Raw genomic sequence first — 117,781 nt, 5'->3', positions numbered from 1 at the left:
CCTGAGAGCCTGGCCTGGGCTTCTGCCCCGCTAACAAAAAGCCACTGCCTCTAGCTAGCATCACAGCTGCACTGTGGGCTGTGCCTGTGGTGGTGAACACAGCACCACCATGAGGCAGAAGCAGAGCACACACAGGGCCAACGTGCAAAGCCATCAATTACTGCAGCCTACATCGTGGAAAGGGGACAGCCCAGCCTGCTTCCCCACCACGTGCTCTGCAATCACTGGCCTTCGTTGGAGAAAGGAATGTTCTAAACAGTGGCTCTGGCAGCGTGCAATGAAGAACAACCAGCAGAGCTAAAAGGTTTCTGTCCTCCAAATAAGGCACAGCAGGATGGGCCAGTGCCCTTGCCGTCACTAAGGGGGGGAGCCCTGGAAGGAAATCCTGCTCTACCACTCATTTTACAAGCTGGGCTTCAGGTCCCCCAGAGAAGGGCCCACCAACCCCCATTCAAAACATATGCAGGGTTTGGCTTCATTTGTCCCCCTCCATGTGTTACAGGGGAGTGTACAGCTACTGCTGAATAGCCTAGAGAGCATCTCCCTCCAAGGACATAGTACCTGTAGCCAGCATGTCACCCTCATTCCTGTGTGTTGCTGTGCCTCTGAGTACCATGAATGTGCACATAATCCCTCTCTTACCCTTCTGCTGACATTTTTTTAGACTTGAAGCTCTTTGGGCCAGAAACCATGTCCTCATGTTTATACAGCACCCACTCCCCCAATGCTACAACTAACAATTACAGCCAGAGCACAGGTGGCTGCTGGGCCTGGCCTGGGGAGAGTAACACTTCATACGCAGGAAGTAAGCCTCCCCCCCAGGCTGTGACTTGCTTTAGCACCATCACAGGCACCTAAACAAGAAGCAGCTGCAAAACCCTCTTTCCTGTGTCAGCATTTCCAGTAGTGACCCTGCTCCCTGCCGTTTCAGCAGCACTGAGAAAATGTAGATACAGCAAAGAGGAGCTGCTGAAGCGAAGCTGGGGTGAGGGAATTTCTAGGGGAGAGGTGGGTAGCACAGCATGCTGATGGTCTGATCTCTGGTATCAGGTATTTATATCTGCAGGGCCCAATTGGCAACAAAGAGTTCTGATGCAAAGAGTGTGACATTTGGTCACTTTGTCAGACCCTTCTATCCCTGTCCATCTCCCAAGTTCCATCCAAACGGATCTAATTAATAATACTGCACACATCCCAGGGGGCGGGTAGGAGCTGACTAACACCTGCACAAGATAAGACGTTTTCTACTCGGGTAGTTCTCCATCACTGACCCATCCCTTCAAGTGAGCAACTCCACAGAGCTGGGCTTTTGTCTCCAAATAAGCACCTTTACTTGTTAGACTGACAGAATTCACCCACGCTACCCAGGGGCAAGGCACTACCCCCTCTAATCGAAGATCTGTCTGTTACCACAACCCCTGTACTGTCTATTAGCAGGACCCACAGCACAGCAGACGCTGGGAAAGGAGCTAGAAGAGACAAGCTCTGCGCTTCCATTGTTTACTATAGAGTTCATTTCCTCTGAGGAGAGTCCTGAATATTGGAACAAAGGGCCCAGCAGGGGTGACTAGAAGTTTCTGGGGACATTCCTAAGGCTGGGAAGTCAGGGGCCCTGCAGAAAGACTAACACTGGAGAAGGGGGATGAGATTTCATAGGAAGAGCTAGTGCAGGGGTAGGCAACCTATAGCACATGTGCCGAAGGCAGCACACGAGCTGATTCTCAGTGGCACTCACACTGCCCGGGTCCTGGCCACTGGTCCGGGGGGGCTCTGCATTTTAATTTAATTTTAAATGAAGCTTCTTAAGCATTTTAAAAACCTTATTTACTTTACATACAACAATAGTTTAGTTCTATATTGTAGACTTATAGAAAGAGACATTCCAAAAATGTTACAATGCATGACTGGCACGCAAAACCTTAAATGAGAGTGAATAAATGAAGATTCGGCACAGCACTTCTGAAAGGTGCCGACCCCTGAGCTAGTGCTTCCCCTCAGGGTTGCCTTGGCTGATGCAATTATATGAACTCTGAGATTCCAACCCGGGTCTGGTAGCTACTGGGACTCCAGTTGGGAGGGCAGGATTTGATCATCATCCCAGGGGAATCCTGGCTGGTGAGCAGGAGGTTAAACTGTTGCAAAGTTGAATGTAGTGTTTGCACACTGTATCTGTTCCTCTGCAGAGTGCTGTCTAGCAGCTCAAAGGTAATGTGTTCCAGGAAAAAGATGTGCTAAGTGGGGTAAATTGGGTGAGTGATCTGATGGGGAGGGACGTTCTTGGTGGAATATTATGACGGGCAGACTCTGGGGGGGAGGATTTTGTGTCCCTAAGATACATTACACAGAAAAGTGCTGGGCCAGGCAGATTCTTGGAGGGGGGATGTGAGCTGCTGCCTAGAGGGGGGTTGGGCAGTGTGACTGGGTGCAGTGCAGCGATTAGTCCAAGGCACCTAGCAACACGATGAGGACCTGCTAATCACCTGAGAAGGTGCCCAGGTGACAGCTGTAAGCCGCAGAGCTGAATAGAGGCAGTGAAAAACGTGGCCTCTGTTTTATTTGCACATATACAGACAAGACCTATTGGGACCTTAATTTCCAAGTGAAATCTCCCTGAATAATTGTTCCCCACTGCTGGCTGCGATCCACATAGTGACTTTGCAGCTTTCCTGCTGTGGTCATTCTGTGGTGTACCTACTTAGAGGAGAAGCAGTTTGAAGATAGGACTTTCCACAGCAGGATGGTTGCTCCCAGCTGTGTTGGTTGGATTATCCTGGGGAAGGGGGAATTCCACCATTCTGTCATTACCCATCAAATCTGCATTCATTTAAAAGTCTTTGTGAGCGAGTGGGCTGAAGGTGCAGCTTTTACAACGTGCTTAGCTGCTGCACTGTCAACATGCCATGCAGAAAACTCTCTCACCTGCAACAGTGTCTTGCCTCTCCCCTCCCACTAACATGACAGTAACACCTCCCACTCCTTGATAGGTTAATATCACTAGACAATGCAGCATCAGAAACAAACTCAGATCACCCACTTTTTACCTCAGGGGCACAAGGGGACCTTTGCACATCTCCCCAGCAGAAGCTTTCTGACACTCAGCTGCCTTGGGATGGAGACTGGGGTTCTCTCTGCCCCTAGGAGGCTGAAGGCTCAATTTGTACAACTAGCCACACTCTGGATCTAGTGTTGGAGCAAGGGACCTGTCCTGATGGTGTACCCTCCGGTGGAGACTAGGGTATTACCAGCAGATCACGCTCAGTGCACTTTATGACTATCTTTTGTCGCAGACCATTGATGGAGCCCCATCCCCAGACCCATCTTCAGGGGACATTCCGGCTTACCGATGACGCAAGACAGGTGGAGGTGGGACGACTGTTACAGTGCTTGTAGCAGAAGTCTTGTCTCAGACATTTATTGAATTCTTATGCTGTGGCTGCATGGGAGAAAAGCAAAAAGTGGGGTTCCTAGGGGCAAATCTAAGCTCTATTAGTTGCCTTTGATACTGTACTTAAGGGGCGGGCAACTTTAAGGAATTAGAGGGCCACAAAATCCACTAAACCCCACTGGCAGGCCAGGGGTGTGTGATGAGGCAGTTAAGTCCTGGCCTCAGGGGTCTGACATGGGGGTCAGAGGATTGGGTCCTGCCCCTTGTAGGGTATGATATGAAGGGCCAGTCAGTGCCAGGACCTCAGAAGTCCCAGGGTGTGTGAGTGGAGAGTGAGCCTGCCCTGCACCCATCCTGGACCAGTTCTTGTCCCACAGGACTGGGCCCTACTCCCTGCTCTGGCCCATTACTTCTTGCCCCAGCATCCCATGATATGTGTCTGTGAACAGGTGGGGCCCTCCCCTCACAACACTGCCTCCTTCCTGGCCCTGGTGGCCAGATTGCCTTCCCCAAGCTGGGCTACGGTGGGCCAAGTGAAAGGATCAGCTGGCCCTTGACCAGCCCTGCCGGTGGTGATGTAATTGGGATCCCTGGAGGGTGGGGTGGGGCTGCTCTTTGGCAGCCCCAGAGCAGGGCTGGATGATCCCCAGCCTGCCCGGGGCACTCATGGGGCAGGGCAAGACCTGCGCTGTGACTGCCTGCATGCGAGTGAGGACAATGGGCAGCTGGGCCCATGAGCTGCCCAGGCCAGAGAGCGCAGCCCAAGGTGCTGTGATGCCTATGCTGGGCTGGGGCCCACTTGACGGGCACATACTCAGCTCCTCCCGCATCCCTGGCAGGCAAAGCCCCGGTAATTGGCTGCTTGCCCACTTCCCTACCTTCTGGGGGGTAAGTAGCCAATCAGAGCTTCCGTGGGAAGCAAGTGAAACTCTCATCCCCTCCCTCAGGCAGTGAAAGCTGTTCTCAAAGGGATGGGGCCTGGGGGGAACTAAAGAGACCAGCAGTTCGGGGCAGCTTTGCAACCTCCCCTCCTTACCAATGGGAGGGCTCCTCTGCCCCACCCTGTCCCTCCATGGCCTGGGAAAGGGCGGGGGTCAAGGCCCAGAGGACCTGAAGCAGGGGGAGAGGACAGAACCAATGGGGCTGGAGGGACCGACAGGTGAGGGGTTAGACTCCGTCCACTTTTTTAGCTCTTTAAGACCTGGATTCAGCCATCACTTAATCAAAGTTTGCAGCATGAGGATCTGAGCAGATTTTCTGATGCCTTTAGATAAATTACTCCTGGGGGAATTCTGCAACAAAAAAATTAAAAATTCTGTGCAGAATATTTAAAAATTCTGCATATTTTGTCAAAATAACACAGTATAATTACACCAGTTTCAATTATTTTTGGTAATTTATTTAAAAATACCTGTCAGCAAGTATGTCTGTAACAATACAGACAACAAAAAAGATTCAGGAAATGTTTTTTTGGCAAATAAATTCCTTACTAGGCATATTAATACAGAACTCTCAGTAATAATTAATTTAAACTACAATACAGAACTGTATTTCCTGCACCCCTCAGAAGCAGTGCAAAGGTTTGGGGGAGTCGGGGTAACAGAGGAGCTGAAGGAGAGGAAAGTAAATGGCTGGGAAGGAGCCTGGGTGTGAACTTGGAGGGTTGTTAGGTATGGGTGGGAAAAGTATGGGACAGTTTTGTTTTTTCCGAGGGTGAAGAGGAATTATTAGGAAGCTTCCCCATGCAGACCCTGGTTGACCCTTAGCCTCTCCCATTCAGTCAGGCACATCTGCTCCTGTCCCCATGTGTTCCTGCAGCCCCAGGTGTCCTTGCACTCCTTGTCCACATGTGTCCCTCCACCCCCATTCAGATACCCACTCCCCCCATCCCCATGTGGCCCTGCACCCCTCCCCCTGTTCTCATGTGGCTCTATACCCCCTCTCCATCTCTCTGTACCCCCACCCAGCCACTCCCCTCCCCCTGTCCCCATGTATTTCTGTGCCCCCACCCAGTCACTCCCCTGTCCCTATGTAGCTCTGCACCCCCTCCCGCATCACCATATGTCCCTGCACTTCCCTCCCCCGTGGCCCTGTGCCTCCACTTCCATTCAGCCCCTACCCCAGCCTGTCCTCCACCACTATCCCTTATGAGCCCCTGTATGACCCCCCCCCAGCACCCCACACTGACTGTCTCCCCGTAGCCCCTGTCTCCTGACCTGGCCTGACAGGAGCTGTGAAGAAGGCCGACTCTTTCTCCTCCCTAGCTGACTGGGAGCGGCTGCTGTATTCTATCGCCACACACCCTCTGGTGGGCAAAAGGTGGAACTGCAGAAGTTATTTTCTGCTGGGAGCCGCTGCTGTTCTTGGGCCACAGCGCCTTCTGTTGGGCCAAAGGAGGAACTGCAGCAACATTTCAGCAGAAGCTTTTTACTGCGCAAATATTTAAAAATATGTGTGGCTTATTACCTCAGACCAAGGTACCTCAAAACACTCACATTCAGGAGTGCAAGTAGGCTGGTACTTGCCGGTATGACCAGCAAGAGATTTTTAGCGGGTCCGGGGTACTGGAAAGACTTGGGGCTAGCGCCCCCTCCCCCCCCTCCTTAAAGGAGCAGAACACAGCTAGGGAGGACATTAATTCTTTAAATGGCTTTAACAGAGGAATACATATGCTAACAAACAAAGGCTTTGTTTGAATTTGTTATCATGTTTTGTGCTGTTACATTGGTCAGGAGTCCTCAAGAGGGGATGGGTGCAGGGTACGGAAGGTGTTTAAACACTGTTTTTCATTCTGTTTCTCCCCGTTGGTCTGAATTATCCATGACATCCATACTGTATCACATCAAGTCCAAATCATTAGAGGAATGCACTGACCAGAGGATGTTTGGATTCTGATGTCAACCCAGTTCTGCAGCCTGACAGGAATCAGGTGTTGTCCCCATTGTATCTAGAATTCTTCTTTGCAGCCAAACTAGTATAACATGCATTTTATTAACTGGAACAGGAGCAGCAAAACAAAGAAAACAAATGCCTAATTTTCCAGCTTTGTGGGTGAGAGAACTATGAGTGAAAATTATAATGCAGGACACTGATGGTCTTTAACCAGCTGCCTCAGGAATCTGCCAAGAACTTTGCTGAAAATATGTTCCTCATCTTAGCAAGGGAGCCAAGACTTATCCCACATCTGCCCACCTTTACTTGAATGAAGCTCCTTCTGATCTGACAGCTCAGGCATTGTCAGTTTCATCTAGAACAATTTACAAACTTGAAACCTAATCCTGTAAACCCTTAATCGTTTTATCAATCCCATTGAAGACAATGGGACTATTTGCATGACTATGGACCACTTTTGTGGTAAGAGTTTCAGGAGTCTGTTCTGTTGAATCCCCCATTTAAATTCAATGTTTGGGCACAACACCATAAAGCAGTTTAGGATACAGTTCTACTTAAAATCATCTTTTAATAAGTCCTACATATGCTGAAATGGCTCCTCACCCAACTCCCATATAAACAGACTGAATACTATATACGTGGGGGGGAAAGTGAGTAGTTAAGCATGTTGATGATGTTTGTATATACAAAGGGGGCTGTCGGAGGGGATGGGAAGAGCGTGGGGCCCCTGGGATGGGAGGAGTCACATGGGGAGATCACATGCCCCCCCCCCTTGTGTTCCTCCCAGGAGTGCAGTACCATCAATAAATTATTTTTACTTGCACCACTGCTCACATTCCCTGTATTGTTACCACTGGAGCTCTTGATCTTCGATACAGCATCTCTCTCATCTCCATTTCTTGATGTCCCCCCATCTCAATATTCCAAACACCAGCTCCATGGAACCAAGTCACACCCTGTCTCAAGAACCAGAAATAACTTAGAGAATTTTTCACTTGACGCTACACAGCAATTATACCCTCCATTTAGCATTAATTCAGACTTGTGTCTCATTGGAACTATTGCATCCAGAGGATTGCTTCCCTTCCAGAAGCCATGGGGCACCTCTCGATCTCACCCGTGTCTCCCCAGCTCTCAGGAGGCCTTTGCTGGGTGGCTTAGTGGGGGACTGCCCGGGATTAGGGGGATCATTGGCCCGGCCCGCACCACACGGGTAATCACTGGCAGCACTGCACTGAATCGGACTGCAGGTGCCACGCAGGGCGGGTAACGCAGCAGCCCCGGCTCCGGCCTCGTCTGGCCTGGCCTGTGGGATGGGGCGAATTCTGCAGCACCCGGCTCCTAGCCCAGCTGCTCCCCCCTGCCCGGGCGCCATGGGGCAAGGGAGCCCTGGGTGCCCAGGCCAGGCCGTCCCGTGGGGCAGAGGCCCCAGCTCTGGGCCCTGTCCCTGGGCAAGGGCTGTAGCGCGGCCAGCCTGCACCCCGGGGCGCTCCCCACCCCGCACGTGTGCGCGCTCGCCCGCCTTCCCTTTAAGGTCCAGGCCCACCTACGCGACGTCTTTTTTTGCCCCGACACTAATGACCGCAGCCACCTCCCCTTTAAGGCTCGGGGCGGTTGCGCCGGGCCCCCGCTTCATGAATGGAGCCACGTGACCCAAACATCACGTGACGCGTCCGTGAGCAGCGGCGGCGGATCACGGAATCTCGGTCCCTCCCAGCGCCACCCCGGCCCCGGCCCCCCCGGCGGCACCGTGAGGAGGGTGAGGGACCGAGCGAGGGTGGGGTCCCCCCTTTCCTAGGGGGGAGCTCCCCCGCCTTCCCCGGGGCATGGGGGGGAGAGAGAGCGGGGAGCCCCCCCCGCCTTCCCCGGGGTACTGGGCGGAGAGAGAGCGGGGAGCCCCCCCGGGGTACTGGGGGGAGAGAGAGCGGGGAGCCCCCCCGCCTTCCCCGGGGTACAGGGGAGAGAGAGAGCGGGGAACCCCCCCCGGGGTACAGGGGAGAGAGAGAGCGGGGAACCCCCCCCCGCCTTCCCCGGGGTACTCGGGGGAGAGAGAGCAGGGAGCCCCCCCGCCTTCCCCGGGGTACTCGGGGGAGAGAGAGCGGGGAGGCCCCCCCGCCTTCCCCGGGGTACTCGGGGGAGAGAGAGCAGGGAGCCCCCCCGCCTTCCCCGGGGTACTCGGGGGAGAGAGAGCGGGGAGCCCCCCCCACCGGGTACAGGGGGGAGAGAGAGCGGGGAGCCCCCCTGCCTTCCCCAGGGTACTGGGGGGAGAGAGAGTGGGGAGCCCCCCCACCGGGTACAGGGGGGAGAGAGAGCGGGGAGCCCCCCTGCCTTCCCCAGGGTACTGGGGGGAGAGAGAGAGTGGGGAGCCCCCCCACCGGGTACAGGGGGGAGAGAGAGCGGGGAGCCCCCCTGCCTTCCCCGGGGTACAGGGGGGAGAGAGAGCGGGGAGCCCCCCTGCCTTCCCCGGGGTACAGGGGGGAGAGAGAGCGGGGAGGTCCCCCGCCCCACCCCAGGGTACAGGGGGGAGAGAGAGCGGGGAGGCCCCCCGCCTTCCCCCGGGGTACAGGGGGAGAGAGAGCGGGGAAGCCCCCCTGCCTTCCCCGGGGTACAGGGGGGAGACAGAGCGGGGAGGCCCCACTCGCCTTCCTGGGGGAGGATGTGTGTTGCTCTCACCCTGCTATTTGCCCGTTGGAATGTGCAGACCTGCTTGAGGGTGTTAAACGCGAGAGCTGCTGATTCATCAGGTGTCTGGGGCTGTGGTGGGAAGCGTCTCAGAGCTGCTGTGGGTCACACTAGAGACAGTGTTTCCGAGGAGCTGGTGCCTGCACCCCCACCCCCATTCTACATGCACCTTGTGAATGTTGAACAGACACTGCTGACTCATCAGCATGCGCTCACTGGGTAGACAGTGCCAAGGGGGATCGGGGCACTGAGATGGGACTGAGGTGGGGGCTCATGAACAGGGGGACAATGTGCTGGTCAGTCTGTCTGCAAACCGATTTTTAGGGGTCAGAGCTTGACATGCTGACTCACCTGCTGAGAAAGTGACATGGTAGCGCTGTCATGGAGACAGCACTGTCATGAGGGGCAGCAGGTCTCCCCCTCGTGTGCCTGGCTGCTGTAGGATGGAGCTGCAGGTGCAGGCAGTGGGATGAAAGGTGGAGTTAAAATCCTGACCAGAATGTGTGAGCACACAGCGTTGGGTGGCATCCATATGCTGGGTCTCTGCGTTGACCACTCTGGCAGCTGAGGGACATGATGTAGGGAGGAAACAGAAAAGGCTTGTTGTGGGAGGTGGATGTATGTGGTGGGCTGGGAACAAGGATTCTGAAAACACTTCCTGTTCGGAACTAGCTGCCTGGGCTCAGTGTGAGACCATCAGACTGTCTGCTCTGTGTACTTCTCACACATGTGTTCGGGCTCTGTGCGATCTGCCTGTTTGCATGCTTGTATTGTACTTGTCACACCCTGTGCACCTCTCCTGCCTCAGCTAGTGTTACAGATGATTGATCTGCTAGGGTGATAGTCTTACAGTACAGTCCCTCGCAGGTCCCCAGACACATGGTCTTTGTAACAATAAACACAACCGTTTCAAGGGCTCAGCTGAGGAGGCTGGCATACCCTAAACATAAGCAGAAAGAGGAGAGCAGCGCTACAGATCTATTCAAAGTGCCCAAAGATCAACTAAACCCAACTGTTGTGAGACACCAAGGAACCCTGGGTAATAGTGAACACCTGTGTGTAACCTTGCAACAGTGCACCATCTTCCCTCCCATAGCAGGATTTCTGCTAAACCCAAATGCATTGTCACAAGGCAGAGTGAACCAAAATAAGTGGGGTCAGGCCTAACCCCACTGGTAGATCTGCTGAAGGCCTCTGCTTCTGAGGGCATCCCAGCTCTGTCAAGGGGGCATATGCGTTTAACAATAACAGCAGTATTTATGAATTAATTGCTGCTGAATGGGTAATGTTAAGAATGTTTTGTGTTTCTCGAGGATGTCTCGCCAAAGGATTTAAAGCTCTTTGCAGATACTTGCCTACTTCTAGGTTTATATGCTGTGCCTATAGGAACACAGGGATTGCCAGACTGGCTCAGACTAGTGGTCTATCTAGTCCAATCTTTGACAGCATCCAGAACCAGCTGCTTTAGAGGAAGGTGCAAGAAACTCTGTAACTAACAATTATGGAATAACCAGCCCATGGGGGTAGTTTCTCCTGTCCCTGACTGCCAGTTATTGTTTGGCTTAGGCCCTGAAGCAGGAGGGTTTATATGCCTTATACATTTCTAGCCTGGCTAGTGTAAGGTCTGCTCTACACTAGGAAATTAGGTTGGTATAACTACATCGCTCAGGGATGTGACAAATCCACCACCCAAATGACCCGGTTAAACTGACCTAACTCCCGGTGTAGGCAGTGCTAGGTCGACAAGAGAATTCTCCCATCAACCTAGCTGTTGCCTCTTGGGGAGGTGGATTAACTTCGCTGACTGGTGAATATCTCCTGTCCGTTTAGATAGCGTCTTCACTCCAACACTACAGCTGCAGAGGTGCAGCTGTAAAGTGTAGACAAGCCCTAACTCTAGTTGGTTGATCTTTAAAAACACATTGTGTCAACTGCGTTTCTATGGCAATGTCAGCCATTGTGTTAAGTTTCCCCAGCCCACGCACAACTTTTTCTAAAGAGCCTACCTATCAAATCAAAATGTTTAGTAGTGGCAAGGCATTTATTCATAACGTCATTTAGTACAAAATGTTAATGAATTAAGCTCCCAGCTGCGAGGCAAGCAGGTCAATATTATCCCCACACTGCAGAAGTGGAAACTTAGGCAGGGAGAGAGTGACTTCCCCAAAGCCACACAGTAAGTGCAGAGCCAAGAGTAGGATTTGGGTGTCCTGCATCCCAGTCCTGTGTTAAAAACACCAGGTCATGCTCTCCAGTCTCCATGTGAATCCTCCTGTTTGTTCGGTTTTGAGGGCAGTAGCCCCTAAAATGTACCAGGCACTTGCCAAGCACAACAGAAGAGCTGTTTCCTGATCTGAAGGAGGGATAGCTCAGTGGTTTGAGCATTGGCCTGCTAAACCCAGGGTTGTGAGTTCAGTCCTTGAGGGGCCACTTAGGGATCTGGGGCAAAATTGGTACTTGGTCCTACTAGTGAAGGCAGGGGGCTGGACTCAATGACCTTTTCAGGGTCACTTCCAGTTCTATGAGATAGGTATATCTCCATATATTTAAGTGCGCCCATTCTGAGAGAGATCTACAGATGGGTGTAGGGGGAAGGAAGGGTCCAGACAAGCATGTTCTATGTTTATTTTGGTTGGTTTGCTTTATTACATGGATGGCCTCTGCATCAAGTTGTCCTACATATTGGGGGTTACTGTAATGTCAGTCATTGCAGCACGTGTGCTCCCTCTTACCTGGGTGATCAGCAGAGGTACAGGTTTCTATTTGCTCTGCCAGCTCCTCTGGATGGAGTAGAGGTATATGAAGAGCAGCAGGTGCAAGTCCCTTTGGATGTGAAGATGTACACTGCAGGAGAAGACTCTGCTAGAGCCAATGCACCTGCTGTGTTCCACAGTCTGCTGTTCAGTAACCTCATTGGCCGTGATCCAGGGCTCTCTGAGCTGAGGGGTGGTGGTTGCTCTTCTGTATGAGGTGTCAGGTGAGGGCTGACAGAAGACTTTCTTCAGCCATTTGTGTTGTCAGTCACCCCAGAGGCTGGGCTATTTCTTTCATCTTTGGTCTCCCCATGAAGGAAAAAGCTGGAGAAAAGGACAAGCCAAGAAGCTGCCATCCCTCCTCCCTTTAGACCTGAGCGTTTGCTTGTCTCTGTACCCCAGAGACCTGACTCGGGGGTGCGCAGGGCTCCTCTGTTCTGTTTTTTTCTATACAGTGTCACTTGGAATGAAAGCTTCTGAGTTGGGGCAGCTGTTGGACATTGTACCATTGGGGGGAGGGAGGTTTTGTTCTGTTACTGTTAAAATATTTTCTTAGGGGAAAGGGGTTTAGAGGTGCAGAGGCTCATTGCATGCTTTTAAAAAGGACTGAGAATTGCACTCTATGGGCTCTCCTGAGCCCAACCAGTATCCAGGTTTGAGGGAGAAGTGTGAGGTGAGTTGCTGCTCATTGAAAGACATGCTGCTGCTTGACGCTTAATTGTAGTCTCCTGCCCCCTGCCCAAGGTTTGGAAGGGTTCAGAAAGTTTAAGCTGCATGCAGTGGGGAGCAGCAGGCGCCACTGGAACCTTTCCCTCCCAGGTTTCAGGGTGGGTTGCAGGTCCTGCTCAACAGTAGAATTATTCTCCTTTCTTGTGTCCTGGCATTTCCTGCTCCTGGGAGACAGGATTCTCAGATGACAGCTTGTTGCATGAAGGTTTGCTGCTCAGAGCTGGCAAAGGAAGGCCTCTGCTTTACACCATCTTAGGCCACTTCCCATCTCCTGTGTAAGTTATACACCTTGCCCAGCAGAGCTGTGCATTTAGAAAGGGGTTAACGTGCGGAGGGAAGGAGTATCTGAGAATCAGCTAGTCCCATTCTCTGTCTGAATTCAGCTAAACTGTGCACTTGGAGACAGGTATTTTAGCTGCACTGCAAAGATGCTCTGGGCACTAGTTTGACTTGGGGCCCATCTGCTGCAGCGTGAATCTGGGTGATCTGAAGAGATGAGTTTCAGAGGAAGTACTGTCTCCACTTCCACACAGTCAGGGAGTATATTCAAGCAGTGTCCTTACTGCCTGTGTAAGCACCACTGTTTGGCCTGCCAGCCCCCCCCTGCATAACCCCTTACTGTGCAGTTCCTTCCTCCGGCTTCTACATTCCTTGAGGATGGGCCTCCCGTAGTGGAGCCGTCTCCAGGCTGGCTGTGCTGCTGGAAGGAGTGACGTCAGTGTGTTTACACTAGTTTGATGGCACAGTTCTGTGAATCGGGAATGTTGAGAATGGGGCCTGTGTTGAATCATGCGTTTTGCTGTCAGCTCTGTTGTGCCTTTTTTTAGCTGAGGAGAGAATTGGCTGTGCTTGTGCTGAGTTCAGGCCTTTTGAGTTCTGGGGAAATGTGTTGAGGCTGCATTTTTCCCCTTGGAGCCATTGTACTTGGCACTTTTCAGTGTGATCTTTCTTCATGAAGCCAGTGAAAAGCTGAGAAATCAGCAGTCTGGGGAGTTAGACCAAGTGTGTCTCTGCCTTGATGACAGTTCTGAGTGTCCTCTGTGTAGGCTTCTGAATAGCCCTGCCTTTGGCCTTCCTGTCAGGGCTGGAAAATGACCAGCAAGCCTTTCCCTTGTTCTCCCCTCAGTGATGGAGACTCAGGCACTGATACCTTCTGAGTGATGCTTCTCCACCTTTGATCTCTTCTTGGGGGGGTGCTGAACCATCAGATGCTTTCAACTGGAATCTTATTACAGCTGCAGAGGTGCTGGGAGGCTAGGCTTGGATAGAGAACAAGGCCTGACAAATTGGATTCCTTCTGTTCAACCCTTTTAACCCTTAAGACACAAGGAAGAGTTTAGTTGTCGTCAGCTTCTCCCACTCCTTGGCTCCTTTCCAAGCTGTTGATCTTTCTCCTACCCCCATCCCTTCCCAGCTGTCTGACCACCTGCAGTGGTTTGGAAGCACCCAGCCATTGCATCTCCACCACTGGTTCCTTTCAGCTCCCACCTGTCCCTGACTCTTCTCAGATCTCTCCTTGTTCCCAGAGTGACTCTCAGATCTGGAAGCAGTTTGCATGGGCTGTATGATTTTGGGAGCTTGAGGAGTGGGGGGGATGATAGCACCTATTCCTGACAGCCCAGTGCATTCAAACACCCAGTTTGCAGGAATTCAGTGTTTTAGCAGTAAAGGGGCATATGTAAAGACTGCACAGTGCAGGGGTGAAGGGTAGGGTGAGGCCGTGTTCTCTGGGCAGCTCCTGTGACGTGCTTAATGGAGATCTGGAATTTTCATGCTGAGGAACTTTGCTGAGCAGTTTAGGCCCTACATTTGAGTGAATCTGCCTCTGTCCCCCTCCCCCATATTAATACTTTGCTTGGGACTATATTCTGGATATTAAATGTTTATATAGTCTAAAATATCTGTGTCAGGGCTAAATTTGTAGGGTCTACAAATGTGAGAGTTGCCCCCCTCCCCCCGGTTCTGCAGCTCCTGCCAGTAAGAGCCTTTTTTCCATGAATGAGGAAGTAAACTGACTATTTCAACTCCATTGTAGTGGGGTGTGGGGAAGATTCAGTGTTTCTCCCGAAAGTGAGAGGGAACGAAATGACCCAATGAAGAGGGAAGAACACATTTTACGAAGCAGTTGCTGGTGTCCCGTCAAACCGTCCTGCTCGTGGCCTGTGCTAGCCTGCTCTTTGTGCAGCAGCTTCCTGGGAGGCTGGCTGGCAGAGATGACCTTTTACAGCAGCATAGTGAGCATCTTGTGAGTGGCTAAGGCTGTCCCCTCTGGGCATAAATTACTTACCTCCCAGTAGCCTCTGGCGCCTTAGAAGCATTTGAATCCTGCCGGTTTGTTGGGAATCTTGGAATGTGCTGAAGCCTTTCTTCTCTGGTGGGTGGTAGATGCATTGCATGATGCCTGAGCCGCAGTTGCTGGAGCACCGTAACTTGGCATTTACTGACTTTTGTGTTGGATTCTCAGCATTGTGTCAATGTTTCTTGCATGTGATTATTTTTTTTTATTATGAAAGTGTTAACTGTGCTTGCAACTGGATAGGACACAAATATAAAGGTGTTCTCAGTCTGGATTTGGATGGGAGTGCTCATCCCAGTCTTGGCAGTGACAAATCTCTAGGGGGGCTCATGGTCCCTTCTTGTTTGGGGCACAGCTGTGGTTATGTCACGTGGGATTTCAGGAGGCTTCACAGTAGCAAACCCTAGACAGGGCGGTGGTTTATTACTGACTTTCTAGAAGGGCAGACCTAGAGGACTAAGGACCTAGGAGCACGGGTCTCCATTACAGCTGTCAGTGTACCTGTGTCTGAATCCCAGGTGGCTGCTGTGTGACGGGAAGAGCTCAGATCTTCCCACTGGTGTTAGCAAAGGGATCCACTCTCTTCTTTCTGTGGCCTCTTCATCTTTAATTTATCACCCCTGGTCTCTGAACTCGCTACCCTGAATGAGGAGGGGAAAGCGGTGGCAGGGATAATCAATTCTATTTTGTCAAGGTCCAAATTTCTTGGTCAAGGTCCAGACTCCAGAGAAAATAATAATAATAATAATAATAATAAAAAAAACAGCCCCAACAATGATGATGATGATAAGATTTCAGAGTCTATTCAAAAGCATCTAGCAGTCCGGCTTTGGCCCACAGTCTACCTATTGACTACCCCTGGCGGTGGGCCTTTGGCCTGGCATTTTAACAGGAGGAGGAGCTTGTCAGGTGGAAAGTGCCCAGCCCCTGCAGAGTGGCTGGGTGGCCAGAAGCCAGCTAGGCTAGGGGTTGAGGAAATACTTAGGCATGAAGTGGGGCTTGTGTGGGACCAGTCCAAACACAATGGGATTCTTTTATGGTGGCTGGCAGGGCGAATACTTTTCCAGTGCTGCAGAGTCCCTCTACCTTCTCACACTTCTGAGTGGGCCGCGGAGCTTTGCTAAGCAGACATGCACCCCTGGACTGTGGGGTGAGAGGGACGGTGCAGGTCAGATGGCGGGAGCGGAGAGTGGTGACTATCTGCTTCCTGGGGCTGCCAAGCAGGGGATCCTAGCAGAGCCAGTGGCTTCCCCCCTGCACCGCTACTTCTGGACTCACCAGTCCTTGGTCTTCACCAGTTTGGGTCCTCTGGACTCTCTGGCCCCCGGTGTGAATTTTAACCCCAGCCTGAAAGGGTCACAGGTAACGGTGTCTGTTTTCAGGCCCCCTATGGAGGGAGGACACTTAAATGACTCCACCTGGTTGGTTATGCTTGGGGGTTCTGAGGAGGGGGGTGGCTGAGAGAGGCTCAGAGGTTGCCAATGTGCTGAGTCAGCATGACCGGCTTGGCGCAGCCATGCTCTGGACCCAGCCTGCCAGGCTATTTTTAAATATGTGGCTTCCTTGTACTCTGACTCCTCCCAGTGTTTCTAATCTTCCTTCTGCCCCCGCCCCCCCATTCCCTCCCCAGCCACTGCCAGCACTTGGCTTAAGTCTTCACAGGCGCTCGGGTGAGGAAGGAGAGAGATGAGCAGCAGCAGCTTCTGCTGAGGGGCAGGATCAGTTGCTTGTGAGTCTGTCTGGTTCAGACTGGGAGACAGGTGTTTGCTAAGCATAGCATGTGGGAGAGACTGGCACTGGCAGCAGGCTTTGCCCCAGCCTCCCCTGTTGGAGCCCTTGGGTGCTGTGCAGGGTTAGGTTGCCCCTGGGGAGTTGATCCCACAGGCCAACCTCTGACCTTCCCCTCCTTTCTTTCAGATCCTGACTGACAAGGCTCTCGTGTTATGACGACCCCCAACAAAGGAAACAAAGCCTTAAAGGTAAAGGGGAGGGGGGGCCTGGGAGCATGGGTGACAAGCAGCTGGCACTATGCGGGCAATCGCAATAATGCGTGTGTTCCTCTTCCCACAGGTGAAGCGGGAGCCGGGCGAGAATGGGACCAGCTTGACAGATGAGGAGCTGGTGACCATGTCTGTGCGTGAGCTGAACCAGCATCTGCGGGGCCTGTCCAAGGAGGAGATCATCCAGCTGAAGCAGCGTCGGCGCACGCTGAAGAACCGAGGCTACGCGGCTAGCTGTCGTGTCAAGCGTGTCACCCAGAAGGAGGAACTGGAGAAGCAGAAGGCAGAGTTGCAGCAAGAGGTGGAGAAGCTGGCCTCTGAGAACGCCAGCATGAAAATGGAACTTGATGCTCTCCGCTCCAAGTATGAGGCGCTCCAGAACTTCGCCAGAACCGTGGCCCGGAGTCCTGTGGCCCCAGCTCGGGGCCCTATTACCTCCAGCATGGGGCCCCTCGTCCCTGGCAAAGTCGCCACCACCAGCGTCATCACGATAGTGAAATCCAAAACGGACGCCCGGTCTTAGTAAAGCAACGCTGCCTGGGCTTGTCTGTGCAGGGCAGTTAGGCGCAAAGCTAACCTGGAATCCCCAAAGCACAAACCCTTTTCCTAGTGGGTCAGGACTCCCTCCTCTCTGCTCGGGACTGGCCTGCTGATCACTCCAGTTTTGTGTTTTGTCTTGTTCAGATTGATATGATCAGTGGTGACACCCCCCCCATCCTGTGCAAACAGAGCCTCCCACCTATGGGTCTACAGCCCTCTGGGGCATCCTTGGGATAGAGACTGTGAAAGACCTTGGTGTTCTAGCCAAAGAAATTCTGCACAGCATGGAGGAAGGTGTGTGCTTGAGGCCCATGACGCTTCTCAGTGGGTTGGGGATGGGAGAGCAGAGGAGGCTCTGTGGCAGGGAGTCGGGATCCCTGGTTTCAGTCACTTCCGAAGGATTTATTCCATTATACTTCCAAGTGGCATATCTCGGTGCCTGTTTGCCAGGTGCCCAAATCTGCTGCTTCTGTCTCGCTTGGTATCAGTGATTGCCGTGGGGGTAGTTTGTGTAACTGAGTTTATGTTAACTTCTAGACGCACTGCCTGTGTCCCAAAGGCAGGTTTCCTTGTGACTTTCACTGCACCAGCCACACACATGCAGTAATGGAAGGGAGGAAACTGCAGTTCCCTGGTATCTCTGCTCTGGAGGGGTGTGTGTGTGTGTGTGTGTGTTTGTAGGGGGGGGAGATGATGGGGACACTGTGGGGGCCAGCAATGGGAGGAGGAGGAGGTACCATAGTGACTGAAGGCCAGTTTTGTGCCTAACATGTTGCACTGAACAAGACCAAAATCACTAGTTTTTTCCCATCTATTGAGGGTATCAAGTGTCTCTAGTGTGATGGTTTACACAACCAGTTTGTGGTTAAATAGTCCTTTTATTTAAAGAGAGAAACATTCATGTTAAGAGTTATTAAATTATCTAAGTTTAAAATCAGACAGAAGAGAGCGCATATTTATAGTCGGCTTTTTTTACCTGAGCAGGCGGGAATATTTGACCATATAAATGGAGAAATATTCTCAGTCTCTGCTAGCTGAAAAGTAAATAAAGAAAAATAATTTTAAAGTTTCTCATGAACCTCCTGCAAACTCTCTGTGGCTCCGAGGTTAGTTTTTATAAAGAGTTATCAGACTTTATTTATAAAATTTAGAAAAAGACAAAAAGAGGCAAGTCCTGTTTGATATCTTTTTTGCAATTGTACCAAAAGTGACTTATTCTTGAACTCGCTGGCTTCCTTCGTGTTCCCACTGTGTTGCGCTGTCCATGCTCTCTGAGCTCTTGTGTGGCGCTGTGATGTGATGGTGCCAGTAGCTGCCTTTGCTGTCTGGATGTCCTGTCTTCACGCTGCCTTTGCTTTCCCAGGGATTGACAGGGGCACTGTCCTAGGCCTGCAGTGGGTCCTTGGCACGTAGGCGAGGTTGCTTCCCAACCAGTGAGGGCCAAAATCCACCCTGACCTTTCTAAACTGAAGTCAGAACAACTTGATGGGTGTGAACAGATGGTGCCACATCTCCAGGAGCCTCTCCTTCTGCACTGTCCTTTTGTATTGTCCAACAGCCTGTTTCCCTAGCTGGCAGCCACCTGTCTCAGAGGTACAGCTGCTGCTGGAGGCTTGGTAGCTCTGTTACCTGAACATGGCAGACTGTTGTAAGACTGCTCCCCCTACTCTTCAAGCAGGAAAGAGGGCAGGGGAAGTGAAGCAATGGAGATTGTTCCAAGAGGTCATGTTTAGGAGGAGACTAATGGGAAATAGCTCTGGGCTTTGGTTTCCTTTTAGATCCTGCGGTAAGAACTTTAAGTGCTCATTAGATGCTGGCCATGAGCCTCATTGTGCATTTGAGCAGGGCAGGAAGTTGCATCAGTCCTGGTGATGGACTCCCTTGCTGTTGAGTGTCTGCATAGTACCAAAAGGGAAGCCAGGGCATAGTTGCTTTCTTTCCTCTCCACCCAACCTCCCCGACTTCCTGGTGCAGCTTCTTCTAGGTGTGATGTGTATGTTAGGCTGGCGTGTAGTTTGCAAGGCTGTGCGACGGAGCTAAGGTGCTATCTGAGGTCTTGATCCCTTTCCACAAACTGTTCCCCTGGAAGCTAAAGCTCACTGCTGTTACCCCCAGGTGGCAGGACAGTGGGAAGAGACCAGCCTGGCAGGGAACACTGAGCTCCATATGGTGATCTCTGGGCTGCTGGATGCAGGCTGAGTGTAGGGGACAGAGTACATGGTGCTGCAGCCTAGCCCAGCACCAAGCTTAGCAGCCTGTTTGTATTGCTGACCTTATCTGGTGGGGCACAGATTTCATGCCCACCCCGCTCATGGGCAGAGATTTTTGCTTTCTACGGAGAAGCAGGTATGCCTGCCAAAGCCCAGTGTTCAGTGAGAAGAGGGAGGGCCAAGGACAGGTTGGAATGTGCGGGCTCAGAGCAGAGCAATAGTCCATTGTGGAGGATTTTCCATTCGGTCCCACCCTTACTCCGGAGATTGAGGGTTTTTTCTGCTTTGTTTTGAACTGGGATCCAGGAGGAAGCTGTTGGGGTCGAACTTCCCAGTGAGTTGCATTGGACAGAGGAGAGGATTGGGGAGGTCTTCCCACCTTCCCCATGTTCCCCCTGCCAAACCATGGGTCTTTCTCTAGTCTCCATTATGAAAAGTAGGTGTCTTCAATCTCTGGTCTCAGCCTCCAGGAACCTGCTGAGACTGTAACTCTCCGGAAGGGCTAGTGACTGCGCAGTGTGCAGTGCAGCTCCTTGGGATTTAACTCCCCAGTCTTCTGGGTCTTTTGTCTTCCCATTGCTCAGAAGGTGCCAACCACTGGGTGTTATTCAACTGCAGACCCCTGAAATGAGCCCAGAATACCAAGTCCAGACTCCCCTTAGAACCAGCTTGAAATTGGGTTCCCCACATGAAGTTGAGTGCAGAAGGCAGTTCTGAGCCAGCCTAGCATGTCTACCCTGCCTGGGATGCAGGGGACGCTGTTGCCAGGGGTGTGTTTATATAGCGAGCTGGGTGCTGTGCTCTTGCTCCAAGAGGGTTTGGTTTGAGGAGGCCCCATCAACTTTTGTGCAACAGAAGGAGCAGGTGGTGACCATCTTCCTGAGAAGATGCACGTGGCCAGAGAGACCCCTGTTAGTGGCTGCCAATCCCTTTCCGTCCTACTAACAGCCTGGAACTTCCCTCCCTGACTGACATCTCACCCATCATCCATCTTCAGAGGAGTCCTGGTCCATGTCTTACCAGGAGAGGATGCTTTAGGGCTGGGTTCCATGAGTGCTGGAGGACGGAGAGAGCAGACACTGACTCAGACAGAATATAATTTTTTATAATTAATGGAGATATCCCATCTCCTAGAACTGGAAGGGACCTTGAAAGGTCATCAAGTCCAGCCCCCTGCCTTCACTAGCAGGACCAAGTACTGATTTTGCCCCAGATCCCCAAGTGGCTCCTTCAAGGATTGAACTCTCAACCCTGGGTTTAACAGGCCAATGCTCAAACCACTGAGCTATCCCTCCCCCGTCTTTTCCACTTCTTGACGTTTTCGTTTATTGTGCTTGTTAGTCTGTTATCCCAAACAGCTCTCTGATTGGCTGAGCATATTCAGTAACATCACATCTCAACATAGAGGATTTAGGTGCAAAGTCAGCAAAACTGTGGTTGTGTGATGTGGAGTCATGAACTCAGCGCTGGGGGCCAGGACTCCTGGGTTCCACTCTTGGCTCAGCCACTGGCTCCGGGTGTGACCTTGGGCAAATTGCTTCCCTTCTCTGTGCTTGGTGCCTCTGCCCCATGTCAGTGACCGGTGTGTTGGAGGGGCTCTGGGCAGCTCCCTGCAGGTCGTGCTCTGCCCCACGTCAGTGTCCGGTGTGTTGAAGGGGTTCTGGGCAGCTCTCTGTGGTCTGTGCTCTGCCCCACGTCAGTGTCCGGTGTGTTGAAGGGGTTCTGGGCAGCTCCCTGTGGTCTGTGCCCCACGTCAGTGGTTTTGGTTCTTTGATTTTAGTGAAGTATAAACTCTGAATACCTTCTTGCCCCTGTGTTCAGGGAATCCCCCGTTTATGCTAAAGGGGGCACTCCCCCACTCACCCCAGCACCAGTCAGCTTCTTGTGTTTATGGATTGTCCCAGTGAGTCAGGCCCCCCAACCCCTCACTTGATTTTTCTCTCTCTCTCTCTCTCTCATATATAGCGTTTCAGAGTGTGACAGTTCTTGTTTTCGAGGTGCTTGTTCATTTGGTTTCCTGCTGTGAAGGGTGTTGTGTTTTCTTTCTCTGGTACCTTTTTGACGCAGCGGGTGGGGTTTTTGCTCCTGGCCTGGCTGCAAAGCGAACCCGTGAAGTGTATCCACCCTCGCATGGCTGGGTGTAGGCGTGGCTGTCCCACCCAGGGCGTGCACAGGGACTTGTGTATGTTGTGGTGAATTGTGTAAAGTGATCTCTTGGCTTAGGCAACATGATGGATATTTCCCTTTAGGGAGAGGAAGAGGCAGACTGCAGTGTGTAGGCAGGACTAGGACTGCTCTGTGAGGGTTCATGCAGGTGGGGAAGGGCACGCAGAGCACTCTCCCCTTGGGTTGGCTGGTGTGTGTGTGAGATCCTGGATGGTCACCACCATCCCTGGGTCTCTGGTATGAAATGCATTGGGCGTGGGGGGGGAGGGGGATTTGTGAAGAGCTGGGGGTGGCATATCTCTTCCAACCTTTTATGAGCAGAGGCCACACCCCTAGTGGCCAGAGGGTAATGGCTAGATGGGGGCTGTGTCCTGTCCTTTCACCAGCCCACAGGGACGACATCGCTGGGAGGGGACTGCTCCTTTTGCTTGCAGGCGCCTTCCTGAATGAAGCTCCGTGCTTCAAGCTGTGGTTTTTCTGGCAGGAACAAACACTAACGCTCTCACCTCAGAGGAAGGTTCCCTTCCTGCCAGGGTACGCTGCTGCCTCCCACCATAGTAAAGGGAAGGGTGGGGACCTGTGAGTACACTGACTCCCCTCCCCACTCAGATATGAGGAGGTAGTGCTGGGCCCCTTTCAGCTGCGGGGCTGGCAGGTGCTAAGGGGCAGCCTGGATGGGGCAATACTCTCTCTGCTCAGTAGCTGGCTTTGCTCCCTTTGGGAGTAGGAGCAGCCAGGTTGGGTGCATGAGTGAGCTTTGGATGCTTGTGTATGATACCTCTGGGTACAGCCTGTGTGAATGATTCTGCAGCCCCGGTTCCTCTCTGGGGCAGCCATATGAACCGCTCCCTAGTGGAGGGCAGTACTGTGCTGCCATGAATTCCCAGAGTGCAATGGTGGAGCAGTGGGAGTGGAGTCCCTGCCCTATTCCAAGGGGAGAAGGAGCTACCAAACTGCTGAGCCCTGCCTGAAGTGTGACCTCACTGCAGTCTGCCCGGAGTTTATTACACCCTTGGCCAAACTGGAATGTTATTGGAGAAATAACATCCTGGGCACGAAGTGACAGGACGAGGGTGCCTTGGCTGCAGCCCAGGCTATGCTGCCCTGCAGTGTCAATATTGGCTTGTGTCAAACATGAGGACCGGGCCTGCAAGGCTCAGTTCTGAATTATGTATTTGCTTCTTTTCCGTTTTAAACGGACTCTAAAATGGAAAAAAAAATATTTTATTAAACAGAATCTAATTTGTAAATATAAAAAATGACTAGAAATGGGGGCAAGATCTCTGACAGGGGTGTAATAAAATGTTCAGTCCAAGGCTTTTCTATAACAAAGCCAAGTCCAGCTAATAATCAGTATTTATTACTAAATTATTGTCCTTTTTCAATCTGTAGATAGGTATCTGTTGATAACTGTCGGGGATTTGCTGTTGCGGCCCCGTTGGCGGTGTTGTTAATTTATTTCTGTATATAGTGTATGTTTGTTGATATGAGGCTTTCTTTATTTTGTATATGACCAATAAACTTCTTTTAAAGAGACCCATTCCAGAGCATCTTCCCTGGGGATTTGGCGGGCAGCCTTGTGGTAAGGTTTGTTTCAGGCTCTTCTGTTGCTCCATTGGGGGGGCTCTTCTGAACTGAGCGACTCTTCCATTTTGCAGACACTGATTTTCATCCCAGGCCTGGTTTATGCAGCTTTTTTACCAGTTTCACTGTTTGGTTAAGTGGTGACTTCTTTACAGGAAATTAAATTGTACAGTCCCCTCCTGGGGATGCCGTTCTTGATATAAAAGTCCCTTATCAGTGCCTGGGAACTTAAATTCATAGCTCTGCTGGACACTAACATGGCCTTAACAGAGACACTGGTTTGATGACTCACTACAACAATTTGTAATACACCCTACTGCCTGATAACCCTTAGTTGTCCACTTAAAATTAAGTGGTCTCCTACAGCATGTGTGAAGTACTTATGCTTAACAATTTCTCCCATGTTGTATTTAGCTTGGATGATCTGTTTACCTTCTCCAGACCTGAAGAAGAGCTCTGTGAACTTAACAGCTTGTCCTTTCCACCAAGGTCACGCACAATCATCAACCAATAAGATATTACCTTACATACCTCATCTCTCCTTTATAGTGATATTGTTTGTTTCTGTCCACTTATGGGAATAAGCTATGCTGGTATAACTGTGTCCACATTAGAGGGTTGTACAGCTTTAACTGAGTTTCAAACCAATATAGTTAAAGCAATACAAAAACTGCATGTAGACAAGACTCCAATGTGTTGAACAGAAGACACAAGAAAGGTGCAATACTTTGGACTAGAGTGCAAGGGGCACTTACATCTCACTTCATGGACACTGTTGGGTGATGGAATGGCTGCTTTATGGAGGAGATGCGGCCCCAGACTAGAACTGAAGTTTGGGGTAGGAGGGAGAACCCAGCCATATCTTTCCCCAGGTGGAGACGTTCTTTAAAGTGTTTCACAAGCACTGAGTAGAGACGGATCCATTGACCTGATGCTGAGACGTGGCTCCATGGAAAAACACATAAACCAGCCTTGGCTGAAATCCCCTCCCTCAGCAGGAGGAAGAGGAGAGAATAAAGTTAGAGGTTGGCAGTGGGGCAGTAAAGGGAGAGAAAACCCTACAGCACAGGCTCCAAGGTGCAAAGAATCAGAGCCCAGAGGTTCACAGTATCCCCTTGCACACTTCTCATTTTGAACACTGGAGAGCCCCAGGGATGTGATACCTCTGGGGGTTGGGGGGGGTAGTGGACACACATCAGTGTGGCAAGGGCAAGCTGGCCAAAGACACCAGGGCAAACTCTACCCAACTTAGAGCCCATAGAGTCATGAGCCTCTCCACAGAGAAGGCAGGCTTTGGCTCTAAGGCCTCTTCCAAGCTGCAACTACACCATGATGTGCCTGCAACTCGTTGTGTTGCCTTTGGCAGGATAAGAACATAGGGAGGGCATAAGAATGGCCACACTGGATCAAACCAATGATCCCTAGCCAAGTATCTTGTCTTCTGACAGTGGTTTGTACCAAATGCTTCAAAGGGAATAAACAGAAGAGGGCAATTTATCAAGTGATCCATCTACTATAGTACAGTCCCAGCTTCTGACAGTCAGAACATGGGGCTGGATCCCTGCCATGAACAGGGGGAGGGATAGCTCAGTGGTTTGAGCAGTGGCCTGCTAAACCCAGGGTTGTGAGTTTAATCCTTGAGGGGGCCACTTAGGGATCTGGGGCAAAATCAGTACTTGGTCCTGCTAGCGAAGGCAGGGGGCTGGACTCAATGACCTTTCAAGGTCCCTTCCAGTTCTATGAGATATGTGTGTGTGTGTGTGTATGTGTATATATATATATAAACATTTTATTTTTTATTTAACTTATCTAATTATTTTTTGAACCCTGTTATCCTTTTGGCCTTCACAACATCCCATGGTAATGAGTTCCACAGGTTGACGGTATGTTGTGTGAAGAAATACTTCCTTTTGTTTGTTTTAAATCTACTGCCTATTTAATGTCATTGGGTGACCCTGGTTCTTGTTTTATATGAAGGGATAAATAGCACTTACTTTCTCCACACTATTCATGAACCTTATATACGTACAGAGAGAGAGAGAGAGCCCTCTATCATATTCCCACCATAGTCATCTCTTTTCCAAGCTGAACAGTACCAGTTTTTTAATCTCTCCTCTCATGGAAACCGTTCCATACCCCTAATCACCTTTTTTGCCTTTCTCTATACTTTTTCCAATTCTAATGTATTTTTTTTTTTTTTTTTGAGATGTGGTGACCAGAACTGTATGCAGTATTCAAGGTGTGGGTGTACCATGTATTTATATAGTGGCATTATGGTATTTTCTGTCTTATCTATCCTCTTCCTTATGGTTCCTAACATTCTGTTGGCTTTTTTTGACTACCACTGCATATTGAGCAGATGTTTTCAGACTATGACGCCAAGATCTTTCTAATTTAGACTCCATTTTGAATGTATAATTGGGATCGTTTTCCAATATGGTTACTTTGCATTTATCAACAATTAATTTAATCTGCATTTTGTTGCCCAATTACCCAGTGTAGTGAGACCCCTTTATAACTTCACAGATAGCTTTGGACTTGTCTGTCTTGTGGAATTTTGTATCTGCAAACTTTGCCACCTCAGTGTTTACACCTTTCCATATTTATGATTACGGTGAACAGAACTGGTTCCAGTACAGATTTTGGGGGGGACATCATTGTTTACCTCTCTCCCCTATGAAAACTGACTATTTATTCTACCCTGTTTCTTATCTTTTAACCAGGTAGTGATCCCTGAGAGGGATCCCTCTTATCCCACGACTGCCTACTTTGCTTAAGAGCCTTTGGTGAGGGACCTTGTCAAGGGTTTCTGAAAGTCCAAATGCACTATATCCACTGGATCACCCTTGTTCATAGGTTGGTTGACCCCCTCAAAGAATTCTGATAGATTAGTGAGGCATGATTTCCCTTTACAAAAGCTATATTGACTCTTCCCAATTGTATCGTGTTCCTCTGTCCGATCATTCTGCTCTTTGAGATTAGGTTTTCCGTCCTGTAATTGCCAGGATTGCCTCTGGAGGCTTTTTAAAGAATTGGCATTACTTTAGTTATCCTCCAGTCATCTGGTACAGAGGCTGATTTAAGCGATAGGTTATATACCACAGTAGTTCTGCAATTTCGTATTTGGGTGATACCATCTGGTCCTGGTGATTTATTACTGTTCAGTGTGTTCCAAACTTCTGTTATTGACGCCTCAATCTGGGACAGTTCCTCAGATTTGTCACCTATAAAGAATGACTACGGTGTGGGACTCTCCCTCACATCCTCTGCAGTGGAGACTGATGCAAAGAATTCATTTTGTTTCTCTGCAATGGCCTTGTCTTCCTTGGGTGCTTCTTTAGCACCTCAGTCATCTGGTGGCCCCAGTGACTGTTTGGCAGGCTTCCTGCTTCCCATATACGTAAAAAAATGTTGCTGGTTAGTTTTTGTGTCTTTTGCTAGTTGCTCTTCAAATTCTTTTTTGGCCTGCCTTATTATATTTTTACACTTGACTTGCCAGAGGTTATGCTCCTTTCTATTTTCTTCAGCAGGATTTGACTTCCAATGCTTAAAATGTCTCTTTGAACTCTACCTGCCTGTTTTACGCTGTTTAGCCATGGTGACTTTTTTTTTGGTTGTTTTTGTTAATTTCGGGTATATATTTTGTTTGAGCCTCTATTATGGTGTTTTTAAAAATTCCATGCAATTTGCAGGCATTTCACTCTCATGACCATTCGTAACTAGCTGCCTTGTTTTTGTATAGTTCCTCTTTTTGAACTTAAATGGTACTGTGATGGGTTTCTTTGGTATTTTCCTTCCTACGAAGATGTTATATTTAATTATGTTATGGTTGCTGTTACCAAGTGGTTCAGCTACATTCACATCTTGGAGTAGATCCTTAGGACTAAATCAAGAATTACCTCTTCCCCTTGTGCGTTCCAGGACAAACTGCTCCAAGAAGCAGTCAATGGTGTCTAGACATTTTTATTGTCTTTGCATCCCATCCTGAGGGGGACGGGTACCAATTCATATGGGGATAGTTGCAATCTCCCACTATTGTTGGGTTTTCTGTTTTTGTAGCCTCTAATCTCTCTGAGCATTTCACAACCCCCATCACCCTCCTGGTCAGGTGGTAATATATGCCTACTGCTATGCCTTTCTTTTTCAAGCACAGAACTTCCATTGGTAGAGATTTTACAGTACTATTTAATTAATTTAAGATTTTTACCATATTTGACTCTTCAGTGTTCCATTGATTATCATTCCACTAAGTTTCTATGGTGCCTATTATATCCATATCCTCATTTAATACTAGGCACTTGAGTTCATCCATCTTATTTTTATTTAAGAAGCCTAAATACTAAGATATCTCCATTAATTTATTTATCTCCTAGAACTGGAAGGGACCTTGAAAGGTCAGTGAGTCCAGCCCTCTGCCTTCACTAGCAGGACCAAGTCCTGATTTTGCCTCAGATCCCTAAGTGGCCCCCTCAAGGATTGAACTCACAACCCTGGGTTTAGCAGGGCGATGCTCAAACCACTGAACTATCCCTCCCCCCTTCTTGCATTTCTATACAAGCGCTTCTAAAATTTGTCACTATTTAGTTGTCTGCCTTCATGTGATGCAAGTGAATGGGACTCTTTTGTTGGTTTCTCTTCAGTTCTTACCTGTACTTTATCAACTTCTGTCCTCTCCTCTTTACCGCTGAGCCTTAGCTCTTGCCATCTTCACCTTCTGGTGCTAGCAAATGGTGACCTCTTACAGGGGAAACTTAAGCTCTCACTTAGTGTGACCAGATGAGGGAAAGCAAATATTGGGACACTTGGGGGAGAGGGGGTGCCTGCCCGTGGAGTAAAAGGGGTGGGGGGAAGCGGCGAGTCAGTCCCTGCCAGTGGAGCAAAAAACCGCGGCCGGCGGATATCGGGACAATTTGCAGCCTGACCAAAGATCGGGTGCGACGCAGGGCACACCGCGAAATATGGGGATGTCTGGTCACCCTACTCTCACTAGGCCACTGTTGGAGGGGTGAGATACTGCGGCTGGAGTGGGCCAGCGTGTCCCGTTACGACCTAGCCTCCCCCAACCTCCACCCACACGTCTATCTCCTACAGGCGCCCCGGGGGGGGGGTAGGTGTTTGGAGTAGCCGCTGAACGGACCCCCCGACCCCCACAGCTGTATCCAGGCCTCTCCTCGAGCCGGGCAGGGCTCTAGGCTGAGGCACTGGCTCCTGGCCACAGGCGTGAGGGGCCCAGCCCGGCTGAGTGAGGGTCTAGGTCCTGGCCGGGCTCCCGCCTCCAGCGCGGGACCACCCAGCGCCACAGTTCTGAGGGGAGAGGGGGAGGCGCGCTGGGCCGAGGGGGGGGGGGGGCAGGCGTGGGGGGGGGGGCGCGCGCTGGGCTGAGGGAGGGTCGGGCGGGGGCGCGCGCCGGCTGTCCCGTGTTGTTTGGAGGCCCGGCGAGGCGAAGGGCCCCGCTTGCTCCGCGGCCGGCGCTGAGCCCAAGCGCGTCACTGCGCAGGCGCCATTGGCGCACCGCTCCGCCCCCTGGGCTTTGCTGCTGGCGGGGCAAAGGCACGTGAGAGGCGGGGGCTCTGTCCTGTAACCCAAACTACTCTCTTTACCCGGAAATAGCCGCTCTGTCCCGGAAGTGAATATCATCCTTTCCCCCCCCCCGCGACTCTGTTGCCGGAAGCGGAAGTACAAGGTCTGTCTACTCTTGGTTCAGTACCCGGAAGCGGCCGGCATCCTGCGGCTGTCATGGCGGCTGGCGGGAGCCTGAGCCGGACGGAGCGGAAAGCGGTAGCACGAGCCGAGATTCTGCAGCAGGAGGAGCAGCAGGACCGGCGCAGACAGGTACCGCCCCCTCCCTTTTGCCCCGGGTCCCTCGTCGGACTCCGCCGCCGCAGTACGGTCCCACCCCGCCTCGGTCCCCCTCGGGCGGGCGCGGCGGGTGACCGTGTCTTTGCTCTCCGGCTGGCAGGTGTCCCGGATCCTGAAGAAGCCGGTGGGGGAGCGGAACCCTGAGGAGAGCCTGCTCCTGGGCGAGTGTGAGGATATCGTGCGGGAGCTGGAGCGGCGGCGCAAGAAGCGCGAAGGGCTGCGCAGGAGGCAGGAGGAGGTGGGTGCTCACCCGTGCTGGGACGTTGAATGCCCCTCGTGCGGACCCCGCTATAATCATTGTTATCCAATGAACCGCTAAGCCACGTGAGCACATCAGACTTCCGCCCTCCCTTGGATCCCTGTCCACTTGCCCTGCCACTTCAAAGGCATAGTCCTAATCTTCAGAGCTGCTAAGGATCAGGACCCTGCACGTCTCTGGGACCATGAGGATCACACGACCTAGAGCAAAGCATGTGAGAGCTGGAAAATTCTCAGTTGAGAGGAGGCAGGTATGGAATGAAATTCCAGACTAGACTAGTGAGTCTCAGGTCTAACCTTTGGTAAAGGTTTCCACCATAACTAGAATGACACTTGCAACAAATATTTTTTCCACTAAAAGAATAAAGTCAACAGCAAACAGAGCTTCCTCTAACTAGAAAAGGGAGAAGAGACAGACTCTGGTAAGGACTTCCATGTTGCTTACCTAACTCTTGTTGCATGAGCTCCAATAGCATAATGATGAGTGGCAGTAAAAAAAAAATGGAGGATAGTTTCTGTAATCTACAGAATTAGCCTGACAGGGAAACTGTCAGAAAATGGATCAAATTCAGTGGAGAATTGTCCTTTTGGGAAAGGACATGTAAGGGTGTCACTGTCTAGGAGGTTTCAGAGTAGCAGCCGTGTTAGTCTGTATCTGCAAAAAGAACAGGAGTACTTGTGGCACCTTAGAGACTAAGGAATTTATTAGAGCATAAGCTTTCGTGGGCTACAGCCCACTTCTTCGGATCATATGCATCCGAAGAAGTGGGCTGTAGCCCACGAAAGCTTATGCTCTAATAAATTCCTTAGTCTCTAAGGTGCCACAAGTACTCCTGTTCTTTTTACCATCTAGGAGATTTCTAACCCACCATCAAGGTTTAATAGTCCATGTCAATTATTTTCTATTCAGAGAAGAAATTGTTCCTGACTGGCATTGTATGTCAGCTCTTTCCCCCCCCCCCCCCCCTCCCTAGGATGAGACATTGCAGCTTCCAGGGATGCAGAGTGAGAACCAGGGAGTCAAACTGATATTTATTTTGCTTTGGTTCAGGTTTGGGTTCAGTTGTATTCTATGTGTTTTGGTTCTTTTCTGGTTCAAGCCATCAAAAAATCCCAAGAAACTTCATTTACTGATTCAAACTAGGTCAAATCAAATTTCAATCTGATTTAAATTTAAAAAAAGACCTGAAACTGTTTAACTTTTACATGAATTTTCCTAGTGTTCTTGTGCTGTCAAACAGAATTTATTTTTTTTATGAACAACATGTTTGAACAAACTAAAATAACATCTTGTAAGATTTTCTGTGTTGTATTGGACCTGTGCGGTGAAAGGATACTTCTGAGGCCTGAGAATGTTCTTTCACCACTCACTTGTATTGCTGGAACTGTAAATTGATTCATCTTGGGCATGACATTTTCATGATGTTTCCAGTAGTTTAATATGATTTCTTTCTTAATGAGATGTGGCTCATTTGCAAATGAATCAAGAATTGTCCCAATCCTTTTTTGAGCTTTTCTTCATCCAGATATCTCTTTATTTTTGGAGATTTCATGAGCTTTAAGAAGAAGTTGCAGTTCATCATCCAGTCTTTCAATTTCAGATGTGTCTGACATTGATACTATTACATAATTATTTTCTACTTCTGACTGAAACATTTCCGTTTTCATCCACGTTTTGCTTAAATTAAATTTTACCTTGACTTTGTCGTCTTGTGTCAGTAGGAATTGATATCTAGGATCAAGGTATGCACATGAGAAAAAGATTTTCAAACAATTTTTTTTTTCTAATTTTTTAATTGAAGCCATTAAGGATTCAGTAAAAAGAGAAGAGACTAGAAGGGAGTTAACCAGCAATTTGTGTAGAGTGACGCACTGCATCTTAGAGCGATTGCTCTAACTTCCTTGTCTTCTCTTTAGGTTTGTGATGAACCAGAGGAATTAAAGAGAAAGGTCATTGAACTGGCTGCAGCTGTCCGAAGTGCGAAACACCTGGTCATCTATACAGGAGCTGGGATCAGCACGGTAGGGTTGAATGGGATGAGTGTTTAAGGCTGCTGGAGTTCCTTCAGCAGTGTTTCTATGCCATAAATTCTACAGAGATCTTTCTTGGCTAGTGAGTGGATTGCATGAGGACAGGAAGGTGTGTAAGCAAAGTATTAGGAGTCCTAGGATCCTGGATTCAGACTGAGATTGGCCCACGGTTAGGGACTGGACGATGGGCAGGACACCTTCATGTTTTGTGTCTCAGGAAGACACTTGTTAGTCAGAGAGGCTGAGGCTCTGACTGCATACAAAGATATTTGTCAGAGCCAAGATCACTGTACAAAGAATGTCCTTTTTGATCTGATCAGTAAGGCCACTCCTTCAGATTTCTCTTCAAGACTCACTTCTGTCCTATAGCCAATACGAAATTGGCCAGTTAATGATGGCTAGGTTGAAGGGCAGATAGGTCTAGCAGGCACTTCATAATTTTTAAGTTATAAAGATCTATAAAAATGGTCTCCCTTTGTGGTCCCTTCTGGGAGAAGTGGGTGTTGAAGTCAGGCACATCCCTCCCGTGTATGTCACTTATCACTTTTGATTGTGAATTTTTTGAAGCAGGAACCATATTTTCTTCTCTTTTTCTACAGCCCCTATGGGGGCATGATTCTGACTGAGTTGTCTGGGTGCTACTGTGCTATAGACATTTGTGCTGGAGAATGGCCAGCATAGGCCAACAAAGATGCCACCATATCTGGAGGAACTATGGAAAGATTCAGGAATTGAGTTCTTTGTGGGGAAACAGGAAATACTGAGTGGGAAAAAGTGGCAGAAATTATATCAATTATGTGAGGGAGGAGAATATTAGGGATCTAATATAAAAATGCAGAAACTGAACGAAGGGGGCAGATGGACAGAATGTTGCTCTGTGAAGGATGATGATTCTGGATGAATTGTCGGAGTGAGTTAAGCATGGAGTTCAAACAAGTGAGACAGACCTGTATGTGCTTCTGTATGAGAGAGGGATGATGAATTTGTGGGGAATGTAGAAAGTGAGAGTCAGATAAACTAACAAGGCTGGACTGGTGGTGTGGGGAGCATTCTCAGCAGGTCTAATTTTCCTTTTGTTTCTCCTGTAATGCAGGCAGCTTCAATCCCTGACTACAGGGGTCCTAATGGAGTTTGGACGTTACTGCAGAAAGGGAGGAGTATCAGGTAAGCAGATGACATTCCTAAGTTTTTTCCTTCTGCTCTAATGGGGTGACAGTCTTTGCAAACCTCACAAGAGTATCTTTCTGGGCTGCACAGCAGAAGGCGAAGACTGAATGTGGGATTAACAGCTCCTCTTCTGTTCCTTTTCCTTTCCATTTGCCAGGGCTACAGATCTGAGTGAAGCGGAGCCCACACTCACCCATATGAGCATTGCCTGCTTACACAAGCACAACCTGGTAAGGTCCTAAGCTCACTAGTGCTCTGGTACCTGGATCTGAAGGGAGAGACTGGAAAATCAACAGAGACCAGTTGCTGGGAGTGTTCCTTGGGTTACTGAACATAGTTACTGTTACTTACGGAAGGTGGCCAGATGTCCACATGAAAACAGCAGGGTTTGTGCTCCTGTAAAAACCTAGTGTCTTATTAGTGTAACCAGGGTGAAAGTAATATAAAATTCTTACAGGTACGGGGGCCTGGCGTGGGCCCCCAGAAGGGGTGGGGCCTCGGGTGGAAGGTGCGGGGCTGGAGGGGGTCAGCCTCCCCCAGCCAGCCCATTTGCACTGCATGGCCCACGCTGCCTGGGGCTCTGGTGGTGATTTAAAAGGGCCCAGGACTTCGGCCGCTGCCCTGGTAGCGGCAGTGGCCTGGAGCCCCGATAATGGTGGCGGCCTGGAGCCCTGGGCTTTTTTAAATTGCTGGCTCTGGGGCAGTTAGCCCTTTTGCCCCCCACTCCGTCAGCCCGGAGTGGGACAATTATGCGCTTTAATGTTGTTGCCCCTCTCTCCCCCCCACCCCCCTCCACATCACCGCTGCTGACTGGGGGGGGCCAGCAACATTAAAGCGCTGACGTGGCAAAGGACCCTCCGGCAGTGCTTTAGTGTCGCTGCATACAGGCTGGTACCAGCTTCTTACTGGTACACTGTACCAGCCCACTTTCACCCCTGGATGTAACTCCCACCCTTTGCAGCAGCACCTTTTCCATAGCGTGCGCACATGCGCTCGCGCTCTCTCTCTCTCTCACACCCACCCACCCACCTCTGTTACTGAGGATGGGTGAGGGTCCCTGTTATAAAACTCCTAGCAGAGCGATAGTGAGAACTCCTAGCAGAGCTTTATTTAGCAGTGGGAGCCCTTTAACTTCTGTCATAAGTGTGTGCTGGTTTCTGTGTCTTCTCAGTCATTTCTTTCCCACCCTGCTTGGACTCTGCCAACTGTGCTCAGATTCTGGGGTTGTACTGAGATCAGTCTGTTTGCCTCATTGGTGAACGCTTTCAGAGTTCCCTGCCATGTCAGCTCTGCTTCCTTCCTTCCAAGGTACAGCATGTGGTGTCTCAGAACTGTGATGGGCTCCACCTACGGAGTGGGTTACCCCAAGCAGCAATATCTGAGCTTCATGGAAACATGTACATAGAGGTGAGTAGCCAGGGCACAGGCTTGCTATTCTGTGGGCTCAGGTGGGTTGTAGGTTGTAGGCTGCTGGCCTGTCTCCCCAGTCCATGAAGGATTAAACTCTACACCTGGAGTCTGTTCAGGCCCTTTCTTCAGGGCACAATGTATTGGTTGCACTGACAGTCTTTAGAAAAACCCCAAATGAAACAGTTTAGCATAAATCCAGCAGCTCTTCCTCAGTCCTCCTATAGACAATATGCCTAGGCATACCCCTGCCACAGGAACTACCCTACTTCCTGTAGCTCCCGCCTAGAAAGCGAGCTCTTTCAGCCTTATAGGAATCAAGTGCTCATCAGGCAGTCACCTGACACCTCCCCCCTTACCAGCTGGGTCTGAATTCCCTACCAGGGCGAAACACCTATTGTTAAAGGAGCACTGCCTCAAACCAAGGCTAACTGATGCAAGGCCCCTGGCAAATGTCCCTGTTACATAACTGCATTTCCTTGCTTCCTTCCTGCACAAGGTCTGTACTTCCTGCACACCCAATAGAGAATATGTGCGAGTGTTTGATGTGACGGAGCGCACAGCCCTGCACAGACATCATACAGGCAGGATGTGCCATAAGTGTGGGACACAGCTGAGAGACACAATCGTCCATTTTGGGGAGAAAGGGACCTTGAGGGAACCACTGAACTGGGAAGCAGCAACAGAGGCTGCAAGCAAAGCAGATGTGATTCTGTGTCTGGGTTCCAGCTTAAAGGTAACTAGACGCTCAGTGAAGATTGTTAGCAGCATTCTCCTTTGGTGATGCACCCTGGCGCGGAGCAGTCTCCTCCCAAAGACCCTGGTGTCAGGCCTCGCCCACCACATGTGATAAATCCAGGTGCCGGGTAGTCTCTCTTCTGACTCCTCCCTCATCCCCTTCCTGGTAATAAATTCCACCTGCTCTCACAGATATATTCTAGTATTCACATCTGCCTTTGGCTATACTGACCGTCTCTATTTTATGCCAGGTTTTGAAAAAGTATCCACATCTTTGGTGCATGAGCAAACCCCCCAGTCGCCGTCCAAAACTCTACATTGTGAACCTGCAGGTGAGATGTTAAAAAATGGGAAAAGCCTCATATGAAATGATTCTGCGCCTACATCCTGCTGTACAGGGGAAGCTGGAATTCATACCCACAAAGAGTCTGGGAGCTAGACAGTGAATTTGAGCAGGGGACAGACTGGGACATGGGTCCCCTGCCACAATACAAGGCTGTTAGGTCTGGATAGGGTGCTGTGCAGGGATCATATAAAGGTTGCTCATTCAACCTGTCTGGATTTTTATCTTCACTTCCTTGGCCCCCCACAGTGGACTCCAAAGGATGATCTTGCTGCCTTGAAACTACATGGGAAATGTGATGATGTTATGAGATTACTGATGGAAGAACTTGGTCTGGAGATCCCATGCTATGACAGGTATAGATCCTCAGGTCTGGTGGCTGCCTCATATTTACTGACAATAATATTCATCTATTTTATAGAGAACTCACCCCCCCTTCACTTCCCTCCTACAAAGCAAGTCACTTCTGCCATCCTCGTTTTATAAATGGGGAAACTAAGGCACAGGGAAGGGAAGTGATTTGCTGTCACGGGGATTATAATATGGAAGTTCCAAATTCCCAGGCCTTTGCTGAGACTGCACCCTCCTGTGCCTGTTTACTACAGAACATTCCTCTGCCTGTTCGGCAATATATTTTAATATTTGTAGTTTAATGGTGATTTTCATCTGGGTAGATATGGACCCAGAAGGCACTGTCAACAACTCCTGGCAGAGGTGGGGCAGTGAGATGTTTGCAATGGCAGAGCAGTCCAAAAGCGTGCCTTCCAGGGGAGAGCACAAGAGGTGATTTTAGTCACATAGCTGCTTCTCTGGACTGAGTGAATAGTAGCTGCTCACTGGCTACATCCAGGATGGAGGAGTGTAATTTTCAGCAGTGGGTTCAGTTCCTCTCTGTGGTAGTGCTGAATTCCCCAGCAGCAGGCCGAGGAGCCTTTCTGACACATCTGTCTTGTTTTGGTAGAACAAAGGATCCTATCTTCTCTCTGGCTATTCCCCTTAGCCCCGATGAAGAAGGCAGTCACAGTCGGAGACCCGTGGCACCACCATGGAGCCTGGAGGACGCGCAGATGCAAGAGCAGCAGCAAGAGCCAGCTTCTCCGCTCAGCCTCTCTCTCTCGGGTGGCTGGTTTGGCAGGGGTTGTGCAAAAGGCTCCAAGAGGAAAAAAGTAAATTGACTTTGTAAATTGCCATTTGAACACTCTTTTTATGGAAATACATCAGCTGGTGCCCTTCAGGATGGCTTTTCCCTACTGCCCTGGACTCTGCTGGGTTTGCCATGGACTCCACACAGACTCTGCTGGTCTGAGGTGGGGGCAACTGGAAAAAACTGCAGGAGTCGTACCGTATTTTCATGCAACTATTTACGATGCGAAGACAAAGCTGAGAGGACAGCTGGGTATTAGGCAATGGGGCTTGCAGTCTGAACCCTTCCCCTTAACCTCAGCACTTGCACTCTGCTCTCTAGCCGCACTGGCAGGCTGGTGCACCTGCCGGGTCCCCGCCTGGCGGGGTTCTTTTCGCTAAGTAAAGAAAGCCTGGACTCTCCTGCGGTTCTGAGACTGGCTGGTGGGGTGACCCTGGGCTGGGTGCAGGAGCCCGATTGTGTCCTGCCGGGGGGAGGGATTCCGGCTGGGGGCTGGGGGGGCATGTGGCCGCGGCCTTGGCATTACAGCCCGTCGGGCAGGGCCGGCTCCCTCCGCCCCGCCCCGGGGAGGGAGGGGCGAGACCGGCTGGGGTGGTTGTCACGTGATCTCTCCATGATGGCGGCGCCCTGGGCCGGCCTATCCCCGCCCCCGGTCAGGTGACTGAGGCGGCTCCGGCCGGTGACGGCTCCGGGGCGGGGGTCCAGGACTCGTCCGAGATGCTGCGGAACGGAGCGGCCGAGGCTTCCCCCAGCCCCGCGGGGGGCAGCGCCGCCGCCCCCCGGCCCGTCCGCGTGTGGTGCGATGGATGGTGAGCGAGGCCCCGTTACCTGGGAGACGGCGCCGCGGCCCGGGCTCCCTCTGCCTCCCCGGGGCTGCCCAGCGGCCTGGCGCTCCTGAGGCCCGGGTCCGGGCCCGGCTTCTCAGCCCCCTTCAGAAGCTGGCGCTCGGGGCACTCCCCGCGAGCGGGGGGGCGGGGGTGTCCGAGACAGGCTGGGGGGAAGCGACCCGCACTGTGGCAAGGGTTGACACCCTGCTCTGGGGAGAAGCGAGTCAGCCCTGTCTCAAGGCGGCAGGTTGGCCGGGGCTTGCCTCAGGGAGCTGCCAGTGGTGTCCGTGGGAATCCAATTTCTGGTGTGACCGGGGACCCAGGGATGTGCTGTGACTTGAATGTCCTGGACAGAAGATGCAACTGGTTGGGGGGTGGCTATTGTCTCTGTAATACATGGTCTCAGAGGAGATGGCATCAGGTGCGTAGGTGCAGTCTTGCAGTCATCTGAACTCCTGGTTGGACTGTTTTTGCTGGCTTGTCAAGCAGAGGTGCCCCTTTGGGGTGATATCAGGTGAGACCTGGACCAGTCTTTTTCAGAAACTTGTCTCTGACAGTAGCCTTACCAGGTGCTCCAGAGGGAGGTGCAGGAATCCATCTAGCAGACAATTATGGAATAATCTGCCCATAAGTTAGGAAGAAACTTCCACATCCAATGATTTATACCCCAAAGCAGGAGAGTTTGTCCTTTCTATATATAAATAAAGAAAGAACATAAAACAAGTTATCCCGAGTAATATAACTGGGTGTTTTTGTTAGTCTGTTGCACTCCCTGTCCTGCGTCATTCAGAAGGACTTTGGAACTTAAACTCTATAAACATCCATCTTCTTTTCAAGGCCATCGTGCAAAGGTTTTGCGTGCTCACCTGAGTTACTCCTTGAATTTCAGGGGTGTGTGTGTTTAATGGCCCTTGTTTTCAAATGGGCAGGTGGAGCATTGGCAGTTGTTGGATGCAGCACAAACGCATTCCTGTAAGCAGTGACATGAATGTGTGAGCTGGCTAGAATGACCTGGTTTCTGCATGCCATTCTTATCTTTTCTCTGACCTTCCTTAGTTGTGGAGTTTGATCAGTCTCTGTGCAGCATTCCTGGGTTTGTGGGTTACTGTGTTCTGGAGCCTTCACTTTGAGAATTGCCTCTCTGTATCCCCATTTCTCCTGTGCTGGAGAGTTTCAGGAGTCATCTACCAAGATGTGCTCATAAGCACATGTGTCTTCCCATGCATCCAAACAGTTGGGTTTGACCATAGAAATGGAATACTGTCCCAAAATTCTTTCTCTTCTGCAGGGAGCTGTTGATGAAGCTTTGTGCTGGTCTGGAGAACTTTGTTTAGCTTTTTGGCCAGACTTTTAGTAGCTGATTTTACTAGTTGTTTCGATAAGCGGTAGCAACCAACGGCCCTACTCAGGAATGTAAGACATGGTCTCTACTTTAAAGAGGTCATTATCTAAAATGGCAATTCACCTTCACAGGAGAGGGGAGAGGGATATATCTTTTAAACATGATTATAATAATGAATTAATAAATAAATTCTCATTAACTAAACGTGCCTTCCTTTCAACTTGTCTTTGATTTGGCTAATTACTTGTAGAGACCGTAGAAGCAGTGGACCTGGAGGAGGGATTTGAAAGAGAAGAGAGTAGGGGTCTTGCAGATGAATTTGGGAAGGGTGTCTCCTGGGTGAACGGGGCAGCATGGACTTCAAGTGTCGGAGAAGCAGACACTGGCAGGTTGAAGGATGAGTGTGGGGGTGATGTGGGGTGACGTGAGAAGAGAGTCATGAAAGGCCTGGATTGATTTAATTTAAATCATGATTTAAACAAGCAGGAAACCTTGATTTAAATCACCAATTGTAATTGTTTGCATTTGTACTACTTAGTTATTTTCCTAAACAAGGTTAATTATCATTGGTTGATAACCATTAAAACATGTTGATTTGTGCTAACCCTGAAGATAATTGTGTCTATATACATTATTTATATCAGCAGTTTTCAACCTTTTTTCATTTGTGGAGCCTCCAAAAATTTCAAATGGAGGAGTGGACCTCTTTGGAAATCTTAACATAATCTGCGGACCCCAGGTTGAAAACCATTGACTTAGATCAATTATATAGCTTAACTTCTTTGCTTGCAATTTGTGTGAAGCTGTATTTGGATAGAAACTCAAACTGAATTAAAAATGCACAAAAACATCAGTTTAAAAAAAAAAAACCACCTTAAATGTGCTGGATGCATAAACTTTCTTCTTATCTAAACAACTTTTACATGTAAAACTAGCTAGTTCAGTAATTTAAAAAAGTAGTATTTATTGTTCGTGAATTGAACTGAATGTTTCCAATCGGCTTTGTCCTTCAAGATTTTAGAACTACTAGACCTTGTCCTCTTTCACCTAATTTTTATTCATAGCTTTCCTGCTTTTTCAACTCCAGTTAGTTTTTTAACTTTGAACTAGTAATTGAATTAATATAGTTAGAAATTTTAATGACACAGATGCCTCTTCTGCTGGTGCAGAGGGAATTACTGCTGTCAAAAGTTTGGTTTAGCACTTGAGTAAAGTGAGGTTCCAGATATTTAGCCAGTGACTTCCAGCAGTTAATTTTTTTGACATTCTTTAAAACTTGGTCACAAACATGTACTGCCTAATATTTTTTGTATTTAATTGAAATTATTTTAATATATTATTATAAGTTTAGAAATACAAGGTGGGTTAGGTAATATCTTTTATGGGACCAACTTCTGTTGGTGAGAGAGACAAACTTTTGAGGTGACACAGAGCTTTTCTTCAGGTGTGGGAAACTTACTGAGGGTATGTCTTCACTACCGGCCGGATTGGCGGGCAGTGATCAATCCATTGGACATTGATTTATCGCGTCTAGTCTAGACACAATAAATCGACCCCCGAGCGCTCTCCCGTCGACTCCTGTACTCCAGCTCTGCGAGAGGCGCAGGCAGAGTTGATGGGGGAGCGGCAGTAGTTGACTCACCACGGTAAGTCGATCTAAATACATCTAAATATTCACGTAGCTGAAGTTGCGTAATTTAGATAGATTCTCCCCCCCCCCAACTCCCCAGTGTAGACCAGGGCTCAGTGTCACAGCTAAATACAAGTGGCACAGATTGTTTAGCATAAACAGTTAAGATGTATTTCAAGGGACCATTCATGGTGAAGAGGCCTATTAACACCCCTCTGGATTTATGACTTATTACAACAATCTTTAACCCATTTAGGGCTCGTCTACATTGACAACGCTAAAGCGCTGCTGCGGCAGTGCTTTAACGTGGCTTGTGTTGTCGCAGCACCAGCGCTGGGAGAGCGCTCGCCCAGCCCTGTTAAAAAAACAAACCAACAACACCACCACCTCCATGAGGGGTGCAGCTCCCAGCTCTGGTGCACTGTCTACACTGGCGCTTTACAGCGCTGAAACTTGCTGCGCTCAGGGGGGTGTTTTTTCACACCCCTGAGCGAGAAAGTTGCAGAGCTATAAATCGCCAGTGTAAACAAGCCCTAAGAAACCCCTGCCCACACTGCCTCCCCCCCCCCCTTTCTTTCCTCCTACAACTAGACCTAGAACTAGAAGAAGAGCTCTATGTAAGCTCGAGAGCTTCTCTCACAAACAGAGGTTGGTGCAATAAAAGATATGACCTCATCCACCGTGTCTCTCTAATATCCTGGGACCAACCCGACTACAATAATACTGCATGTAATAAGTTTAAACATTAGTCAATTTCAATTTTATTTTTAAAGGTTTCTTTTGAAAAACAGAACATAAGAACAGCCATACTGGGTCAGACCAAAGGTCCATCTAGCCCAGTGTCCTGTCTTCCGACAGTGGCCAATACCAGGTGCCCTAGAGGGAATGAACAGAACACGTAATCATCAAGTGATCCATCCCCTGTCACCCATTCCCAACTTCTGGCAAACTGAGGCTAGGGACACCATCCCTGCCCATTCTGGCTAATAGCCATTGATGGACCTATCCTCCATGAACTTACCTAGTTCTTTTTCCAACTCTGTGATAGTCTTGGCCTTCACAGCATCCTCTGGCACAGAATTCCACAAGCTGACTGTACGTTGTGTGTAGAAATACTTCCTTTTTTTGTTTTAAACCTGCTGCCTATTAATTTCATTCTAGTTCTTGTGTTATGAGAAGGAATAAATAACCCTTCTTTATTTACTTTCTCCACACCAATCATGATTTTATAGACCTCTGTCATACCTCCGCGCCCCCTCCCTCCCCCCTGTCATCTCTTTCCAAGCTGAAAAGACCCAGTCTTATTAATCTCTCCATACCCTTAATCATTTTATTGCCCTTTTCTGTACCTTTTCCAATTCCAATATATCTTTCTGGAGATGGGGCGACCACATCTGAACGCAGTATTCAAGATGTGGGGGTACTGTGCATTTGTATAGAGGCAATATGATATTTTCTATTTTCTTATCTATCGCTTTCCTAATGATTCCCAACATTCTGTTCTCTTTTTTGACTGCTGCTGCACATTGAGTGGATGTTTTCAGAAAACTATCCACAATGACTCCAAGATCTCTTTCTTGAGTGGTAACAGCTAATTTAGACCCCAACATTTTATATGTATAGTTAGGATTGTTTTCCAATGTGCTTTACTTTGCATTTATCAACATTGAATTTCATCTGCCATTTTGTTACCCAGTCACTCAGTCTTGTGAGATCCCTTTGTAACTTTTTGCAGTCTGCTTTGGCCTTAACTATCTTGAGTTTTTGCATCATCTGCAAATTTTGCCACCTCACTGTTTACCCCTTTTCCCAGATTGTTTATGAATATATTGATTAGTACTGGTCCCCGTACAGATCCCTGGGGACACCACTATTTACCTCTTTCCATTCTGAAAAATAACCATTTATTCCTACCCTTTGTTTCCTATCTTTTAACCAGTTGCTGATTCATGAGAGGACCCCTCGCTCTTATCCCATGACATCTTACTTTGCTTAAGTAAAATAATAAAATAAACATGTATTTAATTTTTAAAGTCATTTTTATCCACTCTGGTGCGCGCACACATGAACACCTGAGCTGTGGAGCCAGTCCTGCAGGGTGAATTCCACTGAAGAACAGTGAGTTCTTGGAGAAGATGCTCCAGGACTGTCCCTGCTATTTCTGTCTCTTAGGTGTTTATAAGGCATTGGTCTTTGTCTTTGTCCAGTACTGGGAACTGAATGGGGCTTCCTTGAGGCTTCAGTGTACCACCAGCTCCTATGAAATTCCTTTCAGTTGTGGGACATGATAAAATCGGGGAAGGGTCTAAGTCCTCCCTGTCTTGCTTGGATCTTTGGGCACCCAAGCTCTTTATAGAAATACCTTCTTTTACCCCAGTGAGTGGGAGAGAGGAAATTACTTCTGGATCTCCTCCGAGGAGTCACCAGGGTAACAGGATTCTTCAGTCATGTGAGGAGCAGAGCTGGCTGATGGAACGTAGCCTCTGGTAACATTGGCACTGGTTTGCCCTTTGTGTGGACAACACACTGTGGGCTCCCTTAATAGCCCTATTCCTCCAACCAAGTTATTGCAGAGTGATAATACAGCTTTCTGGTCTAGGTTAGCTGCATAAAAGTGACTACCAGAGATTCAGCTGCTTGGAGACTTTAACCTTTTGAATCTTTTTTTTGTGGGGAAGGAGTGAGTGGAAGAGGGTCTTTGCACTGCAGGAAGATGATCAAATCACATCGTTATGCAGCTGAGCCCTCTTAATTGTACACTAGGCCTGACACTGACCCTTTGTCTTTCTAGCTATGATATGGTGCATTATGGCCACTCGAATCAGCTGCGCCAGGCTCGGGCCATGGGAGACTATCTCATTGTGGGAGTCCACACGGATGGTAAGAGGCTTTCTCAGTCCTTCATCTCCTGCTGCTGCTAGCGTCAGCCAACAAAATCAGCACTGAGGATGGTGAGCCTGATGCACAACAAATTCCCAGTTACAGCTCCTCTAGCAGCAACAGAGCCATCAAAGGAGGGGTATCTCTGCTAGTATCCGAGTGGGATTGCTCTCTTCTTAGTTACCCTTTTGCTTACTGGTAGATAATGTATATAAAACATGGGAGATAATTGTCACGCTCTACTCAGCGCAGGTGAGGCCTCAGCTGGAGTACTGTGTCCAGTTCTGAATGCCACGCTCTAGGAAAGATGTGAACAAATTGGAGAGAGTCCAGAGGAGGGCAACAGCAGTTGTCTCCTAACCTATGAGGAAAGTTTAAAAAAAAAAAATCAGTATGTTTAGTCTTGAGAAAAGATGATTGAAGGGGGGCCTGATAAGTCTTCAAATATGTTAACGCCTGTTATAAAGAGGACTGTAATCAACTGTGTTCTCCGTGTCCGGTGAAGGTAGAACAAGAAGTAATGGACTTAATCTGCAGCAAGGGAGATTTAGGCTAATATTAGGAGAAACTTTCTAACTATAAAGATAGTTAAGCTCTGGAATAGGCTCCCAAGGGAGATGGTGGAATCGCGATCATTGTAGGTTTTTAAGAACAGGTTGGACAAACATCTGTCAGGGATGGCCTAGGTTTACTTGGTCCTACTATGTGCGGGGGGGTCTGCACTCGTTGACTTCTTGAAGTCCCTTCCAGCCTTATATTTTTATGATTCTGTGAAAGACTTCAGAGTCCAGAGCACATGGGACTGTTTCTAGGGTCTGGCCTGTATTAGAAAACTTGCACCAGTGTAGCTTATAATAATACCTATATCTTATGTAGTGCTTTTCTTTAGATCTCGAAGCACTTTACAAAGGAGGGCAGTATCCTTACCCCCACTTTACAGATAGGAAAACTCAGACACAGGAAGGGGAAAGGACTTGCCCAAGGTCACCATGAGGCCAGTGACAGAGCAGGAATAGAGCCTAAGTCTCCTGAGTCCCAATGCTGGGTCTAACCATTGGTCATACTGCCCCCTTAAACAATTAAAAGTCTACTAGTCACACAGGTGCAAACCCCCAGCAGAGATACCCTTAAACCAATTTACTGTATTCAGACTGTGCTTAAAATAACTTATCTAACTGGTGTACATGTGTCTGTTTGGGATTTGCACCCGTGTGTTCAGATAGATTTTTAAATTGATTTCATTACAGTGGCACACGTTTTCCACCATAGACCAGGCCTTGTCTGGGAGTGAGGATCATTCCTAACCCCTGTTACTGGCATTTGGATTCCCTCAACACCTTGGTAACTGTCTGCAGGGTGTCTGCCGTCCCTAGACTCTAGAGAAATCCATGTGCACTGACTTGGTGCCCAGGCCACATCTCTGAGGGAATCTAATGGGTAAAAGGGGAATTCCCTTCCATGGGCTGCCAGGGAGCCAGACCCACTCACTTTCTAGCTGCTGAGAACTGCAGGGTAAGAGCAGGTAACATTTTGAGGCATGGACCACCCTTCCCTCAGATTGGATTTTGGGATGGGCTCTTGTTACACCCCTACAAAATGGGTCTAAGGTAAAATATGTTCAAGCCTGTTATGGAGTCAGTTAGACCTCACTCCTGCCCTCTATTCCCTTCTGGGCTGAGCTCTCATACACCAAGCTGTGGTTTTGTGGGCTATCCCCATAATTGGGGCCCCCTGGGAACTGGGGCTCCTGAGGAGACTCTTGGGGAATTGGTGGACTTGCCTCTATAGTGGCTGTGTGTGTGTGTCTGTAACTGGCTTTGTTTTCTTTGTTATCCAGAGGAGATTGCCAAGCACAAAGGGCCACCTGTCTTTACCCAGGAGGAGAGGTACAAAATGGTGCAAGCTATCAAGTGGGTAGATGAGATTGCCGCACAAGCTCCCTACGTCACCACACTGGAAACCCTCGACAAGTATAACTGTGACTTTTGTGTGCACGGCAGTAAGTGTTCTGGTTGCTCTGTATAGCTAAGGGGCCAAGTGCAGGGAAGGCCAGGTGGGTTCAGCTCTCGTTCTGCTGCACTCGTCCCCTCTGTCAGATCATTCACTGCCTCTGTGTGAACAGACAAGTTCCTTCCCCATCCTCGATGCTATAGCTTCTCCAAGGCACGGTGATGTCAAAAGGGAGTATGAAATAAATGAGTTTAACTGGAAATGTGCCAGAACAGCAGCAACTCCAGTGTCTTTGCCAGAGATTCAGGGCTTTTCCCTGGCACCAGGGGTCTTTGTTACTTGCAGTACAGCCTTGTATTCCACCATGTAATACGGGGAGGGTATGGAACTGCTTCATACTAGGGCAGGGGGAGATTTTGAGACATTCAGCTACACAAGCTCACAGGTCTGTCTGGGACATAGGCAGGAGCACTATTGCAGCAGGGGGTTGTATTTCACTGCTCCCAGAGCCATGATCAGAAACTACAGAACCCCAGGGTTGGAACCCATTCGTTTCCCTGTGTTGTGGGACCTGCACTTTCTGGGTGGGGTGGCCTTTTTTGCTGGAGGGCTCAGAAAGAAGCAGGATGGGAATCCTGAGATGATTGAGAGGAACTTCCCCAGGAATTTTACCTCTGTATATGGTATTGGGGAGACTGCTACTGGAATACAGCATAGAGGTTTGCTGTGCACATTTTTAAAAAGATATTGAAAAAATGGAGAGGGTGCAGCAAAAAGCCACAGAGAGGATTTGAAGACTGTAACAATGCCTTAGGGAATATTTTTGCTGCAAAGGGTAACTTAGGTGACTGGCACCTGGGTTAGGCTAGCCTATGTGTGACTTGTCTGTGCTTCTAGGCGCGTGGGAGAGTTTAGGGAGCAATGCCTGAGTTAACTCTGCAGTGAAGACTCCTTACAGGCAGAGACTTATGGAGCTCAATCTGTTCAGCTTATCAAAAAGAAGATCAAGAGGTGACTTGATCTCAGTGTATCAGTAACTTAATGGGAAGAAAATACTAGGTACCAAAGAGCTTTTTAATCTAACAGAGACAGGCAGAACAAGAACCAGTGGCTGGCAGCTGAACCCAGACAAATTAAAATGAGAAAGAAGGAACACATTTTTGACAGTGAGGGTGATTCAACCATTGGAACAAACTACCCAGGGATGTGGATTTGCGATCTGTTGATGACTTCAGATCAAGACTGGATGCCTTTCTGGAAGAGATGCTTTAGTTGGACATAAGTTATTGGGCTCAGTATGGGGTAACTGGATGAAATTCTATGGACTGTGTTATACAGAAGGTCAGACTAAATGATTTTTAGAATCTATTAATTTGCTTTCCTCCCAGGTCAGGAAAGAGTGGCAAATTCCCAACTGTTCCATGGCATGGAAGAGGTTGGCTGTGTGTACACCATGATTTAGAGCAGAATTATGAAGCTTTTGCTCCTGTTCTGACTTGTGTGCTGGTCACACTCAGCCATTGCGCTCCCCACTTCCCCACCAGCTCATTCGATTTGCACAGGGCGTAGAAGGGGCTGGTGCTCTAATGTTTCTGTCTCTCTGTAGATGACATCACACTAACTGTAGATGGCAAGGACACCTATGAAGAGGTCAAGGCAGCTGGGAGATACAGGTAACCCATTGCCACTCCTGTTCTAATCAGACCTGCTGGGAATTCCTGTTTAAGTCAGAGGGTGTGGAGCTCAGCTGAAATGCTGGTGTCTTCGAATTGCATCTTCACCTTGTCTTTATTAGCTGTGGTGTGTCCCTGCTACTTTAGTTGCCCTTACTCATGTGGCCTCCAGGAGGCCCTGCAGGCAACAGCTGGCTGGCCGGCCTCCCATCCTATAGATAGCATGCGGCTGTTCCTGTCCCCAGTGAGCTGTAAGGCATGTGGCACTGAAGTCATGTACTGCAAACAGCAGTGCTGGGGAGTTGCACAAGGTGAGTCTTCACAGGAGCTGCACGCACTGAGTGGTGACCAAAGGGAGCAGGAAAGGTGCAGAGACTCAGATAGGCAAATGTTCTTTTCCATGTGACATGGTACGTGGGGGAAAGGGCCTCTCCCAGCCTGAGCCCCTGGTTTGGCGAGTTTCCTGAATGTTCCTGCAGATTGAGGAGACCACTGCTTCTACATCCTCTACTTATCCTTTGCTTGTTTTCTTGCAGGGAATGTAATCGCACCCAGGGAGTGTCCACTACTGATCTGGTTGGTCGCATGTTGCTCATGACCAAGGCTCACCACAGCAACATAGTGAGTCAGACAGCTGTGGGTGGTAACGCTGGGGCATTTCCCAGCGCCTTTGCTTAGCCATTTCCTCATGAGTCACCTTCATCCTGAATGGCAGAGCTGAGCTCCACACTGGAGCTCCTGGGTCTATTGCACAGAATGTTGATGGCTTTTGCAAGCTACCATGTGGGCAGGGCTGGCTGAATCCTCTGCTTATCTTTGCTCAGACCCCCATGAAGTAGGGCCCCCTGAGAGGATAGTGGCTGACGCTCTGCGTTGCTCTGCAGGGGACTCAAGGCTTGGTCCCCCTGGCACCAAGAGGCAGCATGGAGGGGAACACATGCCTCTTTCCAGTGATCTCTCTGAGTGAATGACAATCTCTACAGAGACGCCATCCTATTTTTGGCTGTAAAACAGGATTCCCTGGAGATTCCAGGGAGGAAGCTGCCCCTTTGGAGCCTATGGTTATTGCTGGGTGTTGCCACGTATGGGCAAGATCAGGGTCAGATGCTGAGCCATGCTCTCTCTGGCTTTTGGGCCAGGTCACAAGGTTTGGGTATTAAATGCTGATAAATCAGTTGATGCAGGATTGGTATCTGGTGCTTAGGCTCCCCTATGCTTTTGCTAGCAGGAGCTTGTTTTGGGCTGAGAGATCCACCTCAGAATCAGCATTCTGATTCTCCACTTCCTCTGTGCAGGATGAAGACCTGGATTACCGGAAGCACAAGGATAACTTTGGGAAGGTGAGTGTGTGGGTTCCAAGCAGTGGGGAGTCAGTGGTGGCACACGTGGACTAGTTGAGAAGGATTCCACATGTGCTTTACAGTCTGCAGTATAAGGTGGTCTTCCTGCCCAGAGACAACCAAAGCAAACCCCCTGCCAGGCCTATAAAATGAACAGGTGAGTCTGGAGTGGGCCTGGGAAGCTGGGCAGACTGAGCTGTGTTGTAAACACAGCAGAGGTCTGCAGTACTCATTGAGCACCTTGCTGTGTCTTCCTTGCTCATAAGTTCCAGTTTTCGCCACCTTTCCATGGTTCCCAGGACCTTTCTCTTGAGCCGTGTTCCCACCAAGGGGACACTCTGCTCAATGATGCTCCTTTTAAACTAAGTGTGCTCAAAAGAGATTGGGCATGAGGCATGCTGTACTTCACAAGTTCAAATTCATCCCTTATTGGTGCCCCCAGATTACATGTACAATCATAGTGACTTTGTGCTCAGTTCAGAAAAATTGGGACCCGCCGCAGGTCCAACCTTTAACCAGCAAAATGCTCCTGATGCTACAGCTACATTCAGCCTGTCACACTGACATTTCTGTGGCTATTTCTGACGAACAAACTGGTCCGGCCCCCTGGGTTTGTGAAAATGTGGGGTATGTTATCAGACCCCCACACTCCTAGCTCTGCAGCTGGAATGTTGCCCAGAAGAACTTGCTCCCATGCTCTGGATTTTACCTTGTCCATCTTCTGGATAGACTGGGTCATTCTTGGTTTGTTGTTGTTTTCAACTTTGTGCTCTTCCAGATGGTCTCTAAGGTATCCCCTTCTACAGCCAGTGACCAGCTGTGATGGATTTGGGGGGCTCCACACTCCCTGAAAGCATCTTGAGACATGCAGGCATCCTATTGATTCATTACATAGCGTCCCTTCTGGGGGCAAGGTTGTCCCGGGGGAACGTCCCTGTTCTTAGCTGAGTTCTTGTCATACTTTTTTAAGCCTTTAGAACTGTTGGCATCGGGTTTCCAAAGTAAATGAAAATGAGCTGGTGATTAAATCTACTGCTGTTTCACAATCCTGCCACACAGTGGGGCTAAAACTCTGTCCTCCTGAATTGTGGTCACATTGGACTTGGACATTTTGCTGTTTGGTTTATTGGTTTTGGATGCTCTCATTTTAATAATTGATTTAAAATCCTGTCTTGCCTGATGAAAGGGTGGGTGAGTGGGGGGCTTTGTGGTAGGCGGGGCTAGGGCAAGCCCCGTTCCGTTTCATAGAATTATAGGACCTTGGAAGGGACCTTGAGAGGTCATCTAGTCCAGTCCCCTGCCTCATGGCAGGACTAAATATTATCTAGACCATCCCTGACAGGTATTTGTCTAACCTGCTCTTAAACATCTCCAATGATGGAGATTCCAGAACCTCCCTAGGCAATTTATTCCAGTGCTTAACCATCCCGACAGGAAGTTTTCCCTAATGTCCGACCTAAACCTCCCTTGCTGCAGTTTAAGCCCATTGCTTCTTGTCCTATCCTCATAGGTTAAGAAAAACAATTTTTCTTCCTCCTCCTTCTAACAACCTTTACTTATTTGAAAACTATTATCATGTCCCCCCTCAGTCTTCTCTTTTCCAGACTTAACAAATCCAGTTTTTTCAATCTTCCCTTAAAGGTCATGTTTTCTAGACCTTTAATAATTTTTGTCGCTCTATTCTGGACTTTCTCCTATTTGTCCATGTCCTTCCTGAAATGTGGTGCCCAGAACTGGACACAATACTCCAGCTGAGGCCAAATCAGTGAGGAGCAGAACGGAAGAATTACTTCTCGTGTCTTGCTTACAACACTCCTGCTAATACATCCCAGAATGATTGCTGCCTTTTTTTTTTTTTTTTTTTTTTTTTTTTTTTGCAACAGTGTTACACTGCTGACTCATATTTAACATGTGATCCACTATGACCCCCAGATCCCTTTCTGTGGTACTCCTTCCTAGGCAGTCATTTCCCATTTTGTATGTGTGTAACTGATTGTTCCTTCCTAAGTGGAGTACTTTGCATTTTTTCTTATTGAATTTAATCCTGTTTCTTCAGATTATTTCTCCAGTTTGTCCAGATCATTTTGAATTTTAATTCTGTCCTCCAAAGCACTTGCAACCCCTCCCAGTTTGGTAAATCTAATCCCATCTTGGTTTATCTTTGCCTGCTAAATTAATATACCAGGCCTAGGCTGCCCTGTTACTCCCCCTCGTCCCCCTGTTTTCTTTCCAGCATCTCCTTTCTCTGAGGTGGAGCTCAGAGACTAGCTAGCAGAGATGGGTCAGAAGGAGCTATTGTGTGAGTAAGGGGAGGTGGTCATGCCTGAATACTGAATCCCAGGAACTAAGGAATGCAAGCTGCTGCTAGCCAGGTTTCCTGCTTGCCTTTTTGCTGGCATCCTCCTCCTACAGCCCTCCCCTTCAGCTGTCTCTCGGGCTAATTATGTGATATCTATATCCCATTCAAACCTGCTTTGTGCTATTGGGACTGAAACATTGTTCTCCTTTGCTTAGGGCCCTAAAGGTCACAGCCCCTGGACTGGAGTCTCTCAGTTCCTGCAGACATCCCAAAAGATCATCCAATTTGCATCTGGGAAGGAGCCGCAGCCAGGAGACACCATCATCTATGTGGCTGGAGCCTTTGACCTGTTCCGTATCCTTAGACTCTGTGCTGCCTAGACAGGGATGGGTAGGGAAGGCTGTGGTCTTTGTCTCTCTTACACTTGTCCACTGGAGCAGAGGATTAGGACTGTGCACTGCCTCTTCCTTTTCTCTCTGGAGAGGAGGAGGGGAAGGAACAGGGCTCTTCAACTGGTGGCTTTTTGGCCTGTCACAGGGAAATGGACTTGAGAAAACAGCTGCAGCTCCATTTTAGTGATGGATTTACAGCTAACAAGGTTTGGGGAGTGAAGATGGTTGGCCCCTCCAAGCTCTCCTTTATTCCCTTCTTAAAAGCCACTTGTCACAGTGACCAAGTGACAGCTGTTCAGGGAGTGCTGAACGCAGCATGTGGCAGGGTCAGCCAATCTGTGGATCAGCCTGTGAGAATATTTTTCTTTCCCTGTTTGTCCCAGTCTACAGGGCTGGGCCAGTTTCCACAGAGTTTCTAAAGCTGTTAGAAATTTTTGGAAGAGGCTGAATAAAATCAGATTAACACAATGGCTGGGAAGGTGTGTGGGTAGGTGCCCAGAGCTCATGGGAAGAGGGCAGTTGCCCAGGGCACAAGGGCAGCAAGTAACAAAAGTTCCTCAGGTTTCCCATCTCATACTGCAGCTTCTTAGTATCGCTCTCCTCCTCCCACCCCCAGCTGTGATGCTGGTCCCACATCCTTAACAGAAGCCGTAGACATTGGGCACGTAGATTTCCTGGAGAAGGTGCACCTGCTGGCCGAGAGACCCTACATCATTGCTGGGCTGCACTTTGATCAGGTCAGTATGGAGTGCTGCTTAAAGTCCTGGCAGAAAGCTGTCCTGGCAGCCAGGTTCTCTGTGTGGACTCAGAGCAGTAGGGATGCCTGTTTCGTCCCCTTTGTGGGGCCATGTTCTCTGAGCCAGACAAATTGTTCTCTGGAATCCCTCAGGAGAGAGTCACAGTCCTGCATAGTGGCAGAATGAATTTCATGTAGGGAGGGACAGAGGGGAGGGTAGAGGGCTTATCTCTTGCCCTAATGGTGACTGCTGTGTTTTGCCCATAGGAAGTGAATCGCTACAAAGGGAAGAACTATCCCATCATGAACATCCACGAGAGAACTCTTAGCGTCCTGGCATGCAGGGTGAGTGTCTGGCTAGAATGCTGCTTCTTGAATTAGACACAGCTGTCCTGTTCTGCAGCCAAAGTGTCTTGGGCTAGGGTTGGTAAATTGAGTAGTCAAATATTGGTCAATGTCAAACATGGTCAGATGTTTTAAAGCACTGATTTATTAGAACAGTAACAAAAGAGTAAGACTTTATGGCCTCCAATAGGCTTGGCTTTAGACAGATGCATATGCCTAATTACAAAAATCAAGTTACCTACGTTATTTTAACTCAGAGAAACATGAAACACAATGATATGAAGCTGTAAAAAATGAAAGCATGGTACCGTGATGCAATCAAAACAGTAGGGCTCTGCCCCCATCAGGGTATTCCTGCTGGAATATTTGATTCTATTGAAATATGGTCAAATAATAGGCAGTAATTGACCAGTCAGGTGACTTTAACTGACCGGCTTGCCAAGCTACGATGGGCTATGTTCTCATAAGATGCCTGAGCTAAGTAAGGGCAGGCTTGGTCAGTGCCAGACCACTTGAACATCCAAGTGTTGTGGAAGCCGGTGTTGGCATTCAGGTAGTTGGCACGACTTCTGTCAAGGCACTATTGAATCCATGCCTCAGTTTAACGCTGTAAAGGTAAAACCAAGGCTATGAACACTTGTCATTAAAGATCCCAAGGCGTTCTTATGAAGAGTTGCGATGTTAACCACAGCGTCCTGGACAAGCGTCGTTGTGCACTGTAGAAGGGTTGCTGTATTCTTCCGAAGAAGTGTCTGCACTTTGCACTGGTTGAAAGGATTCCTGTAGCACTTTAGGAATCTCTGGTTAAAGGAGCTCCAGAAATATTTTCCCTGGGTCATTCATCTGTGGGTCTGCTGTGTGCATTCAACCAGAATTAATGTCAGAAACATGTTTGTTTGCTCTTACTTTAGATCCTTTTACACTTAGTTCACATAGCACAAGCATGGCTGCAGTTCTCCAGCAGTGAGAAGCTGAAGTACTATCCCCCTCTCAGGTTCCTGGTGTCTGCCTCTGTGGTGCGAACTCATTGCATATTGCCTCCACCACTAGCCTGTTGCTACCTGGAGAACCATAATGAGGCCCAGGCTCTTTAGAGAAGAGAAAGATCTTGTATTCTGTTCACTGGCTGTAGAGCCCCCTTTCCAAATACTGCAGTTCCCCTATTCAAATCCCCAAACACACACAACTGAGCAGCTGGACTGCTATTGGGGGATGGGCCAGACTCTGCTTTCATGGGTCTAGAATCATGCTTGGCTTCTCCTTCTTCAGTATGTGTCCGAGGTGGTGATTGGCGCTCCGTACGCAGTTACTGCCGATCTGCTGGATCATTTCAAGGTGAGTGCCAGCTCCTCTTTTATTCTTGGCTGCATGTGTGTGTGCACGTGAGGTGCTACTTGCTGGACTGTATGTCTGTGCATGCTGAGAGTGGGCAGAGTTAAGGACTCTGTTGGCTAAGGTACGCTGTGGCATTGGGAAGCACTTAAGTGTGGGGGAGTTGGCACAACACCAGCCAATTTGTAAATGTCTCATCTCATGACTCTGTGGTGCTTTTGTCAACCTGGGTGAGCTGTTGGCTTTGGTGTTTCACCAGGCTGCCCCTGCAGTGAGCATAGAGTTTGGGGCAGGTCCCCATCTGGTTCCAGTAGTACTGACATGGAGAAGTGGCACTTTCCGAAAGGAATTTATAATAGTGACCATGTGCTCATCTCTCCAGGTGGAACTTGTGTGTCATGGGCTGAGTGAGGTGGTGCCAGATAAGGATGGCTCCGATCCATACCAGGTGAGTCTCCAGCAGCTGCCACTGACCCCATTTATGCTGAATGTGGCCTGGCTCCGGTGATACTCCACAGCTGAGTGTGTATGTCAAGTTGTGCATCACTCAAACAAGTTCCTGGCAGGCGGCTCTGGCTTCCATTCTCCCCTGACGTAGCTGCAGCATCAGAACCGACAGAACACCCAGAATGGTTCCTTTCCATTAGTCATTGTTTTGTTCTGACTTATTTTGTTGCCTTTATGGTAGAGTGGAAAATCCTCTAATCTCAGCTCTGCTACGCCAGCCTTGGGCAGCCAATCTGTGGAGCGCCCAGCTCACTTTCTGCCTTTGCACCCATGCAGCTTGTGGGCTTTCAGCAGAGATTTTCTTTGCTTCCTAAGAGATGATTCTACATCTTGTGCCAGGCTGAGGGCCCTCAGGACCTGCCTTGGATTCTGTTCATTGTTCACTCACTGGGCTTTAAATCCAAAGACCTTGATGTTCTTCCTCTCTTAGCCTGCTGTGTTTGTTTTCAGGAGCCCAAGAGACGTGGCATTTTCCGGCTGGTGGACAGTGGCAGCAACCTTACTACAGACCTGATTGTGCAAAGAATCATTAAGAACAGGTTGGCTTTCCTGACCTCCAGGTTCTTCTACTCACATTTAGCCCCAGATTGATCCCATAACCAGCATCAGGACAAACCATACTGAACAGACAGGAGGAGGAAGGTTTTGTGGTTAAAGCACAGAATTGGGAGTTAGGAGACCCGGCTTCTGTTCCCAACTCTGCCACAGATTTATTTTGGAACTTGGAGAAAGTCACTTAGGGCCCAGTTTCTAAAACTGTACATGAAAATGAGTAGCTAGACTCCATTTACATGCATGCCCACTTATGTAACTCTGCAGCTGAGCACACACATGTACATACCTTACCTCCTCTCTAAAATTAATGTACACCTCTAGCCCGATATAATGCTGTCCTTGAGAGCCAAAACATCTTACCGTGTTATAGGTGAAACCGCGTTATATTGAACGTGTTTTGATCTGCTGGAGTGCACAGCCCCGCTCCCCTGGAGCGCTGCTTTACCACGTTATATCCGAATTCGTGTTATATCGGGGTAGAGGTGTAGTTCCTACCTCCCAGTGAGGCTTTCACTCATTCAGTCTTAAAGCACGTTAGTGCCCTCTATTTGAGTTTCTCACAGAAGCTTGTGTTTTATTTATTTACTATTCTTATTAAATGTGGAGGGGTAGGAATTCCCCTGCTGCGGAGAACCCATTATGCTGTCACCTCTGGCCAGCTGTTGGCATTTTGCCCTTTCAAGCCTAAGCCTTTCATTTTCAAGGACCTTGGCTAGGGCCATTATTAATCCTAGTTTGGTAGTTTTGGCAGAGTGAGCCACCTGTTTCAGGAGGGGCTAAAACTGGAATAGGGCTGGGCAGGACTCAGGCATTGGCAGAGCTGTGTATGGATTTCAGGATCATCTTTGTGAGCAGTAGCATAGGTTATTTTACCATTTCATTAGGTGTGTCCTGGATCTGCCCCTTTCCTTTGTACTGCACATGAGCAGTTTCTTGCATTTGGTGTATGCTGCACATCCTAGAATCTCTCAGCTTGCACGACTTGGCAGGTGACAGAGGCTGGGGGGAAGGGCAAACAATCTAAGTTGTGGGGCCTTTGCCTGCACTGCATAATGCGAACTACTTGCTAGGCTGAGTTAGGGCTGTGGCTCTACAGAGGGCTTACAGTAAAGCTTCTGAAGTGCCAGCTGGTCAAGAGAAGGGCTATGGGCCCCCTTATTCCAGGCTAGGCAAAGGCTGATGAAGGGGAGAGTGGGGATTTCATGGAATCTCCTGCTTGTTGCAGGTTGGAGTTTGAAGCCAGGAACCAGAAGAAAGAAGCAAAAGAGCTGGCTGTGCTGGAGGCCATGAAGAAAATGGAGGAAAAGGAGCATGAGACAGGCCTGCAGAGCTAGGATGATTGAGAACAAGTGTGTGGAGGGGAGAGCACCGCAGTGTTCTCTCTTCTGGAGAAGCAAGCCTGCCTAGGGCATACCCTAGGCAAGGACAGTGCTGCTGGCCCCAACAAGGCATCTTCTCACACATTCTTCCCTCTTCATATCCTACTGCAGATTGTGCAGAGATGACAAGCTGGGATGCTGCTTCCTAGTTTTCTCTTAATCAGCCCCCAGCCACCTCCTTTCCTGGGGGAGATTTGTTTTACCCCTTTAAAGGAAGTTTTAATTCTAATGAATGTTTTAACATGTTGTGGTTTTACTTTCTGCCAGTTTTGGCTTCTGACACGTGGGAAGTGCTGTCCCCTCCGCAGGACTCTGCTCCCCTTGGTGTGGGATTTTGGTTGGTTATGCTGTTAGGAGTCTGTCTGCTTCAGACCATCCTTCCTGGGTTTTTTGCTATCACCAAGAATTTTACAAACTGAAGAGTCTGCTCCAGCCCAAGCCCTTGATTTTGACTTCTGAGCACCTAGAATTTGTAGTGAGAGGTTGTGGGTACTTAGCACCTGTGAGAATCATTCAGGCCCTTAACCTGTAGCCGTGTCCCTCACAGTTGATACAGAGCATCAGCTGCTGTCTTTGGGAGACAAACTCCAGCTACCATCTGTGCTGAGCTACTTGCTCTGTGCATGGGCAGGTGCTGGGAACAGGCCACTCTCTTCTGGAGTGCTCAGAGCTGCTTCTGCTCTGTTGGTACTGGTTCAAACAGCTGGGGGAAAGGCTCTGTGGCGGCTGTGGCTGGTGCTAATGTATTGCCAGCTTCCATACGGAGAAACGGGATCGGTGGGGTGGGCAGTGCAGCGGGGGAGGTCTCAGTGCCAGTAGTTCCCCAAGGGGAAGCAGGGAGGCCACTAGCTGCACTAAGCATGTGCTTTCCCTTGGCCCCTCGTCCTACAGCAGCAAGGGTGTGGACTTTGGCCCTCAGTACAAACCACAGCGGGCTTTCTCCTTGCCTTTGCTGCCCGTTCCTGCTCGTGGGCTACTGCCTAGCCTGTATTCTAACCAGGGAGCGGGCAGTCTGCCTGCCTGTTCCCGCTCGTGGGCTGCTGTCTCGCTGTACTCTAAGCAGGGCATGGGCAGTCTGCCTGCCGGTTACCGCTCATGGGCTACTGCCTCGCCTGTACTCTAACCAGGGCGTGGGCAGTCTGCCTGCCGGTTACATCTCGTGGGCTACTGCCTCGCCTGTACTCTAACCAGGGAGCAGGTAGTCCGCCTGCCTGTTCCCGCTTGTGGGCTGCTATCCCGCCTGTACTCTAACCAGGGTGCGGGCAGTCCGCCTGCCTGTTCCCGCTTGTGGGCTGCTATCCCGCCTGTACTCTAACCAGGGTGCGGGCAGTCCGCCGGCCGGTTACATCTCGTGGGCTACTGCCTCGCCTGTACTCTAACCAGGGAGCAGGCAGTCCGCCGGCCGGTTACCACTCGTGGGCTAGTGCCTCGCCTGTACTCTAAGCAGGGCGTGGGCAGTCCGCCTGCCCATCCCGCTCGTGGGCTGCTGTCTCGCCTGTACTCGAACCAGGGAGCGGGCAGTCCGCCTGCCCGTCCCGCGCGTGGGAGGGCAGCACCGCGGCTGGGGAGTAGCGGGTGCTGGGTCCCACCTGGGGGGATGTTGGGCGGGCTGCACCCCCTTCCAGCCTGGCCGTTTTCTGTCTGTCGCTCTTGTACGTGTGGTGGAAAATAATAAACTTGTTGAGCCGTTTGGGTGTGGTGAGTGGCCCCGCGCGGGGCGGGCTGTGGCGGAGCCCCGGGCCCGCGGGCGGCGCTGCACGTGTCCCGTGCGGGGCGGGGGCGGCTGCAGCAGCGACCAGTGTCGGACCGGCGCTGCCCCGGCCCCGGGGGTCCGGAGAGCCCGGTGCCGGTCTCGGGCTACGCGGCGCTTCGAGCGGAGCGGCAGCTGTCGCCTTCCTCGCTCCGCAGCCGGCTGGGCGGGGCCTGCAGCCTCCGGTCCGCGGCGGCGACGTTTGAAAAGTCCCCGGGCCCATGGGGCTCTGCCTCGGCTCCCGGGGCGCCGCGCAGCAGCGCGCAGCCCGCGGCCGCAGCCGCCGCATCGAGCGGGAGCTGTACGAGCAGGCGAAGCGGGAGCTGGGCGCGGTGCGGATCCTGCTGCTGGGTGAGGGCGTGGGGGGGCCCGGGCCGCTCCCGTCCCCCCTACCCGGGACCCCGCTCCGGGGGCCGCTCCCGCCTCCCCTCGGGGCCCCGCTCCTGCCCCCCGTTCCCGGCCCCGCTCCCCAGCTCCGGGGGCCGCTCCTGCCCCCCCGCTCCCCAGCTCCGGGGCCATTCCTGCTCCCCTCTTCCCGGCCCAGCTCCCCAGCTCTGGGGGCGCTCCCTCCCCCGGGACCCCGCTCCTGCCCCCCCCCGGGGCCCCACACCCAAGCTCCGGGGGCCGCTCCTGCCCCCCCCCTTCCCGGGGCCCCGCTCCCCAACTCTCGGGGCCAGTCTCCCCAGGGCCCGGCTACATTCCAGTCTCTCTCTCCCGACTCTCCTGGCTCTCTGTGGCTGCTCTCTTCCCCTTCTTCTCTCCCCCCAGCGCCTGCTCAGGTATGTTCCCGGTCTCCTCTCCTGTCCCCTATACATCCCTGACTTCCCACTGACTCGGTCCCCTCCCCAGGCTGATTCAGTGACACTGGGTTCCTGCCCTGCAGGCAGTGCAGAAAGTGGCAAGAGTACACTGGTGAAGCAGATGAAAATCATCCACAGCCAGGGGTTCAGCCCGGAGGAGCTAGCCGACTTTAAGGTGATTCTAGACTGCGAGTCCCCTCTGCCCCCTGTGTCCAGGTCTGGCTTTCCCAGCCTCTCTCCTGGGGAGTGGGATCCCGGCCAGGAGCTGGGTCTTTTCTTGCCCTTGGCAGAGTGGAACAGGCGGCCAGAGACGCTTCTGGTGAGTGAGTGGGAATGGTGCTGGCCTGGGCTTGTCTCTGCCTGGGATGTGCTCAGACACCAGCCTGGCTGCTGTCAGGGTTGGGGCTTGAATTGGGCAGGCCCTGGGGGACCCCTCTCAAAAGCCCAGGCTTCCTGTGGATGCTAGTGCAGCTATCTGGAAATCTCACTGGGGGCTGATGGCCTGGAGGGAGCTTTCACCTCAGTGCTGGATGGGGGCAGGAATTTCCCCCTTTGCGCAGGGAAGTGGGACTTTCCTTGCTGGCTGTGCACTCTCCTCCCTCCAGAACAGCCCTCTTCTGGTGTTGGCATCTCGGCCTCTTGGCATTCAGGGACCACCTGAGCCTCTCTGGATGTCAGATGGCAGCAACCAATTGTGGGCAGTATAAGCATCATGCCCCAGAGCAGGGGACACATTCCAGTTCAACCCCAAGTCAGTGGGTGCGCTAGTGTTATGTACATAGTGGGGAAGAATAGTTCCCTCCATGCAGGAGTCACTGACTGGTTCTCTGCCCTGTGCTGTGTGGGAGGTCAGACGATGGTCACAATGGTCCCTTCTGCCTTCAACATCTATGGCCTGTGTCTTCAAATTTCCTAGTGATTTGTGGGCCAGCTTGAGTCACCTTAAAGATGTTCAGGAAGCTCTGAGCACCCCTCTCGGAAAGCCAGGCCCCTCCAAGGGCCTCCCTCTTGCATCCAAAGGATGAGTCACTCTGGAAAATGCAGGCATATGTGCAGCTCTGCGGGGGAGACCTGGATCTTGCACTCAGCTCTGGGTCTCTGGATGCCAGAGGCCTCATGTCCCAAAGCCTGGAGGGAACAGTTCCTCACTCTGGCGAGACGTCCACACCCCAGGAATGCTGGGTTCAATTCCAAGAACTAAAGTACTAGAACAGGGGTTCTCAAATGGGACCCCTTGGGGGTCACGAGGTTATTCCATGGGGGGTAGTGAGCTGTCAGCCTCCACCCCAAACCCCACTTTGCCTCCAGCATTTATAATGGTGTTAAATATATAAAAACGTGTTTTTAATTTATAAGGGCGGGGTCACACTCAGAGGAAGGGGGTCACCAGTACAAAAGTTTGAGAACCACTGTACTAGAAAGACATTGACAAACTTGAAGGTATTCAGAGAAAGCAACATGAAGACGATAAGAGCTGAGTCTGTATATGGTCAAGTGACCACTGAGAGGGGAGAACAGACTGCAGCTGTTGGGATGGGGAGAGGGGTTCTGGGGCAGGGATAGAGCTGAGTGCCCTGGAACAGAGCTGCTGTGTGAGGGGAGTGGTGCTATGGGCCGTGCGTTTATCCTGATAAGGAACCTCATGTGTATCTGCCAGGCAGAGGCACTGCTGGAAATCCAGGCAGCACCTCTCCCAGCACCTCTGGAAACAGCTTTTGGTTCCTAGTGGAATGAAAAAGTTTGACTTTATCTGTCCCCTGGACTCCTGCTCAGATTCCTCTAATTCGCCAGAGAGCCTCTCGGACTGACTCCGTGTTACTGAATGGCGTTAACTGGAATCAGATCTCATATGATTGTGGTGATGATCTGGACTTTGGGAACTGGAGGGCACTTGCTGCTCCCACTGCATTGGCTCCCGTTTGGCACTCGCGAGTTTTCCCTTTCCTCTCCTGCCCTCAGAATGAGTCCCTTCTGCGTCTCCCTCTCTCTCTGCAGCCTGCCGTGCTGGACAATCTGCTCAGCTCCATGAAGTTTGTTCTGCGCGGCATGGGGACTCTGCACATCGACCTGACAAACAGCAAGAACCAGGTAGCTGGGCTGCTGCAGGAGGGGACACGGACCCAGTGTTAGAGGGCTGAACTGGAGTCAGGGGAGGGGACACAACTCCACTCAGGGGACTGATTCCAGGGGTTACTCATGTCCAACCCCTCTGTGCACTCACATTTGACCCCCTTCCATGTGGTTCCTGCCTGCCCTACTTTGTGGGGCTAACCCAGTTATAACCTGTGCAATCATCTCCTTTCTGAGCCACATCTCCCAGGAAGGTTGCAGGGGAACAATGTGTACAGTGGGGGACTGAGAGCCATTGAACCGAACTGTAAACCCTGTATAGGATGGAACCACTTCAAGCTGGGGGTGTGGCAGCTCCCCTAGCTCCAGCACCTATAAGAGGTTGTCTGTGTCAGGGAACTAGTACTGATCAGCACCCGGGGGGGCGGGGGGGGTGGATTTGGGGTTATGGGGCGGAGGTGGCTCTTCAGTGTTAGTCCCGATCAGGGATCTGTTGGTCTCTTACTGCAAATTTTACAACAGGTCCCCAGCCCAGCTCCTGGGTGCTTCCCATGCCCGTTGTCCCCCTTAGTCTCCGGGGTCTGTGATCCCCACCTCCAGTTCCCGCAGCCAGGCCTGCAGGGCAACCAGGAAGATATGCACATGTTCAGATGAGTGGAGGGAGGAAAGCCTTACTGAATTCACCAGAAAACGAAATGATGCAGCGAGTAAAATAGTTCGTGGTGTTCAGCATGATATTAAATTGCATTTGTTTTATGCTGCCTGGATTGTCAGATTGCAGCAGGGCTCTGCATTGAAAGTGCAGTGTGTCACTGCAGCAGTTTGGGAGTGGGGAAGGTGGAGATTTGGGTAGATGGGGGGCAAGTGGGGCTCGCTAGAACAGCTCACTGCTGAGACTCCGCATCATCGTTATAAAGCAGGAAAGTGCAAGCGATCTTGTAGGCTCTACCTGAGTGGGGTGGGGCCACCCAGTATTGCCGTTGTGTGTGCAGATCCCCTGCCCCATCCCACGTTGTGGGGGAGCGGTGTGTGTGTATCTGTTCCCTGTTGCGGTGGGGGGGGGGTACATGTCTGTGGACTATTAATCTCCAAGGCACTGTATTGGCATTTCAGGAATGACTCTGTCATCCATGACACAGTTGCTCTTGGAGCCAGGAGACCTGTCACTGTGGGAAAGATTTTAGCTTTAGAAGGGGATTGTGATGGGGAAGGAACCCCCTCCCCACCATACACGTGAGCGCAGGCTCGGAGCCTTCTGAGGTACATGTCTGTCCCAGGAGTGGCTTGGGGGATGGAACTATAGGAGGCTCCAGTCCTCTCTAGAGCTGAGCAGAGGGTGACCTGGAGGCTTTGGGCCCATTCTGAAGCCCTCCCCTCCCATGCTTGCCCCAAGCCAAGATGCTCCAGCAATTCCCAACTGATCTGGGCCTTTCTCTCCCTGTCCTAGGTGCATGCCCGCTCCGTGCTGTCCTGCAGCCACTGTTTGGATGAGACCCAGATGGTGCTTCCCTGGGTGTCAGATGCTCTGTGCTGCCTCTGGGCTGATGATGGAGTGCAAGCAGCAACCAGGAGAGGCTACGAATATGGCCTCAATGACTCTGCACTCTAGTGAGTACTGCAGCCCCATCAGTGCACTGCTCTGTGGCTGTCCTGCTGTGTGGCTGATCTTGTGGGGGAGGGTTTGAGCCCATAACACTCAGGCCTGTTGAATTCCTTTGCTGCTGGGAGTTGGCAGTGACAGTCCCATGTGCAGTGGCCTCAGCTCCGGGAGCCTGTGTGTGCCCCATGTGCAGCCAGCTGTGTGTGCATGGGCACTGTGTGGGTGCTGCACCTGGAGCTCAGGCCCCGCTGTGGTGGACGACCCATGTGGCTGGCTCTGAATGCTTTCAGAGCTGCTGGCCCCTCCTGCCCATTAATCATCCTCTGCAGTAGGAGTGTTACCCTGGTGGCCTGGCTCCATTCCCCTGCCACCTCAGCTCTGTGTGTGTTCACAGCAAAACATCCTCTTTCCCTTCCTGTGCTACGCAGATTACCCCGGGCAGCTGCATTTTGGCAGGGAAAGTGTTCCTGTCGGTGGAGGGTTGGGAGTGGTTTGGGACCCGCTGTAACAGCTGTAAAGTGACAAGAGCTGGATCAACGGCCGGAGAGAACAAAGACAAGAGCCTGCTGCAGACTCTGTGGTCTCTGCCAAGCCTGCCAGGCAGAAGTGGGGTGGGTGGGATCCCTCCTGGTCCATGATGTTCTCGGCAGCCTCCCAGCCTGGAGTGGGGCTTTCTCTCCTGATTTCTGCTGCCTCTATCTCTCCGTGAGTTCAGCTTGTGCTTCCCTCACCCAGTTAGTCAACGCTGGGCAGAGCAGAGCCCTGGGCCTGGGAGAAAGGGGCCCCTCATTGCACTGTGCTTGGCCCACTGCCCAGCCTCCCCTGGGGGGGTGAGGTCGTGGAGGGGCCCCACCCCGCTGGTAACTGAGCTAATGAGGCCCTTGGGGCTGTGATCGGGTGTTGGGGGCTAGGCAGGAGCATTCTGCTGGTTCCATCCATCGAGGAGGACTTTGGGCTTGTTTGTGCTGGGGGCGTATGTGCCTGCTGGAGAGGGGTTAAGGGCACAGAGCAGTGGTTCTGGGGCTGCTCCTTTGCCCACCTGTGGTGTGGTGGGGTGGCACTGGGAGAGAGAAGCAGACTGGAGAGCCTCAAGCAGAGCGGCAGCTGCAGATGGCTCTGGTCGGGGGGCAGTTACTGGGGGGTTGGCTGGACGTGGCCAATGCTTTATTCTGGACTTTTATTTTCTCGTTGTTGGTGTCTGACACCACCACACCTGCCGCTCGTCTCCTAGCCACGTCTTGGTGCCTCTGCAGATCCATCAGCTGCTGCCTTGTGCCTGCTCTTGCCTCAAGCTGCCAAAAGGGCAAGTTGTGTCTCCTGTGCCACTTTGGGCCGTCCTAGAGCTCAGCGTTCGTCTTGGGGTGGGAGTGTTCCCATTTCCATATTCGTTCCCTGGCACGGTGAGACCTGTCAGTTCTCGGCTCCCTCTGCAAAGTCAGACTCAAGACGAGTTTGTCATTAAATACAAACAACCCAACAAAAGTGGCAATTCTACCCCCGGCTGAACATTTCCATAGAAAGATGCTGCTTCTGGGCCCAAACAGTTGCAATGGTTATTAAATGTCAATGTTATTTAATTTTTGCTCTCCCCCAGTGCTTTGGTGCCTGACTGCTTGTATCACTCGTTCGCTCAGGAACTTCAGCTTCTCTTGATGAGATGGAATAAACAGTGCCTGGCAGAGCTGCAGTTCCTCGCGGCCTCTTATTGTAATTCCTGAGCAGAAATCTTTTTGCATTTTATATTCTTCAGTCTCCTAGTGCCTCCGGGCCCCTCTTTTTCTGTGCTTGTGTTTGCTTGTGGCCTGCAAGTCCTGGGGGGAGGAAGAAAACTTGGAGTTAGATTGGGGGAAAGGCTCATGAATTTCAAGTTTGGGCTTTGATTGTTTTCTGTTTCAGAGATGTTCTTGGAAGTTGTAGTTACCATATGGCTCCCGTGGGGCCCTGGCTTCCAGAACACACACAGGTCAGTGCACCTGCTCTCAGAATAACCGGGCGCCCCTGGAAGGGGACCCCTGGCTGTGACCAGAATAGCTGTGTTCTCCCCAACTCCCACTAATGCTCCAGTGCCTCCTACTGTGGGGGCAGGGACAGGCCATGATATAAACTGCCCCCAATTCTGCAGTCAGGGTTCTGTGCCATTCCTACAGTGCCACCTGCTTGAGAGCGCCTGGGACTGGGGTAGCTTTGGGTGGGGAAAGCTGGGGCTGCGTAACAGCTATGGAGAGATCTGAGTGTTTGTCGACAGGCTCTTCTCTCCTGGGGCTTGGGACTGGTTTTGCCCTCCAGCCAAAGCTGCCAGACCAGGGAAGTAGAATTAAAGGGCAGATTTTGCTGCATCCTTCTGCTGGTGCTGCTGGGGAAGAGGAGAGTCTCAGCCTGAGACGGCAGCTCCTGGGTCTCTGCCTTGGCATCGCGGAAGCAATTACAGCTCCTGATCTAAAGGGTAATTTTTACTGGCTAGCCAGGCCATTGCGGGAGAGCGTCCTGAGCTGAGTAAAGCTGGGAGAAGGAAGCATGAACTGTTCACCAGTCAGTGCTCTGGGGGTGCTGTCTACAGCCAGTGCCAAGGACACAGGGTTGGGAAGCTGCCACGTCTGTGCTGAAGCCTGGGACACACGGAGGGCAGCAGCACTACTACCATGTCTCCCCCAAGACGTCGGAGGAACGTGGGGGGGCGGGGGATGGACAGCCACTTGTCAGCCCCCCCAGGGCGGAGGATCGGGATGGGGCTCTTGTTCAGAGCAGTGTTTGGAAAGCCTGTCTGTGGTGTGGGATGGCTCCTCCTGGCTGGGGAGATTAGTATGGAAATTGTGAGCACATTATTGCTGCTGGAGGGAAGCGCTTTGTGCACTTGTCAGCCCCAGGAGAGCAGAGATTGGGAGAGTCAATAAAGTGTCACCACTGCCCGACGGGAGCTGCTGAGTCGTTTGTGGCGCGTGTGAAATTATGGAAATGCGCCGGCAGCACCGTGTTTAGTGCTGCTTCCGAGACGGGCTGGGGGAGGAGGGGGTGGGGGAGCCCTGGGTTGCACCAGCAGCTTCAGTGACTCTCCCGTGGAGGAGCTGCCACTGACACTGCCAGGCGTTGAGCTGCTCTTCCAGCCTTATCCTGGGGCTTTGCTCATCCACGGCCTCAGGCGTCGCGTGAGCCCCAGTCCGGGGGTGACCCCTGCTGGGCTGGGGTGGGTGGACGTGTTGGCTTCTGAAGCTGCCACAGCTTGGCCCTGTGATGTTCCATTTCCCTGGTCCCAGGCCCCTCTTCTGGCCAGTGAGCTCCAGGCTTGTGGGGGCCCCTAAGTTCTCAGCTGGACAGTCCTGCAATGCCTCCCTGCTTCAGGATCCCTAAGGGCAACCGGCATCTTCCAGTTTGGGGGTGTATGCAGGGATGGGCAGCAGAAGGGGCTCTGCTGAGGGACCCCAGCATCTGCTGGGTGTTTGCTTTTGGTTAAAGCTGCGGAGGCCTGGAGTCGGTGCAGGGCCTAGGGTGGTCCGGGGCACGGGGCCAAGCGTGCTCTTTGGGGGGTGTGTGTGTGCTGTTTTGCTTTGGAAGGAGCTGCCTGTTACCGCCGAGAGACCTGGACCATTGGCTGGGGGTTAGAAAAGGATTTGACTTGGTTTCTTTCCTGGGGGGTTCAGGGGCCCAGCCCTGGGTCAGTGAAACTGCCTCAAACACCTGTACTGGGGTAGGGCACAGCTTGGGCACTGGAGCTCTCCTGAGCTTGTGATGTCATTTCAAGGCCTTGAGAGATGCCTGGGGAGGGGGAGAATGTGGGGCTGAAAGGAGGGCTGGGCAGTCTGGTTGGGTGAAGGAGAGGCACTGGTCAGGCTCCGTGGCGGGGGAGCTGGCTAGGGAGGAGTGGACGGACTCTGGCAAGATGCGGTGTAGATGAGAGAGGCTATAAGGATCTCTCCCCTGCTCTCCCCAGTTTCTTTGAGAACATGGAGCGGCTCGTCCACCCCGAGTTCCAGCCCACGCCAAACGACGTGCTGCGTGTCCGACTGCGCACAAGTGGCATCGTTGAGACCCACTTCAGGATCAAGGACCTGGTGTTCCGGTGAGATGTGTGGCCAGCGGATGAGACGCGCTGGGTAGGGAGTGGCCGGATGAGTTGTGAGGAGACTAGGGGCCAGGCCTGGCCTGACAGCACCCAGAGCCTTGGGGAGGTGGGGCCGGAGGAAATCAGCCTGCTAAGCAGACACTTTCCCCATAGTGACTTGACTGCGCTAATTGGGAAGCTGGCCCTGACCAGCAAAGCCCCATCGATTTCCCATTAATCCCCCCGTGTGGGCTTATCTGGCATGTGGCTCTCCCTTGCCCTCCCTGAGCAGCGCTGTCCTCCCACACAGAAGGCTTCTGAGTCCTGCTTGATTTGATAAAGACCTAAAATGTCTCTAGTAGCTGAGGTTGCGGGGGGAGGGGAATACCTGACGAAGTCGAGGTGTTTGGCACTGGGGTCTGGGGGCTGGCAGTGGTATCCAGGCCCAATTCCATATGGGCAGGTTTCTGCCTGTCTCTCCACCCCACACAGCACTAACTGCCCCCTCACTGGCTGCCTCAGCAGAAGCAGCAAGAGGGGCGGGGGCGGGGGGCAGGCCAGTGTTCTCAAATGCAGCCCGAGGCATCTGCTCTCCAGGGGCAGGCTGCAGAGCGCTGGGGCTGGTGGGTTGCTGTGGGGGACCCCTCAGGCTGGGGGCCATTCCCTCTGTTCTCAGGTGGCATAGCTGAGTGCCAGATGCGTTCGACTCCTCTGACTGTTGGGGCTCCTGCAGACGGACGGGCTCTGGGAGGCACAGGGATGGTTGTGGTTGTTGTAATGAGCTGTTTGGATTCGCTGGTTTGAGTCTGACCATCCAGAGACCCTGCCTGAGGGCACAGTCCCTATTTCTGCGCTGCTGCCTGGGGTGAGGCGCGGTGGCTTAGGCACCAACCCAACAACTGGAGGGGGAAGATGCAGCTGCATCTGACACGGCCTGGGCCACACGTGGGAGGGTCTGAGCCACGGTGCCTCCCCTATCGGGCTGGGAGTTTCTTCTTGTTTTGAGTAGCTGCTATAACTTGGCGTGAGCCCGACTCTCAGCTCCCCACCCCTTTCCCACAGCCCTGGGCATGGCTGCTGCCAGGCCCTTGGGAAATGCGGCAGATGCCAGTTTTAAGCTCTCCCTGCTCTCTCATCCCGGCTGTCCCCAGCTGGCAGGTGCCAGGCCGAGGTGCTGGCATCCCTGTTGGTGCTGGTCTCTGGAACAGAGGAGAGCTGGGCAGAGCCTGTCCCTGTGCCGCCAGTGACTCTGAGCACAATTGCTCGCCGGGGAATGGCGCCAGGTTTATGAGCTGCAGACCGGGCTGTAATTTGCCAGTTGCATTCTGGTAGTAATTTTCCACTGGCTCATTTGAGCATCAACTGCCACCTGGAGGGAACTGATCACTCGTGTTTGTCACTCATCCACTGGGGCACCAGGGCTGCAGAGCCGGTTCCATGTAAATGGGGGCGGGGAGGTGCAGGGGGCCTGCCGTCTGGCAGCCTCTGCTTTCCACATAAAGTCTCCTGAGCAGCGAGCAGGTGGGGTGGGACTGGGGGCTGAGGGCTGCTGTTGAGGGCCCGGGCTGGGGCTCCAGTGGGGAATGATGGTTCGTTTGGGGCTGTTACTGGGCGTAGGCAGTAGGTCTGATGGGTTTGAGAACGTCCCCAATGGCACATCGCTCACTAGGTGCTTGCAGTGGATCCAGTAAAGCAGGGTTCTCAACCTCTTCCTTTCTGAGGCCCACCCAACGTGCTATAAAATCTCCACAGCCCACTTGTGCCACAATCACTGGTTTTCTGCATATAAAAGCCAGGGCTGGCATTTGGGGATAGCAAGCAGGGCATTTGCCAGGGGGCCCTGCAAAGCTACATTGCTCAGGCTTTGGGTTCAGCCCTGGGTGGTGGGGTTCAGGGTCCCGGGCTTCAGCCCCATGTGGTGGGGCTTTGGCTTTCTGCCCTGGGCCCCAGTGAGTCTGATGCTGGCCCTGCTTGGCGGACCCCCTGAAACCTGCTCGCGGCCCCCTAGGGGACCCCAGACTCCTGGTTGAGGACCATTGCACTCAAGATCATTGAGGAAGCATTTGTGGTGAGCAGAGGGGCCCAGGAGCCAGGACTCCTGGGTTCCACTCCTGGCAGTGTGACCTGGCAGCAGCCCCTTCCCACATGCCTCCTTTCTGTAGGGATAGTGATGCTGAGCAGCCTGGTGGCGCTGGGAGGGTTAACCGTTCACTGTCTGACCTATTGCTCAGTCCCCTTCCTGGGGAAGCCGTTTGCCCCTTGCTGGGCAGACCCTCTACGGTACTCTGCCCTGTCTTGCAGGCTCTACGATGTGGGTGGGCAGCGCTCTGAGCGCCGGAAGTGGCTTGGCTGCTTCGAGGATATGCGAGCCGTGCTGTTTGTGGCGTCTCTCAGTGCATACGATGAGGCTCTCCCAGAGGAGCCAGCGCTGGTAAGGCCAGGCTCAGTGTGGGGGGGGGCGGGGCTCTCTCGTGTTCAAGGCGCCAGTGTTCTGCCTGCTGCGCGATCGGGGGCTCACTCTGTGCCTGAGCTGATCCTCTCCCAGGGCGTGAACACTCATTCCTGCTGCATGACAGCAGCCTGCCAATCCCACCTGTGTTCTCCCCGCGGCCTCCCCTGGGTCTGCCCATGCCCAGAACCCCCCTTTCTCCGCTGCACCCTCTCATAAAGCCAGTGATCCAGCTGCAGCCCCGGGCTGCTGGCTTCTCGTGCCCTGGCCCACAGCCCTTTGTTACCCATCTGTAGATCTCTTCTCTCCCCTGGCCTGCGCAGTTTGCCCCCTTCCATCTTCCTCGGGCATAGTTCTGGGCCCTTCCTAACGAGAGAATGCAGCCAGCATGCCCCCTTGCTCCTGGGTGCTGAGCAGAGCACAAAAGGGGGCGCTGAGGTCAGGACCTGGGCTGGGGGAAGAAAGCAGAGGGGTGCTCCCCGCCCCAGGGAGCTGGCTGGCGTTGGCCACGGCCACTGCTGCTGATCCACTGCAGTTCCATGGTGTTCAAGATAGTTTTCCTTCTTCCTCAGAATCGGCTTCTGGAAAGCATGAAGCTTTTCTCCTCTGTCTGCAACAACGTGTTCTTCCAAAGCACTTCCCTGGTGAGTCCCAGCAAGAGGCACCATAAGGGAGCAGCGCAGAAGCACTGGCTGCATAGATTCCGGTCCCAGCCTCTCCCAGCAGGAGGAGCTGTAAGGAACCGGGCAGTGAGCTCAGCGCTCTCCCCACCCTGCACTGTCCCGGCATCAGGTGGCGAACGGGCAAGCTGCAGCATGCGGGAGGGGTGGGATGGTCCCGCTAGCCCATTGCTCCCCTCACCTGAGCACAGCAGGCTCTCGTTCTGGGGATCCTGCCACTGTGATGAGACACTGGGGCCATTTCTGGCAGCCTGGACTCCAGCTCCTTCTCTGAGTGGGGCTGCCACTTGTAATTAAGAAGCAGCTGCTGCTGTCTCTGTGGAGGGGGGGCTGGTTCTGCTTGACAGTGTTAGTTAGTGCCGGGCCCTGTAACTTATCTCACTCGCTAATTGGTTCATTTATTTCTGCTAATGAAATGATTAAACAGTGGCATCTGCCTTATGAGCACTGAGTTCCTGCAGCTCAAGCCAGGGGTGGTCAATCAATCCAGTTCCTGACAGGATAACTGGGACCTCCGGCCACCTCTATTCCCCACAAGGGCCCTCTGGCTGCCTCAGGTGGATTTGGCCTAGGCAGGAGCCTAGTCTAGTGATTAAAGCAGGAGACTGGAAATCTCTGCCACTGACCATATGACCTTGATGAGTCGCTTCCCTCTCCCTGTGCCCCATTTATACAATGGGGTGAACTCTCCCCTACCTCCCAGTGGACTGTGAGGATTAAGGGCCCATTGTCAGGGCCCTCAGGAGTCCTGGGTTCTGCTCCTGGTTCTGCCACTAGCTTGCTGGGTGACCCTGTGCACAGAGATGGGAGGGGACCCTGTGCCTGTCTTGTCTCTTCAGCCTGGGAGCCCTTTGGGGCAGGGACCCTCTCTCACTGTCTGTCCAGCACTCTCAGCATGAGGGGCTTTGATCTTGGCTTCTAGGTGCTACTGTCAGACCAACTTTACTAAGACACCTTGCGCCCAGCCCGAGTTTGGTGCTGGACCCCAGGCGATGGGAGATGTGGTTTCATGGTGCCTGTGGGGCTGCACTGTATTGGCACCAGCCTCAGCATTTGCCCTACCTTGCACCCAGCTGCCTTCTGGCAGTAGCTGGAGCACAGCTGTCATGGAGTCCCCGGGCGATGCTCTGGAACTGCTCCCCACAAAGCCAGTCAGGACTTTGGGGAGCTTCCTCTCCCTTGGAGCAGACTGTCTTCAGGGCAAGAAGCTCACATGGCTTCACCTCCTGGGTCTCTCCTGGGAGCATTCAGCATATGCCCCTCCTTGCGCTTCCCACAGCGAGTCCGCCCAGGCGGGGTCCTGGGGAAGCCAAAGGGTTCTGCACCCCCACTTCGCAGTCAGACGTGACTCTCAGCCAGCCAGTAACACAGAGGTTTATTAGATGACAGGAACACGGTCTAAAACAGAGCTTGTAGGTACAGCGGCGAACGAGACCCCTCAGCCGGGTCCATTGTGGGGTTCAGAGAGCCAGACACCCACGTCTGCCCTCACTCCTAGTTCCCAGGTAGCTCCAACTCTGAAACCCCCTCCAGCCCCTCCTTCTCTCGGCTTTGTCTCTTTCCTGGGCCAGGAGGTCACCTCATCTCTTTGTTCACCTTTAGCTATCTCCTTGCAGTGGGGGAAGGGGCCCTGGCCATTTGTTGCCAGGGAGACAGAGTGTCAGTGATTTATGCACACTGGCCTTTCCTCACCACCTAAAGACTTAAGAAATGCATAGGGGAAACTGAGGCACCCACACAGTATTCAGAGGAAACATTAAGAACAGTCCCACTTCGTCACAACAGCAACATATGAGGGAGCAGCACTTAGCCAGCCAAGGAATCCCCCTGCACTGGCAAACTCCTGGAGTCTGGCTCTGGCAGAGTAAAGGAGCCATGCGACTACCATGAACCAAGCCCTAAATCGCTGCTGTTTGCCACTGGCCTGCAGTGCTGGGCGGGAAGATGGTGTGGGAGGGAGAGATGTTAAATCTCCTCCCCCCCAACCTGAGGATTCTCAGCGGAGACTAGGCAAAGCTGCCCCTGTAACCATCCCAACATCGTCTTGCAGATTAGGCATTGGGGGTGGGTGGGGTCTATGCTGCCGTGCCATGGTCGGGAGGGGAGGAGGTGACTTGGGGAACAGGAGTGTAGGGCCAGGGCAGGTTCTGATCATCCTGCTTTTTTCACAGATCTTGTTTCTGAATAAAATCGACCTTCTCCAAGAGAAAATCCTGCACCTGGGCAGGCACCTGCGTCTCTTCTTTCCTCAGTACACAGGTAGGCTCCCTCCACCCCGCTCTGTCGCTGGGCGCTCCCCAAGGATGCTTTGCAGCTGAGGTGGCAGGGCGTGGTGCTGCTCCTTCTCCTGGGTTTGCACAAGGGGCAGGCGCAGCACAGACTGCCAGATGAGCAGGGGTCCCTTCTGTGACCGGTGGGTGCTGTGAGCAGTAGGGAGCCAGGTGCAGGATGGGAAATGGTTGAGACGACTTCCCTGCCTCTCTAGATTTGTCTTTATAAAAGAAATGTCTGCAAGTGGATTTTGTCTCTAAGTTCCTGCTCCTCTGCCTGAGCCGAGATTAGCAAGCCAGAGCCTCAGCGTAGGGAAGCTCCTCTCCAGTGCTGAATTTTGCAGACCTTGGCATGGCAGGAGTGGTCAGTGTTAGGAAGTTTGGTTTGTTGCAGCCTCCCTGTTCTGGGGTCTGACAGGGCAGCATGCACACTCATGACACGCTAACTGGGGGGCTGGGGTCCCATGTGTTCATGTAGCAAAGCAGTTACAGGGCAGGGGACAGTTTACCTGGCGCTGCTGAGCTCTGGGGCCTATGAATCCTTAGCTTTACTATAACACCCTCCTCCCCTCTGCTGGAGCAAACCCCTGGGGAATGGTTTCCTTAGGGCCAAGTCCTACAGTGCACTGCGCAGCCGTAGCCCCCGGGAACCTCACCTTGCAGGGCGTGGCCTTGCTCAGCTCAGGGAGGGGAAACCACAAGATGGCGAGGAGCTGAGGGTTTTGTGTCCTGTGGAGCATCACAGCCCACACCTGGGCCTTGAGAACATCTGCACTGAGGGCCCCTTTGGCTTTTCTCGGAGTCTGTAGTTGGTGCCATGTGGTCCCAAGGGACAGAACCATTACTAGGGGTGCTTCTTGCTGGGACTGAAATCCAGGTGTTGCAACCCAGCTTAGTCCTCTCTTCTGGACAGTCACTAATCTGTTGTACTTGGACCCAATCCACCTGGCTTTAAGCCCGAAGCTCTGGGTCTCTAGAGCACACTCCTGGTGAGCTTTTCTTTAAGTCATGGGGCTCTGCAACCCCAGTGCCCCAGTCCCCAAAACTACAGCCTCATCCCTCTGGAGCCCCTAGTCACTCTCACATTCTGCCCAGGTTCCACCTAGCTGTGGATGCTGAAGTTTAACCCCTTCAGGGGCAGCATGGTGGGAAGGCAAGGAACACAGCTTAGCAAGGGGATTTCTTATCCACAGTCACTTTACTCTTATAAGTGCTCGAGAGTTATGAATCTTTGCAAACTGACAAACAGTCCTCAGATGCCCCCTCCCCTACTCTGAGCTCATCCCTTCTGGGAGGCCGAAGTCTGCATGTCAGGCCAGGCTGAATCCCTCTTGCCTTCTGTCTCTCCCTCCAGCCCAGACTTCTGGCGTGTGATAACCCCACTTCTCTGAGAGCACCCTCTCTAAAATACAGTCTTACTCCCTTTAACCCTGTGCCCAGACTGAGAAACGCCAGTCCTGCCCCTCCAGTCAGGCATCTGTAGAGAGTTACTTGCGAGACGGCTAGGACCAGCAGTGAGAGGCAATCCATGCTGATGGTCCTAGATTGCTCGGAGGGCTCCTCAGTCAGTCATTCAGCTACGAGTCCAGCACCTTGCTTGAGCCAGGCTCCTGGCTGGACTGCAGCATAATAGACCGGACCTTGTCAAGGCCAGCTGGTTCTTCAACACGGAATACAAAATGGCAGTCAGCCCACACAAGGGAAGCTGGGGTCGTTACAGCCCTTGGTGGAGAGGCTGAATGAGCAGGAGACAAGGAGAGGGTGTGTAAGGTGCTGGTTGAGCCCAGCTGAAATAAATAGCTAGGAGCGGAGAGCAGCGTTTGCTGGGGAGTTGAGGGGTGGTCTCAAAACACTGCCAGACTCCGTTCTCCTCCTTGGGAGAGCTGGGTGGGTGGCAAGTGCAGCTCCCACTGATTGGAGCCAATTCTCCCCTGAAGAAAGAACCTTGTCCCCCTCCTGGAGCTGCAGAGCAGGCAGTGGGCGACCTGGCCCCGAAGTCAGCCAGGATTAAGCCTTGCGCTGACACCTGACCTTTTGCCAGTTTCCTGCTATCTGAAGTTCCTTTCCCAGCATTGCCTGTGATTAGACATCTCCATTCTAATCAGTGATGTCACAGACTGACATGACACCAGGAGTGTCCATGGCAGTAAATTGCCACACCTCAGTACTGGGTGGCTGGTTTATAAAGGCAGACCTGCCCCTCCCTCCAACTCTGACTAAAGCCCTGCCTGCATCCCAGCCGTCCTGCACCCGCTCAGGGACTACCCTGCCTGAGCCTCTCCCCTGTCTCATGCCTGCTGTGCCCCAAGACCTGGAACAGCCTCACTTTCCCCTTTCCAGCCTCCCCTTAAACTGCACTTTCCCCATTGCTGAGAGCTCCCCCGCCGCAGCCTCCTCGTGCCCCTCTGGATGGTGAGCTCCTGGGCCCGTGTCCTGTGCTGGCCCATTTGGGCTCGGTGAGCCACATGGGCTCGTCCGTTAGGGTTAGGCCAGGACCGTCAGTGGATTCCCTCTGTGCCAGATAGGGCAGGAGGGCTGCCATTTGGTTAAAAGCAGCAGCACATTCGCTGTCCACCCCACGCCTGCTTGGGGATGGCCCTCTCCTGGTACCCTGCCCTGGGAGAGCGCTCTCTCCTGCCTGCTATGGGGATGGGAGGTTGTGTGGTGGGTGTGCTGCACATGGGCAAGCGGTGGAGATTTTCCATCTCACTTGCCCTCATCTGCTCTCCTGCAGGTGCAGACTGTGATGTGGGTGCTGCAGCCCGATTTATCGCCAGCCTCTTCCTGTCGTGCAATGAGACCCCCCAGAAACTGATCTACCACCACTTCACCACCGCCACAGACACACACAGTGTGCAGGGCGTATTCCACATGGTGGTGGACACTATCATCCAGGAAAACCTGGAGGCAGCAGCTCTGCTGTGAAGTGCAGGCAGGTGCGGCTGGGGGGAGGCTTGCTGCTAGAGTTCAAGTGAGATGCCGTATGCTACAGATGGACATATGATGGCGTCAAAGGACCTGCCTGGCTCCTGGCACCATCATCCCTAAGCCTTCTGTTCTTCTGGGACTAACTCCTTCCACTTGGCTCCATGTGGGATAAGGACCTCTCCCCCCTTCCCCCACAGGTTGAGGTGGCACTACCCCCATGCATGGTGACTCTAATCCCTAAGGGGCAGGGCTGAGGTGGGGCATGTGGGGTTGTACATGTGCTTTGAATCTCCCATTTAACTCTGCACTGGGCCCTGCCCCATGACAGCAGCTCCTGCCCCCAGCCTGTGCTGTGTCCTGACAGTGCTCAGGTTAAAGACAGAGGGGAGGTGGGTGCTACCTCTGAGTGGCCTGGCGCCTTTCAATAGCCCCACACTGAACCGGTTGGGGCTAAGCAGTGCTGGGGGCAGGCTCTCTGTAGGAGCAGTTGGAGCCTCCAACTTCAAACCACGGGCTAGCCTCTCCCTGAGCCCCTGGGGCAGCCCTAGCTAGGGATGGTCAGGGGGCCCAGCAGAGGCTCTGTCCCACACTCTTCACCCCGTCTCAGTTAATTGGGCTGGGGTGGAAGCCCCCCCTGCCCACAGGAGCCTGCTGCCTTCTCCCAGCCTTCAGGGGGGAGGAGACCTGGATCCAGACCCCTTGTGAGTGACTCTGAGCTCCCTGTCACTGCTGTGAGATGTAAATAAAGGCTGTTTCCACCCCCCATCTGCACATTAAAGGCGGGGAGGGGGGCAGAGCTGGCTGAATGGATGGCATTTGGGACAGGGCAGGGAGGTAAGATCACTGCCTGATGCTGTGACTAGGAGGCTGCTGGGGTCTGGGTCCTGCATCTCTCGGGCTGGCCAGTGAGTGGTCCCATACTGAGAGGTGGTCTTGGGGGATGGAGCGATGCTCAGCCTGCCCTGGCTGGTGGGGTGGGGAGCAAATTCCCAGCTGTGGCCCCTCCCTCCTAGCCCAGCCCCTCAGGGATCCCCAAGGGGTGAGCAGGGTGGAAGGCAGGTCCCTCCAGGGGGAAGTGGGTGTGAGCAGAAATGTGGGGGCAGAGCGCTCCTGGGGCTGGCATCTCCCCCCCACCCCCATGACAAGCAGGAGAGAGATGAGATGGTTTAAAGGTGCCTTTATTGTCAGCTGCAGACGATAGGGTGCTGCTCCCCCCATAGCGGGGGGATTAGGTGCTGGTACAGTCTGAGGGGTCGAGGGAGATGGTGACATCAGCCTTGCACAGGATCGTGCTGGGGGCTCCGGACAGCAGCTGGCAGTTCGGCAGCTCCAGGGCAAGGTCCTTCACGCACAGAGCCTGGGGGTGGAGAAGTGGGTGGTTACAGCCCGCAAAGAACTGTCGGGGACACGGACCCCTTCCCCCCACCGCCCCAGCACCTGCTGCATCTTCAGCGGTGAAAGGGAGCCGGTTCTCCCTACTCCTGCCTGCTGGGGCCAGGGGCTGCTGCTGGCCCCGCCGGGGTGTGGGTCCTGCGGGTGCAGGCTGGAGGGGCGCCTAGCCCTGCGGGGGGGGGGGGGGAGGTCCTAGAGGGGCGGCTGGCCCGGCCCCAGAGGAGCGGGGGGCGCGGAACTGCCGGAGGCGGCAGAGACGGGGCCCCGGGGCAGCCCCCACTCACCGTGCTCCGGAGCGCGGGGCCCGGCGGCTCGGGGGGCAGCAGCTCGGCGCGGCGCTCGGCGCTGTCTGTCCCGCTCTCGGCGCGGCGGACGTGGGGCGCCCGGCGGATCCCGGACAGGAGTCCCGAGGCTCTGCCCACCGAGTAGGAGCTGGGTCCGGCCGCCTGCTTGTACCACGCCTGGGCGGGCGGTCCGAGCAGCGCGGCCAGGGCGAGGCAGAGCAGGGCGCGGGCTCGGGCTCGCTGCATGGTGCCGGCGGGGTCCGGCGGCGGCTCCGACTGAGGCGCTGCCATCGGCCGCCCCTTATAGCGGCAGGCGGGCGGGGGAGGCGCCTGGCGCTGCGCGGGGCTCCGCGGAGGCGGGGCCGGGCGCACGTGGGGGGCTCCGCGGGGCCGCCAGCCAGCTAGTCCGTGGGTGGGCGCGGGGCAGGGTCACCGGGGCCCGGGGGTGTGTGGGGCGCAGGGGTGGGCGGAGCTCGCCCTGCACCCCCGGACACGGCACCTCCGGGCGGAGGGAACCGAAGCTCCGTCGAGCCGGACGCGCCCGGGACCCCGCTCCGCTCTCGTTGCTCCCAGGGCTGCGGGGCGTGAACGTGGTTGTGAGAAAAGCTGCGAACTCGCCGGGCTGGGTCCTGCTCCGGCGGGAAACACGGACAGTCCCTGCCCCACAAGCTGCAGCTCAGAGTCCCCCAGACCCCTTTGCTGCAATGCCCGGCCCTGGCCGGGTGCCCGGGGCTCGCTCCCCCCATCCCCGCAGGGCTGGCCGGGCCCCCCGCCAGTAACGTGCCCCCCGGGCTGGAGGGCGGCGGGTTGGGGGTCGGTAAAGTCAGGTTACCTCCTGGGGCGATGGCCTGCCCTCTTGGGAGCTCCCCCCCTTTCTTTCATGTATCTGCGCTGCCTCCAACGGGGGGCTGGAGCAATGTGTAGTGGGGCGCTGAGAGCCATTGAACCAAACTGTGAACCCTGCATCTAATGGAAAGAGGGGGGGAGCCCCACCCTAGCCCCATCCACTCCCTGCCCCCTGACTGCCCCCCTCAGAATTCCAACCCTCCCCCCGCTCCTTGTCCCCAGACTGCCCCCTCCTGGGACCCCTGCCCCTAACTGCCCCCCAGGACCCCACCCCCTACCTAAGCCTCCCTGCTCCTTGTCCCCTGACTGCCCCCTCCTGAGACCCCCCCACCCTAACTGCCCCCCAGGACCCCACCCCCTACCTAAGCCTCCCTGCTCCTTGTCCCCTGACTGCCCCCTCCTGAGACCCCCCCACCCTAACTGCCCCCCTAGGACCCTACCCCCTACCTGTCCCCTGACTGCCCCGACCCTTATCCACGCCCCCGCCCTCAGACAGACCCCCGGGACTCCCATGCCCCATCCAACCACTCCCTGTCCCCTGACTGCCCCCCCCCAGAACCCCCAACCCATCAACCTCCCTGGCTCCCTGTCTCCTGACTGCTCTGACCACTCTCCACACCCCTGCCCCCTGACAGGCCCCCCCAGAACCTCCAACCCCCCCACTCCTCTCCCTTGACTGCCCCCTCCAGAACCCCCCTGCCCCTTCTCCAACCCCCTGGCTCCCTTACCGTGTGGCTCCGCAGCACACTCCAGGGGGCATCTGGACACAGCCACAACTGGCTCAGAGGGCCTGGGGGTGGGGAGACTTTAGAAGACATTAATGGGGGGAACCCCCCCAAGGCCTCTAACCATCATCTTTCTGGGGCTTTGTTTTTTTTAAATCTTCTCCAAAATTTATCCCCCAGCACCAGGCTGGGCACGGCTACTGCTGCCAGGCGTCCTTTCCATCGGTCAAGTACCCGCAGTCACCGTCCCCTTGCCCCCGCTCCGTTCCAGCGAGGGCACGACCAGCGCCCCGCGAGGAAAGGGACACCTGGGCTCCAGACAGGAGCTAAACTCTCTGTTTTCCCTGCTGCGGGGCGGTTCTCTCCCCCCTGCAAAAGCAGGTTAGAACAGCCGTGCCCCTGCTCTCCCCACGGAGCGGCACGCTGGGCAGCAGGGGATGGGGAGGAGGAGGGAAGAGCTCTGGAGCTGCCGGAGGCCGCCTGGCCAGTGATTTGAAGCTGCAGGGGGAAGGGGAGGAGAGGCTCCGGCTGCTGGAGCACCATGCCAGTGGTTCAATCCAGCCAGCCGCCCTATCACCCGCACCGTGCTCTGCAGGGCGGGGAGAATGCTGGAGTTGTAAAGATATTTACAAATTTCACCCCCCTGGATGCTATTTTTAACCTAAAAAGCTGGACATGTCCGGGAGAATCTGGACGAATGGTAACCCTACCCATGCCTCCAACCTCCCCGATCTTTCCCCAGCTGCCCCCTACACAAGGAAGTAGCCCCCTTGCAGACGGGTCACTGCACTGGTGCTGCTTGTGGTGATGGCGCACATGGTTTCTGGAGCGTACTGAGCACCCATGTGCTGCTGTGCCCCCTTGTGTCCCCGTTTGCACTAAGTGAATGGCAGGGCGAGGCGAACAGTTAGTCACCAACATCACTGTTGGCTGGTTTCTGGTGCCCTCTAGTGGATCAGACAGAACCTGTGTGTGCGCATACAAATGGCCACCTGAGAGAGGGCACAGCATTGAACTAGGACAGGGGTGGGCAAACGTTTTGGCCCAAAGGCCACATCTGGGTGGGGAAATTGCATGCAGGGCCATGAATGTAGGGCTGGGGCAAGGGTGTGGGAGGGGTGCAGAGTGCTGGAAGGGGCTCAGGGCAAGGGGTTGGGGCACAGGAGGGGTGCAGGGTGTATAGGGGGCTCAGGGTAGGGGTGCAGGAGAGGGTGCGGAGTGCAGCGGGGGCTCAGGGCAGGAGGTTGGGGGTGCAGGTGGGAGTTGGGGTGCAGGCTCCAGCCAGGTACCGCTTATCTGGAGTGGCTCCGGGGTGGCAATGGCGCACAGTGGAAGCGATCAGCATCACATCCCTGAGGGTACCTCCCCCGAAGCTCCCATTGGCTGCAATTCCCCGTTCCCGGGGCCACAGGGACATGGTGCTGGCCACTTCTGGGAGCGGCGCGGGGTCTGCAGCGCCACGGGGGTGGCAATCCTGTGGGCTGCAGTTTGCCCACCTCTGAACTAGAGGCTTGGGATTGAATAGGTGAGGAGTTTTACAAGCTGCACTCCAGCTGGCTCAGGTACCAGGCCGAAATGAGAAGCCACCCTATAGACTCTTGGTCCCACTAATTGATTCCCATTGTGTATCATTCTCCCCTCCATAGGGGGGATCCTTGTGTCTTTGGTTCAACCATCCTTAAGGGGACCCATTGTACTCTCTGCCCCCACCCACTGCCCATTTAATAAATGATCTCCTCATGTCACATTTCCAGGAGAAGTCCTTGTTCTAGACTGATAAGCATCCATCACATGCCAGGTTCCACACTAAGAGGCTCCCATTATACATTCCACCTGGGGGTGGCCTACATGGCAGAGAAGACTGACAAACCAGAGAGGGATTTTGCCAAGGATGAAGCATCAAGCACAGTTGGTCTGTAGGACGTGAGCAATGTGCCAAGCTAGTGCAGGGCCCCCTCCATAGAGCAGGGACAGCTAGAATGGCTAAGTTAAAGCCACAGGTCACATTCTGCCACCTTGCTGCACATCTAGGGAAAGTCTTTGTTGATGGCATGGCAACAACCTTTCTCTGCTGTTTGTGGGTATCTGACCAGCGCTGGAGACTCCCCGCTTAGCTCAAAAGCAAAAAGCATGAAGAGAAATTAATCACAGCTATGAGTTTATTGAAACCAGTCCAGGGATTGCCACATTACAGCTGGAAACTGACTTATATGGTTGGCAAGGGGTCTAGTCCCAAAGCAACTTGGGTTCAAAGAATTTACATGATTCTGGTGCTGAACAGCACACCTGACCTGTGGGTATACCTCTGGTTGTGGTGGGAGGCAGGCCCCTTATCCTATTGGCCACACAACAGCCTTCATTTCTCTACTGCTGTATTTGAAGGTATCAGTTCAGGGCCCAGCCTGCCTGTGATGCATGGGGGAAATGGTTGCCAAAGGCATTACGAGCAGTGAGCCTGGATGGAGAGCTGCATATGGCCCTAAGAATCCCATTTCAACTAAAGAAAGATTTGAGATGACGTGACCATCTCTCACCAGTAAGGTACAGAATACCCACATAACTGGATAGTGGTGACTTCTCAGAGAATGGAGGGAGGCAGGGTCAGGACAGGCCTGAGAGGTCTCTTCAGAGAAGAAGGATGGGAAGGTTCCCATGATGCAAGAGCTGGGAGAGGTTTTATTTAAACAGGAAGGTCCCTCCAGCTTTTCAAAGGTTCTGAGCTCCTGCTGACTTTGGGTGGAGTTGCGAAGGATAAGCACCTCTTAAAAAAATCAGGTCCAGGGTGTTTTAAAGAAGACCCATGTCTGCATGGCAAAAGAAGCCATTATCATAAAAGGGCCAACATGAGATGTACCCAGGCCAACCCGTGGCCTTTTACTGAGGCCCACATGTACTGTGTAGACCATAAGGGCACAGAGAAAGTTGAAATACTGACTGTGCCCAGGATGAAGCAATTAATAATGCTGAAAACTTTGACAGCATGTGGAACCAGCATCATGGTGGGAAAGGTTAACATGCAGATGCTTCCAGTCATGTCTCCACTGCTCCATCTGCCCCAGGCTTCCTTTTTGCCTATAATGAGTCAATTATTTGGGGGCAAGAATTATCTGCTAAAGTTCTCTATAAGGGCTGGGGATACATATGATGCTGTATAAATAATTCGCTGTTCCAGGGTGTGGAGAGAGAGGGGCTGAATCCCAACAAAACACTGTAACAACATCCCATTAAATCCAAGTAGATCTGCTGGTTGCGGGGGGCTCTGTCACTCCTTGAATTTCCACTCTTGCCGGCACATAGGACAGTGCTGCTGGACTTGCTGTGAATTCAGCCACTTGAGAATGCAGTGCATGTGGAAGCAGTGGGAGCACTGCCCCCACACCAGGGGGCAGTCATCTCCAGGCACCTTACCTACAAAGAGACAAAATTTATGAGGAGAGAAGGGAGCACCTGGGCTGAAATACCGCACAGGGCAAGGGGCCTGGGTTACTCACAGTCTGGGCAACAGCCATTAAAGGCCATCCGGCAGATGCCACAGTTCTCATCATTGGCCACCCAGAGCCAAGAGGCTACCCCATTCCAGCTCTTTATCTTCACCTTCATCCTGGCCAGCTGTGTGTGTCAGAGTCAAGTCAGCACCTGGCAGGAGAAGCAGTTGCTCAGATTGAGTTTAATTTCTAATCCTTTGGTTTCCCAGCTGAAACAGCTCATCTCCCCAGGGGCAATGCAGCCTCCTTTGGCTACCAGCATTGCTTCCTCCCCATGGCAGTTCAGAATGGGATGTGGATGGGCTGTTCCCTCCCCCACAGCTCAGGGGTTACTAGTGAACCTCTATCCTCAGGAGCCTCTCATCCCAGATCCTCTATCCTGGTTCACAAACACCCATTTAGCGACCTTGCCCCATCACTGGGCATACCAGGATCAGCACCCCCCACTTTACAGATCAGGAAACTGAGTAACAGTGAGAGGAAGGAATTTGGTCAAGGTCACACAACTGGTCTGACTGCCAGTTCCATGGCAGGAGAAGTAGGAGCCTAGGCCTGAGCCCCCTGCCCTTCTACTCCAGGCTTCCTCACAGCACTGCTGGGAGGACCTGGGCACCTTAGTCTTTCCATGGGACAGAATGAAAATGGATCCCAGCAGCTCCTATTAGCATGTCACGTGATTGCTTCCTGCCAGGATCAGGGCTGAGAGGCCTCCCCGCACCCCCAGGGAAAGGGGCTGACACGCACCTAACGGGGTCCCCCAGAGCTAGGGTGACCAGACGTCCTGATTTTATTGGGACTGTCCCGATATTTGCTTATTTGTCCTGCGTCCCGACCTACCGCCAGCTTTTTTTTTTGTTGCCCCCACGTCCCGATATTTCACCTGTGTGATCTAGTCACGAAGTCACCCTACCCAGAGCTCAGCACAACCCAGAACCACTGCAAGCCGAGGGAGCCCCCTCCCCCTCGGGACATCTCCGGCCCCGCCCCCGGGAGCCCCTCCCCCTCGGGATCTCTCCGGCCCCGCCCCCGGGAGCCCCTCCCCCTCGGGATCTCTCCGGCCCCGCCCCCGGGAGCCCCTCCCCCTCGGGATCTCTCCGCCCCCCGCCCCCGGGAGCCCCTCCCCCTCTGGATCTCTCTGGCCCCGCCCCCGGGAGCCCCTCCCGCTCGGGATCTCTCCGGCCCCGCCCCCGCGGGACCCCTTGCCCCAGGATCCCGGCAGCCCCACCCCAGAGACGACACAACGGTCCCCAGCTCACACGCTCGGGCCGGCGGGAATCTCAATGGCCGCGTACCGGAAGTCCCGCCCCCGGCAAGACGTGCACCCCCCCCCCCCCGCCTCGGCCCTATAGAACAGGGCGTACAGCACCTGCGCTCTCATTTGACGCCCTGGCCCGCCCCTTCCGGTTCCGGCGTCGGCGCAGCGCGGCCGGAAGTGCAGGCCCCGGAGCGGAGCCGCCATCATGGCCGACAAGATGGACATGTCCCTGGACGATATCATCAAGCTGAACCGCAGCCAGCGGGGGGCCGGTCGCGCCGGGGGCGGCCGCGGAGGCCGGGGCCGAGGAGGCGCCGCCCGCGGAGGGGGGCCCGGCCGGGGCAGTGTTGGCGTCGGGCGAGCAGGAGGCGGCGGCCCCCTGCGGAACAGGCCGATCATGGCCCGAGGCGGCGGCAGGAACCGGCCCGCGCCCTACAGCCGGGTACGGAGCGAGGCGGGCGGGGGCGGCCGGCCGAGGCCCCGTAGCCGGGGGCGGGGCCGCAGGAGCCGCAGACTGACTGGTGGGAGCAGCAGGCGCGAGGGGGCTGGGGCTTGATCCTGGGGACCGAGCGGGGCAACTGGCTCTAGAGCCGGCTGCGCCAGGAAGGAGGCGGGCCCGGCCGGAGGCCCTTTGTCTCTCCCCGCAGCTGGCAGCGTCTCGTGGCTGAGCAGTGAGGTGGGGCGAGCGGGCTCAGGGTCTCGGGAGGACTAGTCAGACCCCTGTGGGGTGGCGGGATCCCGGGCTGGGGGCTTGGACACAGATGCTCAGTGAGAATATTTGTTCTGTTTCAGCCAAAGCAACTCCCCGAAAAGTGGCAGCATGACCTGTTTGACAGCGGCTTTGGGGCTGGGGCAGGCGTGGAAACCGGGGGGAAGCTCCTGGTTTCTAATCTAGACTTTGGTGTGTCGGATGCAGATATCCAGGTAAGAAAGCCCTCCCCCACCCCCTCCAAGTGTTGGAAAAGCCACAAAGGAGACACTTTGAGGTAATTGGCTTGGGCATTTTGGATTAATGTTACATTTTCTGAGGTCTGTGGACCCTTCCTCATGGAATGACACAGGGATCTCTAAGGCAGTTAACTTTGGACTCTTTTTATTGTTGCAGTCACCACTTCTGACTGACTGTTTTAGTACTGTCTGATGTGACTGGAATGCAAAAAAAAGTATTTTGTTCCTCTGTAGTTCGTTTAATATATAATAAATGACTGAGCAAAGGTGTCTGTGTGGGAAGGCTATGATGTTTGGGTCTGAAAATTTAATGTAACTTGCCCAAAATCTGACATGCAGATCCTAGTAAATGCATTAGTAGAATGCTTTACAAGGTTGCATTTTTTTTATTCTCTCCTAACTGCGATAGAGAGAGAGATCTTTCTGTCTCCCCACCCCTGCTTTTCTCCCAGTTCTGAACTCCTATGCTGCTAGACAAAACGTACTGGCTTGTGGGGGTCCCTAATCGCGGTGGGAACATGCTTTTGGGGAGAAGGGATATAGCAAAAAGCATACGAGTTATGCACTGTTCTACTCTTTGTAACTCCCATGATATTGTAAAGGAGCCAAGATCTCACAGCTGAAATATGTGAGCCCTTGTGTTTGTCATTTGCCCTACCCAACTTCCTCGAGGCATATGGAAAGACTCTTAAGGCTAGTCTTCACTGACCATTGAAAAATACATCCTAAGTATTTTGTTAGCCTAATACAACTAAAATGCAGGCTCACGGGTTTGAAGGCTAGCTTCCCCCTAGTTATCTACGCCCAGATTCTCGAACGTAGTTAGGCCACTAAATTACATTGACTTCAGTGGAATTTAGGCGCAGAAATAGCTTTGAGGATCTGGGCCCTAGTTGTTTATTAAAATGACATCAGATATGCTAATCCACATCTTAGGAGCGTTAGAGGTTTTTTCAAACATGATAAACAAGTTACCTGCCTTCAGGTTGGCAGGCCCTGATGAAATATATCCTCCAATACTTGAGGAACTGGCTGAAGCGATCTCTGAGCCATTAGCGATTATCTTTGAGAACTCTGGGAGGATGGGAGACATCCCAGAGGACTGGAAAAAGGCAAATTATAGTACCTAGCTATAAAAAGAGGTATAAGGACAGTCCAGAGAATTATGGACCAGTCAGCTTAATTTGGGAACCCAGAAAGACAATGGAGCAACAACGGAGTAACAGGCAACATGGGTTTGTCAACAAATCATGTCAAACCAACTTAATTTCCTTTGACAGAGTAACAAGCCTTGTGGATAGGGCTGAAGCAGTAGGTGTGATATATCTCAACTTTAGTAAGACTTTTGATACCGTCTCACATGACCTTGTCAAAAGCAAACAAGGGAAATAAGGCCTAGATGAACCTACTATAAGGTGGGTGCACAAATGGTTGGTAAACCATACTCAGAGAGTAGTTGGCAATGGTTCACAGTCAATCTGGAAAAGCATTGAGTGGAGTCCTACAAGGACCATCCTGGGTCTGGTTCTATTCAATATCTTCATCAATGATTTGGATAATGGCATAGAGAATACTCTTATAAAGTTTGAAAAGACGTATTGGAGCATGAGATTTCGTGGGTGAATACCCACTTCTTCGGATGCATGACATGCATCAGAAGAAGTGGGTATTCACCCACGAAAGCTCATGCTCCAATACGTCTGTTAGTCTATAAGGTGCCACAAGACTCTTTGCTGCTTTTACAGATCCAGACTAACACGGCAATCCCTTTGATACTTATAAAATTTGTGGATGATACCAGGCTGGGAAGGGTTGCAATTGCTTTGGAGAACAGGATTAGAATACAAAATGATCTTGACCAACTGGAGAAATGGTCTGAAATAAATAGGATGAAATTCAACAAGGACAAATGCAAAGTACGCCACTTAGGAATGAATAATCAGTTGCACACATACAAAATGGGAAATGGCTGCCTAGGAGGAAGTACTACAGAAAAAGATCTGGGGGTTATAATGGATCACAAACTAAATATGAGTCAACAGTGTAATACTGTTGCAAAAAAAGCAAACATCACTTGAGTATGTGGTAGGAGTGTTGTAAGCAAGACATGAGCCAGTTCTTCCACTCAGCACTGATAAGGCCTCAACTGGAGTACTGTGTCCACTTCTGGGCACCACACTTCGGAAAAGATGTGAACAAATTGGAGAAAGTCCAGAGAAGAACAACAAAAATGATTAAAGGTCTAGAAAACATGACCTAGGAGGAAAGATTGAAAAAACTGGATTTGTTTAATTTGGATAAGAGAAGACACGGGAGCAGGGCATGATAACAGTGTTCAAGTATGTTAAAAGGTTGTTATAAAGAGGAGGAGGATGAATTGTTCTGCTTATCCCCAGAGGACAGGACAAGAAATAATGGGCTTAAAGTGCAGCAAAGGAGATTTAGGTTAGACATTGGGAAAAATTTCATAACTGTAAGGGAAGTTAAGCACTGGAACAAGCAACAGAGCAAGCAATTTTCAAGTGATCCAACCTCTGTCACTTGCTCCAAGCTTCTGGCAGTCAGAGGCTAGGGACACCCGGAGTATGGGCTAGTATCCCTGAGCATCTTGGCTAATAGCCATTGATGGACCTCTGCTCCATGAACTCACCAGTTCTTTTTTTTGAAGCTTGTTATAGTTTTGGCCTTCGCAGCATCCCCAACAATGAGTTCCACAGGTTGACTGCGCTTTGCATGAATAAGAACTTTGTTTTAAATCTGTTGTCTATTAATTTCAGTGGGTGGCTCCTGGCTCTTATGTTATGTGAAGGAGTAAATAACACTTCCTTATTCGCTTTCTCCACACCAGTCATGATTGTATAGAACTCAATCGTATCCCTCCTCCGTCTTCTCTTTTCCAAGCTGAAAAGTCCCAGTCTTATTAATCTCTCCTCATATGGAAGCTGATCCATACCCCTAATCATTTTTGTTGCCCTTCTCTGTACCTTTTTAAATTCCAATAGATCTATTTTGAGATGGGGTGACCAGAGCTGCTTGCAGTATTCAAGGAGTGGGTGTACCATGACTTTATATAGAGGCAATATGATATTTTCTGTCTTATTATCTATCCCTTTCCTAAAACTTCCTAACATTCTCATAGCTTTTTTTTGACTCCACTGCACATTCAGTGGATGTTTTCAGAGAATTATCCACAATGACTCCAAGATCTTTCTTAAGTGGTAACAGCTAATTTAGACCCCATCATTTTGAATGTGTAGTTGGGATTGTTTTCCAATGTGCACTACTTTGCATTTATCAACATTGAATTTCATCTGCCAGTTTGTTGTCCAGTCACCCAGTTTTGTGAGATCCCGTTGTAGCTCTTCGCAGTCAGCTTTGGACTTCACTATCTGGAGTAATTTTGTATCATCTGCAAACTGCCACCTCCCTGTTTACCCTTTTTTCCAGATAATTTCTGAATACGTTGAACAGCACTGGTCCCAGTACAGTGACACTGCTATTTCTCGCTCTCCATTCTGAAAACTGACCATTTATTTCTACCTTTTGTTTCTATCTTGTAACCAGTCACTGATCCAGGACAGGACTTTCCCTCTTATCCCACAACTGCTTACTTTCCTTAAGAGCCTTTGCTGAAGGACTTTGACAAAGACTTTCTGAAAGTCTAAGTACACTGTTTCCACTGGATCACCTTTGTCCACATGTATGTTGGCCACCTCAAAGAATTTACCTTTTGTCCAGGGCCATTAAGTTTTCTTCTGGAGCAACTTCTTGTATGACTTTGAGTTTCCTCCTTTCATAGATGTTTTTTTTTTCTGGGCTACCAATGTTTACAATTTTGACAGCTATAAACCTCAGAGTTGGAGAAGCTGCCAGCCCTTGTTCTTTCCTGCCTGGTGCTGCTGTGAGATAGATGTTTTGGCAGCAGTTTGGTTAGTGGTAACAGCTCCCCTCTCTCTGTTGCACAGGAGCTCTTTGCAGAGTTTGGGACTTTGAAGAAGGCAGCTGTGCATTATGATCGGTCTGGACGCAGTTTAGGGACAGCAGATGTGCATTTTGAAAGAAAGGCAGATGCTCTGAAAGCTATGAAGCAGTACAATGGAGTCCCCCTGGATGGTGAGTCTGTTTGGCTGTTTTCACAGGACATTTCACTTGCTGGGTGGAGGACTCTAGATACAAGTGTATACAGATTAATTATTACTTTCTCTCTTTTAGGGCGCCCTATGAACATTCAGCTGGTTACATCACAGATAGACACACAGCGGAGACCAGCACAGAGGTGAGACGCTTTTGTTTGATATGGGCCTGTGCAACTGGCCTGTTGCACCTGATTAGCTTGGGCACTGAATTTGCATTTCTTTGTGGCTGCTGGGGTTGACTAGAGTGTACTGTGCCTGTAATACAGCTCTTTCTCTGCTTCACAGTGTAATCAGAGGAGGCATGACCAGAAACCGTGGTGGTTCAGGAGGATTTGGTGGTGGAGGTGGCAACAGGCGAGGTAACCGTGGTGGGAACCGAGGGAGAGGCAGAGGGGCTGGAAGAAGTTCCAAACAGCAGCTCTCTGCAGAAGAACTAGATGCACAGTTGGATGCTTATAATGCCAGGGTAAGTGTGGGTGCTCAATCAGTCCTTACCTGGAAATGGAAGGGTTAGCTCTCAATGGCTGCACAGAAAAGGATGGAGTATTTATCATAACACGGAACCAAAAAAATCCTCCTTGAGGCTAAGCAGTTCCTGTAGTTAACTTCATTCCCCCAAATGTTCCACCAACTGCTCTTACTCATGACTGAGAAACAGCCATCTCTGGGGTAGGAACATTCTGCAACATCCAGGACCACAGTTTTTCAAACAGGCTAGGTGTCCACTTGGGCCAGCCTCTCACATGTAATTGCACACTGCACGTTGCACATCCTGGGAACATGGGAATGAACACAAAACTGCACATCTAACTTATTTGAAAATACGTATTCAGCATCTTATGGGTGAGTGAAGGGTGGGGAAATTAACAAGCCTGAGTTGATGTTGTTCTTGTGATGAGGGGTGATGGGGAATGGTTGTATTTATAGGTGGTACCTCCAGTGCCCATTGCCCTGTGCACCAGTAATAAAGAATCTGTAATAGAAACAGAGGCAAACCAACCAGACTAGTCTGAGGTTGCTAGGGAAAGTGGGAGCAGGATGGGGCTGTTGTCAAGGGAGGAAGCAGGACCCATGTATAAACCAGCTGATATAATTAATAAATCCAAAGGCTGCATAGCTTAAATTTGCTAAGGAGCAGGTGGTGAAGTGTGTTTGGGGGGAGAAATACCCATTGGCTGAGCCATATGAAATACCTCCTGGCCTGAAGTAGTTGGGTGACAAAGTTACAGTACCATTGACCATTTAAAAATCCAGTCATGGATAACTGGAGTGTGCCTGAAGATTGAAGGGAGCAGATTTGGCTGTTTAGCAGAATCGGAAAGTGTTCCTGTCTGCTACTGTCCCGTAAGACTCACTCACCACTGGTAAAATAATGGAAGAAATGTGATTAGAAAATCACTCAATATCTAGAAGATGAAGCAGCAATAAGGAGTATTGTGGGCTTATAAAGGGAAAATCTTGATAGGCAAACCTGACTGCTTTCTCTGATAGAACTACAAAAATAGAGGGAAATGCAGTAGGCATGGTCTCATGGGATTTTAATAAAGAATTGAAAAGCCTCATAAATCTCAGTTGGAAAACTTGGCTTGGAAACTGGCTCAAATCAAAAACAAAGGATCACAAACAACAGAGTAGGCAGTTATGAGGGGGCATTTCTGGTGATTGATCCAGGTTGGACCCAGTGTTGCTGAAACTCTCCCAATGATACTGAAATAAGACAATGAAGGAAAATGATTAGAACCATGACTGTAAGAGACTGAAGGGTGAATGGGCAGGAGTCTGGCAACATGACCAATACAATTTTGGGCTTGCCTATGCAAAACTGTCAAATTAAAGGCCAGGTTTATGCTCCAAAGCAGTGGTTCTCCACCTATATACCATTGTGGGCCGCATTCACACAACATATATATGCTATCGGTATAGCCCTGAGGATGTCACATGGGCCGCAACTGTGTGCTGATTGGACCACAAGCAGCCCACATGTTGAGAACTACTGCTTCAAAGTTGTCAGTCAGGTGTGATGAAGTGTGATCGCTGACTGAGTTATACCAGCAGCACTTTTGCCAACATAGCTTATTTTGCTCAGGGGCAGGAATCAGCTAAATTGTCAAAAGTGCCATTTTGCCAATATAGGCTGCAACCCAGTAGGAGTGTTTAGCCAGTACAGAACAGACCTGGCCAAAGTGGGGAGGTGATAGGTGGGATCCAGTGTGTTCCATAGAATATCCTGAATGGAATGAATTTGTTTCAGCATTGTGCTTTAGAATCTGAGTTATTTTACAGAAATAATTATTTCTCATCCTGGTTGCAAAGAAGATACTAAATTGTGAACTGGATGCTCATTGATGCAGTGATGTCTACTTGAGTCTGCAGATGGTCTGAAAATATAACATTGAGAGGCATGAGCTGTCCTAGTCATCTCATCAAACTATCTCTGAACCCTAACCACCGTTTAAATGTCAACTTTGTACTGCTGATCACTGCAGCAAAAACATGTACCTATCATATGCTGATCTCAGTTCCTCCCAGGCATCCTTGGGGTGTTAAGAGTTCCATCTGCACCTTACCCACCTGCCAAAACAAGATTCTCCTTGCAATTTCTGTAGGCTGTTATGTAAGGTCACCACAAAAAACTGCAGCACATTGAAAACTGGTAATATTAACATACATACAGCACAGGACCTACCATATTGACTATTCATTTTTCATAATTTAGGAAGATCCTACATTTGAGAGTATCCCCCACAGCTTGCCAATTAAACTAGAAGGAATAGGATGAAATTAGAGGTGACTGGGGAGAAGGAGCGCCTTATGCAGAATAACAGAAAAAAACATTGACAGTGAGACATATTAAACTGTAGAATCCGCTCCCTGGGTGAAGTAGTGGCATTTAAATGGGGTCTTTTAGAATTAGGCTGGACAAACCACTAGAAAATATACAGGAGAGAGGGAAACAAAGGTCTTGTCTGTAATAGAAATGGGCATGGATTTAATGTAATTAATTTTAAAATGTACCAAGTTAAATTGGTACAAATCTCATGCGTTTAAACCAGTTTGCTATGTTCCACTGGCTTCACAAGAGAATATTAATCGATCTAGTTAAAATGGTGCACTTTTTCTAATATAGAAAGGCTTAATTCTATCTGATAGACCTATATTTTAACAGTAAAGTTTTTGTGAGACCCATGGAAAGCTTTTTCTTCCTGTTCGGTCTTGCAGCACTGTGAATAACAGAGCTTCTCTCTTCTAGATGGACACCAGTTAAAGCAGTGAGCACATCCCCTGCATGGAAAGGACTCCAGACATCTCATTCCATGCTCTCCGGAGGGAGGGGTGTATGACTGTGGCCACTAATATCAAGGATGGAATTTGTTTTACTTTTATGTTTGGAATAGGTTTTAAACTCATGTAAAGGTTTTTTTTTAATTCTGAAACAGATCTGTTTTGTACCGAGTTATTTTTGGGATAAATTTTACTGGTTGCCTGTTGGGCTGAGGTGGTTTTTTCACCTTTGCCGTAATAAAATAGAAATGTGTCTAGAGCTGTAAACGTCTGCTTCGTGTTGCAGCTGGAGTCCAGGGATGGAGCCTGGCCTGGGGCTGCAGGAATGTGAATATGGTGGGTAGGGATCAGGGAAATTGGTATGCAGGCCCATTTCTAAATGTTGGTGTCAAGTCACTCTCCTCTGAGGAAGGGGGGGTTGCTGTTCTGTCTCAGATCTTCCCTGTCTCCACAGTGTCAGTGGTGGCCTGTTAACTGTGCACACCAACTTCCCTGTGCTGAGTAGAGCCTGTGGGTAGCTGCACAATCAAATACTGCTCTATTTACACATCTGCCTGAAATGAAATGAAGACTCACTCCAGTGTAACGAGTTAATAAAAGGTGCACAAACCTCCTTGCTGGTCTCTGGGAGGAGGTGAAATTCTTGTTGAAGTTGTTTTGTATTTAACACTTGGTTCCAAAGTTCAGTGCTGGTCCCACCTCTTCAGTATTTTTACTGTAAACAGTTGCTGTGCAAATTCAGTGACTCCAAAATGCCAAGTAAAGATTTAGTCTTTCAACTATCAATTCCCTATTGAATTATTTCTATAAATGGCTTTGGTGTCTGATTAAAAAACTTCTAGCAAAAAGAATCTAGAGGTCATAATCTTCAGTTTGTACTCATTACTAATCTACTGGCAGCTGGGCCTGGGAAAGAGCTACCTTCAAGTTCTTTTTGGGAGATAGCAGTGAAGGAAACCTCAGCTTGTATATGTCTAAAAACAAACCTGGCTGATAAGGTACAGGACACCTCTTCTACCTTCCCAGTAGAGTTCATATTGGAGAAGAATGCTAAACCTAGAGATCAGGAGAAAGCAAATCATGAGCACTTTGTTTGGACTTAAGTGTTCATGCCTATAGGCCCAACATGTGATCATTAAGTGACAAACGATGAGGACTTTTCTAGACTTGCAAGGTTAGAGATGAGAACTTCTGCATTATTTGGGGGGGGGGGGGGAGTCAGGTATGGGAAGTGGTATCACTATTGTTCATGTACTCCACAGCTAAAATAAGCAATGAGAGTTAAGTAGACAGTTTTCAGCATGGAAAAGTTGAGTGTGCCCTAGGTGTGAGATCGAGATCCCCGCTCCAAATTACATCTTTTTAAAAAGTCAGCTCCATCTATGTGTTAGATAGTACTGAAGGTATGATATCACTAGATTGTACTGAGGCATAGGTACCCAGGTTTACCAAGCCTGCCTCTAAGCATCCATGCTGCAGAATTGCATGACTCATACGTGTGCAGCTGCATACATACTGGTGCTTCAGTTACCTGGATTTGGCACTAGGATTTCTGCAAATGTATTCCAGGGTACTTAGTGTCTGATGACCCACTCTAGGAATTGTTTTGCAATATATTGTGGGATAACTTGGGCCTGTCTCTTGGGCCTCTGTGCAGAGCCTACCAGCATACTTAATGGAGGCACTTCCAGCTCTGCATGCTCTTCCGTTGTCTGTTTCAGCTGGTGCTAAGGGATGTATGCAGCACAGATAGATGAGCTATTCCTGCTTGTGGCTGTGCTGTTAGTGCACCAGGATGCAGGTAGAGGCTATGGGACACAAAGGAGGGCATTTTATCAGGGGTTGCTGGGCTGTGGAAAGTAGGGGTGCATCTTGGAGGAGTCATGCATATTGGATGACAGAGTGGAGACAGCTGATGCTTGCTAAATCATTGTAGATTCCCCAACATGCTGCAGGCCAACTAGCACAGAGAGGTAGGATATCATCATCATGGAGACCTGGGATGAGCAACAGTGACTCTAGATTAACTTCTACATGAGGAAGATCTTCATGGAGCTGGGTACCTATATCCCCAGCCAGGTAAGCAAGCCCAGCTTCAAAACACATATAAGACCAGCTATAAGGGTTGTGTAAGGACAGTAGGGAAGTAGGGCTAAAACCTGGGTAAGAGCTTGGGTGAGCCTGCGTTTAAGACACCCTGAGACAAGGATCAGAGGGGTAGCCATGTTAGTCTGGATCTGTAAAAAGCAACAGAGTCTTCTTTGGCACTTTATAGACTAACAGGTGTATTGGAGCATAAGCTTTCGTGGGTGAATACCCACTTGGTCAGACGCATGAAACAAGGATGGGGAAGTAGGAACTGGCCAGCTCACTGCATGGGACAGACACTCCCTCAGACAAAGGGAGCTGAAAAGGGGTAGGCTCAGTGCATCCTCACAGGCATATAATGCTAGCAAAGGGCGAACATCCCACCAAGCTGAACCTCCTGAGGTTTCCAGCAGGGGACAAAGGTATTCTGGAGCTTCCCTATGCCTGAAGAGCACAGGGGAATACTGACCCCTGCTTCCCCTCAGAAGAGGGGCTTTGGGATCCCCTTTTACCCTCTCAAGGGGACTACGGCAATTCACCCCGCACTGATCCCCCCTGGGAGCAGGGACTACTCCCTCCCCCAAGATGGAAGGTAGATGTGCTCCTCACAGGCCCTTAGCTACCCACTTCCCTTCAACTCTCCCGGGGCAATGGGGAGGTTGGGAGCAGGGTGAGCTGCCTCTCAGCCATGCCCCCTCGCTGACCCTTTCTAAACCAGCACGGGAAAGTCAACACAAAAACATGAAAGGGGAATTTTAGAAGGCGAAAGGCGGCAGCTGCAAACGAGCCCGAAGGACGGCAGAGAACGGAGCAAGCGAAGCAGGGTCCGCAGCACACCAGGGAGGGCAGAGTTAAGGGAACCCCACGCCCCTTGGCCTTAACTCCGCCCTTGTGGCGAGGGACAGGCTCCAGGCCCCTTAGTGCCGCGGGACGGGGCTGCCCCTGGGCGCGGTCAGCGGCAAGGACCGGCCCCAGCTAAACTCCCGCCCAGCGGCCTGCGTCGCCCAGCCGCTCGCTTCCCGCCGGGGGTTCTGTGCTTCCGGCCCCCGCCCGCCCTAGGGCTTCCGCTAAGAAGCGGAAGGGTAACGGAGCCCAGGAGACGCTCTAGCCAGGCTCCGAACTCTATCATTTGTACCGTCGGTCGCGCGCCCCTCACGCTCTCCGCTGGCCAATCAGCGCGGCGAGGCCTGCTCGGAAGTGAGGCACTGGGCTCTGTCCTCTTAAAACGGGAAGTGACGGTGGTGTCCCGGAAGTGCGGGGGCGCGCGGAGACGGCTGGGCGGATCCGGGTGGCGTTGTCACAGCAGCGCGAGGAGGCGAACGGGCCGGGTAGGGTGAGGGCGGGGCTGGGGTGCGCGGGCGGGGCCCGAGCTGCGGCGCTTCTCGGTCTCCGGTCGGAGGGGGGGGCCCTTGTCACGCACGGGCCGGGAGTCCCCTGGGTCCCCGCCACTTCCGCGTTCCCGGCTGGGCGCACGGTCCCCTCCGCCGCCAGGCCGCACCGCGGGTGCCGCGCCTAGCGCCCTGGTCACGAGCCTGCGGTGGCACGTGCTCGGCCTGCTGCCCGCGGGGTGCGGGGCCCGTGGGCGGCCCGGGCACCGTGTCAGGCCCTAGAGCGGCTAGTTCGGGATCCCGGTGACAGCTCGGAGCGCGGGGCAGTGAACGGCCCCGGCAATGGCATTTGTGGGCTGCTGTGTGGGAACAGCGGGTGCTTCCTTGTTTCTGGCAGCTGCCCTAGTTGGAGTCCTAGCTAGAGCTCCTTCACAGGAGCGGCAAGGGAGGGGCGCCTGGACTTTGGCTGTCGCAAAAAAAGCTTGTTGGCTGCCTTGAAATATCAGGAATATAAAGTCGTCTTGGCTGTTTTGCTGAGACATGAAGTGGAGGCATCCAAAAACCTTCCTTGAAGGAGTCGGGTTGCTGATTAATCTTGTTTTCCAGCTGTTTCTTAGCTGTGAATTTAATACCCTTTAATCATTTCCCTTCTCAGTTAATCAGGCTTGTTTTTAGGGCACATGTAGTTCTGCAGTCATCCAGAGTGTTCAGAGACAGGATATCAAACAGAATTCTTAATATAAGAACTGCCGAAATTTGTTCAGGCTTTTTATGTACCATAAAGGACACTAACTTGGTGTTTTCCCTTTGTAACTTATCTTTAGTACCTGGACTGGAGAGAGGCTGTACCCAGGAGTATGAATTTCCCCCACTTTACAGTCCTGATGGTGGAGTTTTTTAAAAACTGGTGCAATGGTGTGGGAGGAGCAAATTAAAACTTGTTGCTAGATTTCTTTGGGAGGAGGTCTCTGGACCGCTGGAGTGTTAGACTCAGAGCATTTGTGCATGGGAAACAGCTTTATGATGGCTCTTTACTGCTGTGTGCTGCTGCTCTTAGGCTCAGAATTGAATCTGAGTGGCAACCTGCTTTTCTGAGCACCATTTAATAAGTGCAGTGAATGTTCATATCCTTGTACTTCCCATCGAGCTAAGTGCTCTCCTAGCCTCCCTCAAATGGGGTATTTTCACTGCTTGCTTTTGGATTGTTTTGGTGATGGGGAATCCGGAAGTGGTTTCCCTATGTTACCTTCCTGCCTTGTTAGAATGGTTAAAGTCCTGCTATTTCTTCTGTAATGCCAGACACAGTGCATTTCAAAGCTGGTATGCATGAAGAGTATGTATGCAGTTTGGTTGTTAAGGTACCTGATGTACCTGCTTCCAGTGTGTGAAAGCCGCATCAGAAGGTTGAGGGGGAGGGAGAGGATGAACACTTCCGTGGTTTTCCAGACTCTTTCCTAACAGCTCTGAAAATGGCAGCTTCCCTTTTTTTAAACTAAATATATGAAATTGCAGTAGTGCTGGCAACAGCTCAGCATAGTATAGGAAGTGCTGTGTAAGCATTCCTTACACAGTTCTGCTGATGTTTCTCAAGCTTCACCTGTAGTACACCCTACTAATACAGCCTTGTGGCTCCCACACAACCTAGCAACCTGAGGCACCTATATTCTGGCCTAAGCTTCAATTATAGTCCAGAATGCTCTGCTGTTTCACTCCTATGTTTCTCAAAGCTCTTGCAGTGCACCCCAGCTATTGTAGCCCTGTACTAGTTGTACCACCTATGGAACAATAGGGCCATCAAAATAAGCAGAATCAAAAAAAAGAGAGAAAAATAACAATTTAAATACTGTACCTGCCTGTTTTTTTTGTTTTGCCAACGACTTTCAGTGCCCCACTGTAGGGGGTGGCGGCGCGGAGGAGGGGAGCAGCTGCGCCCTGCTGGGAGCGGGCTGCGCGCTCTGTCTGCCCCAGCCGGTGCCAGGTCTGCAGCAAGCCCAGCAGCCCGCGTCCTTCCCTCCCTGCCAACCAACAACTTTTAGTTCCGCTGCAGCCAGGAGCGGCATGGAGCCCTCCCGGCAGGCAGCGCGGTGGGAGGGGCTGAGTGGCAAGCGCCTTGCCTGAAGGAAGCCCTGGCTGCCCCCCTTCTCTCTCTCCCCCCGGCTAGCCAGGGTGCGCACTCCGCTGCCTGGGGCACGTCTGCAGCGCAGGGAGTCCCGCTAGTCAGAGTGCAGCCACCCGCCCACCTAGAGGTTCGCCAGCGCGGCCGGGGGAGGCAGCCGCAAGCTGCCAAGTAAGTGGCACTGAAAGTTTGCACCCTGTTTTTTTTGGTTCGCCGCTCCGGCTGCTCTGCACCCTGGTTTTGTTTGGTTGGTTGGTTTTGTTTTGTTACACTCAATGTAATTTTGACTATACGCGATTTTCACTTTACGCGCTGACTGCGGAACGTAACCCCAGCGTAAGATGAGACAGACCTGTAAGGCAATTTATTGAGTGATCCAAACCCTGTAGTGCAGTCCAAGTTCTGGCAGTCAGAAGCTTCGTGGACACTTGGATCCAAACTGCAGCGTGCCTGAGGGGATGCAGGGCATTTGTGGAATCCTTTCGTTATTCCTGATGACTGGGCAGTGGGTGGACCTAAAGCCCCCAGATAAACTGGGAATCCTGACCGTTGGAATTCTGCAGTAACTTTGTGCCAGGGCATAAGAGGGGCTTTCCCTGTGGGATGATCAGGCTCTAACTTTCTCTTTCTTCTGAATTCTTGTGGGTATGGGAGCAATTTATGTGAAATGTCCTGTCAACCTACCTGCTGGTGTGATTAGTGAGTCTTAATTTACTCTTTTCCAGGTGACACACCCATCCATGCTGCTGCCACCATGGGATAGCATGGTGATGAGCCCAAACTCCCCTCTGACCCCCAGTCTCCCTCACTGAGCATAACACACTTACCTCCAGGCCAGCCAAAATTGTAGCTTGCTTGAAGGGACCTTCTGTCAAACTCAGTTATTACTTTTTTGTATTCTAGTAGTGTCTAAGGGCTTTGACCAGGGATGGGGCCACAGAACTTCTAATGTAGAGCGTATAGCATTAGTTGCTCTGTAGAGGTTTCTGTTCTGGGGATTGTTCATGTAAAAGGCAGAAATTGGGGCACATCTTCTCACCAGCAGATTTCTTGGGTAGCAGGGGCTGATGTCCTCCCTTGCAATACTGCTAGCTCCTTGGTTGCCACATCATTAATCAGGCTGTAACTGTAGCCAGGTGCTGTTTCTTAGGAGCCTGGGTCTCTTTCTAGTGCTCATGTCCTGTCTGCTTAACCCTGGAGGAACTAACAGTTTGTAAGTTTTGGAACAGCAGGGCTCTTGGATACAGGGATAAAGACAGTAAGAGTTCCCTCTGCTAGGAAGTGATTCAGCCTGCTCCAATTTCTCACAAGCATTGGTTTATCTTTTGTGATCTCCAAGGTTCTGGATAGCATGAGGTGCAACTGGAGCCTTATGCAGCTGCATCATTGCTTGGAGCAAGACAGTCTCGAATCTGACTTTTCTAGAAGCAGTAGAGTCTGGGAGTTCTCTTCCCACTCAGAAGTGGCTTTAGCCAGCAACAGGCACGTACATCTCTACCTCGATATAACGCTATCCTCGGGAGCCAAAATCTTACCACGTTATAGGTGAAACTGTGTTATACTGAACTTGCTTTGATCCACCAGAGTGCGCAGCGCGCCCCTCCCCCCCCCCCCCCCGGAGCACTGCTTTACCGCATTATATCCAAATTCGTGTTATATTGGGTCACATTATATCGAGGTAGAGGTGTATTATCCTGTTCTAGATAGTCGGAATCTCTCAGGAGCCTGGAGGCTCTTTAGCTGTATTACAGATCAAGTTTGGTGACAGACCCTGGAAGATCCTGCCAAAACTGGCTTGAGGTTCTTCTGTACTGTAGACTCTTGTAGGGTGACATAAGCTGCCACAAATACTCATTCTTTTTGCTGATACAGACTAACACGGCTAGCACTCAGAAACCTGTCGTCATGGTAAATGGTGATCTGTCTGTAGTTAAATATCTGTCTGGTTTGAACTTACAGTTGAAAACTGCAACTTGGGGGAGTCCAAAGGAAGGTGATCAGAGATGAGATGCTAGGCTGGTGGGAGGGAATCCAGTGTTCAGGACAATGAAAACAACCAGGAGTATGGAAAGGATTCTAAGACCAGGAAGAAAATGACAGTCCATGTTAGGCAATGCTCATGTTTTAGGTCCATTACAGCAGCTGTAGGACAGAACCTTCTAACAGTGAGCATTTCCTAGGCAGCTAGGATCTGGAGGTGCCGGAGAAGGGAGTTTCCCTAAAATGCCTGAGGTTTGACCTGTGATCTGTCACACACTATCAATTATCACATCAGGACATTAGTCATCCTATTGGCCAAGTGGAGCTAAAGTCCTTAGAAGAAGGAATTAAGATGATGGGGGAGGGCGCTGCCGCTTCTGCAGGAGATCCTGTGCCTGCTAAACATGTTAGGCCTGTGCTCCTGATGGTACGGGACTCGTGAGCACAGGCCATAGGGTGTCTCTGGAAAGTTCAATTACAATCGATTCCTTGATTTTGTGGGTTTTTTTTTTTCTAACGATCTCACCCAGCAGGGGGCACCTGGAAATGAACAGCAAAGTGCCTGTTACCCTAAGGCCCCCACTATCCTACTAACCCTGGACTATGGTAAATGGCTTCTCTCTGCAGCCCAAAGGAAGAGGTCAAGGGCCTTGGAAAAAGCTTTGTGTGCCTGGAAGCCTCCTTCCTTTCTGGCTTGGTGCCTTTCCTGAAGAAGCAACTGAGGAACTGTGACCTCAGGCATGTGCTTTTCACTGTAAGGAGGAGTGCCCTCTCCCCCCCTCCCGTACTTTGCAATGTGCCTCTGTGCCCCTCCACCCAAACAAGGGTCACACAGGCCTCCCCTCCAAGAGCTGTGTGGCTTCTGATTTATGATGTCAAGTATCAGAGGGGTAGCCGTGTTAGTCTGAATCTGTAAAAAGCAACAGAGGGTCCTTTGCTTAAAGGTGCCACTGGACCCTCTGATTTATGATGTTACTGTTCTTAGCTCTGCCTGGGGGCCTTGCTGAAGGAAATGCAGCAGCATTACTCTTGTCCATTTCTTCTGAGGAGAGATGAGGCCCGTCCTGAGCTGCTGGGCGTAACAGCCCTGACCTCCCAGGTGACGGGCGGGCTGGAGTTTGCTTTTCCCAGTTGTTGTCTGCAGCAGCTTTTCATGGCCTTAGAAATTCTCTAGCTTGTCAGTGTGAGAGGCAGGGAAAGGGCTGGTTCCTGTGTGGCTAATGGGGGACTGCAATGGTCCTTAAAGTATTCATCCAGGCTCTCTGGTGTTCCCGTCCATCCATGTCAATGGGTCTAATTCTATAATGAGGGCAATTGCCGGTGATGATTAGCAGAACAGCACCTCTGTCCCCCTTGAGGCAGGATGCTCATTCAAAATGTCTGTTTTGAGGGAAGTCTGGATGCTTGGGAAGATGGGGCTGATGGACAGGGCCGGCTCCAGGCACCAGCAAAGGAAGCAGGTGCCTGGGGCGGCCAATAGAAAGGGGCAGTATGTCCGGGTCTTTGGCGGCAGCTCAAGCGCTCCGCTTTAGTCTTCGGCGAGTCCTTCGCTCCGTCTCTTCCTCTTCGGCGGCAGCTCAATCGTTTGTTGTTTTTTCACTGCTTGGGGCAGCAAAAAAGCTGGAGCCAGCCCTGCTGATGGAGACTAGGTGCTGGTAGAGGAGGGGAGAACACAAGATACCCCAGCTGCTTTATTGGGGGGTGAGCAAATGGGGCACAGCTCCATGCGTGGGGTGCAGACAGAGGCCTGTCGAACTGGTTTCCTGCTCTGACCAATGCAAGATTGCCACCAGCAGCAGCTCTTCGGTAATGTCCAAAGCATGCGGACACACCCATGCAGAGCCAAGCCAGCTTCCGGAGTGGAGTGCAGGACTGGGAGGAACTGCATTAGCACTGTGCTGGCCTGCTGTGTGTTGCGTTGAAATTCTGACAACTTTCCAGTGTCCAGCACTGGCCAGAGTGCAGGTAGTGGCCTTGGAGAGGCACTCTAAGTGGGTCTCCTTAACGAGTGTCTGCAGGGGAGGTCACGTCTGGATTCATGTTCTGCCTTTGGATAGTTTGGCCTCCTCCAGGCTCCCTTTGCTCTGACTTGGGGTTTAATTAGTGATTAATTATGACAACTCCCAGTGGAGGCTTCCCTTCCTCTGGTGTGAGGGGAATATTTGGAGTTTGGGAGCAAATGGCTGCATCATCCACCCAGGAGAAACAGGAGACTCTCCTGCAGTTCCACAGTGCGTCTCAATGGCAGCTATTGGGAGACTCTCTGCCTCTCCCTAGTCTCTTGTGAATAGCTCTTGTCAAACCTGATTTAGTTGTTGACACTAAACGTTGGTTGATAAAGGTAACTTTGTAGGTGTAATAGACTCTTGTAAAGTGTTAGAACTAGACAGCATGAGTGAAGCACATGTCAAATTAACTGGCTAACGGAGAGATCATGAAGTAGTTGTCAGTGGGGAATCATTAAGTGAGTATTTCTAGTGGAGCTCAGCAGGGATCAGTTCTAGGTCTGATGCTCTTCAATATTTTTACAAAGGATCCGGAAGTAAGTATAAAATCATTGCTGATAAAAACTTGTGGTGGAATGGTAATTGGGGAAAGGGCAGTCCTACAGAGTGATCTAGATCAGTGGTTCTCAACGGGGGGTACGCACAGGTCTTCCAGGGGGTACTAAACTCATCTAGATAGTTGCCTAGTTTTACAACAGGCTACGTAAAAAGCCCTAGCGAAGTCAGCACAAACTACAATTTCATACAATGACTTGTTTATACTGCTCTATGTACTACACACTGAAGTGCAAGTACAATATTTATGTTCCAATTGATTTATAATTCTGTGGTAAAAATCAAAAAAAGCAATTTTTCAGTAGTGGGTTATGACACTTCTGTATTTTTGACTGATTTTTGTAAGCAAGTAGTTTTTAAGCAAGGGGAAACTTGGGAGTATGTAAGACAAATCAGACTCCTGAAAGGAGTACAGTCGTCTGAAAGGTTGAGAGCCACTGATCTGGATCACTTGATAAGCTGGACCCATTCAAAGAAAATTCATCAATACACCAAGTAAAAGGTCAGACATCTAGAATTCAAAAATGTAGGTCATACCTATAAAATTGGTTACTGTATCTTGGAAAGCACGGACTCTGAAAAGGATTTAGGAGTCAGAGTGGACAAGCTCCCAGTGTGATGCTGCGGCAAAGAGCTAATGTAACCCTTGGTTGCTAAACCAGGAGTAGTGAGTCAGAATGAGGAGGTGGTTTTTACCTCTGAGACTAATTCTAGTGTGTACGGTTCTGGGGTCAACATTTTTTAAAAGGATGTTGAAAAACTGGAGAGGGTGCAGAAAGGAGCCACAAACAATGTGAGCTATGGAGAAAATGCCTTAGTGAGACCAATCTGTTTAGCTAATCCAGAAAAATGTGGTGTGTAAATATCTTGATGGAAAGAAAATACCAGCTTTAATCTTTAATCTAGCAGAGAAAGGCAGAACCAGAACCAATTGCTGGAAACTGAAGCCAGACAGACTAAAATTAGAAAGAAGGCAGTTTTTAAACAATGAGGTTGATTAACTATTGGAAGGTTAACCAATGGAAGTAGTGGATTTCATCTCTGGTCTTCAAATCCAGACTTAGATGGATGCCTTTTTAAAAGGTGCATTAGCCCAACCTATTATTGGGTTCAATACAGGGGAAACAGGGGAAATGTGATATACCAGAGATCAGATATCTTCCCACTGAATTCATAGATTAAGGCCAGAAGGGACCAGTAGATCATCTAGTCTGAAGAGGCCCTCTACAATGGTGCTGTGGAAGCAGAAGCATCTGCTCAGAGGCTGGGTCAATGCTGCCAATTGTGGAATATTAAGTGCAGACTGGCCATGGAAAGTTTTCTTGTTCACGCCCAAGAGCCACTTGTTTCCAATCCTGTGGCTAACCAGAGCAGGCAGAAAATCTCTACTTCAAGTCTGGAAGTGTTGAGTGAGCACCCCAGTGTGCTGTTTGAGAACACACTGAAACTGCCACCCCAAAAAGCTAGTTCCTGGGAGCTTTGGGCAGCTCATCAGAAATGCACAGCTCTGTTCCCAGGTGGAGATTCAGTGCTTGTGCCATGCTTGGGTTTCTAGGCTCTTTGGTTGATTTGCAGCCATGTGAGCAGCCGTACGTGGACCCGAGAGCCCTGGCAGCTGGAACATTCTCTTGTCTATTTTGATGGTCCGGCTAGGGCTGTTTCTCATGTAGCAGAGATATTCAGGAGGTGGCGGAGAACATCACAAAATGGAGCAGAACTGGTCCCTCTGTCTTATTCCCAAACAAGACTTGCATAAAATAAGTGCAGTTAACATCCTGGTTGAATGTTTCACTGGAGTCCATCTAGCACCCCCACACGCTTCCCTTACCAAAACCTCCTCCCAAAGGAGTCTGGAAATGAATGGGTCTGATTGGGTCCCCACTCTCCACCTGACTCACCCTTGACCTTGACATGTCTCTTTCTAGAATGCAATAGATACTGTTGTCACTCTCATGTATCAGATGTGTAGTAGAAGAAATTAACTGATGTATAATCGCAGGGTGTGTCATGTCTGAGTTCTGGGAGCTTTCCTTGGGGTGATCCATTGGGGGAGTAGAAATGGAATAATTAATCTTTGGTTATGAAATGTATTGATTCGGAAGTGCATAGATTTTTAAGTTCTGAAGGGACCATTATGATGATCTAGCCTGACACAGGCCAGAGAATCTCACCCAGTAACTTCTGCATCAAACCCAGAACTTGTTTGAGCTATAGCATATCTTTCAAAAAATAAAATAAAATATTGATTTTAAGACATTGAATGAGTAAGAATCCTCTTCATCTCTAGCTGAGTTTTCCCAGTGGCTAATTCCTTCACTGTTAAATTGTGTTCTGTTTCTCACCTGTATTTGTCTAGCTTCAAGCTCCAACCACTGGATATCTGTGTAGAGATATTGTAGGTTTATGAGTATGCTCTAATAAATTTGTTAGTCTCTAAGGTGCCACAAGTACTCCTGTTCTTTTTGTAGGTTTATGTAAGTCTATGTAGTCCTTATAAGTTTGTATTTAACTTTATTGAGCATGGAGTATTTTTGTAGTATATGTGATGCAGTATGTGGGAAATGGCTCCCTTGAATAGTGAACAGGATTTTATAATTGTCTTATCCGTTTTGACATCTGCAGCTATGTATGCAAAGTTTTAGGAGGCAAAATGAAGAATGAGTGGCAAGTCATGTAGGATGATAGGGAGTAATGAAGGATTTAGGGCACTCAAACTGGGGGTCGGGACCCCTCAGGGGGTCACGAGGTGTCAGCCTCCACCCCAAGCCCCGCTTTGCATCCAGCGTTTATAATGGTGTTTAAATATATTAAAAAGTGTTTTTAATTTATAAAGGGGGGGGTCACACTCAGAGGCTTGCTGTGGGAACGGGGTCACCAGTACAAAAGTTTGAGAACCACTGATTTGGGGTATGTCTGCACCACAGCAGTACAGCTATGGTGCTGCAGTTTCCTGTAATATAGACACTTCCTACATTAACAGAAAGGGTTTTTCCATTGATGTATTTAACCAGCCTCTCCAAGAGGTGGTGGCTAGGTTGACCTAGCTGAGGCCTTGGCTACACTTACCAGCTAGTTCGACGGCTGGAAATCGAAGTTCTGGGTTCGACTTATCGCGTCCAGACTAGACGCGATAAGTCGAACCCGGAAGTGCTTGCCGTCGACTGCGGTACTCCAGCTTGGCGAGAGGAGTACCGCGGAGTCGACGGGGGAGCCTGCCTGCCCAGTGTGGACCAAGGTAAGTTCGAACTAAGGTACTTCGACTTCAGCTACGTTATTCACGTAGCTGAAGTTGCGTACCTTAGTTCGAATTAGGGGGGTAGTGTAGACCAAGCCTGAGTCTACACTGAGGGTTAGGTTGATCTTAACCACATTGCACAGGGAACAGCATTTTTCGCAGCCTGAATAATGTAGCTAGGCTGATCTAATTTTTAAGTGTAGACCAGGCTAAAAGGTGGGGAAATGTCTGGATCCCTTCACTGCTTGTTTGTAAAGGGTGATACTTCTGGAGTGTTTGCAGTTGGGGTGCCCACTACAGGGAAGCTTCAAACAGTCATGGGTTTTCAAAGTCTTCACCATTAACTTTAAACTCTTCTGACATTTTTCTGAGGAAAATCTCGCCTTGGATGATGTGGCCTGTGAAGCTTGAGAGGGGGATTGTGGGGTGGGAGTTAAGAATGGCTTTTATAATGGGAATGGGGCTTCACCCTTAACGATGGCTACTCCACACACTACTTCCTACTGCCTGTTCAGAAAGTGGCTGGAGACTTGCACCATTGAGCCAAGTTAGTACAAATGCTATTAATCCAATAGCTGTTGCTTTTCACTGGCCGTGCCTTGGCTCAGACCTTTGGAAAGGACTGAGTGTGAGATATGCCAAGGCAGGTGCCTTTCCCCGCAATTTGGGGACAGCCGGTGCCCCTTTTAGAACAGACTGATCCAGTTGCATTTTGAGCTACAGGCCTGTTGATCATCGCTGAGGCCTCTGGGACTTGGGCCAACAATGGAGCAGACATCTTTTCTTAGATAGACTTGAGTGCTTGTAGAGAAGCAGAATGTAACAAAGGCCCAGATCTACTCTTTGGGTTTCTCCACTCAGCTGTTCCTGTGGGCAGAAGGTTTATCTAATCACACTTCTCGGAAGGCTATCTGTTGTCCTGGCAATTTAACGTACAAAATGCAGAGATTGAAGTCTCCCTACCCCCTGGTGCAGTTGGGACTCCATGGGTTAACCAGAGATTCTGCACCTGCTTGCCAATCTGACTCAGGCGCTCATAAGAGGCCACACGCTGCAGAGAACTAGATGTTCTGGGAATGTCCTGCCCAATTCATCCCCCTGAGACAGCTAGCCAAACCGCCCACAGGCGTTTGGGAACAAGCGTGCATTGAACTGAGCCCTCCGAAAGCTGGAGTGCCTGGCCAACTCTCTGGGGAGCCCTACGTTGGCTGAGGAAGGAATGAGGTGTCTATTGAGGAGCTCTGCAGGACTTCTCAGCAGCATGGTCTCTTGTGCAGGAAGCAGCTGCCTCAGGCCACTGATCCCATTTCCCGCTCTCCCCTCCTAGGTGTCACTCACGGGTGTAAAGATGGCAGAGCAGGAGCCGACCGCAGAGCAGCTGGCCCAGATTGCGGCCGAGAATGAGGAGGACGAACACTCGGTCAACTACAAACCGCCTGCCCAGAAAAGCATCCAAGAGATCCAGGAGCTGGACAAGGATGATGAGAGCCTGCGGAAGTACAAGGAGGCGCTGCTGGGACCTGTCAGCGTCGCTACTGGTGAGTCCTGGTGTCCTCTCCGAGCGCGTGGGTCTATCTGTGCAGACAGCTGTAACAGCCAGACCGCTTCTCTACACCTCTGACTGCTTCAGGCAGACACGAAGAACTTGCCCACCCTCCTCCTAGATCTCTCCTCATGCTGCTGAAAGCCCAGCTTTAACTCGAGGATGCAAATGACCAATTGGGAGTAAGCCTCCAATGAGGGCACTGCTAGCTGTCTGGTCTGCCAGTCTTTACCTGGCTAGCTTAAGTCAGCCACTGGTCCTTTGACTAAAGCTTGTGAGCCAATGTCTTCTGGGATGTTGCTTCTGAATGAAAGGTTCTGAGACCTCTTTCCTCCCTGGGTATAAAACAAGGGGAACCCTGGATCTCTGCTATAGGCAGGCCCATTATTTCTAGTTCTTACCTGCTCCTTTACGTTTCCAGGAACTGAGTGAAAGGAGAGAAAAGGATGTAGATGGGTTGGGGCCTGGGGCGGGGATGTCATTAGCACTTGTCTTACAGCCTCTTCTTCGTCTTAGATCCCAGTACTCCTAATGTGGTGGTGACCAAACTGACACTGGTCTGTGCCACCGCCCCTGGTCCTCTGGAGCTGGACCTGACAGGTAAGCAGGAGATGGGTACTGCGGTGTATCTTCCAAGGGAGACAAACCTAGGCTAGCTCGGTGCAGACAGTCGGAGCTCTGGTGGGGGGCCAGGCCAGGTTCACTGTCCATTCTGACCTGGATCCCAGAGGTGGAAGTGACCTGCTGAAATGTGTATTTCCAAACATGCAGTGGGTCAGGCTCCTCCGATGAGTTTGGGGCTTCCAGCCTGGTGGTCAGTACTGCAGCCTCTCTGCATCCTGTACATGAACTGCAGCGTGAAGGCTCCTAGCGCAGTGCCTTTCAGACTCCTGTTGGTTGTGCACATTCAGTCCTGCAGGCGCTACTTAGATGCTACCAGCTGGAGGAGCCCAGGAGCCACTTGGCAAACACGGGCTAAAAGTGGCAATTCTTCAACAAAAAAACTTCAAAAAACAGATTCCAACGTGAAGCTGCAGAACTGGAATTAATTTGCAAACTGGACACCATCAGATTAGGCTTGAATAAAGACTGGGAGTGGTTGGGTCATCACAAAACCGAAACTTAATTTCCACAATACTAATTTCTCTCTACTGTTACTCTCACCTTCTTGTCAACTGTTTGTAATGGGCCACTCTCTTACCACTTCAAAAGTTATTTTTCCTCCCTTGGTATCCTGCTGTTAATTGATTTATCTCGTTAGACTGACCTCACACTTGGTAAAGCAACCCCCATCCTTTCATGTATTTATACCTGCTCCTGTATTTTTCACTTCATGCATCTGATGAAGTGGGTTCTAGCCCACGAAAGCTTATGCCCAAATACATTTGTTAGTCTCTGAGGTGCCACAAGGACTCCCCGTTGTTTTTGCTGATACAGACTAACACGGCTCCGCTCTGAAAGCTGCTTTCCTAAAGTTAGCAAACCCACGGCCCTAATCCTGCCATAACTCCTCATTCCTCCCACCAAACTCTGCTCAGGCATGGGGGGTGCAGGACTGAGCCCCACGTTAAATGAAGGGGCTCCACAAACAAGTTATTGTTGCCAGAACTCTCTTAAAAATACTGCCCCAAAATAAGCTGTGTTGAATGAAAGCCTTCCCTGGGTTCTAATCCATGGGGAATGTTGCACCAGCCTCCTCTGGTGGCATGAGGCTGGAATTACAGCATAACCAGTAGCTTCCTGATAATGGGACTGGGGGTCGCGAGCCAGGTCTCCAGGTTCTCCGTTTGAGGGTCACATTTCTTCCTGCTGATTCTGGGAAGAGGACCTTGGTGTTGAGTCTTGTTAAGAGAGCGAATCATTCTGAAACTGAGCCATATCCTCTGGTGTGGTTAGGTGGGTTCCGTAGGGCTTGCATGGACTAACTTAGAAATGGTGGTAGCTTCCAGCGTGGGTGGGGGTGAGGTGGGGAGATCTCTAAATGGGGACACCCATGAGTAAATCACATTTCTCTTCCTGGGAGGAGAGCGTCTGGGATGCTCTTCCCTGTTGGGCTTTGCACTCTTCTGTGGAAACCAAAGGTGTTAATGCAGGAGCTGGGGCCAGGGAGGACCCTGACATGAAGGAAGGGACACTTCCCCTGCCTGCAACCTAGCACTTGTTTATATTCCAATAGCTCCAGTCTCCGGTACAGGGCCCACCCCAAATGCATCCCACCGCACAGTCCCTAGGGAGTCTGAGCAAACTTCTCCCTTCTCTGTAGGTAACCTGGAAAGCTACAAGAAGCAGTCGTTTGTGCTGAAGGAGGGTGTGGAGTATCGGATAAAAATCTCCTTCCGGGTAAGAACTTGTGAGAGTCGCTGGCCCAAGCCTGTCTGTATACTCCAGGCATACAGCGACCAGACATCCTGAAAGAGGGAGGTCACCAATCCCAAGGGATGCACTGAGACACAGGCCCCTGCCCTTCCCCAGATATGGGGAGGGCGGTGGCTGCTCTGCTGTGAAGTCTTGTTTATCTCTGCAGGTGAACAAGGAGATCGTGTCGGGGCTGAAGTACATTCAGCACACGTTCAGGAAAGGAGTGAAAAGTAAGTGCTTCCATTGTTCCAGACATTGCTTTGCAAGGGTGGGTCTCCCAGCCAGCCCCACTGCAGTGAGATGTATGTGCCACCCCCACTTTCCATCTGGCTCTGGCATGGTGGGAGGAGACTCCTTACTTTAGAACAGGGGGGTCGCAACCTTTCTTGCTGAGGCCCCCCTCAACATGCTATAAAAACGCCAGGGTCTGGGATGGAGTGTGGGGGTCTCGGCCAATGAGGGACCCTTGGGCAAGGCATAGTTTTACTTCTATTTGGGGGGTGAGGGCAAGGGCTGGCGGGGCTTGAGCCAGCTCCGCACAGCAGGGTCCAGGGAGGCAGCACCACCTTCACCCCTTGACTCACTCAGGAGGCCACCCAGCCTGTCTGGGGTGTCTGGGGACGCAACCAAAACATATAACTCAAATGGGGGGGACTCAATTTGAAAACCGCTCAGGGTGTAGAAGGGGGTTAGCTAGGGGCTGGGTGCAGACGGGGTAGCTAGGGGCTGTGCGAAGTGAGGGGAATAGCTCAGGGTGCCAGGACAGGGTAGCTAGGGGTTGTGTGCAGACTGGGTACTAGGGGCTGTGCAAAGTGAGGGGGAGTAGCTCAGGGTGCGGGTTGGGGGGCTCCCAATGTGGCTCCCAGCTTCAGCTCTGTGCCATTCCTGGCTTCAGCGCTGGGGCTCAGGGCACCGGGTTTCAGCTGTGGGGCTCCGCAGCCCCCCTGAAAGGGTTTGGGGACCCTCAGTTGAGAACCGCTGCTCATGTGCACCTTTGGCTCCGCACTGGCGGTGGGAAACCTCCTTCAGGCTCTGCTGCAGTGCAAGGGCCTGGATGATGTCAATGGCTCCGGCTGCATTTGAGCCCATTGGCCTCGAATGAAGCAAAACTTAGTGCTTTATGAATAGTGGCTTCTTCCCCTCCTGTTGCTTGACCTGCTGCACTGGGTGGGCGGGTGTCCGTCCCCATGTAGAAGAGGCTCAGAGCCTGCATGGAGTGGCTGAATTCTCTAGCTCTGAACCCAGCCATGTGCCTTCTGTGGGGAGATGGCCCGGTAGTCAGGAGGGGCTAGAATCTGTTCATGAACTTCAGCCTCAGCACCAGCTGTGAAGGCTCATTCTTTTCCACCCCACCCGTCTCCTTCCAGTTGACAAGACTGACTACATGGTTGGGAGCTATGGGCCCCGAGCAGAGGAGTACGAGTTCCTGACCCCCATGGAGGAAGCCCCCAAGGGTATGCTGGCCCGGGGCAGCTACAACATCAAATCCAAATTCACAGATGATGATAAGACTGACCATCTGTCCTGGGAGTGGAACCTGACCATCAAGAAGGAGTGGAAGGAGTAGCCCCTCCACAGGCCAGTCCCCAGAGAGAGAGTTAGCCAGGCAGTGGCTACAGTAGAAATCCCACCCTGTATCAAAGTGCTGACATTGGAACTTCACCTTCCCCTCCCATTTCTTAAATCCACAAGAAGAGCTCTCAGCTCAGTTACCCTCCCCTTCCCTCCCTCCCCCCCAGAGAATCACTGAATGGAGCTGACCAAACCATGCTGTCTGCATCTGACCTCCAGCCGCCTGCCTCAGGGGCATCTGCCCCCTAGGCCTCTCCACCACACACAGAAGTAGGATTGCTTCCTGCCCTCCCAGGGCCCTGATCAGGGTCTTCTCCCGTTGCTGCATCTGACCTTTCTTCATTGGAATAAACCACAGGCAGGTGCTGAAGGAGAGGGAATCTCCAAGCTGCTCCCCACACATAGGGGGCTTTTCCTAGTGCTCCTGCTCATGGGGTGGTGCCTCATTTTGGGTGGCTGAGGAATTGTGATGCCAGGCAGCCGCTGAACCCTTCTGTAGGCTAAAATCATGTCTGTGGCCTGCCCCTCCCCTCCAGCCAGTGTCTCGAACACTGGCTGGCAGCTTCATTTGTGGCTGTTTCCTGTAACCATGATGCCTTAATGTGTGTAACATGCATTCTCTAGGAAGGGGCCCTGACCTTGTTAGCTCCCACCCCATCGGTTTGTTAGCATGCTGCCCTCTCATCTCAGTCAGTCTTGTTGAATTGGTTTCTTAGAAATGAGTCACAACTAACTTCGCTGCTGGCCCATTCTCCTGAGCCTACTGCCCTGAGAGGAGGAGGACTTGTGGCATCCTGTGCTGCTCCCAGCCCACACCGAGCCATCCTTGGGGATGTCCAGAGAAAGCTGCACTGGCAGAACTCTCCCACTGTCTGCTATGGAGGTGTTGGCCCTGTTAGTGTAGATCTCTCAACAGCCCGGTGCCTTCCTGTGCCCGCCCCAGCATCTTTCCTGCGGTGGGCGTGGGAGTCAGGAGTGCTGCTGTCACCTCCCAATTATATCATTGGAGCCATTTTTGGCTGTAAAGCACTGAAATGCCAGGGCAGCTCCTGCCCCGTCTCTTGGTTTGGTTTTCGGCTGGGTGATAAATCAGTCCAGTTCTGCAGCTGCTTTCACAACCTGGTGAGAACAAAGAGCTTGCAATGGACAAATATTCAAGAGCAGTTAATGCCTTATGTATCAGTTCTGCCTTTGAAATCTCGTGCCTGGCCTGTCAGTATTTATTGCCTTGACAAGTAGACTCCATGTCTCCTTAGCAGTCCCTCTTCCCCTTGCATCCTCACAGCACTGCAGCCTGGCATCCCTAACACCCACACTGGCACGGTAGGCGGGGGCAGGAACTCTCGAGGGCCCTCCGGCTACTGGACAAGCATGTTCCAAGCTCTGCAGCCATCTTCTCTGGTTGCTTTGATAACACTGATGTTGTACCAAACTGGGACCAAGTGTGTGTGGTTTTCCTGTAGCTACATCTTCTGCCCCAACTCTTCCTCTCCCCCTGCCCTTTAGAGAGAGAGTTTTGTTAATTTGATTTGGTGCATTTTGTCTGTAAATCTTAGACCCAGATTAACAGATTTGGAATCATCTGCTTCCCCTTTTATGACAGTTAAATAAAATCTTCAAACTGACCATGCGCTGTCCCTTTGAATCCTCTTACTCTTCTTCTAGGTCTCTAGAAGGTAAGTGGCCTGTGAGAGGGGGACAGGACTAGGACCCCAAGTTCACTAATTCCTTGTACACCAGCAGGTGCTGGGAAAGGCTTTCCCTTCAGTGATCTTTGGAGGTGGTGGGAACAAAGACGGGGAAGGTGCTTCCCTAGGACTGTGCAGCTTCTCCCTTAACACTGTCCCCTTCACTACTATTGCAAAGGTTTGTATGTAAAGAAGACCTGTCCCTTGCAATCAGCTCCTGCCTTTCCTGTGGCCTCCACTAAGAGGCAGCAGTGTTGGGGAAGAATGGTGTGTTTATATGGGTCTATGCTCAGTACATCGTGCTTTCCAGGCCACCAAGAGGAGGAAGCCTGTGCCCCAAGGAATTAGATATCTAAGAACCGGCTGCAAGTGTCGGAGCAAAGTGCATTGCAGCAAAGAATAGTGAAGAAGGGAGCTAGTGGGAGGCGTTAAGAAATCTGGTGGGAGTGCCTGGGATGCAGGAGGAAATGTACTGACTGTAGGCAGAACTAAGTGCACAGCACCTTGAAGGTGAGGACTAGGAGCTTGGAACGATGCAATGGAAGTGGGTTGGGATTTGTGGAGCAGCACAGCTATCCTTGTCAAAAGATTTTTCGCAGAGAAGCAGATTGTGATGGGGAGAAGACACAGAGGGAATTAACTTACCTGTGACAGAGCCACCCCCTTTTCTGCCCTTCATCTTCTCAAGTGCTGCATGGTGTTCATGGTGCACCCCTGAGCACCTAGGACATGTCTAGATGAGCTCTTACTGTGTGGCAAGCTGGGGTGCAGGTCCAGCTCTATTGCTCTGGCTGTCCTAGTTTCCCCTGCTTACCCAGACTGCCTCCTCTCTTGCTGGATGAGGTGCTTTCCCTATTGGGTGGTGAGCCCTGACTAATCCATCGTTAGTGCAGAGGGTTACTGCAGAACTGAAATAGCCTGATGTCCGTTACAGTGGGCAGCACCAGTGCAATAAACCCACCCAGCGCTGGTCCTTACAGAACAAACTGCCTGTAGGCAGTTGGCGGCAGGGTGAAATCCTGTCTGATGCAATTAGTGTCTCCTGTGACAGTCTGTCCAAACTCGGCACGGAGTTCTGCTAGATTCTTTTTTGGGGGGAGGGCGTGTTGGCTGTGACACTAAGGTGAAGGTACCCATCAGTTTATACAAGAGAATTATATTTCTATTCCATGTCGGTCCTTGTATCACCAGCCCCGCGATAGCTGAGTGCCTGCGAGTTGTGCATTGTTATGTGACTGTGTCTGAGGACACCATGGTGGGTTTGGTGGAGTTCTGTGAGTTGCATCCTGCGGTCCGTTCCCTGTGATCGCTCTGGGGCAGTGTGCAAATGGTTCTGCTGAACTTTCCACAGTGATGCCCGGGGCCCTTCCTGAGAGCAGAGCAGGTGAGGTCCCTAGTCAGAATGGGGATGCTGTTACCCCCCAGGAGGCATCAGCTATGGGGGGGGAGGAGGGAGACCAACCATTTAGGATACTCCCCTCCCTTCCTCACCCAGGAAGCCTCCATCTTGGCAAGTAGAGACTATTCATGGCTGGCTAATGCATCTGCTTAACTATTCCCTGTCCCTTTCATGAGGCGGTGGGCCTGAGGCAGAACTGTCCTGCTGCTCACTAGAGAGCCACCAGGTGGTGCTGTTCCCCTGCCTGGCTCCGGACTGCTGCTGGACCAAGGAGCGAGTGGCCAGAGTCTTCCCTGATTGAGTACGTGGGTCCCTCGGTCAGCGGCTGGGTGCTGGTCTGAGCCCAGTCCCCTGGTGGTGTGAATTCTATGCAGAGGAGAGCCTGGCTTTTCAAACTCCGCGGCTGAGTGTGCATACCAGTGTAATAGGGGTGTCTGCTGGCTTGGCTCTGCATCAGGAGCCATGGTGCAGCTGAAGGAACAGTTGCAGGCCTGAAGAAGGGCTGTGTGTAGCTCAAATGCTTGTCTCTCTCCAACAGAAGTTGGTCCAGTAAAAGATATGACCTCACCCCCCCGTCTGCTCAGCCTCAGGAAAGCAAAACTGCACCCCCTGCCACAAGCTAGGGGTGAGTGCGTATCTGCTGGAGTGGCAGCCTCGGAGGGTCAGTAGGCTGCAGGTGGGGGCTGGGGGTTAAAACACTCAAGGGGGAGAGAACCAGCTCCTGGGAACAGGATATGTCTCTTGAGGTGCTGGGTTGTAGAAGCCGGTTGGCATAGTGCAGTGCCTATGACACTGAGCTGGCAGTCAGGATCCCTGCATTCTCATGCCAGCTTTGCCACTGACTTCCTCCATTGATGGAAGTGAGCTGGTAGGTGCCCTCTTCTCTGAACCTTCTCTGAATGGCCATGCTAGGTCAGACTAAAGGTCCATCTAGCCCAGTATCCTGTCTTCCAACAGTGGCCAATACCAGGTACTTCAGAGGGAATGAACAGAACAGTTAATCATCAAACGATCTATTCTCTGTCGCCCATTCCCAGCTTCTGGCAAACCGAGGCTAGGGACACCATCCCTGCCCATCCTGGCTAATAGCCATTGATGGACCTTCCCCCATGAACTTCAGAACTCTTGAGTGATACCATCTGGTCCTGGTGATTTATTACTGTTTAATTTATCAATTTGTTCCAAAACCTCTTAATGAGGCCTCAATCTGGGACAGTTCCTCAGATTTGTCACCTAAAAAGAATGGCTCAGGTTTGGGAATCTCCCTCACATCCTTAGCCCGTGAAGACCAATGCAAAGAATTCATTTAGTTTCTCTGCAATGGCCTTATTGTCCCTGAGTGCTCCTTTAGCATCTTGTTCGTCCAGTGGAGCCACTGGACGTTTACCTTTAGCAGGCTTCCTGCTTCTGATGTACTTAAAATTTGTTTTGCTATTTTTGAGTCTTTGGCTATCTGTTCTTCAAATTCTTTTTTGGCCTTCCTAGTTATATTTTTACACTTCTGTTGCCAGAGTTTATGCTCCTATTTTCCTCACTAGGATTTTTGCCTCTCCCTGCTTCTTTTACTTTGTTGTTTAGCCAGGTGGCACTTTTTTGGTTCTTACTATGTTTTGTAATTTGGGGTATATATTTAAGTTGAGCCTCTATTATGGTGTCTTTAAAAAAGTTTCCATGCAGCTTGCAGGGATTTCACTTTTGGTGCTGTACCTTTTAATTTCTGTTCAACTAACTTCCTCATTTTTGTGTAGTTCCCCTTTCTGAAGTTAAATGTTACTGTGGTGGGCTACTGTGGTGTTTTCCCCACCACAGGGATGTTAAATTTAATTGTATTGTGCTCACTATTACAGAGCGGTTCAGCTATATTTACCTCTTGGACCAGATATTGTGCGCCACTTAGGACTAAATCAAGACTTAGTTTTCTCTTGTGGCTTGTTCTGGTCAGTCACTTGGTTTCAGAGCTGGTTGAAAATGGATGGAGAGCTGATGCCAGAGGTCTTGAGTGGGAGCACCACAGTTCCCCACAGCACATGCAATATCTTGAGCAGCAGATCTGTTCCCTCTAGCACAGTGGTTCTCAGCCAGGGGTACAACTCATCTAGATATTTGCCTAATTTTACAACAGGTTACATAAAAAACACTAGCGAAGTCAGCACAAACTAAAATTTCATACAGACAATGACTTGTTTGTGCTGCTCTATATACTATACACTGAAATGTAAGTACAATGTGTAGTCCAATTGATTTATAATTGTAAACAGGAGAAAGTCAGCAATTTGTCAGTAATAGTGCGCTGTGACACTTCGTACTTTTATGTCCGATTTTTGTAAGCAAGTAGTTCTGAAGTGAGGTGAAACTTGGGGGTACACAAGACAAATCAGACTTCTGAAAGGGGCACAGTCGTCTGGAAAGATTGAAAGCCGCCGCTGTAGCGGACAGTCTGCTTAGGATGGGATGGTTCCCTTCCAGACTGGAAAGTTCTTGTGGCTTGTTTGGTTTGTTTCTCTTCCCCTCCCCAAGTGGAAAATACTCAGATTCAAACTGACCAGTCTGTGTTCAGTGTGGCAGAGCACGGAGAGAAGCTAAGTCTCCTGCTCGTATTTAGGCTGGTGGTGAAAGAACCCTGGTTTGCAACCAGGGCTTGAGATCATTGTCCTTCCTGCATAGTGGGAGAAGCACCAGGTCCTTTGGAGAGCGTCCATGACTCTTATACAGAGGGCAGCACGTCTGTGGCCTTTGCTTAGCTATTGACACTGACCTGTCCTCAGTCTTCTATTCTGGTTAAGGCTGGACTGAGAGAAATCTTGAGTCTCCTTAAAGGCTGTGATGAACCCTAGAGGGACACACCTAAGCTAGGTGTATGGGCAACATGAAGGGAGATGAAATTCTATGTTGACAAATGTACGGTGATGCTCTTTGGAGGAATAGTGTGAATTACTCCAACCCAATGCTGGATTCTAAATGAACTCTAGAAACCTCCGCTCACTGTGCAGCATGGTCAAAGATAGCAAACGAAGCATGAGAATGGATAAGACACAGGATGGAAAAATACTGCAAATGCTGCCCAATAAATTGATGACACCCCCTCCCTAAGGATATTGCATTAGAGCAGGGGTCGGCAACCTTTCAGAAGTGGGGTGCCAAGTCTTCATTTATTCACTCTGATTTAAGGTTTTGGGTGCCAGTAATACATTTTACAAAGGTCTCTTTCTATGAGTCTATAATATATAACTAAACTATTGTATATAAAGTAAATAAGGTGTTTAAGAAGCTTCATTTAAAATTAAATTTAAAATGCAGACCAGTGGCCAGGACCTGGGCAGTGTGAGTGCTACCGAAAATCAGCTCGTGTGCCGCAGGTTGCCTACCCCTGCATTAGATAGTGGTTGCAGCTTTAGTGGGGGAGGCCAGAGATGGCTGACCCTACTGATTAGCAGTCTGGAGCAACTGGAAAGATTGGGACTGACTAAAACGTGTGTGATACTGAATGGCACAGAGGTGGGAAACTTGCCCTTTTTCAGAAGCCTGAGGAGGTGAGTGAGAAGAGGATCCCAACAGGACCAGGGAAAGGTGCAACGTATGGATGATTCAGCAAAGCACCAAACAAATCAGCCGGGAAGCGTTATGCTCCCTTCATAATTGGTCTTTCTGTGGCTGACCTAGTTGTGAAAGGCTGGTGTCTTGCTCCTCTCTCTAGCTTGGGGACTGGCCTCTGTTGAACCAGTCCCAATAAATGCACTCCAGTTTTGGTGTACAAAGCAAGAGGGGTTTCTCTGCGCCTAGGGCTGCTGTTGTGCTGTCCCCTGGACTGGGTCAGGGTCAGTCAGATGCAGAGGGCAGCTCCTAGACACAATCTGAACGGACTCTGCTGTCCATGCGGGAAAGGAGGCCTTTGTCCTGTGGAGCTTCCCTGGCTGTGCTTAGCCCCATGTGCACCCTGGCTGGCGGTGAGGATGCCTAATTTATCCTCAGCTGTTTCTTTATGATGTGCCCCCAGTGCAGTGAGAGAGGTGGTTGCTCCTAGCTAGGTCATGGGGCCTCTCGACCTCTACTAGCTCTCCAGCTGTACCATTCTCACTGGTTTCTACCACCACCCTTCCTCTGCTAGGCACAGCACCAACCCTCAGCTCTGCTCTATCCTGTTCACATGACTTTTATTAGTGTCCTAAACCTGTTAGCTGTGGTAAACTGAGCTCCTGCCATAGGCAGCGAGTGTGCCCTTATAGTAAGGCCTTCCCCACGTGCTCTGCGCTCCATTTCCAGCCTGCAGAACCAGTAATGCTTGCTTGCAGATTTCCTCTTAGGCTGCTCGAAAGGAGCAAATTTGGCTGACTAAGCTAAAGCAGTAGCAGCTGCACTTGGTTTTCAAGAGCGAGGCTGACACATTGTCCCACAACTCAGCAGTTCTTTAGCAGCAGGAAAATACACGTACCTTTTGCTTCTAGCAGAGCCCTCCTGACTCTCACAAGAGGCTTCAGCCAGGTCTTGTGTCCAGTGAGGATTTTTCCATTGGGCATCATCCTGGTTCCGTCAGTGTCTGTCCCTAGCTGCGCTAAGTGCAGCTTCCTGAGGTCTAGCAGGACCCAAGGCAGAGCCCCTACCCCCTCTGGGAAAGGAGAGTGGTTTTCTGGGCCTGGCCCATAACTCCCAACCACCGTCCTGCATCTTGGAGCCCAGACAGGTTTGGATGTACGATGGTATTAGTCCATCATCTCCTCATAACTGCTCTAATCATTACCCTGGCCCTGAGCAGACATGCACACGGTGTTAGCCACGGAGTGGTGACAGTGTGCTGGGTGCTTTGCTGATAAGGAGAAAAACAAGGGCAAAACTCCCTTTAAAGTCAGTGGAGGCTGGATTCCACCAAAGCTCCCGACCCCAAGAAGCTTATCACACTGCTCCATTTGCCTGACTCTCTGCATTTAAAGAATCTCTGGGGCCCTTCCTCTGATACCAGGCAGGTCAGAATGAGGCATGCTAGGCTCACACCTGATTCCAAGCTTCCTAATGCACAACAGCTCCCCTAGCTACCTGTGGAAGTAGTTTAATTATCCATAGCGTAACCGCTTAATAATCTGTGAAAGTCTTTAGAATCAGGGCTGGTAGGATGGGGTCTCAGCAAGGAAGAAGTGGGAGGAAAGTTGTATAGTAAGAAAGTGGTTTAGTCACTTAGCAGCCACTCAGCAGGGCATGGCCCTGGAGCTGTTGCAATAGGTGCTCCAGTGAAGCTGTGTGAACTGGCGATATCCTCTGGATCCAGCCAGTGCAATGGAAGGGAGAGCTCACGCTCACTCAAGCAGAGGCACCTCTCATCAGACTGGGGTGTTAATATAATCTCAAGCCCTCAAACTCTCCACCAGTGGGGCCCCTGAACGCATGACCTGAGCCTGACGCTGAGAGAGGACACCTGTGGAAACAGAACCAGGAAGGGATGGGGATGCAAACTAGGAACTGCCCCTCCATTGCCTCTCCTGGGGTCCATGTGTGCAGAGATGGCAGCTCTGCTGTGTAGCTAGTTGTCATAAAGGGGTTTCCAGGTGGGATGTAGGTTCTTGCTCAGATTGGCTTGGTGTATAACCACACTGCTCTGAGCTATAAGCCATGTGTGC

The 117,781-nt window shown here is 51.2% G+C and overlaps 8 protein-coding genes across 19 annotated transcripts; 6 read left to right on the top strand and 2 right to left on the bottom strand.

Annotated features, from left to right (window-relative positions):
* The first annotated feature begins 7,905 nt into the window (after positions 1 to 7,905).
* Positions 7,906 to 23,189, top strand: MAFG (MAF bZIP transcription factor G). 2 transcript variants are annotated; one of them, XM_005283071.5, is made up of 3 exons: positions 7,906 to 8,036; positions 16,655 to 16,716; positions 16,808 to 23,189. In XM_005283071.5, exons 2-3 carry the CDS (start codon positions 16,681 to 16,683, stop codon positions 17,258 to 17,260), a joined length of 489 nt encoding a protein of 162 aa, XP_005283128.1. In that variant the 5' UTR covers positions 7,906 to 8,036; positions 16,655 to 16,680; the 3' UTR covers positions 17,261 to 23,189. The 2 variants fall into 2 exon arrangements, with proteins under 2 accessions (XP_005283128.1, XP_065419873.1); XM_065563801.1 differs by lacking the exon at positions 7,906 to 8,036 and adding an exon at positions 16,387 to 16,466 and having other exon boundaries at positions 16,808 to 17,409.
* Positions 23,190 to 28,793: 5,604 nt separating this feature from the next.
* On the top strand, positions 28,794 to 36,585 carry SIRT7 (sirtuin 7). 2 transcript variants are annotated; one of them, XM_005283069.3, is made up of 10 exons: positions 28,794 to 29,069; positions 29,197 to 29,334; positions 31,272 to 31,376; positions 32,479 to 32,549; positions 32,710 to 32,782; positions 33,861 to 33,959; positions 34,459 to 34,695; positions 34,949 to 35,029; positions 35,290 to 35,396; positions 36,002 to 36,585. In XM_005283069.3, the coding sequence occupies exons 1-10, from the start codon at positions 28,974 to 28,976 to the stop codon at positions 36,213 to 36,215; spliced, it is 1,221 nt and encodes a 406-aa protein (XP_005283126.2). In that variant the 5' UTR covers positions 28,794 to 28,973; the 3' UTR covers positions 36,216 to 36,585. The 2 variants fall into 2 exon arrangements, with proteins under 2 accessions (XP_005283126.2, XP_005283127.2); XM_005283070.5 differs by having other exon boundaries at positions 28,957 to 29,069; positions 29,197 to 29,605.
* Positions 36,586 to 36,776: 191 nt separating this feature from the next.
* Positions 36,777 to 55,600, top strand: PCYT2 (phosphate cytidylyltransferase 2, ethanolamine). 4 transcript variants are annotated; one of them, XM_065563800.1, is made up of 14 exons: positions 39,798 to 39,999; positions 40,757 to 40,881; positions 42,775 to 42,934; positions 44,701 to 44,862; positions 46,420 to 46,486; positions 47,023 to 47,107; positions 47,782 to 47,826; positions 50,341 to 50,479; positions 51,172 to 51,254; positions 51,521 to 51,598; positions 52,868 to 52,933; positions 53,313 to 53,378; positions 53,888 to 53,976; positions 55,218 to 55,600. In XM_065563800.1, the coding sequence occupies exons 4-14, from the start codon at positions 44,757 to 44,759 to the stop codon at positions 55,324 to 55,326; spliced, it is 933 nt and encodes a 310-aa protein (XP_065419872.1). In that variant the 5' UTR covers positions 39,798 to 39,999; positions 40,757 to 40,881; positions 42,775 to 42,934; positions 44,701 to 44,756; the 3' UTR covers positions 55,327 to 55,600. The 4 variants fall into 4 exon arrangements, with proteins under 4 accessions (XP_042696841.1, XP_005283123.1, XP_005283125.1 ...); XM_005283066.5 differs by lacking the exons at positions 39,798 to 39,999; positions 40,757 to 40,881 and adding an exon at positions 36,779 to 36,993 and having other exon boundaries at positions 42,775 to 42,863; XM_005283068.4 differs by lacking the exons at positions 39,798 to 39,999; positions 40,757 to 40,881 and adding an exon at positions 36,840 to 36,993.
* A 1,612-nt stretch (positions 55,601 to 57,212) lies between these two features.
* Positions 57,213 to 74,719, top strand: LOC101936131 (guanine nucleotide-binding protein G(o) subunit alpha-like). The gene is made up of 9 exons (XM_005283065.4): positions 57,213 to 57,472; positions 58,005 to 58,096; positions 59,917 to 60,009; positions 61,439 to 61,599; positions 65,517 to 65,645; positions 67,929 to 68,058; positions 68,649 to 68,720; positions 70,928 to 71,015; positions 73,761 to 74,719. The coding sequence occupies exons 1-9, from the start codon at positions 57,343 to 57,345 to the stop codon at positions 73,949 to 73,951; spliced, it is 1,086 nt and encodes a 361-aa protein (XP_005283122.2). The 5' UTR covers positions 57,213 to 57,342; the 3' UTR covers positions 73,952 to 74,719.
* A 397-nt stretch (positions 74,720 to 75,116) lies between these two features.
* Positions 75,117 to 76,029, bottom strand: NPB (neuropeptide B). Its single transcript, XM_005283148.4, has 2 exons — positions 75,631 to 76,029; positions 75,117 to 75,311 (listed from the first exon to the last, which is right to left on the bottom strand). Exons 1-2 carry the CDS (start codon positions 75,919 to 75,921, stop codon positions 75,183 to 75,185), a joined length of 420 nt encoding a protein of 139 aa, XP_005283205.4. The 5' UTR covers positions 75,922 to 76,029; the 3' UTR covers positions 75,117 to 75,182.
* Positions 76,030 to 79,342: 3,313 nt separating this feature from the next.
* Positions 79,343 to 82,017, bottom strand: ANAPC11 (anaphase promoting complex subunit 11). 5 transcript variants are annotated; one of them, XM_005283063.5, is made up of 3 exons: positions 81,943 to 82,017; positions 80,693 to 80,837; positions 79,343 to 80,609 (listed from the first exon to the last, which is right to left on the bottom strand). In XM_005283063.5, the coding sequence occupies exons 2-3, from the start codon at positions 80,799 to 80,801 to the stop codon at positions 80,464 to 80,466; spliced, it is 255 nt and encodes an 84-aa protein (XP_005283120.1). In that variant the 5' UTR covers positions 80,802 to 80,837; positions 81,943 to 82,017; the 3' UTR covers positions 79,343 to 80,463. The 5 variants fall into 5 exon arrangements, with proteins under 5 accessions (XP_005283120.1, XP_005283121.1, XP_065419871.1 ...); XM_005283064.5 differs by having other exon boundaries at positions 81,912 to 81,997; XM_065563799.1 differs by lacking the exon at positions 81,943 to 82,017 and adding an exon at positions 81,567 to 81,589.
* Positions 82,018 to 82,079: 62 nt separating this feature from the next.
* ALYREF (Aly/REF export factor) lies at positions 82,080 to 90,566 on the top strand. The gene is made up of 6 exons (XM_005283062.5): positions 82,080 to 82,383; positions 82,734 to 82,865; positions 86,855 to 87,002; positions 87,102 to 87,165; positions 87,311 to 87,491; positions 90,276 to 90,566. Exons 1-6 carry the CDS (start codon positions 82,147 to 82,149, stop codon positions 90,288 to 90,290), a joined length of 777 nt encoding a protein of 258 aa, XP_005283119.3. The 5' UTR covers positions 82,080 to 82,146; the 3' UTR covers positions 90,291 to 90,566.
* A 2,944-nt stretch (positions 90,567 to 93,510) lies between these two features.
* On the top strand, positions 93,511 to 110,714 carry ARHGDIA (Rho GDP dissociation inhibitor alpha). Of its 3 annotated transcripts, none has more exons than XM_005283060.4 (6): positions 93,511 to 93,723; positions 104,943 to 105,153; positions 105,675 to 105,758; positions 107,422 to 107,498; positions 107,683 to 107,746; positions 108,884 to 110,714. In XM_005283060.4, exons 2-6 carry the CDS (start codon positions 104,964 to 104,966, stop codon positions 109,081 to 109,083), a joined length of 615 nt encoding a protein of 204 aa, XP_005283117.1. In that variant the 5' UTR covers positions 93,511 to 93,723; positions 104,943 to 104,963; the 3' UTR covers positions 109,084 to 110,714. The 3 variants fall into 3 exon arrangements, with proteins under 3 accessions (XP_005283117.1, XP_065419868.1, XP_065419869.1); XM_065563796.1 differs by lacking the exon at positions 93,511 to 93,723 and adding an exon at positions 99,674 to 99,784; XM_065563797.1 differs by lacking the exon at positions 93,511 to 93,723 and adding an exon at positions 102,058 to 104,162.
* Positions 110,715 to 117,781: the final 7,067 nt, after the last annotated feature.

The sequence above is a fragment of the Chrysemys picta genome, chromosome 12 (assembly GCF_011386835.1).
Source record: "Chrysemys picta bellii isolate R12L10 chromosome 12, ASM1138683v2, whole genome shotgun sequence".
NCBI classification, from domain to species: domain Eukaryota; kingdom Metazoa; phylum Chordata; order Testudines; family Emydidae; genus Chrysemys; species Chrysemys picta.
The sequence above is the reverse complement of the archived record's forward strand: the minus strand, read 5'-3'. Positions and strand labels throughout refer to the sequence as shown.

Bases quoted from the DNA above. Each gene is read 5' to 3' on its own strand.
- MAFG (XM_005283071.5), top strand. From the start codon at position 16,681: ATGACGACCCCCAACAAAGGAAACAAAGCCTTAAAG. The intron at 16,717-16,807 runs GTAAAGGGGAGG...CTCTTCCCACAG, and splicing joins AAGGAAACAAAGCCTTAAAG to GTGAAGCGGGAGCCGGGCGA.
- SIRT7 (XM_005283069.3), top strand. From the start codon at position 28,974: ATGGCGGCTGGCGGGAGCCTGAGCCGGACGGAGCGGAAAGCGGTAGCA. The intron at 32,550-32,709 runs GTAAGCAGATGA...TCCATTTGCCAG, and splicing joins CAGAAAGGGAGGAGTATCAG to GGCTACAGATCTGAGTGAAG. The intron at 35,030-35,289 runs GTGAGATGTTAA...GGCCCCCCACAG, and splicing joins TCTACATTGTGAACCTGCAG to TGGACTCCAAAGGATGATCT.
- PCYT2 (XM_005283066.5), top strand. From the start codon at position 36,902: ATGCTGCGGAACGGAGCGGCCGAGGCTTCCCCCAGCCCCGCGGGGGGC. The intron at 46,487-47,022 runs GTAACCCATTGC...GTTTTCTTGCAG, and splicing joins AAGGCAGCTGGGAGATACAG to GGAATGTAATCGCACCCAGG. The intron at 50,480-51,171 runs GTATCCTTAGAC...CAGAAGCCGTAG, and splicing joins TGGAGCCTTTGACCTGTTCC to ACATTGGGCACGTAGATTTC.
- LOC101936131 (XM_005283065.4), top strand. From the start codon at position 57,343: ATGGGGCTCTGCCTCGGCTCCCGGGGCGCCGCGCAGCAGCGCGCAGCC. The intron at 57,473-58,004 runs GTGAGGGCGTGG...CCTGCCCTGCAG, and splicing joins GGTGCGGATCCTGCTGCTGG to GCAGTGCAGAAAGTGGCAAG. The intron at 68,721-70,927 runs GTGAGTCCCAGC...CTTTTTTCACAG, and splicing joins TCTTCCAAAGCACTTCCCTG to ATCTTGTTTCTGAATAAAAT.
- NPB (XM_005283148.4), bottom strand. From the start codon at position 75,921: ATGGCAGCGCCTCAGTCGGAGCCGCCGCCGGACCCCGCCGGCACCATG. The intron at 75,312-75,630 runs GTGAGTGGGGGC...CTCCACCCCCAG, and splicing joins GCCCCGCGCTCCGGAGCACG to GCTCTGTGCGTGAAGGACCT.
- ANAPC11 (XM_005283063.5), bottom strand. From the start codon at position 80,801: ATGAAGGTGAAGATAAAGAGCTGGAATGGGGTAGCCTCTTGGCTCTGG. The intron at 80,610-80,692 runs GTGAGTAACCCA...GTCTCTTTGTAG, and splicing joins TAATGGCTGTTGCCCAGACT to GTAAGGTGCCTGGAGATGAC.
- ALYREF (XM_005283062.5), top strand. From the start codon at position 82,147: ATGGCCGACAAGATGGACATGTCCCTGGACGATATCATCAAGCTGAAC. The intron at 82,866-86,854 runs GTAAGAAAGCCC...TCTGTTGCACAG, and splicing joins TGTCGGATGCAGATATCCAG to GAGCTCTTTGCAGAGTTTGG. The intron at 87,166-87,310 runs GTGAGACGCTTT...TCTGCTTCACAG, and splicing joins CAGCGGAGACCAGCACAGAG to TGTAATCAGAGGAGGCATGA.
- ARHGDIA (XM_005283060.4), top strand. From the start codon at position 104,964: ATGGCAGAGCAGGAGCCGACCGCAGAGCAGCTGGCCCAGATTGCGGCC. The intron at 105,759-107,421 runs GTAAGCAGGAGA...CCTTCTCTGTAG, and splicing joins TCTGGAGCTGGACCTGACAG to GTAACCTGGAAAGCTACAAG. The intron at 107,499-107,682 runs GTAAGAACTTGT...TTATCTCTGCAG, and splicing joins GGATAAAAATCTCCTTCCGG to GTGAACAAGGAGATCGTGTC.